At 48.6% G+C, this 143,085-nt stretch overlaps 1 protein-coding gene and 1 long non-coding RNA gene across 4 annotated transcripts; both read left to right on the forward strand.

Annotated features, from left to right (window-relative positions):
- The first annotated feature begins 4,150 nt into the window (after positions 1-4,150).
- On the forward strand, positions 4,151-92,214 carry EPHB3 (EPH receptor B3). 3 transcript variants are annotated; one of them, XM_081862226.1, is made up of 16 exons: positions 4,151-5,060; positions 40,597-40,661; positions 44,561-45,233; positions 74,796-74,951; positions 75,800-76,135; positions 78,428-78,552; positions 79,899-80,067; positions 80,186-80,291; positions 81,794-81,846; positions 84,554-84,676; positions 84,801-85,048; positions 86,405-86,620; positions 87,078-87,242; positions 87,338-87,531; positions 87,860-88,015; positions 90,865-92,214. In XM_081862226.1, the coding sequence occupies exons 1-16, from the start codon at positions 4,973-4,975 to the stop codon at positions 90,971-90,973; spliced, it is 2,982 nt and encodes a 993-aa protein (XP_081718352.1). In that variant the 5' UTR covers positions 4,151-4,972; the 3' UTR covers positions 90,974-92,214. The 3 variants fall into 3 exon arrangements, with proteins under 3 accessions (XP_081718352.1, XP_081718353.1, XP_081718354.1); XM_081862227.1 differs by having other exon boundaries at positions 87,093-87,242; XM_081862228.1 differs by lacking the exon at positions 4,151-5,060 and adding an exon at positions 5,886-5,916.
- Positions 92,215-94,239: 2,025 nt separating this feature from the next.
- LOC309343035 lies at positions 94,240-100,379 on the forward strand. The gene is made up of 2 exons (XR_014157086.1): positions 94,240-96,584; positions 97,320-100,379. It is a non-coding gene; the product is annotated as an uncharacterized lncRNA (long non-coding RNA).
- The last annotated feature ends 42,706 nt before the right edge of the window (positions 100,380-143,085 follow it).

The following is a 143,085-nucleotide window of genomic DNA, read 5'->3' on the forward strand; positions in this document are numbered from 1 at the left end:
CTGGGTCAAAGTTGGATGTGCGGCAGATGATGATGATGATGATGATTTTATACCCCACCCATCTGGCTGGGTTTCCAGACGTTACCCGTATCTGTGTATATTTCAGGCACACACAAGTCAGGGTTTGTACACACCCTTTATTCAGGCAAGTGAGAGGCATCTTTACGGCTCAAGGGAAATCCTTTCTAGTCAGGGGAAAGCCCTTGAGGAGGGGAAAGCCCTTGAGAATCAGGATCAGAGAGGGAGAATGTCCCGGGGTTGAGTGTCATCTCATGAGAGTCCCAGAGGCCAGATGGAAAGGATTTGAGGGTCGCTCCTGCTCTGGCTTTCCCCACCATTGGGTTAGACATTCTGGAAAGAGATTTGGATGGCGAGTAGTTCTGCCCAGAGTAACCACAGAGAAGCCCCATTCATGGTGGCATAGGGAGAAGGCCGAATTAAGCAGCTGCAGCTTTCACCATTGGTGACTCCTCCCGCCGCAAGCATAGGTTGAGGTCTTGAGGAAGCAGTTCCCATGTACTTCCTCATATTTGGAACACTGATGCATGGTGCCCCTCCTTCCCCCTCTCCGTACCACACTGCTGGTGACTTTCTCAGCTGTTTCAGTATCTTATTTGTCATGGTGATTGCTCAACGACTCCTCTGAGATGTACACAAATCCAGAGCATTGCTTTGTGGTCACTAGCTTGGAATCTGGGTAGGCTCGGGTGTGCTGGAAGAGGCTCACCTTTAGAAACCTGCGCATTCTGATTTAGTGAGGTCAGGGGAAATGCACAAGCTCAGCAGCCCAGTTTCGTGTGGAATTGTGAGTCTCCCCACACCCTGTGTGAAAATGGGGGTGTTTTGTCACCTTCTTCCCTTCACCTCGGCAAATTCTTGACTAATATGTATGTTTCTGAGCACAATTCAAAGTGTTGGTGCTGACCTTTAAAGCCCTAAACGGCCTCGGTCCAGTATACCTGAAGGAGTGTCTCCACCCCCATCGTTCTGCCCAGACACTGAGGTCCAGCGCCGAGGGCCTTCTGGCGGTTCCCTCACTGCGAGAAGCCAAGTTATAGGGAACCAGCCAGAGGGTCTTCTCGGTAGTGGCACCCACCCTGTGGAACGCCCTCCCACCAGATGTCAAAGAGAAAAACAACTACCAGACTTTTAGAATATATCTGAAGGCAGCCATGTTTAGGGAAGCTTTTAAGGTTTAATAGGTTATTGTATTTTAATATTCTGTTGGAAGCCGCCCAGAGTGGCTGGGGAAGCCCAGCCAGATGGGCGGGGTTTAAATATGTTGTTGTTGTTGTTGTTGTTGTTGTTGTTGTTGTTGTTGTTGTTGTTGTTGTTATTATTATTCCCTGGATCTCAAATTCTCCATCCAGCTATTGTTAGAGCACTTGCTTTTCGGGGGGGGGGGTGTTAGGGGAGGGGAAATACCTCTGGTGGGGACATGTCACACTCCTTCTGGACCTTTGGGCCCCACCCTGCACTCAGCTCTCACCTGGGGCTCCTAGAAGCTGCCAGAATGAGGCATTGGCCACACCCTAGGAAACGACTTCGACTGGCCAGCTAAACCACATGAGAGTAGCCAATGGGTTTCAAACCCTCGGGGAGTTAGAGAGTTCCCCTGCATCTGAAGAAAGCCTTAGGTGGATTGAGCAGATCAGACCAATAAGGGGTCCAATGGTGAAGAAGACAGTTTCTGCACTGCACAGTCATACCTCATGTTACGTTTGCTTCATGTTACGTTCTTTCAGGTTACGTCCCACGGTGACCCGGAAGTACTGGAAAGGGTTACTTCCGGGTTTCACTGCTCGCGCATGCGCAGAAACGCAAAATGACATCATGCGCAGAAGTACCGAATCGCAACCCGCGCGTGCGCAGACATGCCGCTGCAAGTTGCGCTCTTTTCATGTTGCGAACGGGCCTCCGGAATGGATCCCGTTCGCCACCAGAGCTACCACTGTAGAGGGAAGTGAGGGGTAGATAGGGCTCATCCACACAGGGGCGTTCTGAGGTGGGGGCAGGGGGGTGGTCCACCCTGGGTGCCATTCCAAAGGGGGTGAGACAAAATGCTGGCTCCCAATTGGCGGCACCTCCTGGGTTATGCGCTGCTCGCCGTGCACTCCCAGTATGCATGCCACACCCCTGGGGTGTGCACCACATCCTTGCGATGCATACCATGCCCCTGCGGGCGGTGTGTCACCACCCCCTCAGGAGCGCATCACACCCCCTGGGACAAACACCACACCAGGTACTGGAACAGGTTGCTCCGCCTCTGCGTCCACATGGGAAGGGGAAGGAAAACACTGGTCCTAAACTTCCACTGCCATGTGGGATGTCTTCAGGAGAAGAAATTGCTATGGAGTAAACTTTAGGGGACGCGGGTGGTGCTGTGGGTAAAACCTCAGTGCCTAGGGCTTGCCGATCGCATGGTCAGCGGTTCGAATCCCCGCGGCGGGGTGAGCTCCCGTCTTTCGGTCCCAGCTCCTGCCCACCTAGCAGTTCGAAAGCACAAAGTGCAAGTAGATAAATAGGTATCACTCTGGTGGGAAGGTAAATGGTGTTTCCGTGCACTGCTCTGGTTTGCCAGAAGCGGCTTAGTCATGCTGGCCACAGGACCTAGAAGCTGTACGTCAGCTCCCTCGGCCAATAAAGCGAGATGAGTGTCGCAACCCCAGAGTTGTCCGCGGCTGGACCTAACGGTCAGGGGTCCCTTTACCTTTTATGGGCATTCTCTAAACTAAAAATTCCTGTGTACACTGATGGTGCTGCGTAAGTGCAAGTAGATAAATAGGTACCGCTTTATAGCGGGAAGGTAAATGGTGTTTCCGTGAGCTGCGCTGGTGCCGGCTCGCCAGAGCAGCTTCGTCATGCTGGCCACATGACCCAGAAGTGTCTCCGGACAGCGCTGGCCCCTGGCCTCTTAAGTGAGATGGGCGCAAAACCCTAGAGTCGGACACGACTGGCCCGTACGGTCAGGGGTACCTTTACCTTTTAAACTTTACACAAATCTGGAGTAGAGTTCCTAAGATGGTTCAGTGGCACCTCGTGCACCTCCTTCTGGCAACTCCTCCAACCCAGCTGGCTCCTGTGGATCCCATCAGTGAGGCCGAGAGGAGGGTCTTGTCATCTGGGCAGCCCAGGAGCTCCATACATTGCCCAGGCTTGCAACCTGGGGAGGTCACTTCATTGCTGCTAATGCAGCAGTTTGACTTCACCCCTGGAGGCACACTCCATTGTCTCTCGAGACAGATGGAGGCCAACAACAACGCCATGAGTTGCTTATAAGTGCCAAGCACACTGCCTCCTTTCCAGTTGGTGCAGGATCCATAACTTCCTGCTGAAAACCCATAACTTTTTTTATACTGCAAACGGACATTGTTGCTGTTGTCGCATGTTAAGAGCTGTAGCTCAAGAGTGCCTCTCCAGATGGCAATATTGTGGTGATATTGGGAGAAGCATCACAGAACAACTAATGAAGTGAAATGACATGCGGGCAACACATTGTGCTTCCCCCACTAAGGCAGTTCTAGTATCTCACTGGCTTGTTGCAGGACACATTTTGCAGCATCAAAAGTATAGGGTCTATACTTAGCAGAAGACTTTATGTCAGCACGTGGCTCATCTACCTGCTCGCATGAGTATCTGGGGAAATCCTGACCATGCCATATCTGCGAAATCTGCCGCTATCTCCATGCTGCTGCGGCTGCGGAGTTCTTTATTCCCATCTTTTGTTAACTCTCAGGCTTCCCCTCCCCCCGCCTCCCATGTCATCCTGCCCATTCATGAATGGGAGCCCCCCACCTCCTACCGCAGCACTTTAATAGCTGGCAATTCCCCACTCGGCCACTAGGTGGAGCACCCTCCTCGCGTGCCTCCCGCCCGGCCAGTGAGCCTTGAGAGCTGGTCTCGGAGCGCCCGCCCTTTCCAATTCATCTTTCCCTCGGAGCCCCGCCTCCCCACATCGGGAGGCGGCAACCCAGAGGACGCCGGCCGCCCAATCAGCGCGAGGCTTGGCGTTGCTAGGGGCGTTCCCGCTGCGCCTGGCCCGCGCTGAGCGGGCGCCCGGTTGCCGGGGGCGGGGCCCTGGGCGCGATTGGCAGCCGGGCTCCTCCCCCTGGGTCTGAGCCGCGGCGCCTTGGCAGGAGCGCCCAGAGCGAGAGCGTGAGCGGCCGAGAGAGGATCCCCGAGCGAGGGGCGGCGCTGGCTGCGTGCGGAGCCCGCGAGTCGCTTGCAGCCTGCCGCGCCCCGAGCCTCCCGGGTCTCTCCAGCCGGGGAGGAGGACCCTCTGCGGGAATCCCCAGCCCGGCGCGGACCCAAGAGAAAACCGAGTGTGGGGCGCGAGAGATCCCGGCACTCCAGCCCTGCCGCGCTTCAGCACCGGACCGTCCGCAAGGGCCTGGACTAGCCCGCTTCGCTTCCGACCCAGCAGCAGCGCAAGAGAAAGCCGAGCTTAGCAAGCCGAGCGGGGATCCGCGGTCCGCATCGCGGACCGGAGCGGTCGCCTGGAGAAGCCCCGGCCGGTTCTGAGCCGCTCCAAGTCCCCCGGACCCGAGCAAGGGAGCCCCCCGGAGCGCGGCGTCCGGGGAGAGGCGCGCGGAACTCTGGTGCCGTCGGAAGACCCGCTCCGGCGAGAGGTTCCGGAGGGCGCCCGTCCAAAGCCACCTCCGCCCGGGCTGCGGGGTCGGGCGAGCAAGGGAGGGCAGGACTGTTGTCTCTCTTTGGCGGAGTACGAGGCGCCTTGGGCGGACAGCGCCTTTCGGGACCGCCCGGGACTACCGGATCGACCCGCTGGAGCCTGGAGGAGTTTAATTTCGGGAGGTTTTTTGGGTGCAAAGATCAGCCCGCCGGACGCCGAACCGACGCCGGGGGCGGACCGTGCGCTCCCCGCCGAGGAGCAGCGGCAGCGACGCGCCGGAGGTCCGCGCCCGCCCCGGGGGCTCGGGATTCTGTAGCCGCCCCGCCGGGCTCCGGCCCCGCGATGGCCGCGGCCCGCCCGGGGGCGCCCCAGCCGCTGCTCCCGGTGGTGCTGCTGCTTCTGCTGCCGGGCGGCTGCCGCGCATTGGAAGGTGAGGCCCCGCGGATCCCTTGGGGGGCAGTGGAGTGGGGGGGGTGGATTTCCCGCGGGGATCGGCCTCTCCGTCGGGGGATCCCCATTCCGAGAGAGCAAAATGATGAAAACCTCAGCTTGGCACTCACCTTAGCATGTGTACATGCAATGCACATTGAATTCTGCGGAAGCACACACACTAAATCTTTGCGTTTTGGGGGGTACCGGGGGTGCTTAAGAACCCCACCCTTTTTCAGAGTCAGGAACCCTTTCAACCTTTATCAATATATCGGACATCAGAATGGAGAGGCAGCCTCCAGAGGTGTCTGCTGTCCTGAGCCCACATACACAGCCCCAGAACTCGTCCATTGCCTTGGATGGGTGCCTGGAGAGAAGCCATTGTCCCTGTCTGTTTGGGATGGGCAGTTGTTCCACCTCCGCCCTACCCCCCTCCATTCAAACACTTGGCCCCTTCTTCTGCCCTCCAGCCTCTGTTTCACAGATCTGTGGCAGCCTTGATGAAAATAATCAAGTCCAAAGCATGCCCTCTTGGCCTAAGATCCAGTCTCTGGTCTTTCCAGGGTCTTCTAGCTTAGATCCTCCGCCCCCCCACTTTCTGAACCGTGGCGTTAGATAGGGCCACCATCCTTGCTTAACGTTGAGGTCCAGCTTCGAAATTGGGGGGCAAGCGAAGGAAGCTGGTGGCCAGCTGACCTGCCTTGGCCCTGCTCCCCGTTGTGTGGGTTGCTGAGAGTTGGCTCAGCTAAATTTTGGAGGGCGGTTGTGTTGTAAGTGGCTGATGAGAGAGAAGAGGTCCTCAGAGCTGTCAAGTACTATCCGTAAAGTTCCTAATTTCGCCATGCTTTTGACTGCGGGTGAGTTTTAGACCTTTGCAGCTAAGCATGTGGGTTTGCATTCTTTTCTCAGCTCTTTGGACTGCTTTCTTCTGGCTGTGGGAGCAGGCCGTTGTCTTCTTCAGATTGGGAACCGGGGAGGCAGAGAAGGCACTTCTGTCACTTGACCTGCATTAAACAGAAAAGCAAAGCTGTGAAATGAAGCAGTTCATGGTAGACTTTAAAAATAAAAAAGCCAAGTTCAGAGTTTGTTTTAAAATTAGTTCCTTCTGTAAGAGAGCCTCACACGTAAGAGTAGTGGCTTACTTAATTGTTGCATTTCACAGCATAGATGTCTCACTGAAAAGTTCCGAGTCTGCAGAAATTGTTGGAGCCACCTGAGTATCCTATTCCTGCCCTAAGCCCAAATGATACTTCTGTTTAGTATAAAGCACAATTTTAGCAGAAATGGAGAGGTTTGTATTCTAGTGGAATCTCCCCCCATATACTTCCTATCTTCAGCAAAAGAACAGTAGACATTAATGTTCCTTTTGGGTGTAGGCAGATTTCAAGTTTGCTTTTCCACAACCCCTCAGTCCTGAAGGCCAGAAATTGTCTCTTTAGCCTCGCCAAAAGGTTGAGCGTTCAAGAACCAGGACGAAAGGCTTGCAACTCAGTTGAATTGCAAGACCAGAGGAGAGAAAACTGGTTGTTTTCCAGTTCTGGTAGAAGTTTTAACTTTAGTCATTTTGCCAAATGCGTGGGAATCACGAGCTTTTGTCCCACCAGAGAAAAGGTGTTGGGCGTTTGAACAAGCTCAGGAAAATTTTTGGTTCATCTTGCCCTTTGTGTTCTGAATCTTGTCAAAATGAGGAGGGGGGAAAACATGTTTTCAGCATGCACAAGAAGAACAGCACAGAAGCTGGAATGCAGACATATGTGACACATTCTCAAAAATCAGTGCTGGGGAATTTTCTTAATAGGCAGCCTCATTTCTTCAGCTACCTCCCAGCCTCCCCTTCACACAAATATGGAAGTTGTGTCTTTAAAAGTAGCTCCTGTGAATTTCCCCAAATACATCAGATCTTAAAACCTGCCAGCTTCAGCATCGCTTCTCTAGGATACAAAACATGCTTTTGACTTCCTTTCTTCTTCTCCCCTGTTTGACGCTGGCTTCAAGTTTTCCTTCACAGGCACATTCTTTCGCTGGGATGGCAAAGGCGCTGGGTTTGTGGTGAAATGAGAGAGAGAAAGAGAAGGGGTGGGAGGGTGTGTGTGTGTGTGTGTAAGGAACCCTTTTTGGCTCCTTCTGAGATTTTCAAGAAACATGCCTCCTTCCAAATTACCTTGGCTCCTTTTGTGCAGAACAAGGTTGGAGCTTTTCCGCCTTTTTGGAAACTGCCTCAGCTGGAAGGCGAGGCATCAACACAGGCAGGCAGCCACTTCGTGGAATATCTCCCTTTCTCCAAGATAATTTAACTCCTGGGGAACAAGGGCCTTTTACACTGAATTGGAAATTCCTGCAGAGGGATAGATTTTTTTTTCTTGTTCCATATATGCAGCTCCATTTGTCCAGATGGGGACAGCCCAGGCATGTCACCAAATTGTATCAGAAACCACTCCAAACCCGCAAAGATATCTTGGCTTTGTGAAGGGGACACATTACAAGACTTAAAACCAGTGTTGTGGGTTCTGCAAGTCTGCCTACCTTCTCTTTGTCGTCTTGGTGTTCTGATTTCCCTGACCTGGTGTGCTGCATGGGTACAGTGTCTGCCACGCTCCACACTTCAGGTGTTTCCCTTAAGTTTCTTCCGTTCTCTCCCGCTGAGATTGTCAGGCCTATGTAGATCAATGCGTCTTTGTCCTGTCCTGCTTGAGAAAATGGGGTGGCAGCTTGTCACGGAGATCAGGTCCCCGTTAACCTCCTAAACGAAGAGCAAATCGGAGGCTATAGAAAGGCTTGCTCAGGAATGGCAACACTTTTTCCCTGTTCCTTTTTTAACTGTTTCCCTTAAGTGTGTGTATTTAAAAAGAGCACCACCTTGCAGACGGAGGAGTTTGCGCCTCAGCTTCGTGCCAGGCGCTCTCCGCGGGGCGCTTGCTTGGGGTCCGCGGGGCGTGTTCTTGGGTGGGTTGGAGAGTTGGCTTCTCAGCCTGCACTTTTCCTGCTCTGCCTTTTGTTCCAGCTGGGCTGCGTGTAAACCGAGCAGTGACGTGTGCGGCATATGTTGTGACTTAACTCTGCGAATCAGGGTCGCTTGACCCTTAAGATCACCAGGAATGCGCTCTTACATTCCCTTTTTGTGGGGCGGGGGCCCGCACTTAAAAATAAAAATAATATGCACATTGTGTTGTTGGTTCCCCCCCCCCCCAAGCTGTTTAAAAAAGCTGCTTCCTGATCCAGACTGTGCCGTTTTTGAGCAGTTACTGTAAATCTAGTGTATGCATTACTTTAGTGCTAATAATAAATCCATAGCAGCAATAAATCCATATGCGCACACTCTATATAAACCGCAGCTGCTAGTAACCGGGGATTCTGCCACCTCGCGCTGCCCTGTCAGGTTTCGGTGCCAGAAATGTGTAACTCCCAGCTAGTTTTGTTACCTCTGCGTCCTGACCCGTGAGAGTTGGGATTTTGCGGTCGGCTGGGGTGTGAGCGTGCACATTTTTAGACTTGTGTCTGGGCTTTTTTTAAAAAAATGCAACACAACTCTGTTCAATTGTGCTCCTTCTCCCTCTCCTCCCCGCTGCTCCACTTGGCTTGACCTATCGGGAGCCTGGTGGAGAGTCCAGTTTCTTTGCGAGGGAGCGCAGAAGGGGAGACGTCGAGGGGCCGAGGAGGAGAGCGGGGTGTGTGTGTGTGTGTGTGTGTGTGTGTGTGTGTGTGTGGAGAAGCCTGCTTTTCAGCAGCGAGTCACAGAGGGCTTTGTAAGGGCTGGGAAGAAAATGGTTCCTTCCCCCAGATTTCTGTGCAAGCGTGCTGGGTCTGTTTGAAGTTACAGTGTGTTTTTCTTCTCTGGTTCAGCAGCGCCTCAGCCTGCCGGAGCAGGAATGCTCTGGCCCAGAAGCAACGGCGGCGGCTTTCTCTGGCAAAGGCACTTGAAGGCGAAGAGAGGCGAGCTGGGCTGGGGAGCCGAGACCCCACGGGAATAGGTTTCCCTTGCTCGGCCGAAGAGCGCAGGAGGGAAAGGAGGAGCGCTTTTGGAAAATGCAAGCTTTCTCTTCTTTCCCTTTTGCTCAGTTTTTGCTGCTTCCCTTGCTTGGGACCATCCCACTCCTGTTCTGCTGGAAAGAGAGAGAAAAACGATACGCCGTTAATTTAAACTGCATTAAATCACATTTTCTATACCTCTTAGCGCTTCTGACGCCCTGTGCTCCCCCCCCCCCCCAGGGCTGAGCGCAAGGGAAGGAATTAATAATACTGGCTTGGGAACAATGGCAAAGGACAGGTTCCTTTTCTTCTTCCTGCCTGCTCACCTGCGCACAAAGAGGCACAAACTCTGTAGGGGCAAGATGGACAAGAGCAGCTCCTGTCCCTGCAAAACCTCCCTCGAGGGTTTCCTTTTCCTTTGTCCTGGCTAGCTTGCACCCGGACACTGCACCAAGGGATTGGGGCACAATTAACCTCTCCACTTTTGCAAAGGGCTCCTCCGCCCCCTGTATTCCCATGACTGGGTAAATGAATAACTCTTTGCTGAGACACTGGGAGGAGGAGGATATTGGGGACAAATGGAAAGCGGAGGGGACCACATTTCAGTTTACGCTCAACTCCCTGTTCTCCAGAGCAGCTACATAAGATCACTAAATGCCCAGAAGTTATCCCATAAGACCCTTTAACCACTACGCTAGCGATTAAAGGTGCGGTTTAAAAAGTGGATTTTCCCACCATCACACCTCTTTGTGGGTGAAGCCCATGCAGGTCAATGTAAATACAGAACTGGGTGGTGGGAGAGGTTGTTTCCCATTAGTTTAATGTGGAGCGCGGGGGTGCTTGTGGCATTAAGTGGGTCAGGAGGGAAGCGTGTTCATCCTTTCCCAAGTTTTGCTTGAGTTGAGCGAAGATGGAGGCTGGTTTGGGAGGCGCATTTTAGCTCTATAAAGCCTGGCTGAATTCTATAGTGCATTTGTTTCTGTGGCAGTGGGCTCCCAGTCTAGTGTAGCACAATGCACGTATTTAGGCGCATGTTTTGACGTAGCATGATGTGCGTGCTGCGTCCGCGTGCAACGTCGCGTTTTCTCCCCTCCCGATTCTATAGATGCGCTGCCAGGTATTTCCCTGACGGAGTGAGATTTGCTTTCTTTTAATTACAGTTCACTGAACTGCCTCCTCTCTCGGCGGGGACGCTCGGCCTGCTGTTTTGTTGATGCTTTAGGATAAGGCTGAGGGGAATCTGGTCACAGAACTCGGGAAGCTCTGGCCGAGCTCATTAAATCTCCCATTCCTTGCAAGCTGGCTCATCCGTCTGGGGGGAGAGAGAGGCTGTTCCTTTGTGCCCAGAAGAGCAGCCGGCTAATTGGCGACGAGGGCAAGCTTACAAGACGAGCTGCGTGGACTTCTGAGGGTCCCCCCTCCCGGGACGGTGTTCTCTGTACTTTCTATACTTTCCTTGCTCTCATCTTCTTATTTTCTCGGCGCCTAACTGAGCTTCACCTCGAGCTACACGGGCAAGCGCTAGGCTGATCATGATGCTGACTCTCTTGGGCTAAAATGATCTATGTTCCCTCCATTTCCCTTAATGGTGGGGAATCCCTAGTGCTGGACGATTCGTGCCCAAGCACCCTTTGTGGTGGCATTTGGGGCTTTTCCCTCCTCCTCCTCCTTTTTAAAGTTCTTGTCAAGGCTGGCATCGTGCATGAAATATTCGGTTGTGTTTCCCCCTTTCTTCCCGCAGGCTGGTTTTGGCGGTTGCTGGCGACTGGGTACTCGGCAGGTTTTAATTAAACATCCCAAGGAACCTGAATCACGGGCTCACGTGTTGTTTTCTGTGTTGTGTTTTTCTTCCAGGCCCGCTTTTACTTACCTGCGGTGCCGACGCAAACTGGTTTTTCCAGGTTCAGCTTCTCCTTGTGGTGCCAAGCATGAGGGAAGGGGGCAGGCAGGCATCAGCACGCATGTGCGGGGAACCATGTTCTCTCCGGCTGGGAGCATGAAGTAGAGGGTTCTGGAGCCACGTCACATAGGCGCTTGTGTTGCTTTGCCCCCCCCCGGACCCCCATTTTGGGATTCTTCCCTCTTTGCCAAATAGACTGACTGGTCAGATGTCCAGTTTTTTCCACTTAAGACCAAGCTGTCCCATCAGACAGGGTTTCCAGAACTTGAGGGATTCCCATCCGTAAAACCGGAATCCCCAAACCATATTGCTCCATGTTACGGGGCATCATCTCGTGTGGGCATTTTCGTTTGTGTGTTTACATGTGTCTCCGCTTGCAAATATGGCAGCACACCCTCGCTTGAGCTTTCTTGTTTCCACAAAGCCACTATGTGGAGATGCAGCCTTAATGAGGGAGCAGGTTGTTGTGACTCCACAAAGATCACATCCGGGGAACAAAAGATAGTGTAACGATTTGGCCTCTCATTAGAGGCTATTGGCAGGTGGAGGAGTCAAAATGGCGGCTAGATTGACTGCCATAATTAATACTGCACAGCGTGTGGCTGGAAAGCAGAATCTGTTCGCCGTCCTTAAGGTCCTGCTCTCCTGCATCCTTTGGGGTGGGGCATGTCTTGCAGCAGAAGGGGGCCTGCTACACGGTTGTGGAATAGACAGCAACTTTAGGTGAAAGGAGTAGTTTCTTGTAGCCTTGTGTCTGGCTGCCACCTGAGAGAAGTTGCTTGTCTCTGGCGGGTTTGAGAAGAAGTGTTGGCCATGACAACTGCATGTGCACATTTCAGATGGAATCTGGGTCTGTTCTTTTGTGGGCAGCACATTGGCACCATGGAAGAATGCTAGAGCTTCCTTCCTCAGCCTGCCACCCTCCCATCACCTGTGCCATGATGGCAGCAGATGATGGGAATTGTAGTCCAGAACATCTGGAGGGGGCACCAGGTTGGAGAAGGTGGAGCTAGTGCCGTAGCCCCACAGCTTCTGTGAACTATCCTCCATTTCTGCATGTGAGATCTGCCAGCCATGGAGCTTGGCCTAAGTAGATCCTTCTCAAACCCCTCTGCTAAATTCAGCTGGAATTTGTGTGTGTGTATTTGATGCCATGGCTTTGTTTGGGTGGTGCGTAAGATGAAAATGGGACTTAAATCTGGGCCTGGCTGAGCCAGGCCCCTTTGAGCAATGTTTTTGGAGTGATATGAGCTCCCTGCACAGACATGCCACTGAAATTTTGTAACTTGAGGGATTGTGTTGGATACCTCTTAGCAGCGAGCGCTGCTGTCTAGTAGGGTTTATCTTCTCCTTTGTTAAAAAAGCTGCATTTCAGACATGCAGTGGAGATACAAGAAAGAATGAGCATTTATTATTATTATTATTAATAATAATAATAAATGCTCATTTTTGTTGTTATTATTATTAATTTAAACATGTATGCTACCCTTCATTCAAAGATCCCAGAGCGGTTCACAACAGAAAAATGTAAATGGCTATCGAAGACACATAGGACATTTCAAATGCTCACTTTTGCAGGGGAAAGAAAAGATGGAAATGTTTGCAAGGAAGTGTGATTCCGTGCAAGGGAAATAACAGCAACAGCGCAATATTCGGACCCTTTCCCCGTTGCTGTGAAAGTCAGCCCAGGCCCCATGGCTTCCTTAAAGCCATCGTGTCGCCCGTTTCCCCAGCACATAGGAACCCTCTTGTTGCTCTGGTGTGTGTGATGGGCTTCTTGTTTTTGTTTGTGTGTGTTTTTCCTCCTCTTGTGTCTCTAGGAGCCTGCAGCTTTCCCCTGCACCTGTTCCCCCCCCAAGCCCCCACCTTGGAATGTGAAATGTAGGAAACATGTAGGAACTTCAGACGGGTTTATAATCGAGAGCATGCATGCCAGCTCTGGGATTTTGGTGGGTTTTTTGCATGTGTTTGTATGTGGGAAGGCTGCATTTGACACTGAAGTTGCATGGATTCGCCCGAGGACTAAGAGGGTTATCTTTATGATCCTGAGCAGCTTTTTCTCTCCTTTGCCGCTTCAGAAAGGGCTGGACAGAGGCCCTCCGGTCGCTGCTGAAGTCCCGTCCCAAAACCACCTCTTTCTATAGCAGCATTTGCTCTGGCTGAGACTTCTGGGAGAAGCCCTTGCCTGCTCCGGCAGGAGGGGAAGGGGCTTCGTTGCCTCTCGGACCCCTGGAGAATGAGAGAAAGGAAGGGACTCTGGTTCTGGAGTTGCTTGGCAGCGCAGGCAGAGGGGGTGTCGAAGGGGTGGCAGCGCCGTGCGTCTTCCGCACGCACCGACAGCGAGGAACCCGAGGCCCCCTTTTTACTTATTAACGAGAAAAACGTGTCGGGTTTGACCAATTGCCAGGGACAGATTTATCCTAGTCCCGCAGAAATTAAACTGAAAATGAAAAGTGGGGGAGAGAGGGAGAGAGAAAGCGCCATCGAGCCAGGCCCTGGCACTTTTCTCTTGTTGCCCCTTCTCCCTCTGCCTCTCTCTCTCTCTGCTTGTTTTAACTTCGGAGGAATCTAGAGTTTGGACTGGGGAGTTTATTGGGGGGGGGGAGAGGAGGAGGATATTTAGGTTTAAACAGTTCCAGATGGGTTTAGCGTTCGCACGTCGGGAGGAAGTGAGCGGAGGGCCGTTCAGAGATTCGGGTAACTGCCCCAGGCGCGGGACGGGGAGGGAAATTTTGGCAAAGGGCCGTTTTGGGGGGCCATGTGCTTGCCAGCTAAATTTGTTGACTTTCAGAGCCGCTCCGTCTGTGGGGCTAAGTCTTTCCAATAAAAGTCGTCGTCTTCTCCCGGCACATCTCTCTCGCTTACTTTCCCACCCCCACCCCCCGCTTGTTTTCTTCCTCCCCTCCCAGGAGAAGAACCTGCAAAAGGAACTGGAAAAGGTGGTTCTCCCACCCGCAACTTCGGGCGCTGCTGCGAGGTTGGCAGGGTAGGAGAGGAGTTCATTTTGCCTGGCTGTTTTGTGTGAATGCTGCCTAAATTAGTTTGTGAAGCTGCTGGCAATTTTGGTGTTCATCAGGACCCTGGGTGCGTGTACATTTGAAGCACATCCTCGCTGCCCCCTGCCCCCCCAAAAACTGTGGGAACTGTAGTTTCCCATCATAGAGCTACAACTCCCAGAACTCCTGGAAAATTACAGTTCCTGGGCTTCTTTGGAGGAAGCCAGGAGTTTTGAATGTTGCTTTGTAAGGAGTGACGTGTCTTTTAAAAATGTCGTTCTACTCGCTCAAAATTCACCCTATGAAGATCTTTATGCATTATAAATTCAGGTTTGGTGAAGAAGGAAAGTATTGCATGTTTCAACTTTACTTCAAATTTTCTGGTTTTCCTCCTTGGAAAGGCTAGGGGAAAGTGCTTCAAAATTTCCAGAATTTTTCCATCTCTTTTTGAGACTCCTACTGCTATTAGGCCCCTAATCCCCTCATAGGACTGCGATTCCCGGAGTGGTTTCACAATCAATTCCTCTTCACAGGGAACTGTGCAACCTGTAGCTCAGTGAGGGAATAGGGATGGTCTAGCAACTCTCAGCACCCGTAGCAAACTTCAGCTCACAGAATTCTTTGGTGGGAAGGGGGCAGCCATGATGGTTTAAAGTGGCATAAAAGTGCTTTAAATGTTTGGTGTGGATGAGGACTATGTGCGAATGATTTGAGCGATGCCACTCACAAAGAGTTCCACTGGGTCAAGCCAAAGGTCCACTTAGTCTGGGATCCTGATTCCGACATTGACTGACCAGATATCGCTGGGAATGCTACAAACAGGGCACAAAGATAATGCATTCTCTGCACATGCTTGCCAGTATTTAGAAATATTCCCACTTTGTATCTGAAGATTCCATGTTAGCTACCATGGCCAAATAAACCTCCGATAGACGTATTTGTGAACGTGGGGCACCACTTTGCAAGACTTGCTTATGCATTAAAAATCTGTGCACCTCACTCTTAACATAGCTCAGCCTTCTTAAACCCGGTGCTCTCCAGATGTTTTGGGCTGGGGCTGATGGGAATTGTAGCCCAAACATCTGGAAGATACCAGGTTGAGGAAGACTGGTGAGGCTTACGGACTGTGCTGGCTCTCGGTGACTTCTGTTTCAGTGTATCTGAAGAAGTGTGCATGCACACGAAAGCTCATACCAAGAACTAACTTAGTTGGTCTTTAAGGTGCTACTGGAAGGAATTTTTTTATTTTATTTTGTAGAGTTTCCTTTCGCCCGTCCTGGTTGCACAGCCAGATGTTATCTTTGGACAAAGCTTCCTTGAGGTTGAGGGTGATATGAGAGGGCAGTTCATCTCGTATTCTCTGCATCACCCTTTTAAATGTTGCTGTGGAGGCGGGAGTTATTGGTTTGTTTCTGTTTTTATTATGGCAATGTGTTTTGTGGGTTTTTTATATTGTTATTTAAATGTTGTGAACTGCGCCAAGATCTACGGATATAGGGCAGCATACAAATTTAATCAATCAATCAATCAATAACTTTTTATGACCCTTTGCCATGACTTCCCCCCAACCTCCTTAGCTTAGGAGAGGAAAATCCCCACAAATCCTCCATCTTTAGGTCACTTGGTTGCCGTTATCTAGCTCCTTCTTGGGTAATGCTCATAGATCAGTGATGACGAATCTTCGGCCTGGGCTCCCTCCCTCCTAAAACACAAACCCTCCTATAGGATTTTTTCCCCCATATCCTTCCACCCCCACCAAATTGGGTTCTCAAGGTAACTCAAAAGAAAGCAAAAGAAATAAATATTTTACAAGAATTGGGAACAAAGGTAACAGAAACAAATCTAGATTTAACAATGGAAACCATTAATGAGGATAACTACTCTGTACAAAGACACGACTGCCGGCAAAGATTATAAAAAGCTAAAAATAGCTATAAATACTGCAAGCAGCTCACTTAAATGCCTTCCGATATTCTTTTTCGAAGCTTTGAAAAGAGGAGGCCACACATTTCTTCTAAAATGAGAGAGAACAAGAAATCCCAGTCCAATGACCTGTGTGTTGCCACCAGATCAGAATGAGGCCCTTCTCCCCATTCCTTGCTGAGCTCTTTTCACTGTTTTGCAGAGGGAAGAAAAACGTGCTTGTTGTATGTGAGGAACAGGGGTGGTTTCTCACTGCCTCTGGAGCAGCCTTCCCCAACTGGGTGGGTGACTACAGTTCCCAACAGGTTCAGCCCTCCTGGGCGATGGTTGAAGATGACAGGAGTTGTCTGGGAGACATCAGACTCTCGAGAAACAGACACAGGCTCACGACCCCCCTCTCCAAAGCCATTGGCTGAACTGCTGTGGCGTCACAGCATGTTTGCTGCTCTTGCCATTCAGAGAGTGGCGGAATGCAGGCTGCTGGTGCCGTTGCTGTGATTGAAACTGAAAGTTTGGTTTGGCTGGGACAAAATCCATGCGCCAGCCCAAAGGCAGCAGAGAGCTGAGTGTTGTTGGCAAGAACAGTGTGGGAGTTTGGGTACGGCGTGTCCGGGTTCCACGCGGCAGGCGGGGAGGCCAAGAAACTGAGGGTGGGCCGCAAAAAACCCTGCGCCAATTTAAATTGGCGAGGAAGACCCGTGGCTTGGAGCTGCCGAGCACTGTGTTTTTGTCCGCTTTGTGACAAAGTAGAAGCCAAACGGCGGCTTTTCCCCCCTCGCTGCAGACATTTTGCCGCACGGTTTCAGCAGATGGGGCAGGAGAGGAGGTGGCAGGGCTGGACGGATATTCCTGATATGAGGAGAACTGCAAGCTGCTCTGTTCCCTCAGCTTGCCTGCTGGAGCCCGGGAGGCCCTTTGCTGCTTGGCAAGGAGGGGGAACCGGGAACCAAGGCAAATGTACATCTCCCCTCCCTCCTTCCCCGCCAAGCGGAGGGAAGTCTGTGATTGATGAGCCGGAGGTGGTGGGGAGGTCAAGCAGGGAGAGCCACGGGTCAGTAAGAAGGGAATGGCAGGGGAGACAGCGTCCCCTGGAACCCGACTCTCTCTCAAGTGTGCAGGCCGTGGCAGGTGAGTGAGAACCGGGCTTCATGTTTCCCTCAGCACTGAGGAGGAGCTTGTCGGGAAGCGAGTGGCCACGAGACAGGTGTGCCTGCTCCTGGACATTTTATGTGTGCAGAAAACATTCTTCGTAAGACTTTCTCGCTGCAGATTCTGGGGTCCACGCACGGCTAAGCCACCTGAAAGTTATTTGCCTTAAGGAAGCCGCCGCAGAGCCGTGCATTTTGGTCCTCTCGCTTTCCTCGAATTCTTGCCGGAGCTGTCGAAGGAGCCCAAAATGGCGGCTGCGGTGCTCCTTGAGCAAAATGGATAATGGCAGCCAGAGAGTGCCACAACACGTCTGCGCAGGCGTGGCTCGCTGCTGTGGGGAGAGGAGTTGGACGGCTTCGAGTTGACGCATGCTGGGGGTCTTGGATGTGCCGAGAACTAAATACTGTACCCGGCATCCTGCTAATTTGTGGTTTCCAAGGTACCCATTGGGGCCCTCCAAACAGACGTTGATTTTCCGGGCGCCTGCTGTGCTTGAAGCTTTCTGGTATTATTAACGCACAGTTGTTCTGCTAGAAGTTATTTTTCACCCCAACCCCAAGAAAATCCTGACATGAGAAAGTGAGTTGGGCCTCCTTTCTCTTTACTGGTTCTGCCACTGCCACAGCATCCAACCTGGGTCACTTCCCAGGAGGGCGGCATAATATTTTGGGCTTCAAAGCCCTGCGAGACCTTCTGGTTTCACGCTGGCTTTCTGGAGCTGGTAGTGTTCCCATGTTGGATTTCTTCTCAGGGTCGTTTTTAACAGAAAACTACCCTAAAAGTCACAGCATGACAGGCCTGTTCCCAGGGAGCAAGTTGGCTAACTCAAATATATGTTCCTTTCCCTCCTCTGTCCTAAGATAAGACCTATGTGGAACTTTCTTCATTGGTATTTCTTTCAAGTACCCACACCCCTCTGACATCTGCAGCCATCTACTCTTCCCTCAAATCCCTGCTACTATCACTTTGCCTACTTTATATCCCCCATCTCTGAGCTGTGATGCCCCTCACATTTCATTGCCCTAGACCCCTTGTCGCTTGGGTTGCACTCTGCTTTTCCCACCTTCTGGCTACCAGTAGTGTGTGCACACTCTGTTTCCATGCCCTATGTATGGGTCTCCCCACATCTGTCCACTATTTTTGCAGCATTTTTGAACAGCCCTTCCCACTCCGAAGTTAGACTGTTTGTGGATGTTCCATGACACGACACAGCTGGAGCTGATGGGAGCCGTCTTGGGGCCAGCTTTTAGCTGATACAAAATATATGAACCGTGGCCCTCTCAAACTTTCAAGGTGATGAACACTAGAGACCCTGTGCTTATGTGGCAGAAATTGCTACTTTACAGCAGCAATTCTGTTTACCTTGACGCTGACAGCAACAATAATACTTCCTATAATACTACTATTTTCTCCCATAGCCCTTTCCCTTGCATCTCTCTTGTACCTGCATTTTCCTGCAGAAAGCATCCCATTTCGTTAAAAAATGAAATGTCACAAAATTCATTAGTAGCACAACGAATGGTGTTGCAGCCAGTCGATTTGAGCCATGTCAATGTTGTGGGGTTGTATCCGCTGGTGGCTTTGTGCTTGTGAAAGTGCTTAGGTCTGCGGAAGGTGGCTCGTCGATTTGCCCTCCTACTATATTGCAGTCCTTTGTGGCACATCCTAAACTTTTCTAAATAGGTACTGGCTTTCATAGGGTGTAGTGGGTTGCAAGCGGGTAAGGGGTATTGATGAACAAGGAAATACTGCTTTGCATAGGGCACTGTAAGATCCTGGAATTCCCTGTCACAAGACGTGAAGAAGGCCACCAATGTAGGTGACTTTAAAAGAGAGTTAGGCAAATTTATGGAGGCTAAAGCTATCAGAGATGTCACGCGTTGGCTGGACACAGAGGAATCAGATGGGGAACCCCCAAGGGAAGACAGCTCAGAGCCCGGGAAGTGGTGGTGGGATGATGATGAGTGGTCAGAGGGAGAAGCCTGGGAGGAGGAGGTGTTGGAAGCTGAAGAGGTAACAGGGTTTAGTGAGCAGAGGGACACTGTGGCAGACAGCAGTCCAGAAGCAGAAGGGGAGGGAGGTCAAGAGACAGAGATGAGTCAGGCTGGTGAAGAACCCAGGGTGTCTCCTCATCTCCTGCAACCAGCTCCCCTTCCCCCTGGTCTCCCAGGACCAGGAGAGGTATGAAGCGGGAGGAGCAAAGGTAGGCACACCAATCCAGTCTCAGATTGCTTGGGAAAGACCCAGGAGAGGAGGAGACTTTGGCAGCTGTGGGGAAGACCCACTGAAGAAGAAGAGTTGCTGGTTTCGTTAGGCCCTCCCAAGCAGACCTTGTTTCTTCCAATACAGAGTTAACTTCATGTACTTTGTGTGATTTATTGATGGTTCGCTTCCGACAGGCAGCGGCTACTACTCCCATGATGGCTGCACTCTTACCTCCAGGATCCAAAGGCTGCATGCCTCTGGAAAGCAGCTGCTGGGGAGCAAATGAGGAGACTGCTGTTGTGGTCAGATCCTGCTCCCAAGCTTCTGCTGGGCACCATCAGGCCAGCCCTTGTAGAAAGCAGATGCTGGACCGTTTGGGCCTTCGGTATGATATAGCAAGGCTCTTATGTATGTGTGCTTGGTTTTATCTCGGAAATCAATACAGCAACCCTGAAAGGCAACCCACAATTATCCCTGTGTTACTGACAGGCAAGCAGCTCTCTCTCTCTCTCTCTCTCTCTCTCTCTCTCTCTCTCTCTCTGCCTCTCCCTCCATTCCCATGAGCGAGTGAGTTTGTGTCTACCATGAATTTGGATCAGGATGTGTCCCGGCTCATAGCTCATTCATTCTACCTAACAGCCGTGCTGCACCCTACAACCAGAGTAAAGGGCGAAGTTACATGTTGTGCTGGAGTTTTGCGATAGGAACTTCTGATGTAATTTTCTTCTCCCAAAAGCAGCTGCAATCATGAGTGTGGGTGAGCTGGAGCAAGGCTTCCTTGCAAAGGAGAGGGAGGCAACCACTGCTTCCTCAAGCAAATGTACCTCTCCCGTCCTGATGCCATTATATATTTCTGCCCATATATTTGGGTGGTCAGTTTGGGGAAGTCAGCAGGTAGCCCAGCTTTGGGGAACCTGTGGACCTCCAGGCATTGTTGGAACTACAGCTCCTATCATTATTGGCCTTGGAGGAACAAGTGGTGCAGCAATAAATCTTCCAGCACATTTGCAAAGCAAAGCAGTGTCCAGTATGGTTTCAGTTTGGACGGGGGACCGCTTGTTGAGATTCCTGCATGGGGTGCCTTCCAACTCTACAATTCTATGACTGATTCGAGTTTTAGTTCAGCAACAGCCGGGAGCCAAAGGTTGCCCCATACCTGATGTTGGTAAAGTGTTAAACTCCAGACTGGTGCTGTAGCCTGCATCCAGACTGAGTTGTTCTACTGGCTGCTTTTTGGAGAAAGAAGTGTTAGATTGTGGGTGCCAGTCACATGATCCCAGGCGTAACGTGTCATTATGCCCTCTGTTTTATTTATTTATGTGATGGAATTTGTCAGATCATAAAAGCAGTTTACATGGAATGAAAATATGCATTAGAATTCTCGGTAAAAGAGTCAAAATACAAGTTAGTGCAAATATATGTGCATGAGATATTGAGCAGCAGGTAGACTTTACTTGACTGTGTAAGCCTGTCTAAACAAAAGGTGTAATGGTTGGTTGGTTGGTCGAACTTCAGCATAAGTTAAGAACTGACCAAAATCAGATCAACCTTCTCCAACCTGTTGCCTTCCAGATATTGGACCACAGTTCCCACCAAATGTTGGCTGGGGGCTGATGGGAGTTGTAGCCTAAAACATCTGGAAAATGCCTGGGGAAGTGTGAGTGTCTCTGGCTGAAAAAGCCTCTGGTCCTGATGCTGAGGATCCAAGCGAAGAGGTGGTTCACCTGTTCATCTTTTTATTATGCTTGCTCTAGCAGCCAGCTCTTCCCATTTTGCTCCTAGCATAGCCTGGGACAAGTAACATAGTTCCTTCTTTTTTTTTTTGTCCCTCTCACAAAGCAGCTACTAATCCACCTTCCCTTTCTTCCCTCTGCCTATTGTCCTGTAATTAAAAGAGTTGGATGCAAGGACCAGCGCTCATTGTCTGCCTATAATGGGGCTCTGCCTGAGCTGGGGCCTTTAGGCACTGCTGTAATATGAGAAGCAATGATGAGAGAGAGAGAGAGAGAGAGAGAGAGAGAGAGAGAGAGAGAGAGGCTGCTTTGAAACGCTGGCTTTGTTTGGGACTCTAAATGAAGCCGCAATCTTCCCATGCTGCAGGTGGAGCATTTGAGTCGGATGCGGGTCAGCAAAAATCTGAAAATGGGACAAGGATGCAACTTGCGTCAGGGACACGTGCCTGCTCTGCTTAGGTCAGGGGGCAGCTGATCTGTGGTGCTCCAGGTGTTGCTGGATTCTCAAGTCCCATCATCCTTGCTTGAGTAATGGCCCAGCTGGCTGGGGCTGTTGGGACATACAGTCGTACCTTGGAAGTCGAATTGAATCTGTTCTGGAAATTGGTTCAACTCCCAAAACGTTCGGAAACCAAAGTGTGGCTTCTGATTGGCTGCAGGAACGTCCTGTAGCCAATCAGAAGCCGCACCGGACATTCGGCTTCCAAAAGAACGTTCAAAAACTGGAACACTCACTTCTGGGTTTCGATCATCTGGGAGCCAATTTGTTTGGGAGCTAAGGCGTTCAACCTCCAAGGTACGACTCTACATACTAGAGATGGTAGAGTTGGAAGGGACCCCGAGGGTCATCTAGTCCAACCCCCTGCAGTGCAGGAATCTTTTGCCCAACGTGGAGCTTGAACCCACAACCCTGAGATTAAGAGTCTCGCACTCTACCAACTGAGCTGCCTCGTCACTGTAGGAAGCTGCCTTGAGCTGAATCAGACCATTGGCACAGCTAGCTGACTGCAGTGGCTATTCAGGATTTCAGACAAGGGACAAATTCCTATTTTACCTGAAGATGCTGTGGAAATGTCTAGTTCAGCAACGCCTGTATAGCTGCAGGTTCCTCACCCCTGGCTTGCTTGCAGGTGTGGCACCAGCCCTGCACAGATGTTGGAGTCTTCATGCCATCTGGGCACACATGTTGCTTTGAGAATGCACATGCATTTGTGTCTGAAGTATGCGCACATGGGAGAACCTGAGTAAATCTGGGGTTGAGAAGGCACATCTGTTTGAGACTGAGAGGAGATCTGACAGCCATCTATCTTCAAATATCTTGAGGGCTGCCACATGGAAGATGGAACAAGCTTGCTTTCTCCTGCTCTGGAGGGCAGGACTCGAACCAATGGCTTCAGGTTACAAGAAAGGAGATTCTGTCTCAACATCAGGAAGAACTTTCTGACAGTAAGAGTTATTAGAAAGTGGAACAAACCCCCTCAGGAGGTGGTGGATTCTCCTTCCTTGGAGGTTTTTAAGCAGAGGTTGGATGGTCATCTGTTAATGGATGCTTTAGCTGAGATTTCTGCATTGCAAGGAGTTGGACTAGATTACACTTCCAACTCTAAAATTGTAGGATTCTTCATATGCGTAGGGTTGTGCGAACAGCTGAGACTTGCTTACCCGTGTCCGAAATCATCCGGGTCAGAGGTATTGAAGCAACACAGAGTTGTGCCATTTGCCTACTCAGCAAATGTTGATCCATTTGCATTTTGCAGTGTGCGCTGACTGAATGCCTTCTGCCTGCCTCATCTCCACTGTGGTACATGATTAGGAGGAACATGCTTAAACATGCACATGTCTCCAGCCAGGTGGGACATGCAAGTGAAACGATGGTCTGCGCACTGCGTCCCTAAGAACCCACCAGTTGCGTGCAGACAAATAGCACAGTGTGTGTAACTGAACATAAACCTTTGGGCAGCAATGCTACTGGGAGCTAGCAAGGGCTTAATTTTAAGGATTTCATCTAATCTGTGGCACCCATCATCCCAGAGCTAGCTGGGGTGGAAGAGAGTTGTGGCCTCTCCAGATGTTTCCAGGTTCCCCATCCTTGTCCTAGAGCATTGGAACCATCAACCAGAGAAACTTGGGTTCTGATCTGCATTCAGATGTGTTGCGTACTGGGTGGCCTTGGGACAGTTGCTCACCCTCGACCCAACCTGCCCCACAGAGCAGCTGCATGGATAGAACAGGGACAACTCCACATAAACTGCCCCGAGCTGTCTGGTGGAGGAGCAGGATGGGCATGTGGCGAACAGGGTGTGTGTGTGTTCTGGGCTGAAAACGAGGTGGTGCAAATAAACGAGGAATGTTGTGCAGGCTCGGCTTGTTTTCTGCATGCACACACTCTGCAAAGTTTGGGTTTCTGCAGAATCCTGATTTTGAGAAAAAATGCAGACAGGAACAAAGGACAGAGAGGAGGCTAAAGGAGAAGTGTTTACCAACGTGGGGCCCTTAAAAACACAAGGGTAGGAGAAGGTACAGCTGCTTCCCTACAAATCAGTGCAGGCTTACATGGGAGCCTCTTGCTTTACCTGCCTTACTACTGAGGACTAGCAGCTTGTCCTTTTTAAGAAGATTGGGCGGGTGGGGAGAAAATCTGTTAAGTTGTGGGCGAACATATCAGAGGACACAGCAATTCTTCCAAAGCAGCTCTTTATTTGTAAGCTGGAACAGAACTGGCTGAGGAGCTCAGTCACCCTGCTTATATAGAGCTCCAGAACAATGTAACTGATGCCATTTTCTAAAACTATCCAATCACTGAACGTCACTTTCGATCTTTCATTTGCATAACTATCTACAGTATCCCCCTGCTGGCCCAGGGTGAGAGCTTCAGTACATAACAAAATCCATTGTGAAACCCCTACTCTGGAGCTTTCTACGTCTTTTTTGTTTCCTGCAGTCGTCGCTCGGGCTAGCTGGTCACATTCTGGGGTTGGCAATAGGTTAGTCTGCCAGTTCTGACTGGCAGTATCACTTCAGGCCCCAGGGTTTCGGAGAGGGGTCTTCCCTAGTCCTGCTGGAGGAGCCATGCTTATGAATCTCTGCCACTCCTTCTCTAAGAAATGCAGGAGGAGGTATTTTCTCTAGGCTCTCCCAACCAGCCCTGGCTCAGCTTGTCTGCCACAGTTAGCAAGGTTTGCAAGCGCACGCTCTGAGAGAGGTGTCCTTCCTGTGCCTCCTCCCTCTCCAAGGATTCTTTCCCCCCACTCCGGTTGTTTTTGCAAAAGTTGCTCTGCAGTATAACAAGTACCTGTCTGATGGTATGTGTTGTCGAGAAGGGAGGGAGGCCTCACGCCTTCCTTGCTGAGTGATGCTGCTCTGCAGTCTGGATAAACACCACCTACCCATGCGCTGAGGCTGTGAGTGCAAGTTGGGGCCTATTTTGCATGTCCTTGGCTCGGGACGTGAGCCAAGTCGCTGGTGAGGATGCAGTCTGGGACTCGGCGACTTTTCCCTGGCGGTCCTGCACGGAGGGATACCCGAAATGCCGAGGAAGAAAGGAAGTCACTCAGCAATGAAGCTGTGATAGGGATCGCTCAGAGTTTTATTTTGGAAACGGGGCTTTATATTACCAGAAGAGGAGAATATGGAGAGAGTGGACAATACCTCAAGGACCACCTCTCTCCATATGAACCAACCTGGACCCAGGGGTCATCCTCTGAGGTCCTTCTTTGTGTGCCTCCTCCACAAGAGAAACGGGCCTTTTCTGCAGTGGCTCCTCCTTTATGGAACGTTCAACTGGCGGTGTCATTACATCCCTTTAGGCGCCAGGCAAAAACCTTCTTCTACCACCAGGCCTTGGGCTGATTCCAGACCCTCCAAGTGTCCCTATTTTCCAGGGACATCCCTGATTTAGAGAAGCCACCCCGGTTTCTGATTTGATCCCAGAATGTTCCACTTTTCCTTAGGATGTCCCTGTGTTCATTGGAGAAATGTTGGAGGGTGTGGAGTTATCCAACTCCTGAGCCTTCTGAAGGCAATCTTGAATAGGGAATATTTTTAAAAATATTTAACGTTTTTATATATGTTGGAAGCTGCCCAGAGTGGCTGGGCAACCTGGTAAGATGTGCGGGGTATAAATAGTAAAATTATCATTATGGAATAGGACGTCGCTATTTTCATCGGATAAATGTTGGAGGGTATGTGATTGACATCCAATGCCCTTTTGAAATGTGTTGTGGATTATTGGTTTGTTTCTGTTCTTAATTTTATCATGCATTTTGTGTTTTGGGGGACTGCTGCTCAGTCCCAGCACCTGCCAACCTAGCAGTTCGAAAGCATCCCCGGGTGCAAGTAGATAAATAGGGACCGCTTACTGGCGGGAAGGTAAACGGCGTTTCCGTGTGCTGCGCTGGCTCGCCAGATGCAGCTTTGTCACGCTGGCCACGTGACCCGGAAGTGTCTCCGGACAGCGCTGGCCCCCAGCCTCTTGAGTGAGATGGGCGCACCAACCCCAGAGTCTGTCAAGACTGGCCCGCACAGGCAGGGGTACCTTTACCTTTACCTTTAATTTTATGTTGTGAACCGCCCTGACATCTACATATAGGGTGGTATACAAATTTAATAAATAATTAAAGAATAAAAAATAATTTAGGGGAGGCCAGCTGTCAAGAACATTTGGGGAAGATCCATAACTCAGTGGCAAAGCTTGTGTTCTGCATATAAAAGGTCCCTTGTCTCCTGTCTGCAATTTTTACCCCAGATTCTTCCTTATGGGTCAAATCTGTGCCCTACCTGGGCTCTGTGCATCTTCTAGCATTCTATGTTAGGGATAAGCAGACAGGAGACTAGCTCAGACTTGGTGCGGATGGGTTTAATTCTCAAGAGGGGAAAAAAGCCTGTTTTAAATGCTTGTTCCTTTTCCCCCTTGTGTTTCCTACACAGCGGGGCAGAGTAATTGGTTAATCTGACCAGAAGAGAGCATGTTATGTCAAAACTTAATAGAGCATTTTGTTCCATGTAGGAGAGTATTGCTTTGTATAATTTTGTGTATAGAATCTGGAAGTTGTTGGGTTTTTTTACCTACTTTTAGGATGCATCCAAAAACGCAGTACTTATTTTTTGGATAACTGCTCACCCTTTTAAGCTGCTGAGCCTTATAAGGATGCTAACTGGAAGTAAATCCACACACACAATGCAGCACATCACCCTTTATTGATCAACCCAAACCTTTCACAATGTTCTTTCTGGGTGGCTGTGTGCTGGGTTCTTTCTCTCGTATTACATAACTCTCTGTGGCTCTCTCCACCCCAGCCACACAAATCGGCTAATAGTCCAAAGGTTTTCCTTATTCTCATCCACTGGTCTTCAACTGGTGAGTTGGGCCTGCCCCAAAGGTGGGTTGCAGCACAGGAGCAAATGCAGGCTGAGAGATTAAGAAATGGGCCCCCTTAATGCAGATAAACTGGGTTCCTGGGTCTAAAAAGGTTGAAGATTAATATTCTAGTCTCTGTGGTTTTAGAGGCAACTCTACCTTCCAGAATGGATGGTACTAGGGATACAGGGCGCCATGATAGGTGAAAAAAAGAAAAAGAAATGATCTTGTGTTTATTATTATTATTAGCTAATTAAATTTGTATACCGTCCTTCATCTGCAGTTCTTAGGGAGGTTGGGAATTGTAGTCCAAAATGTCTGGAGGGCACCAGGTTGGGGAAGACTTCTGAACTCTGTAGGCATGCAATACCATGCATGTCTACTTGCAGAAGAAAGAAAGAAAGCTCAGTTGGTAGAGCATGAGACTCTTGGTTTCGGGGTTGTGGGTTCGAGACCCATTTTTGGCAAAAATGTATGTGGATAGATGACAGGATGCATACAATATAAATATGGTGAAGGGCCTTATGGGTACATTTTCCCATTTTTTGCTTTTTTCTCTCTTGCTCTTATATATTTTGGTTCTTTTAAATATTCCTGTCTTGTAGACTACTTTGATCCTGATTGTATTTTATGTTTAAAGGTTTCAGTAATTGTTGGGTTTTTTTAAAGGAAAAGAAAGAACGAAAGTTCGGTTGGTAGAGCATGAAGCTTTCAGTTCCAGGGCTGTGGGTTTGAGCCCCCCATAGGGCAAAAAAAGATTCCAGCATTGCAGGACATTGGTTGAGATTTCTATGATTCTAAGTCCCATTGACTCGGTCCCAGCTGAGCGCATACAAATTAAGGAGGAGATAATTGCAGAGCTCAAGCAGAGAGGATGCAAACCTGAATATACTGGACCACCCAGGTGTGGCCTAGTGGACATCCTTTTCCTCCTCATCTCCTGAAGGCAGCAGCTGGCTCCTACTCCCTGGCTTCCAGTGCCTGTGATGACTTGTCTGTCTTTAGCCCAAAATCTCCAGCCCATCATAATAATACAGCCACCTGCCTGTATTGTGTCACAGAAGCTTATGTGTCATAGCGCATAAGCAAGAGTTGTTGTGTTTCTGTTTTTTCTTTTCGTTCACGGCGGCGATGCTCATTCAGCGCTGTACAAATCTAATGAAGCGGCTGGTCTCAAAAAAGATGATTTCCCCGATCCTCCCTCCCCTCCCCCCCAAAAACCCCTAGTTTCTTGTTTACATTAAAAGAGTTCAGTTGCAATGTTTTTGATAGAAAGTAATTAGTCCAGTGTTAAGAGATTGTGTAGCTTTAACAGGGCATTCAGATTTAATGTTAACCAAACTGTTGTTGTTGTTGTTTTAAAAAAGAGAGAAATGACAATTACAAATGGGGGGGGGGGGAGAGAGAATCAAAATTTTATCAGCTGCTTTAGCTAGGAATAGCCAAGCCCTCTTTTAAAGTCTGGCTTTAGGAGAAGGGTGTGTGTTAGCTCCACACCGCAATATTAAGTGAGGCGTATTAGCAGACAGGTTTTCTGTATTGACAAACGCATTGCTTTGACAAGCTACCTGTCTCCCTCCGACAGCTCACTTACGACCTTCAGCACTGCTTCTTTCTGCAGAAGTATATTTTATATGGCGAAGAAACCAATAATCTTCTTTCTTTTCTTTTTCTTTTTTAAGGTGTGTAACAGGAGGGTATGAAATGCTAGCTGCTGCTGCTGTTTTGTTTTGTTTTTTAAAGAAAATTATCCTGAGTGAGTTACGAAATTGAAGGCCAATTCTTTTTGGAGGGTGAGGGGAGCGGTGAGCGAAGGGAGGAAGCCAAAAAGAAGAAGCATGGAACGAGGAAACTGCCCACTTTGCAGCCTGACTTGCAGCCGCCTCTGATCTCCTGCAGGGGGAGCTGGCACATAGCTTCTGCCGACGCATTAAAAGTGGCAAGCGCATGGGTTTCCCAGGACCCCTCTTTCCCGAAATGTTGCAGAGAGAAGGCGTTCATGGGTCACGGCCTTTCGTGGGCCTCGAATAGCTTTGCCCTGACAGCTCAGGTCCTCTGGGGAGTGCCAGGCGGGAGCACATGAAGTGTGCACATCCTGAGCTCTCAGCGCTTTCTCTTGTCCCCTTCCTTCTCCACCCTGACACGCAGGCCTTTGCTTGCATCTTGCAACGGGTCCTACAGCTTGGGGCTCAGACCTTCTCTTTCGCTGCCTTTCTTCCCACCCACCCCACCTCCTCTCAAACCTGTCATGGCCACTTCCGCAGCGCACAGCCCTTCTGAATCTTTCATGAGATGTGCTTTGTCAGAGGCGAGGGGTTCTCCTATTAAGCTGAGAGGCACAGGGGCTCATTCCTCTTGCCAGCGGTTGAGGGGGGGCAGGTGGCCAGCTGGAGGTGAGGGGGCGGGAGAGATAAAAAGTCCATTTTCTCTGCTACTTCGTTTCAAAGCTGCTTTTTGAGGCTATTATCAAGCAAGCGTGTTTGGGCTTTGAAGTGCACAAAGGTGGGGTTGACCTGGCCGTGAGTTTTCCTTTTGGCAGAACTGAAATGGTGATAATGAAGTATATACACTCCCAAACTTTGGTCTCTCTCTCTCTCTCTCTCTCTCTCTCTCTCTCTCTCTCTCTTTTTAATTAGGGAGGCTCTGTGATGTTTCTTTGGTGGCACAAACTCGCCTCAGCCAGGTGAGGGGGAGACACACACCTGAGTTGTGTTTGCAGCCAAAAGATGGTTGCACCCATCAGCGCAAACACCATCTTTGATCTGTGTTATTGTGTGTGTTGATGCTGGTCTGTGACCGTATTAATAAATTCAATTCAATTCAATTCATCTTTGTTCCGCTTTTTTTTCCTTTACAAAAGTAGGAAAACCGAGGGAGAACGGCTGGTTTCAAAGGCAGCGGGGGCTGTGTCCAGCCAGTCTTGGCCAAAATTTTGCTCTCCAGCTCTTCTGGATCGTATCTCCCATCAGTGGAGAATGTGGAAATTGTAATCCAAATCGGCTGTAATGCACCAGGTTGGCAGAGGCTGTGCCAGTCCCTGTGTAACTTCGTGAGAGGGTAAATGTCCCTTCCCTTTTCTTAAAAATAAAGTGGAGCTAGATGAGCACTCCAGCTCTGGAGAATGATCTTTTCTCTCTCTTACTCTTTTCAAAACCTTCTTAAAAGAGCTATTAGAACATAACTGGTGAAGGCTCCATTGGTGAAGGCTGGTTGGAGGAGACTTAATACTGGTGCTGTCATGGGCACTGTCCAATTGGTTCCTGCGACGCTTACACAACAAGTTTTTCTGCATAGCGCTGTCAGTAACTAGTAGTGAGTGAGGAATCTCATTTTCACGACGACATTTTTGTGGTTCCGACTGCAGAGGCAAATGACACTCCCGCCCCCTGCTCTGCAACAGGAGAGTTATCTCAGGATAAATCGTCTAGATCCCCCACAAAAAAAGCACAACAGCTTGCAGTTTTGTGCATGAAACATCCTGGCAGTGTAGGGATCGTGATGGGCCCTTCATCAACAAACACTGATAACTTCTTACCAGGACAGCTGCCTTCCCTGTCCCAGAGTGTGCAACTTTTTTGGAGATTGGGGACGATGAAGGTTCTTTCCAAAAGGCAAGAAGATTGGCGAGAATTTGGAAGCTTTGCAGGGCAGGGAAGCACACAGGGGCTGACCCCCCAACTATGCTGTCGCTCTGTGTGGCTGATGCTTTTGCATTTGCAAAAAAACCCCGCATGTCAGCGGGAAAAGTGCAACCTCATGTTCTCTGCCACAGGCGGTTTTTTTGTCCCGGACAAAGGCGCTCTCTCCAGAGGCCTTTGTGATGCTGCTCAGAATGTCACTGGGATTAATTGTACCAATAGGTGCCTGAATGCAGGGAGCACAAGGTTGCTTGCTGCGGCCACAATTATCTCCTGAGCCGGGCAGGGAGTCAAAGCTTGGGCAGGGGAGGTTTGCCCTCTCTAGGGTCAGCACTACCAGTTGGATTGCCAGCCTTGGGGCACCCGCCGCGGGGGTGATGAAACAACTCTTAGGCTTACTTTCTTGTATGTGGGTAGAAGCGCGACACAGTTTCAGGGGTCATAACTGCTGTTTGTGTTACCTTTATAGCAGGAGGCATGGGTACAGAAATTCACAACCATACCTTGTGAAATGATGCTACAATGTTAGCATTATAGAGTGGGAAGGAATCCCAAGGACCATCTACTCCAACCCCCGGCAATGCAGGAACAGTGGTCAAAATTAGCCAGATGTGTTTTGCAACTGGAGCAGGACTGATTGTGGCCAAATGGAGATCTCCATCTGGCTGGCCCCTCCAGCTTTCTCCAGCAGCTAAGCAGAATAGCTTATTTATTGCAATTTATATCCCACCATTTTCTCTATGGAGTCCATGGTTCACTCACTTCCTCAGTTAATCTCTACAACGACCCTGTGAGGTATGTTAGGGGGCTGTGATTCCAAGGTCACCCAGTGAGCTTCAGGACTGAGTGGGGATTTGAACCCCGATCTCCCAGGTCCTAGTCTGACACTCTTAAGCACCCCACCCTGGCTTCCTACAGTACTTATTCTCTATGGGGCAGCTATATAAATTGACTAGGTACCGGTAAATATTGGGGAGAGCAAACTATCACTGGGAGAAGGATCTGAAAAAAATTCCTTGAAGCCTGAATTCGTTTTATTCTGGCTTGTTTTATTTGATGTTTTAATGTATTGCAAGCTGCTTTGAGATTCCCCCCCTTTAATAATTATAATTTTAATAATAAACCACATGGGGGGGGGGGAGAAGGTGCCATTTGGCCAATAGCTTATATATCTATAAGTTTCTAATAATGGTCCTGTCCACAGCTATCCCTGGCTGGGCTCGAACCACCAACCTTCTGTTTAACAGCCGGGCACATTAACCCATTGTGCTACCGTTGAGTCATTTTATGCGACAACTTAGTACACTGCTGCTTGTCATGGGAAGCCCCCCATAGGAAAGAGATGTGAGAAAAACGTCTCTGCGAGAGAACAAGCAAATGGTTCCTTCCCTGTCCTGGTACTTGCTTCTGCCATTGAGTTCCTGTGGCTTCCATGCCATTGCTCTTGAATATGCTTGCCAGTTTACTTTGGACCTAGTCTCTGGCTGAAATCTATCCTCGCAATCGGATAGTTTCTTGGAAGGAGGAGTGCCGACCTGCTGGCGGAGGTGGCAGGCTGGAGCTTCTCTCCCCCCCCCAGCCCCCCATAAAAGGCATTACCCTGTGGTGCCAGGCCCCAGCCTGCTCTTTCAGCAGCCAAGAACGTTGCAATGGCCTGTGATGTTGGTCCAAACAGTTAGTATCTCTTAATGAGGTTCTGACTTGCCCGCAGTAAAACTTGGAACCGGGAGTCTCAATGAGGAGCAGAGCACCTGAAACAAGCTGCAGATTGCATTTTGCCCCTTATGACTCGGCACGTATCCCAGGAGAAGCGGTTGGCTCAGCCGCACCCTTTGTTCTACGATATCATCTGCCCCCCCCCTTTCTACTTTCTCCCTTTGCTGTGGTTAATCTTTCATTCCTCGTTACTCCTTTTCTGCCTGTCTTAAGGATATTCTGCACCTGGCAAAGGATGCTTCCAGACATCCCTGACCTGGAGCTTTGGGCATGCCAGTTCAGAACTTCCAAGCTTTGTGGTTCAGATGGAGATGATAGGAACCTTGGAAGCTCCATTGGCCCATCCAGCTCAGTCTTGTGAATCTCCAGGATTGCAGGCAGGTTCTTCTTCCAGCCCCACCTTGAGATGTTCAGGACTGAGACTGGACCTTCTGCATGGAAAGCAAATCCTCTACCACCGAGCTATGACCCTTCTCCATGGTGTCTTCAGTAGAGCTGGGCGATATAGCAATATATCATCCAAAACCGTTTTGACGTGGTATCGGTTTCGTAATTGTTGACCTGGCAATATATAGCAAATGATAATGATGTGCTATGCAGAAATCACAAGGTGGGAAAAACCATGAAGCCAGCCAATGCCCCAAATAGCTCCGTCCTTGTTTCAGACATTGTGATATATCAAAATCTTTCATTTATATCCTGTCTTCCTTCCATCCAACGTGATTCCATGCAGGCATTGATTGACCAGACCTAGACCTGTTTAGTTGCAGCAAGATGGTGGCCTCATGTATTGTGTCCTTAGACAGGCTAGAGATGGCAGAGTTTATGATACAGATAAAGATGTATCGTTTCTATAATATTGTTCTGACTGGAAGGCTAAAAAACCTTCTTAATGTTGAGAGTACAGTCTGTTTTGTCTGTGTGGTGTTGCTTTTCCTTGGTGTCGAGGGAGGGGATGTCTTCAAGCACCACCTGTTTTCCTCCTGTGAAACCGGTATTTTGTTCTGGGGAGGGATCAGATAACGTCATTTGACGTTTGGATCTCAGACGCAACCTCTCCCTTGCACTCATTTTCTTCTTGCAGCAGCCGTTTTATGACTTGCCACCTCTTGCCACGGCAGACATTTTGTGGTACAGCCATGGCAGTTTCTCAAATTCTGAAATGTGCCCACAGGCTCAAAAAGTCTAGGAATTCCTGCATCCGTTCCCCCCCCCCCATATATTGGTTCAAATGCATGTGTGTGTACACACACACACACACACACACACACACCGACGTCTGCTTCCTTTGTGCATGTGTGTTTTCTCCACTCTTTTTTGAGACCATTGCGGAGGATGCGTTTTGCTAATTGCTTTGTAAAATGCAACTGCCTTCCAATTAAAAAATGCTTCACGTGGCGCACAAAAGATGCAACGGGAACGTGAAACTCGAAAAATCAGTGTCAGCCTAAAACTTAGCCGGAGTCTACTAGGGGGTGCAAATTACGTAGGCTTCCTGGTTGAGGTGTGTGTGTATACGAAGTAAACTGTCTAATGTAATAATTAGTCACAGCAAAACAGACACTTGTGCCATCGTTCACATATAACAAGCATATACTGCTCTGCAAAGCAGTTAAATCACTGTTGGGAGAAGCAAGTTGTACTCTGCCCTCAGGGCTTGACAGTATATTAGTTTCAGTAGGCCTAAGCTGACAGTGAATCAGAGGAGGATTTGGGAAACGAAGTTGCCCTCCGAAAAAAAAGCACCCCTCCTTTCCGCACTGTTTTGGGGTGGGTGCTGAGAACAGGGTCAAAAGTGTTTGCCTCTGCAAGGTGTAACGGGGGGAATATTGTTGCTGCTTTGAATGGCGTGCTGTTTACTGGTGGCACCTTTGTACAATTTTGGGCAGGAAACCAAATGTACTGAATTGGGGGGGGGGCTCCGTGTGACTGCACCTCCTTCGGAGTAAAAGTAGGCAGCTTTAAGCAAGATTCATTAAAACTATAAGTAGCACCTTGTTTGTCAGGTATCTGTGCGTTAGGAAAAGTCTGTATCTGTTGAATTTTAGCCTGCAGTGTTATAAACAGAGGAATTCTGGGAAGGGGCAAAGGGGCAGCCTTACGTCCATTGGCCTTGATGTCTCTCACAGCCCCTTCCCTTTTCTTTCAGCTGCTGAAAAGATGCTTTCTGGCTTTTCCTTATTTTTGTTCTAGAGCCTCTTCCCCCCCTTCCCCGCTTTTTTTGTGGTTGACTGCTTACCGAGATTTCTAATTACTGCAGGGATAGTTCTTTTTTTATTTTTAGCCTCTTCTTGTGCCTCCTTGTTCGGCGCCCGTCTTTCAGGTGAGCTCGTGAATCCTGACAAAATCAGGATGCAAATGGCACGTCTCCTGTCAGAACGCAGCATCTGTCATGGATCAGCACACTCTGGCGGAACATACCTCTGAGAAGGGCATTTCATGAGGGGGTGCAGGCCGTGTGTGTTTGTGTGTGTGTTGGCTTTACCTTTTGGACATGCGCTGAACAGGGAGGCAAGGTTGACAGCAGGTCTAGAACTTTCTGCTGCTTTCTTCCGGCTCTTTCTTGGGCTGTCCCAGCGCATGGCTCTCCTTGCTCTGGTCCCCCGAGAGCAGATGAAGCAAATAACCCCCAAAACTGCAGCCACAAATCTAGCCGTAGTCGCTTTCCACTCCAAGCAAGATGAAGATGGGCAGGCACAGGCCTGCAAATACCACCGTTTTGCTGCGGTGCTCGCATTACTTCAGCTTTGCAAATAAGTTCACTGGCGTTATTAGCCCAGGAAAACTTTCACTAGCCTTCCCTGCCTCTGGGCTAGCGGTTTCTGGCACTGCAAGGAGGGGGAAATATATTTCCCACTTAACATAAGCTACCCTGTGTGGTTGCCTGGAAACGGTTCTGATTCGCCATAGGAGACCAGATGATTAGCTATTTACAAGCCTCCATTACAAATGTCCAGCTTTTTGTTTGCCTTGGCTAAATTGGTTCCCCAGGGGTTCTCCCAATTCTTTTGTCCTCCTTAGATTGTTGTTGCTGCTGAGCTTTTTCAAAGGGGAAGGAGCACCCCCAGCATCGGTCTCAGTACCATTTGGGGGGGTGCTGGCTTCAGGAACACACCAGGAGCTGATATGCTTCTAACACACCTGTAATTTAGGCCTTTCAGTTTGAACCAAGGTGTAAAATCTTCCTTGTTTAAATTGATTTTTAAAATAGACGTGCAAGTTCCTCCATAGCAAAGGGTGTTACATGGATTCCTGGGTGCCCAGAGTTCTTTGCATAAATACAGAATTGGGAGCCTGGTCATTTTGTGATACTCCTTCTTTGTTTAAATGCAGGGAAGGCAGTCCTCTAAAAGCCCACCATTTACCATGTCACATGTGTATTTTGTCATTGGTGCTCTGGCGCTTTGTGAGGGCCTGAATTGACTCTGAATTGTGGACTGTGTGAACAGCTGATTTGCAAAACTGTTCTTGGGGACTGTGTCATTTCTGAGCATTGTGTGTTCGAATGCTTCCCTGCAAAAATAATACCTGCCGAAAGACAAGTTAGCTTAAGCTAGAAGACACTTTTTTCCTTACATTTGGTTTTCTTGGGGGATTTCCCCCCTCATCTGGGGGAACATTTAGCCTTGCAGTCCCCCACTTTGCAGTCTGAACTGATATAGTCCAGGAACAGTTTTACGGCAAGATCTGCTTTCCGCACAGACCAGGTCTGAGTGGTGCCTTGGCATGAGATGGAAACCATCCATCTTCCAGTGCGATCCTTGAGCTTTGATCAGGCTCCAGTCTGCTTCCCCCCCCCTTTTGGAGCAGCTGTTCCATCACAGCCCCATCTCTGTTCCAGGGGGGTAGCACTTGGATTCCTAAAATCCCGGGATACGGCGTAAACTCCTTGCAAAACCAAACTGGAAAACTAATTTCTATCTCACTGAGAGGGTGCTGAAGGGCGATGGGGTGGGAGTGGGAGACTGCAAAAAGGAAGCCCATATAGCTTTGCCACCTGCATTGGCGGCACATGGTTTTTTATTTTCTTTTTTGTTGCTCCAAAATTCCACTTCTTCTTTGGTATCCTTACTTAGATTTGATAGTTCCATATTGCCACGGACCTGTACAAAACGAGTTTCGGCTAATCCAGTATTCTCATTTTGTTTACGCAGCACCATCAGTGTACACAGGAATTTTTAGTTTAGAGAATGCCCATAAAAGGTAAAGGGACCCCTGACCGTTAGGTCCAGCCGCGGACAACTCTGGGGTTGCGGTGCTCATCTCGCTTTATTGGCAGAGGGAGCCGGCGTACAGCTTCCGGGTCCTGTGGCCAGCATGACTAAGCCGCTTCTGGGGAACCAGAGCAGTGCACAGAAACACCGTTTACCTTCCCGCCAGAGTGGTACCTATTTATCTACTTGCACTTCGTGCTTTCGAACTGCTAGGTTGGCAGGAGCTGGGACCGAACGGGAGCTCACCCCGTTGTGGGGATTTGAACCACCGACCTTCTGATCGGCAAGCCCTAGGCTCTGTGGTTTAACCCACAGCACAACCCGCGTCCTAGAGAATGCCCATAGAACCAATTGTAGAATAGAATTGTAGAGTCATCTAGTCCAACCCTCTGCAATGCAGGAATCTCAGCTAAAGCATCCATGACAGGTGGCCATCCAGCCTCTGCTTAAAAACTTCCAAGGAAGGAGAGTCCACCACCTCCCAAGGGAGTCTTTCCCACTGTTGAACAGCTCTTACTGACAGAAAGTTCTTCCTGACGTTGAGTCAGAATCTCCTTTCTTGAATTAATTGATTCAGATCCGAGCCTCTGGAAGAGGCTTATGGTTTACCTGGAATCATGGTCAATAATCACCAGCTAAAAACAAAGAAAGAAAAGCCTGCAAACAAAACTTTTGCCCAAGAACAGGCAATGGAGGAGAGGAAGGACGACATAGAATCATCGTTGGAAGGGACCCCAAGAATCATCTAGTCCAACCCTCTACGATGCAGAAATATTCCCTTACAGGGACCAAACCTGCAACTTTGGTGTTATAATCAGAATACTCTAACCAGCTGAGCTATCCAGCTGATGGCATCAAAGAGCCCTGCTGGATCAGGCCAGCGGTCTATCTGTTCTCACATTGGCCAGCCAGATGCTTGTGGGGAGCGTGCAAGGAGGACCTTGGAGGCACAACAGCTGTCTCCCCTCCTGCCGTTTCCAGCAAGGGGTGTTTAGCACAAGCGCACTGCCTCCCAGCAGCGGACAGTGACGTGTGGCAGATGTAGGCTAAGGCACTCGAATGTAATCAAATTGTGCCATAGTTTGGGGCGAGGGATTGGGATGGAGGCTAAAACCAAGACTGTGGAAGAGGTGGGCTTTGAGGAGGACTCTGAAGAAAGTTGACATCCCTTAAGTGGGCGGGTGGTGAGGAACCTCTGTCTCTGCAGACCACAACTCCCATTGTCCCTGACCATGTTTCCTGGTGCTGTTGGGTGTCCAAGAACTTTTAGTTTCCCACCCCTGGCTTAGGTGATCTGGAAGGGGAGTCCCAGGCAAGAGGGAGAGACGGGAACCATTTCTAGATTCAAGACAAGATTCAGCATTCTGGCGCACTGTGGGGAGTGTTTTGGACGTCCATGTGCTGCATTCCACGGCACTTGTTTTCAGGGCAAAGCATGGGTGGTATGCAAACCACTTCCAGCACGCGCAAGTTTCCTTTCAATAAACGCGGAAGCCCATCAATCATGCCTCTTGATGGGAGATAGATCACTCGGTTGACAGGCCATAAATTCCTCACTTTTGAGAGCGGCATGACGGTTTCCTGGCACGGTGCATATCTGGCCTCCCCTCCACAAGGCAGAGATGGTATCTCAGTGGCGGAGTGCATGTGCGAGGTGCTTTTTGGGCTTTGCTCCTGCCCACTCTTCGTTGGGACTGCACGTGTCCAACCTGTTCTGTAAGGACCAGGGGAAAAACACCCGCCACCATGTCCTCCTTTGTTTATCGTGGCTTGTTTGTTTTGTAAGACAGGAGTTACTTTAAATCTCGACAAGTGAAAAATTTGTGCAAGCCTTTGCTTGTAGCAAGGGCGGGAAACCGGCAGTTCTCCAGGTGCTGTTGGACTACAAATCCCATCATCTGCAGCTAGCCACAGGGGTCAGGGATGATGGGAGATGTGATTCTTTGTTTTGGGTGTGATTCAGAATAAAACTGGGCTGGTAGTACTATGAGTATTCCCGAAAACAACCACCAGTTAGATGGTGTTTTCTGGCTGTCTCTCTCTCTCTCTCTCTCTTTCTCAAATGTGCAAAAGTAATAAAATGATGCTAACTGCTATTCCGTGGGCCTTGGAGACAAGGTAATTAGGTCAGGAGCTGCATAAAGTCATAATGTCTAGCTTTGACTCTTGCATTGTGAGCAAGAAGGTCCCAGCCACTTTGGGTGACTGTGATGGAGAAGTTTTGTTCCGCAGAAGGGTGCCAAGGGTGCAGTGACAAACAAATTTGTCCATTCCACTTCCCATCCAATTCTCATTATTCCCAGCCTCAAGTTTGCCACGTTTCTGCATCAGTTTGCGATTTCATTTTTTAAGGGAAAAGTCCTCGAGACAACTCAATGGCAGTTTAGCACACTTTACTGCTCATCCACACATTTCCAAGGCAGTTTTGCCTCGTACACACATTTTTTTGCTAGCATTTCTGTACATTGACAAAAACAACAACTATGTGCGCTTTTATTTGTGCATGTTCCCCTAATGCATGTACACATTTTGTATGTTTTTAGGACTGAAGGACTTTGCAAAATTCAGAGAAATGGCAGGTTTTGAAGGGCAGCTGTGTCTCAGTTTGCACATTGTTTCAGGAAATCCAAACTAGGGAGATTTGCGTCAAAATGTGAACCGAACCGAACTAACTGCGCCCTACAGGGTTATCCCTTGTGGCTGGTTTCCTCGAGTCATTTCCCCGTACTGCCCGGTCTCTCATGATACCTCTTTGCAAGGACAGGTACTCAAAACCTTTTTAATAAGACAACCAGTCATGAACTGGGGTCTAGTTTTGTGATGTGTGCTTGCTATGCTGCTGGAACTCAGCTTGTTATAAACTCTTGCGGCCGCACAACTGTTTTTCCCACGCATCTGATTTTGCCCCAGAATCTTCCTCTTTCTCTCTCTCTCTCTTTCAGCTGATGTTATCAACCTGCTAGTGTTTAGTCCTCCATGTCAAATGCCCATCTTTCTCTTGTCGCGGATGCCAGCAAGCTGCAGAATGGCCTGGCGCTACTCAGGGTCAACCGTCTTTGGTTATGGCCCTGACAAAAATCCCAAACGCACTGTTGTTCATTCTCTCTCTCTCTCTCTCTCTCTCTCTCTCTCTCTCTCTCTCTCTCTCTGTTCACCCCCAAGGCTGAGGCTGGGACTTGGGAGGCTCTTTGGGGAATGCTGACAGGGAGGTTTTGGCTGTTAATCTGCTGCTGGAATGTTGGCCAGACGGTCAAATTCTTCCCCCCCTATTTTTTGAAACGGCACGAGTGAGCGGCGCATGGGAAGCTGCCTCCCTGCTCTTCTCTTGCTGGATAAACCTGCTTCAGCCTTCGCCGCCCTAGTCACGGGGAAAGCACTCCTTCTACCAGTGCTGCGGTTAATACATGCCAACACTGCCAGAGTCTGGGAGAAGAAGTTGGGGGGGGGGGTGGAGCTTTTCCTGCCTCTTCAGCCAGGTCTGCGCAGAAGTGAGGAATGGGAGAGGTCAAAAGGGTGGAGGGAGGGCAGTCATTAGGGTAGACCAAGCGTGTAACTCCAGGGAAATCTCCTTCCTGAAGGCAAAACAGCCCTAAAGTTCAGCCGTAACAAGGACCCTTGTTGTCCTGCAATCTTCCCACATCCCGTTCCATCCCAGGGTTAAGTTTTCACTTTTTTAAAAAATAAGAAGTGATCTCTAGGGGCTTGTGTTATGTGTAGGTTTCTGGTTTTTTTTTAAATAATTTTTATTAATTTTCATAAACAAAAAACACACAAATAAAAACATTCATAAACAACACATGACTTCCCCATGCCTCCCCTTCACTGCACCCTTGTTTCAATTTTTTTTTAGCAATCCTTCATTCCATTTCTATATTTAATTTCCCTCAAGATTCTCTTGACTTAAATATTTACAGCTATAATTCTCTGTTTCTTACTCCTTGACATTTTATCAATCTGAGATTTTGCAACAGTTCTTAAGATATATTTTAATTTTTTTCCAGTCCTCTTCCACTGTCTCTCTCCTCTGATCACGGATTCTGCCGGTCATCTCTGCCAGTCCCATAAATTCAGTCACCTGTGTTATGTGTAGGTTTCTGATGCTCTTGTTTCTTCCTCTCCTCCTACAAGTGCCAGGGCTTAGCTCCGGAACCTGTCGAAGGCAGCAGTGGCATGTCCCAGAGCATGTACAAAGTGCCATCCGCTGGGCCAACACAGGCAGCATCTCCATAACTAGCTGCAGGTGAAAAGTCATTCTGTGGGAGACCCAGTTCACTGTAATCTATCTGCTGCCTCGTTTTTTCGTGCCAGGCTAGGGGGTGTGCCAAGCTGAAGGTCCTCTTTGCTGTTTTCCAGAAGCCTCTTAAGTGTAATTTGACACACGTGTTGCTGTAACACGTTTTATTTTATTTGTATTTGTTAAATTTGTATACCGCCCTTCATCCGTAGATCTTGGGGCTGTTCACTGCATAAAAACACAAAATACATAATAAGTGCAAGAACGAAAACAAACCAATAACCCCATGATGTTAATGAGAGTTTTCGGTCTATTGCTGATCTTAATCTTTTGAATGGTTCTTTTAAACTATTTTTTGCCCATAATTGTATTGTGTAACTCCTTGGGTAAAACCTGCTTGAGGTTTTTATTTTTTACTTTTACAATCAAGCTGTGTAGAAATAAAACAAATAACTTTGTGCAACAGTGACCTCCAAGTTGTGTGTTTCTCTCTCTCCCACCCTCTAGAAACTCTGATGGATACGAAGTGGGTGACGTCTGAGCTGGCGTGGACGGCTCATCCCGAGACTGGGGTAAGATGTTCCATTCTCCAAAGGGGCCCGGGTTGGAACCAAACATGGGCAGAATTATGAACCACACTGCTTTTGTCTGCCTTTCCTCTCCTGTGCTAAACTTAGGTTTAGCTTAATCAATAGAGCGTGAGACTCTTGATCTCATGGTCGTGGGTTCGAATCCTGAACTGGGCAAAATATCCCTGCATTGCAGGGGATTGGACTAAATGACCCTCGTGGTCCCTTCCTACTCTACAGTTCTGTGATTCATGGATTCACCTGCTATTCCCAAATATTGCTTCAGCCACCCATGTGAATTCCTAGTAGTTGCAATGAGGGTAGCCCAAGAAGGCCACTTAGACCTATAAAAACTATGGAAATCAGTCATTTGCAGAATTTGCCTTTGGAGCAGTATGCACCAGGGCAGTGCTTATTCACATCAAACCATAGTTAAACAATAACTATGGTTTAACGTGACATGTCAGCGCAGACTTAAAAATAAATCATAAAATGTCATAAGAATTTCTGCTTCAGTCTTACTGTAACCCAAATTATTGTTTTAAAAGCAAAGTTCTTAAAAAAACATTTCATAGATTTGTGTAGCAGTGGCTGGTAAAGGAGGAAGTGGGATAAGTAAGGGGCAGTAGGTTGTGTGTAGGGATGAGCTGTGTCTAGAGCCTGTGAAGGGAAAAGACAGAGGTCACCATAAGAGAGAACCAAAAGATTGATTCTTTGGGGAACTGTAGTCATGTGCAAAATAATCATAGGTGATTTCTTAAAGTATGTGCTCCCATATCATGTTAAAAACCATAGTTATTGTTTAACTATGGTGTAATGTGAATGAGCTGCGCCATAGTGCATTCTGCTCAAAAAAAGCTCTGCTTTGCTCTTCTCCTTCTTGCTTCTGGAACAGCAAACCACAACAAACCACAGGTCTTTGCTCGTTGTGTCGTCTGAACCTGAGCTCATGGTTTGTTTTCCCCAAAGATGCCGCAAGCAACAAGCCAAAGAACAAACCTTGGCTACAGCTCATGGTTTGTTTGGAAAGAAACAAACCATTAGCTCAGGTTCAAACTAGCACAGCAAGTCGATTCATGAGGCTTGTTGTTCCTGATGCAGCCAGGAGTGTGGTAAGAGTGAACAGCGTTCTCCGGCATGCTGTTGGTTCAGATTAAACTATAGTTACATTAAACCATAGTTTAATGTGTGAACCATGCGGATATTTCTGCAAGCAGTAAAAAAAAAAAAAAAGCCCTCTAATGATTTGATTTTTAAAGGGAGACGGTTTTGTGCCATTAGCCTTGTCCTGCTTCTGCAGAAAATATTGGGTGTGTAGAATTATAAGAAGCCTTGGGGGAGTTTCAGAGACTGATATATGTCAGCTGTCATCATTCTGTCAAACTCTAGCATGACCAAAGAGCAGGACCCAGAATAGGAATGTTTATAAGGAGCAGATTTAATGACTGGGGTCACAAGGGCCAGAGAGAGAGAGAGTTTAGCCACCTTTTATTTTATCCTATATACAGTGGTACCTCGTTTACGAACTTAATCCATTCCTAAAGTCCGTTCTTATACCAAATCCATTCTTAAACCGAGGCGCGCTTTCCCTAATGAGGTCTCCCGCCACCAGTGCCCTTCCACCATTCGGCTTCCGTTCGTAGTCCGAGGTAAAGTTCACAAACCGGAACACTACTTCCTGTTTTGCGGAGTTCACAAACTGAATAGTTCATTAACAGGACTGTTCGTAAACCAAAGTATCACTGTGGTTGGATGGTCTCTCCATTCAGTTCTATGGGGCAAATTAAACTGCAGCCTCCCCCGTTGCACAGGCTGGCCTAGTCCGCTCTTCCGAGGATTCCCCTCTTGTGTATTTGCACATAAGTGTGTGCACACATGCCTGTGTGCAATGCAGCATCTGCAGAGATGCACTGCGCCACCATCGAGGTATATACATCTGTAGTATATGCAGATACGAGCACACACAGAACACTTGCCATAACCGGAAATTCCCTAGCAAATAATAAAACGGCAACAAAAATGGGCGATCCTGGTTTGCTCCTTTCCTCATAACATCCAAACGTGTCCTGGGGCCGCTGACCTCTTGTTTGATCACCAACTAATATTGCGAATGGTGCTGCTCATTAATAGCATCATTGACTTCATGACCACAACAAAAGCCTGTTGCAAGTTGTTACAGGCAGACGCTGCGTGACTTCATCTCTTCCCACGGCTTTCCCTTTTGTTTCTGTGCTTTGGTGGGGTTTTCGCTACCACCCATGAGAACTAGAAACTTGATCCCTCCCTTCCCCCCAATATATCATCCCCCCCACTCCCCCAAGCCATGAAAGCTGTTCATTCGGGGGTGAGGAATGTTCTTCTCTCCAGGCAAGTTTTCAGCAAATCTTCCTCACCCTCCAGCTTCCCCGCCAATTGCATTATGGGGCCAGGGTTTGGGAGCCAGGGATGAGAGCTCTGTTCCAGGCCAAGGTTTGCATTTCCTCCTGGAACATTTCCCGTGGGCTGCATGTCAGTGTTGGGTGTGGCCAGAGGCAAAACTGGGTGAATCAGTGAATTGGGACTCTCTACGGTCAGCTACATTCCAGCCGTGCAAAACCAGATTTTTATATTCTAGTACGAAAACGGCACAGATCAACTGCCTAGAGTTACCTGCCTTCACATAGCTTCCAGTTTGGGCTTTGAGATGGAGCCAAGATTGCTAACGGATGATGCCCATGCAGATTTGGTTTTTTAATTTCACCCTACCTTCTCTCCAAGGCTTGTGTGTTCCTGCCTCTGCAGCTAATCCCACGTGCGACGGGTATTAGTGCCAATTTAACAGGAGAGAGGGGCCTTAGCTCTGCAGTGGGGAGCAGAATTTTGCAAGTAGCACATCCCAGGTTCAGTCCTGGCATCTACACTCTGAGGATGTTGCACTTTGACGGGCTGGGGAAAGGCTTACGCTTGGGAGACCTTGGGGTGTCTCTCTGCCAAAGAAGGCAACCCAAGACTGAAACCAGCTGCCAGTGGGGTCAAAGGGCTCCGTGCCCTGATGTCAAGTGGGCTTGTGGGCTTCCCAGAGGCAACTTGTTGGCCACAGTGGGATTTAGGAACACAGGAGGGCTGCCTTGCACTGAGTCAGATCATTGGTCTAGCTCAGTCTATTTTGATCGGCAGTGGCTCTCCAGGGATTTTGGGTGGAGGTCTTTCCTTGCCATACCTGGAGATGCCAGGGACTGAACATGGGACCTCCCACATTCAAATCAAATACCCTACCACTGAGCTACAGTCCTTCCCCATGATTTATGGTGGCAACATTTATGTCCTTGCATCCAAACTTTTCAGTAGCAAACAGCTTACGTTGGGAAGAGTCTCAGTGATATGCCTGGGTGTCCTGGTTTGCTTTGCCCTTCTTAGAGTGGCTTGAATTTTTCAATTTTCAAAAATGAGGGGTACTAAAAAGTTGAAACATGACTCAGGAAATCAAATAGCGTTTTTGGTTAAATTATTATGATTTCGCTTTGCTTGATAGGTGGAATGTGTGTGAAACTGCACAGAAGTCGTTAAAACTGCCAATACTTGCAGTTATATTATATATTACTATTATTAGTATTTATAATTACTATTATTTAGCATTACCTGACAGTTTCATAAGGTCAAATTAAAATGCTATGGTTTTCCAATAGCGGTTAAACTTCTTAATCAGATGTAGACTTGCCAAGCCAAAAGTTATCCAATCACAAAAATAACAGCAGATTTGAATTCCTTGCACCCAAAAACATTTTTTCTAGGAGAAAAAATTTGCAAAACAGTAAGTTCCTCCTCCCCCCTTAAAACGACACGCCCTACTTAGCCATGCCTCCCCTTTCTCTCATTAAAAATAAAGAAATAATAATGGACCGGTGTCATTTAATTTTGTGCAGTGGGAAGAAGTCAGTGGCTACGACGAGGCCATGAACCCCATTCGGACGTACCAGGTGTGCAACGTGCAAGAAATGAACCAGAACAACTGGCTGCGCACCCAGTTCATCGAGCGCCACGACGTCCAGCGCGTCTACGTGGAGCTGAAATTCACGGTGCGCGACTGCAACAGCATCCCCAACATCCCCGGCTCTTGCAAAGAGACCTTCAACCTTTTCTACTACGAGTCAGACACGGACTCTGCCTCTGCCTCCAGCCCCTTCTGGATGGAAAACCCTTACGTCAAAGTGGATACAATTGCCCCCGACGAGAGTTTCTCGAAGCTGGAATCTGGCCGGATGAACACCAAAGTCCGCAGCTTCGGGCCCCTTTCCAAGAATGGCTTCTACTTGGCTTTCCAGGACCTGGGAGCTTGCATGTCGCTCATCTCCGTCCGTGCCTTCTACAAAAAGTGCTCCAGCACCATTGCTGGCTTTGCCGTTTTTCCCGAGACCTTGACTGGAGCGGAGCCGACCTCCTTGGTCATTGCTCCGGGCACCTGCATCCCCAATGCGGTGGAAGTGTCCGTGCCCTTGAAACTCTACTGCAATGGCGATGGGGAGTGGATGGTACCCGTGGGAGCTTGCACCTGTGCTGCTGGGTATGAACCAGCTATGAAGGAGACTCAGTGCCTAGGTAAGTGGTGGGCTCCCTCCTGGCGTTCCTTGGTTGTGTGTGTTGAGACCGTTGCTTTAGTTCCTGGCTGGTTTGCCCAATGTATGCTGCTGGTGTAGACATTTTGGCACTCGGGGGAGAAAATCTTAATTCTCTCTTTCCCGCCGCCTCTATCCCCAAGGGTCAAAAAATTAATTAGATTACGATTTCTGCCAGCTAAACCAGATGTCTCACCTGACTCAGAGTAGGGCCGGCTCATTGTTAATGGTGTACACCATCACGTCAGTCTCAGCTTTTGTCTTCGTATACAACACTGTGCTAGAATCTTGAGGCTGCAGCACTGGCAGCCACCAAGAGTGGTCAAGAGTGGGGCAAAGGCAGCATGTCAAGGACTGGTTGGAAGGCAGCAGAGGCAAAAGCCTTTTAAGGTCTCTAGAGTCCGTACTGTTTTTCAGTGCTTTATATGATCAAAAGCAGCACCTTGTCCTCCGCTCTGGAACGATGCCACCAACCCAGGTTCCTGCTCTCTCTTTATGCAACTGACAGCTCACAAATGCCAGAAGTGTGCACACACACCACCCTCCTTTGAGCCTGACCTCCTGACATCTTAGCTTTAAAATTAAAAGGTCTCTGTTTCTGGGTCAGAGCCTGGGCACATTAAAGCCTCTGAGGTTTATACTGGCCTCGTCTCGCTAATACCTTCTGCCATGGCGAATGTCTGGTGTGTGTGTTTGAAAGTCTAGCAGGTAGCCAGGGAACAGCTTATCTCTGCTTTCTTCCTTAGCACTCTTTCCCCCAATTCCTCTGGTCATAGAGTGCTTATTTCAGTGTCTGGAGGTTATCTCCCAAAGTGTAAATCCAATTGACTCTGAATCAAACAAAGCCTTGTGGTATTGTCACTGCAAGGCGGTGCTGGGGCACTGAGGAGCAGCCGTCCGTGGCTTGGAGGGGTAGCCAGAGAAGCAAAGAGTGAGCACTGCCTGCTGCCAGCTTCGAGGCTGCGAACCTGGAATCGTAGAACCGTAGAGTTTGAAAAGGGACTCTAGGGGTCATCTAGTCCAGCCTGCTGCATTGAAGGAGTCTCAGCTAAAGAATCCCTGACAGATGGCCACCCAATCTCTGTTTAGAAACCTCCAAGGAAGGAGAGCCCACCAGTTTCTCAGGTACTCTCGCTCTCAGGAAGTTCTTCCTCGTGTTTAGTCGGAATCTCCTTTCTTGTAAAACCTGTTCTTTTGAAAAACATGTCTGTAAAACATGGCACTAGGACATTGACTCATGCTCTGGGGTGTGTGAGTCTGTGTGTGTGTTTTAGTGCTTTTGTAGGGAATGCAAAGTATATCATCACATTAACACTTAATCACAGCTGCAAAAGATCTGGGTACTTGGAGGGCAGGGAAAATGGGGGAAAGGGAGAGAGAGGGGGGGGAGGTCTCTCCTATTGTGCTGCTCCTTGGTTCAGGCTGCCAGAGTGTGAATTCTGCCTGCTCCAGAGCCCAGCCAACAATGCAAGACACCTTTCTTTGGGAAGTCCCTTAATGCGTCTGAGTGTTTGCCTCACGTTGCTCTGAATTCTTGAACAAGGAGAAGCCGCCTGAGCTGTATGTACAAGTGGCCACTGCAAAAAGGAAGATCGGTAGGAATCTGCCTTATACTGGCTAGCTCCTGACTGCGGACACTGACTGGCAGCAACTGTTCAGGATTTCAGGCGTATGACTTTCCCAGCAGGTTCCCAGAGTTGCTGGGAAGTGATCCTGGGACCTCCTGCAGCCAAACCAAGAATCCCCTGACCTGCATCCCTTCTCAAAGGGAGGGAGAGGGCTGTCATGCCCAGGAAAGGTCAGCTATGGGCCAGGAGCAATTGGCCCTGGATTTGTAGAGCATAGCCTGCCCTTTGGCAGTATCAAAGTCTCTTTCTGATTCTTATGGAGGTTGGGAAGGAGAACTAATTCTCCTATGCGCTGTGTTTTGTTTCAGTCCATTAACTCTCCACTCCCACTTAATCACTTTTAGGGTAATTTTTGGAACAGTAGATGATTACTGTTTTGCTTCCGCGAATGGGAAACGGAGGCTGGTTCTGTGTAGTGTCCAAGGCAGCCAAGGGGACTTGTTGTTGACGCGAGAATTAGGCTTAAGCCACTCACAACCTCAGAGGGTTGTTGTTGGAGATCAAATGAGGAGCTGAGCAGGGAGAACCGCGTCTGCTGCCTTGAGCTATTCGGAGAAAAAGGTGGGATAAAAAAATGCGATGAATGAAGAAATTGATCCTGAAAGGCCCCTGAAAGAGCAGTAGAGTTTAGGCCGCGATCCCACACCCACGTGCCAGGGAGCAAGCTCCATTCAAGTCAATTGGACTTTCTTCTGAGTAGACAGGCATCAGATTGCGCTCTTCATTGTGCTCCTTCCCCCCTGCAAAAACAAAACAAAAGAAGAAAACCCAACCAGGTATTTTATGTCTGTTCTTAACTTGCTCTGACTTCTCCAAGCCTTCAGGAGTGAGCAAACTGGGACTCCTAAATCAATCAGTCAAGAGAACCTGCGTAGGCAAGGCGACGAGAATCAGGATGCCTGCAGGGGAGACTGCAGCGACAACAAGAACTGTTGAATATTTGGCACTGGTGGCTGCCAAGATTTGCCTCTGGAGGGTTATTCTCAGGGAGAGAGCTTCTGCAAAACCTGAGTTTAGTGGGGTGTGATCCAGCCGGGTCATGTCACGTGTAGAGGAGGCGGAGAACCTCAGGCTCAGGGGCCAGATGTGGCCCTCTAGACCTCTCTGTTAGGCCCTTGGAACTCTGCCTAGGCCACACACCCGCACCAGCCACATCCTCTTTCTCCAGGCCACTCTCCTTACCATCCCTTGCTCCGTAGCTTAATCTCAGGGTTGTGGGTTCGAGCCCCATGTTGGCTGAAAGGGACCCGTATTTCAGGGGGTTGGACTAGATGATCCTTGCAGTCCCTTCCAATTATACAATTCTTTGATTCTAAGATTCACAACCTCCTTGAGTGTTCTTGCCTGGCTGGAATGTGTCTTTGGACTCTAATAGTGACTCGTTTGCCTGATTGATGTGCTGGGCGTGTGATTTGTGTGTGTGGAAACCAGCCCACTTAAAGGTAATGGCTTTCTTTTCTGTTTGCCCTCCAGAATCTGGCATACATAGGTTTACTGCATCTGTGTGTGGAGGTTCAGTTTAGCTGTCATGGCCGATAGACGAATTCCCCATGCAGATGTTGTTGTTTGTTCTCCATCTTTTGGGAATGAATTCCATAAGCGGACCATGTGTTCATCCTCCTAAGTGATCCCCCCCCCCCGTTAGATTTGATACTGTTCGTACAAAACACAGATGGGCAATCTGTGCCCCATGTTATCTTGCAGCCATAATGTTATGCAGGTGGCAAGCAAAGTGGGAAATAGGGTGCAAGGCAAGAAGATGATGGGGTGAGGGTATCCTCACCCACTTCAGACTCCATCCCTGCTTGCTGCTGGTATGGGACTCCTAACATATATTATTAATCCCAAGGCAACGTGGACCTTTGGCAGGGAAAGGGTTACCCACCCTTGGTGTAAAATGTGTGAATATTTGAAACTACAAAGCAAGTTGCTGGTCATGAGATGGGTAAAAGCACCATAATACTAATTGCTGTGATGTTATTTTTTACTGGTGAGTAAAAATCTGGCTGGTTTGGTGGCACCACCCACAGCTCTGGGTCTTAACGTTTTTGTCTGATTGATCAAAATAGGCCAAGCTATCTTCCCTACGGTTTGTCTGACCTTTCCTCCTGTTTTCTACCTCCCTGTATCTTAGGGGGTCTCCTGGCCCTGCCCCAGGCAGATATTAGCAACCATACCGGTATTTGTAAGTTCGGGTCCATGCATTCTGCCATCTTGCCTTGCTGTGTTCAGCCATTTTGTCGGACAAGGCAAGAAACGATTCAGCAGCATGCTCTCAGCCCCTTTTGGACGCCTGCTAAAGTTTTGACAGGTGTAGACTTTGCTACGATATCCAGTTCATCATCTAGGCAGGTTCTTGGCGCAGATCCAGTACAAATCTTCATTTGCTACTTTGTGCGCTGGGTAATTTAACAGAAAAAGAAAAAAAAGAGAGATGCGTGTACATGTGTGTGTCTTCTTGTGCCTTTAAAGCTGGAGATCTTCCATATGAAGGTTTCATGTCCGTAAATGGAAACAGATTTTAAGGATTTGCAGCGCCTTGAAGTTTGCCAGATTTCCTGTAAGTTGTGATGGGACTTTGAAAATGTTCACATATTCCTTGGGCAAATCTGAAATAGACCTGACTCTCCACTCACTCTTCCTTCCCACTCTCTTTTAAGAGAGGGATTCGTGAATCTTCTGCTTATATGCAGTCCCGAAAAATCCTCCCATAAAAGGCTTGCATGTGAAATCATAATTCGCAAGCCTAACGTTTACTCCTGGGGGAGAGGATACCAGCGGTCTTCTTAGCCGCACACTGTAAAATATCAGTGGTTTTTTGCAAAGAATAAATCACACAGCCCTACCAGGGGTGGGCAATACTACCTCAGATAGTTGCCATTCATTATTATAAAAGAGATTCCTCCAACAGGATCAGTTCACTGTACATTGCAATCCTGTCCCCTTTACAACAGCCCTGTAAGGTAGGCTGAAGGAAAGTATTGTCTGGTACAGTACCCTTAATTCCAAATGGACCCCCCCCCCCGTGGTCCTCCAGGTGGTGGACTTGCAACTTCCATTAGCCCTGACCCTTGCAGGCTGGCTGGGGATGGTGTGAGTTGGAGGTCAGTAGCATGGGGAGGGCCACCAACCCCACCCCTTCGCTTGCCACTGCAAGTACGCAGGGAGAGCAAACTACAGCGGACGCTCGGGTTGCGAATGTGATCTGTGCGGGATGCACGTTTGCAACCTGCAGCGTTCACACGTTTGCAATTGCGCACGCAGGGGTTGTGATTCGGCGCTTCTGCGCATGTGCAAAGTGCGATTTAGCGCTTCTGCCCATGCATGGCCGCCGAAACCCAGAAGTAACCCGTTCTGGTACTTCCGGGTTTCGGCAGTCCGTAACGCAAAAAACCGCAACCTAAAGCAGCTGTAACCCGAGTTATGACTGTATTCCTGTGTGCAAAATCTGTCTTGCCTGGCAATCGGGAGGCAGCTCTTTCTAGTCAGATGCAGCCAGGTAGTTGGCCGCTGACAAGCCTCTCCGTAAATAGCACTGAAGTCAGGGGGCAGGAGAAGATGCAGAAGTGTTGTGCGGTTAAGAATGAAATACCCCAGGCTATGATACTGTGGAGTCGCAGGTTTCAGTTGCCACATCTGAGCAAACGGTGTGTGCATAACATGCTTCCTGGAGTCAGCAGCTTTGGGTTTTCTCTGCCCACAGAAAAGCTATCAGCCATAGAACGTTAATAAACACTGCAGCTTCTGTCAAGTAAGTAAAAACGCCAGCATGGCTTGGAAAGCCTTCCAACTGGTTCTCGGAAAAGAGGGGTTGTTGCACTGTTAGCAGAAAGCAGGGTGGGCAGGGAAGCACATTGGAAGGGGAAGGGGGCCTGAGGGCAAGGCACCCAGAAGCAGAGGGGCTGAAGGGAGAACGGCAGGCTGTCTTTAAAACTGGGTGCTGCGCCTGGGGGACGGGAGACAGAGAGGCTCGGGAAGCATTTGTTCCCATTCTCTGCTTCCGGTTCTTCAGACATTTGCTGATCCTGAGTCCCATGAGCTTGCTGAGGAGTCTCTGGGGGAGTAATGTGTGTACTTAGCACCCAGAACTGTCGAGTCCTGCGTTCAAACCCTTTTGGGTGTCTTCGAAAGAGGATCAGACAAATTCTCATGGGACAGATCAGGCGATTGGCGGCTACGATCCATAGTGTCTATATTCTGCCACCACTGTTGGAGGCAGAATGCTTATGAGTACCACTTAAAATCATAGATTGCCTTCTCTGGCCTTCTTTCTTTCTTTGCAAGAAAGGAGCCACCTCTGATACTCTCTGTCTCACAGTGTTCTGCACTGGAGAGGCATGACCCTGGCTGCTTCCCATAGAGAATTCTGACAACTTTTATTTGGCTTATAGTAAACCTTTGGGAGTTAAGCTGGTTGTGAGGGTTTGATCTGCTGCAGCTTCCAAGGTGTGAGACTTGGGAAACCCATGGCCTTCCAAATGTTGCTGACGCACAGCTTGCATCATCCCCAGCAAACGTGGCCAGGGCTGAGAGGAGTTGCAATTCAGCAAATCTGGACGGCCTGAGGTTCCCCATGCCTCATACTACTTTCAAACTTCCGTTTCTGTGTTGAAATGAATTGCCTGTTATTATTTTACACGTTACACATACACCCGAAAACCCAGGTTTGCCACCAAGTGTACTCTCCACACCGAACAGCAACCAAACGGCTGTATCAGGGACTTTTATGCTTGGACCGGTAACTTTAGGCTGAGGCTGCGGCCTAGCCAGGTGTGCTGTGGAAGATGCTGAAGAAGATGGCATTTGCATCCTAGACCCCTGTGATTTGCGGGGATTATGAAGGCTATGGACTGGCCCAGGCTTTGTTCCCAATCCTTGAGGGGAGGTTTTGGTTTTGGCCATTCTCCCTTCTCCCCTCCGCTCTCTCAGCCGGCAGTTCTGAGAGAGGTTGCTCCTGCCTCACAGTAAATAACAATAAAACTGAATTGCAGCTCAGATGGATTTACAGCAAGGTCTTCTCCACTCCTTTCTAAACTTCCTGGTCTTTTGAAGATCTCCCGCATCTCTTTCATCTTCCCTGATCCTGCATTCAGAGCTGTTAATAATATGTAACTGGAAATCCCACTCCCAAGAGGACAGAGGATTTTGCTCTCTGGTGCCCAATGGAGCCACCTGGGCATGGAGAGCTGGTGCTGGCGCCCTTCAAGCCTCGTTTGCATTTATTTAATTAGCGCACGGCTTTCCCTCTGGGACCCGGCTTGGTTCTTCAGGTGGGGGAACCGGAGACACAGACCCTCAGATGGGAGATTGAGGTGGCTGTCAGCGCCTGCAGAAAACTGTGGTCTGACCTGTCCTGCAGGGTTGCGGAACCCTTTTGAGACCAGGGGCCGCATTCCTTTCCGGACAGGTTTCAGGGGCCACATGCCAGAAATGTGTGGAATCTGAGGCATAAATGGGTGCAGCGACATGAATTTTATGTAGGCTAGTTTCTGTGCACACTTCCATGGTCCTCTCTACCCTCCTGGCATGGGTGCAGAGTCCCGACGGCCAATTAAAGGCTTGGAGGGCCTCACTCAGTCTCTCAGCCTGAAGTTCCCTAGCGTTGCTTGAACCCATCAATCCATAAAACCTGGCGCCCTCTCAGATATGTGTTAGATTATATAACTCCCCTCACCCCCAGCCCATGTTAGGAACTCAGGTATATAAGCTAATCGCTAAATGGCCTGTGTGTGCATTTACAGAAGTTTTCCACCCTTCCCCAACCCTCATTTGCCTTTGTTCCGCGTGAGCGTAGTACAAGACAGAGCTGTTTAAACTGGATGTGCACTTCCAAAGAGCTTTCCTGGCCTCTGTGCCTTCCGAAATCATTGCCGTCTCATTACCGCCGCGATAAGGCTTCAGTGTTGATGTTTCCATAGTGTGTGGGCCTGTGTTGTGTGCATGCCTTGATGCCATATAAATGTTAAATAAATCATACTGGTGCCAAGGAAGATAATGCACCGAATGTGGACGGTTTATGTTTGTGCTTCCTGTCCGTCGCCGTCAATGGGGCTTTTATCAAGGTAGAAAGCAAGCAGAAGTGGTTTTTCCAGGCTCCCCTTTGCCTCCACATAAGGCTGTCTCCACTGGGTTCATTTGTGCAAACCCTTTTAATCACCGGGTGAACACAGCATCATGACAGATGATGTCTGAAGATGTATAATTCTCCTCCCCCCCCCCCTTTTTAGTAGTGTGGGCAACTATGGGACAATTGGGGAAGCGGGGTTGTCAGGTGGCAAGGCAAGTACCTGCAGTAGCCAGATTCCAAAACGTCTGCTCGTTGCATTACCATTTACTCCTGCAAGCGAAAGGATTTGCTTCTAAAGTCTACTGAAATGTGTTCCTTGGAGGAATTAATCGTTCTGTGTTTCTGTATGAGACTTTTTGCCTGATTGAAAAGAAGCAGGCCTGCAGCGTGCAGAAAGACCACAAGTAGCCTCTTCCTTGAGCAGGTAATTCTGTGTTTGCTCCAAACTCACCAGGTGCAGAAATGGGGCAAAATTACCTACTGGATAGATCAGATGCACCAAACACACCAGAAGCAGAGATGGGCCAGAATTACCCTCCTCCTGGTGGGTAATTGAGAAGGAACTAAAGCTGAAGAATTGACCCATGCAGAGACACATTAGGCTCCTTCTTCTTTGCGGCTGGCTGGGTGAGCGTGCTTGCACTCACTGGAGCATTTATTTTTTTTAGAAAAATTGTCACCGACTGCAAGCAGTTCTCCCTTGTGGCCTGTTGGTGTGGCTTGGCTCACAGCTTGGAAATTACTAAGCTAAGTGCTCTCAAAGTTTTATTTAGTTGACGGGTTGACGCGCATTGCATGCTGTGTATCAAACGTGACTAATTCATGCAAATATGACTTTGGAATGCAAAAGTAAAATACGCCTTATGAGGCATGTGCTTGATATTAGGTGTGGTGGGGGAGCAGCGCCTAAAATAATGCAACCTTGCAAGTAAGTATTCAGAACTCGCTAGCGCTGAAAATTTTGGTTTACTACCATGCTTTCCCAAACACACCAATGTTGGTGATTTATTCCTAATGGGTCTGATATTACTGTACTAGCAGACAGAAATTGGTTATATACAATTTGGTTAATTTATAAGAACTTGCTCACTTGGGAGATAATTCTGGCTCACCACAGGTGATCAGAACAAATGGCAGGTTGCAGCCCTCTGACAGCACACCTTAAAGGTGTAGGAGTTGTACAATAGGCAGGAGATAATGGCTGCTCCCCATTTGCCAGCCTGCCATCTAAAAATCTAAGTTTAATGAATGCAAAACTACAGAACTCAGAGTGGAGGATTTAAAAGTTTTGATGGTTTTTGTTTTGTCCTTAAGAACTAGAAGAGACGAAGGAGCCAAAAGGGATTAGGATAGAAGGAAAATACTAATCAGTGTTCAAGGATGCATGCAAAAATTAACTGGTGAGAGCAGGACCGAGAGCATATATTTTAAGATGCTATTAAAAATAAAACCGGGGGGAGTACAAGCAAAGATGGCAGAGCTGCAAAAGAATCTGTAATCAAAACTAGCCATTTGAGACTTAGGCTGTCAGCCTGGGATGCTGGCCTGGGTTGGGAGGAATGATGTGGGACACCTGGAGCAAGGTGGAGGAAGATTCAGAGGCAGGTGGAGCCTCACTCCTGACATTCGCCAAGGTTCTGCGTTGCAGCCTCTGCCTGCGCCCCGAGAAAGAGATGAGATGTGGGTGGAGAGCAGCAGCTATCAATGTTTCCAGCTAGGGAAAAAATCCCGGGGCAAGCAAAACTTGGCACTGCAGCTGTCTGTAACCGAGAGGAGGAATTTTGGTGAGATTTTGCTCTGGCTGTAATCCGCAGGTTCCCATGTGCAGCCTTTTAATAATCATAATTATTGGCAGCTCAGTGGCTGACTGTGTGCCAGTCTCTGCATTTTGGACCTGACCTCTGTGAGAGTTCTTGTGAGAGCAACATAGGGGAGCTCTCCACATACAAATGGTGCCTGGCCCAGACTTTGGTGTTCTCTACTAGGCCTGGGAAAGATGTCCTGGTGGGGGAAAGTGGGGCAGTTTATTAACGGGGGCAGGTGGGCCCGGCAAAGTGGAGGGGGGGGGGAGAAAGTGGGCAGCCAAGAGGGCATGATGGGGGCAGTGGGTAGGGCAGACTACGCAAATGGTTTAATCACACCCACCCAAAAAAGCCTCAAAACATTTACTGAAAGCCAAGAGGACCAACCCAAATCCGAAATAATGCAAAATTGGGTGAAAACTGGGGGAGCGGTGCAACTCACATCAAATTAGCTGGTAATGGCAGTGATAAAGAGGTAGCTCTACAACGCCAGTTTAACACCCACAAAATGATGGGGCTTGGCCGAAGCTCCATGGATTTGCATTGGGGTCTCTCTCTCTTCTTTCTTTCTTTCTTTCTTTCTTTCTTTCTTTCTCTCTCTCTCTCTCTCTCTCTCTCTCTCTCTCTCTCTCCCCCTCTCCCTCTCCCTCTCCCTCTCCCTCTCCCTCTCCCTCCCTCCCTCCATCCCTCCCTCCCTCCCTCCCTCCCTCTCTCCACCTAACCTACCTCACAACCTTTTCAGGAGGATAAAAGGTGGTGGAGGAATAGGCCAATTCCCCCCCCCCACCAGCTCCTTGGAGGAAGGTTGGAGTAAAAATGTTATTTCAGAAAACAAAGGCCATATTGACTGGACGCAGGTCAAGGCGCAAAGACCCCGTAACCAATTGTATTCCTTGCATGCATGTGTGAGAGAAAGATTGATGGTCTTTTGGACTGCCTTATCTACACTCATCCATCTGAATCCTGCTTTGTTGACTTTTTCGGAAACTGTGCAAAACCTTTTAAGCTGACCTCTGCCGGGATGAAGGGGTTTGATCTCCAGTGACTCGGCTCCCTCCCTACCCACCCCCATATACCCCCGTTTCACGTTATTCTCCTCATCCTTGCTCCAGATAATTATTTATTATGTGTGGCTTTCTCGTGTTTATTACACACCCATGGGTCTTTCTGAGTAATACCCCTCCCCACCTTCTCACTATATAGAAGGGTCTGGAAACTTCTGTTTCAGTGTATCTGAAGAAGTGTGCATGCACACGAAAGCTCATACCAAGAACTGACTTAGTTGGTCTTTAAGGTGCTACTGGAAGGAATTTGTTTTGTTTTGACTATGGCAGACCAACACGGCTACCTATCTGTAACTGGAACTATGGAAGGCACCACATTGAGCCGCATGAAATGGAAGTCCATCAACCTCACCAAGAAACTTGCACAGGTACAGACTGATATCTTCTTTCTTACTAAATGCAAGAACCTGGACATTATACCCAAGGGTCTTAGAATTAAGAACCCTCTACAATCCACGTATCCCACTGAATATGCAAGCCATTTTTCACCTTTTCACCCCTTGCTTTTTCCTGTAAGACCTATTGCAGTCGTTAAGAGTCGTCAACAGGCTCATCACAGCTATCTGCCAATCACCCATTCCCACCACCCTTCTGAGTAATACCCCTCCCCACCTTCTCACTATATAGAAGGGTCTGGAAACTTCTGTTTCAGTGTATCTGAAGAAGTGTGCATGCACACGAAAGCTCATACCAAGAACTGACTTAGTTGGTCTTTAAGGTGCTACTGGAAGGAATTTGTTTTGCTTTGACCATGGGTCTTTGGCATTCAGGGCTGTGCTCTTGGAGATCTGTGGATGTTGTAGGAACAGCCCTACCCTAAACAAAACACCAGCAAGGGCCTCCTGGGATTTCACAAGGTTTGGAAATTACATGCTCAGAAGATGTGCTGTTGTCAGTTCTGCCTCAGCCTGGGCTGAGCCTCCTGGCTTTGAACCCAGGCTCTGGGGTTGGGCCCCGCCGAAAGCCCGTTTCTAATTAAGCCCTTTGCAATGTATTTGGGTTTCTGAGGCAGCGAGAGGCAAATACCGGTAACCATCAGCAGTGAAAACCCCGTGCGGGGCTTAAAATGAGGGCAATTTGGGCCTGGCTTGTCTTTTAAGTGAATTTTTTTAGAGGGGTTCCTTTGGATTTGGTTCTGGCAAAACAACGGTGTCAATTGACTGCCTTCTTGACCTCAATTCAGTTCTCCAGTTCCTCCAAACACTCAGCTCCGCTCCTCAAGTCCTTCCTATCTCTCTTGCTCTCTCGAGGAAAAAAAAAAAGGGGGGGGGAATCCACTATGGAACTGAATTAGACTCTTCAACCTACAGATAATGCCTCCACAAATCAAAAGCACCTTGGAAGAGGGGGGGGGAAACCCAGAACAGCAGCTTAGAATGAGAGGTGCCACCTCAGCCACACATCTCCACACCATCTGCAAGCACTTAGGAGAGAAGGATTGGAGGGTTCATAAAGCACAGCTTTTTGCCAGTCGAACCTGATTGCTGCCTTTAACGAAATTGCATGGTTTCTGGACAAAGGGATGTGATGGCTTCAATTTATCTCCAGGACTCGCTCTCTCTCTCCCCTCCGTGCTGGGAGAGAAGTCCTGGAGGATTTGGAAAAGGCACTGCTGAGGCATACAAAACGATGGTGCTTAGGCTGGAAAGCTGGCCAGGCCCATAAAACGGGATGGCATCCCAGATATTATTCTTGTCTTATTGGTAACTGGAACCAAAAAAATTTAAAACGGGGGTGGGTTTCTTCTTCTTCTTCTTCTTCTTCTTCTGGATGGGGGTGCAGGAGAGAAGTTTGAGCTGGCTGGGGCAAAGAGCTTTGCTAATGATGTGGCAGATGAAACAGCCTGAACTCTTGGGGGATGCTCCTCCCAGCTGGAAGGAGGGGACCCCGACATTTTGGCCGAGCTTGCACTTCAGGGATTGCTCAGGGCTTTGGATAACTCCTGCCTCTCCTTGCCAAGTGTTCTGTGCGGTAAGGACGAGCCATATGTGAGTCACTTTTGTGTGCGATTTCAGGGTGGTTGTGTGTGTGTGTGTTTTTGATAGAAGCCAAGCTCCCACCCTTGTTGGCCCTTAGTCACATGGGCGAGGTCTAGATTTTGCAAGAGAGGCTTCTTCCCCAAGCCAGACCACCGTGTGCTGTGGGTCCCGTCAGGTTGCCTGAGCAAGTTGGGTTGGGTCAACACTAGGCATGCAATGTGGGGATCAAGCTGAGCTCAGTTCGCCGCAAGATGTGGCAATTTCTTTTGTTTTCAGTGCTCCCTTTCTGAGATGACACTTGAAGAATAACCATTTCCGTGGGCTTTCGCGCGGTAGGTGCTCTGATTCAGAGGTGTTGAAGCGGCTATCTCTTGGCCTGCTGCGACCTCGTTAAATAGACTGGAATGATCTGGACTCGGGGGCTCCTTTGGGAGCAAGGGCAGGATAGAAATCCAATAAATAAAAAACCAAACCTGTGTTGCTTTCTGATAGTTGAGGGACCCGCTTCACTCTTGCAGCTGACTTCTAGAACATGTGCAAGAGTAAGAGCTGATTGCTGCTTTCTGCATGAGATGGTGTTCAGAACAAGTAAGGCTAATATATTCTGCAATGGGTTGTACAGAGGATCAATGGCAATTGCATCTGCCGGTGGGTGTTCTGGACTCAATAGGAGCCTTTTTCCTAAAGTTCTTGCAGTTGTACACAACTGTTTTTCATTTCTGGTTAATAATGATAATGATGGTGATGATTAATAATTTAAAAATAGCAACAACAAGAACAACTCTGGCCAGTTTCCAGCAAAATATAAAAACATAATAAAATATCAAGCATTATAAACTTCCTGATACAGCCTTCAGATGTCTGTTAAAAGTTGTGTAGTTCTTTATCTCCTTGCACATAGTATGTTACAGAACTCTTGCACAATGCAAAAAGGTCAGAGAACAAATATTTGCCTTTAATCAAGGGACCCGCAATTTGCAGACAACTAGAGATGGAGGAAGTACTTTTTTCTTCCCTTCTCTTCCCACTTTCTTTGAAATCTCAGCATACTGGATCCCAGTACAATAACGATGGCAGAGGATGGGTATCTCAAGGGCTGTAGCTCAGTGGTAGAACAGCTTCTCTGCATTCAGAATGCCCCAGCTTCAGTCCCCAGCATCTCCAAGCAGAGCAGAGAGAGACTCTTGGAGAGTTGCTGCCAGTCAGTGTGGGCAATGCTGAGCTAGGAGAGGACTGTCGATGGGTACTAGCCATCAGGGCTATGGTCTGCCTCCACAGCTGGAGACAGTAGACCTTCTGAAGACCCATTTCCGGAAGTCACATGAGAGGAGTGTGTTTTTCTGCTCAAATCCTGATTGCAGGTTTTCCACAGGCATCGAGTTGGCACCTGCGAGACCAGGATGCCGGACAAGATAGGTCACAGGCCTCATCCAGCAGGATTCTCTTGTGTTCTTATGTCAAAGTTAGGCAACATCTAAGGCAGCCTTCTAGGATTGTACATTGTCAATCCTGTCTTCATGGAAACATCCTGAGAAAAGCCAGACGCAGACAGGTAGCTGTCAGCCTGCAGGTACAACGTTAAGTTGCTGTATTTTTACTTTTGAACACCTGCACCTCGGGGCAGGCCATGCTGCCAGATGTTGCGGGGCCTCCGTCAGCTGCACACAGCCCAGGTCCACTCTTGCCAATAGGCCTGCCTGGCAACATTGCATCACTGCGTGGGCAGGTTATCCAGATGGAATTGGGCGCTGCTAAGCACAAACTGGGACAGCCCTGGCTCACCCACACATTCTGTCACAATAAAACAAACGCAGCCGAGTTAGCGGAATCACAGGCAAGCTGGCTGGCACTGTGTTGGTGTTGGCAAGGAGGTCTCTTCCTCTGCTGTTAGAGCCCAGAGTCATTATAACAGCTGGTGACGGGCACTTAACATAGAATCATAGATAATTGTAGAGTTGGAACAGACCATGACAAAATCTTTTGCCCACTGCGGGGCTTGAACCCACGGCCCTGAGATCTACCAGCTGAGCTAAAGATTCTGTAAATGAGGAATGGTGGAACCTGTGGCCCTCCACATGTTACTGGACTACATCTCCTATCATCCCTCACCACTGGCCATATTGGTATGGGCTGATGGGGAATTCCACTTTGTGTCTACAGGCCCCTTCTACAGTTTCAGCTTTTAAGATGAGCCAGTCATTTTAAGGACCTGTTTTCCACCAGCATATGGTTAGCCACTGTGAGAATAGGATGCTAGACTAGATGGGCAATTGGCCAACAGGCTCATCTTATGATCATTCCGTAGTATTTTTAGTAGCATTTTATCTCTGGGATTTCATATGAGGAACAGTCTATAAGTATTGTGCAATAAATATAAACATCTGCAGAGGGACATGTTCCCCACCCACCAATCCTTGGTCCATCTAATTGCCCAGTTTCCCCCCAGGATGAGAACAGCTCTCCTTGTTCCTAACTAGGCCTTCCCTAGCTCTGCTGCAGCTGAGATCCTCTTTCTTAATAGTTGATTGATCCCAGAACATGGAAATCTTACAAATGGGTGGTTAGCAGAATCAGGAATATCACACCTGCATTGTTCACTTGAGAAAGTGCCCAGGAGATGAATAGCCAAGTACAAGGTCTCAAACACCCATTATAAGTAAATTTTAAAAAATCACTCACAGCAGAGATCTAGTCACCTTCAACCTAGTGGGTCACACTGTGCTGTTCAGTTTATGGGCGAAACTTTGGCCTGTGTGCTTTGCAGCCCGAAAACAAACCAGGCTGTTCAACTTGGAACATTCGTGGCGAAAGGGTGTCTGTTTCTTGGACGGGGCTCAGCCCATAAATATGTATAAGGCTGTTTTGTGGGTTTCGAGGGGAGGCCCCAAAGGTCAGTCTATTTCGGTTCAAAGCGATGCAGGGCAGGTGTCATACCCCAGCAGGGAAGTCTTGACTGCCAAAAAGTTTTGGAGCCCATTCTAGCCACCAGATGGACGGGCCATGCTCTCCAGCCCGCCTCTCCGGGTGGAAAGCATTGACACAACTGTTTGGGAAAATACGTGCTGAAGCTGGAGACATTCCTTTCCCCCAGTAGATCCTTGGTTAGTGCCATTTGGGAAGCCCAAGCCACATTCAGCTGCGTGAGACTTATCTTGTTTTCCTGGCCTCTGCTTCAGGGGCGGGGAGGCTGCCCAAGAAAATAAGGCTGTTTCACATCAGCTTCCAGCTCCCTGGAAGATAGCAATCTTTTCTCTCTGGGTTGAGGCTTTCATTCTACACGCCCCCCACCCCCCTCTGCAAGGCAGAGCTAGCCCCAAACACTCTGGCACTCGACCCAAATGGTAATTCCCTGTGGATAAATACACTGCACAACCCACTAGTAAATTCTCCTGTTCCTACTTCATGGGGGAAATAACAAAAGCTGTACGAGAGAGAAAGTGCAGCTCTCGTTCGTTTCAATGAAGTTTGCGCACCAGAACTTCCCGCTGGAGTGTGTGCCTTAGAATGGACCTCTCTATCTCCAACTCTGCTGCCCCTTATCTCCACCCAACATCACCCCTCCTAAGGTGGCCAGCTCTCCATGCTTCCTAGTAGGGTTGTCCCTGCTGCAAGGCGCATAGGAACCCAAGCCTGCAAGCAAATCCGCAGCAAACATTCCCTGCCTGCCTGTATATCTGCCGGTTCAGGGAAGTTTTTAGTGTGTGACATTTTGATGTATTTTTAAGCCTTGTTGAAAGCTGCCCAGAGTGGCTGGAGAAACCCAGCCAGATGGGCGGGGTACAAATAAATTATTATTATTATTATTATTATTATTATTATTATTATTATTATTATTATTATTAATTTCTGTTTTGGGATAAAGGGAAGGAACCCAGCTTTTATCAAAGCACCCCTCATTGCCTGGAGAAAGTCTTAACACAGGTGACTAGGTGGGAGTTTGCAACTCTGTAGTTAAAGTTACATGCAGAACTTGCTTCTCCCAAACAGCAGCCATGTCCAAGCTCGGCTCTACTTAGGGGTGGGGGTGGGGGACCTTTGATGCATAGTAATATTCTCCCTGTTCAGCTGAGCAGCCAGCAGTAGGGTAGATAGAGATTACATACAGTTGACTGCTCCTCTGTGCACACAAATCACCTGCATGCAGAAAACTAATCAGTCAGGGAGAAGAGCGAGAAGGCAAAGCTGCCAGTCATCTCCTTGACATCTTTTTTGGGGGGGAGGGGAGGTGGAGCATTCTACCAGGTGACCCTGAACCTGCTGACTAGAGCCCACACACAGATTTACCACTCTTTGTCAAAACTGGACCAATGAGAACCTGTACTTCCATGAATGTACTTGACAGCTGGGCAAGGGTTAATTTATAACCCCAGGACGGCAAACGCCATCTTTGGGCCTCTGGTAAACAAACAGATTTATCAACAAAAGCTCAGCATGGACTCATGCGGAGAGTCAACTGAGAACACTCCATTAGCAGTTACTACCACTGTGGGTTGCAATGCCACATCTCAGGCAATATATACACATTGATGCTGTGAACAAGGGATGTGGGAGCCTGTAGCTTGTCAGTAGGCCTGGCTGATTTACCGATATGTCACCCTGGACTGGTTTGAGGGCTAGAGTCCTGTGGCGCCTCACGGGGCCAGGGCTGATGCAACTGGTTCCTCCCAGGTTTATGGCAACCCACGTCAGAAGGGTTTTTGGGCAAATCCTTGGATGTCAAATTTCCTTAAGAATAGCTCAACAACCTTGGCCCAAAAGTTGTTCAAATAAGGCAACCCTACTATATTGTGAGGGACACGGGTGGCGCTGTGGGTTAAACCACAGAGCCAAGGACTTGCCGATCAGAAGGTCAGCAGTTCGAATCCCCGCGATGGGGTGAGCTCCTGTTGCTCAGTCCCTGCTCATGCCAACCTAGCAGTTTGAAAGCACGTCAAAGTGCAAGTAGATAAATGGGTACCGCTCTGGCAGGAAGGTAAACGGCGTTTCCGTGCACTGCTCTGGTTCACCAGAAGCGGCTTAGTCATGCTGGCCACATGACCCGGAAGCTGTGTGCCGGCTCCCTCGGCCAATAAAGTGAGACCAGCGCTGCAAGCCCAGAGTCGGCAACGACTGGACCTAATGGTCAGGGGTCCCTTGGCTGGTGATACATCACGAGGTTGACAAGCTGCTATCGCCCAGCCCTGCTTGTCACGTGTTGTTGGGACTTCAGCTTCCATCTACCAGCATGGCCAGTTGTAGTCCTAGGGTTCTCCATCCTCAGCTCTAAGTTGATCGCTGCTTCTTACCCTTAAGAAGCAAGGGGGGAATGGGAGTCCCCAGCATGTTCATTTTCTCCATTCTGGGATTTGTGTGTGTGTTGCATGCGGATGAGGAGTTCTCCATCCTTTTAGCATCTATGGGCTGCCTGAAGCTGCAGGGAGACTTTCTGCCTAAGAGAGAACCAGGCCTGGGCCTCAGAAGCCAACCTCCGAGGGCCCTGCCCCGAGATCAGGCCAGCTCATCCCATCGCTCTTTGATCAAGCCAGCTGAAGGCTGAAGCAATCCAGGGAGTGGCTTTCTCAGGGTAACTGGTTGGGCAAGGCAGCCTTAAGAGAGCTGCCTCTGTGCTGAGACAGCCCTATGAGGATTGCAGCAATGAGTGAAATATCCTGAGCTGTGGGTTTCATCTCCCAGCGCTTGGCTCGTGTGCTGCTTAGATGGACCTCTTCCTTTGCAGAGGCCAGGTCCCCTTGGTGCGCGGCTGAGCGCACATTGCCGCTTGGACGCTTCATGTTCCAGATTTCTTACTCAGCAGGGGACTTGGGAGATGGGCGGAAAGGGGTTCGTATCAGCGAGGAACATTTGCTAATAAAACGCTTAGGTCATCCGGTGGGATTTTTCCAGAGAATTGCAGCATTAGCAAAGCATCCTAATGGATTGGCTCCCTCTTTCCTGGCGCGGCCGCTCCGTGCGCAGAATATTGTCTCCATGTCTTCTGTATCAGGGATGGTGGCCCTCCCAGATGTGCTGGCTGGAGCTGTTGGGAGCCGGCGTCCCAGGAACATCTGCATGAGCACCAGTTCCCTGTCTGTGCACTATGTGGATGTCTAAGGCACTGTAATGTGCTTGGTTTGGCTTGGCTTCCTTTGGACAGCGCTCTCCAGGGATGGTGCAGGTGCAAGGTTGGCCATGCTTGTTAATACAGCTGACTCTCTCTGCCGGTTACAGACTCTTGCTATTATTTATTACATTTATACGCCAGCTTTATCTTCCCGGGAGCTCAAGGTGGTCTATATGGTTCTCTCCTCCCCATTTGATTATCACAACAACCCTGGGAGGTAGGTTAGGCTAAGGGATGGTGACTGGGCCAAGGTGGGCTTATGCCTGAGTGGCGAGCTTCAATTATGGCTGGCCAGCCTTCCCTCCTCAGGAGGGTTGGGGAACCTTCTATCCAGGGAGCAAAGGCAACCCCTCCAGACCTCTCTTTTTTTTGCCCCCACCCCCCAGGACTCTTCCCTTTGGCCTTGTTAATTTTAATTTCTGTTAAGAGAAGTTGTTATATGCTGCTTAATTGTAAAAATAAGACCTCTAAGTGGTTACAATTTGATAGATTAATAGATGATAGACAGATAGATAGATAACAAAAGTAGAATTTAAAATAAGCTTTTTAGAAAAATAAAAATATAAATAAAATCAACTACTACTACTACTGATAATAATAATAATAATAAACTACCAACCCTGCTTTGCACCCTCCTTGAATGTTTTTTGTCTGGCTCCTTGAACTCTGATAATGCCTTTTGCTTGCTTGGCTGAAGAATACCCGGGGGAGAGAGGGAGACATAGAAGCTAGCATACTGCACAGAGATGAAACTCTAATAATAATAATAATAATAATAATAATAATAATAATAATAATAATTTATTTGTACCCTGCCCATCTTGCTCATTTCCCCAGCCACTCTGGGCGACTTCCAACAAAGACAAAAAATACACTAAAATGTCACACATTAAAAACTTCCCTGAACAGGGCTGCCTTCAGATGTCTTCTGAATGTCAGGTAGTTATTTATCTCTTTGACATTTGGTGGGAGGGCATTCCACAGGGTGGTCGCCACTACTGAGAAGGCCCTCTGCCTGGTTCCCTGTAACTTGGCTTCTCACAGTGAGGGGACTGATAGAAGGCCCTCGGCGCTGGACCTCAGCGTCTGGGCAGAACAATGGGGGTGGAGACGCTCCTTCAGGTATACTGGGCCGAGGCTGTTTAGGGCTTTTAAGGTCAACACCAACACTTTGAATTGTGCTCGGAAACGTACTGGGAGCCAATGTAGGTCTCTCAAGATGGGTGTTATGTGGTCTTGGCAGCTGCCCCCAGTCACCAGTCTAGCTGCCGCATTCGGGATTAGTTGGAGCTTTCAGGTCACCTTCAAAGGTAGCCCCAAATAAAGCGTATTGCAATAGTCCAAGCGGGAGATAACCAGAGCATGCACCACTCTGGCGAGACAGTCCGCGGGCAGGTAGGGTCTCAGCCTGTGTACCAGATGGAGCTGGTGGACAGCCGCCCTGGATACAGAATTGACCTGCGCCTCCATGGACAGCTTTGAGTCCAAAATGACTCCCAGGCTGCACAGTTGGGGCACAGTTACCCCATTCAGGACCAGGGAATCCCCCACACCCACCCGCCCCCTGTCCCCCAAGAACAGTACTTCTGTCTTGTCAGGATTCAACCTCAATCCATTAGCCGCCATCCATCCTCCAACCGCCTCGTTGCTCTGCCTGCTTTTTCCTCTTGCCCCACCCACCATTTCCATGTGCCCCCCGAGCTGTATAAGGTTCCCCCATTCCTGCTCTAAGTATGGCTTTGAAATGATCCTGAGGCAACTCTGGTTGTCATTAGCTGTCGTTAACTGCAGCACTGCTATAAGGCTTACCTGGAGAGCCAAAGCACTCTTTGTCCCTCACCTTTTCACTGTGATCAGGGCTGCAAGATAATATCACACCTAGAATCACTGACTGGTAGAGTTGGATGGGACCCTGAGGGTCATCTAGTCAAACCCCCTGCAATACTGGAATCTTTTGACCAACGTGGGGCTCGAACCCACAACCCTGGGATCAAGAGTCTCGTGCTGTACTGATTGAGCCTGAAAAACAATTCCACCTCAACTTGGAACAGCTGTTGTGAATCCATAGTACAAAAAAAAAAGTGATGGAACCAGCCGTATGCCCCCAAAGCCTGTGATTAATTCATCTACTTTGAATCTTTTTTTTGGGGGGGGAGATATAGAGCCTTCCCCCCCTCCCCATCCTTGCAGCCATGCCTGCAACAAAGGGGTTGATTATGATGTGAATGGAAGTCTGTTTGAGGGTTTGGATCCAGCTACTCACAGCTGTGGCCTCCTGGCATTTATCAACCCCCCAGAAAAGAGGGTCACACAAGACGCCTTGTTCCAACCAACGGAGCAGGCAGCGGCTTTGAGGGGTTGGGGGCTAGGGGGCTGCCCGCACGGTGGGGGGGGGCTTCTGCTGGGTGTCGCCCACAGGGCTGACAAGCTGCAGTCAGAAGGGGCACTTGGTGTCATCTGCAGGTGAGCGAAGCAAGGAGGGATGGCTGGGGAGGGGGGGCGTGCCTAGCCTCTCGGGGAATGGGAGGCGAAGGCAGGGGGCTGCTAGTAAGCCAGTAGTCTCTCGTAAGGGAGTAGAAATGCTAGCCTACTTTGCAGGGGTGTTGTACTGATAACTGAGCCTGTGTGTGAAATGCCTCTCTTGCCTTGCATAAAAACCCACAACCCTGAGATTAAAGTTCTCATTCTCTTCCAACTGAGCTATGCAGGCGTGATGTTCCACATTCATTTCTCGGTGTTTCCAGTGTGCTAGGATTTGGGGAGGCCAAGACCCCAGCTGGGGCGAGTCGTGGCCATTTGGAGGAAGAAGCTGCAGGTCCGCTAGGTGGGTCTGGCTCAAGATTAAGGCAGCTCCTTATATGAAGAGAACACAGAGGCAGTTTCTGCCAAAACTGCAAGCAGTTTAATAAAATGCATGTGCAAATTGTTTTGCTTAGAGAAGGTACTGAGGAACACACACCCAAAAAGAGAGGGAGAGATTTGTAGCAAAAAGCAACAGCTCAGCAAAACGAATCAGGCAGGACACCTCTAGCCTTGGCTGGTGATAGTGAAGCTGTTTTCTGTCAATGTTCCCCTTCAAAACATATTTATTGAAATTTCTAACATTAAAAATTGGAAAGCACAGGTTCATGTGTAGAGTCTGTCATATAAAATCTGTGGAAACGCTGGTGCTCCCAGGAATGTAATATCATTTCCTTCTCTTGGTTTTATTGTGGAAACAAAAGGGTCTCATCTACCACCACTGTCCCGTGACTGATTGCACCCCCACTCTGTTTACAACAGCCATTGGTTTCATGGAGCAACGTCAGCTCCTCACAGATGACTCCTGTGGCACAACTTCTTCTTTTGAATTCCCAGTAAACCCAGCACTGCTTATCAAAATATTCTGAATTCCGGAGAACCCACCCCCTCGCAAGTTCATTAGAAAATGTGCAGACTGTACCAAAATTTTAAGTACTTGGTGATGATTTGGGAACTGAGAGGGCAGAATATAATTATCCGTGGACCTTCTGGGTCCCCAGGATGGATCCATTTTACCCGTGGGCAAGTGTTTAGCTGAAACCGGGCCAAAGCCATTAAGCAGATCAACTGGAAATGAGGAAAGGGTGTGGTTTGTTAGTTTATGTGCTGTCATCAAGTTATTTTCATTGCCCTTTAGCTCCAGGGTGGCCAGTGTGGTGCCCTGCAGATGTTGTTGTACTACAACTCCCATAATCCTTCATCATTGGCTATGCTGGCTGGAGCCAATGGGAGTTGGATTCATACAACATCTGGAGAACATTGTGTTGGGTATGAAGGATTTACTCGGTTCGCCAATGGGAAAAAGTGACAAGTGGGGTGCTGCGGCATTCTGTCCTGGGCCCATTGTTGTTCAACGTCTTTATAAATGACTTGGGCGGAGGAATTGAGGGGGTGTCCAACCAACTTGCAGATGACACCAAACTGGGAGGGGTGACTAATGCTGCAGAAGGTGGATGCAGAATGACTTCAACAGATTTGAAAACTGAGCCCAAATTAACAAAATGAATTTCAGTAGAGAAAAACTACACAGATATAAGATGGGGGACACCTGGCTTACCAGTAACACATGTGAAAAAGATCTAGGGATCTTAGTGGACCAAAAGCTGAGCATGAGTCTACAGTGTGACACAGCAGCAGCAAAGAAAGCCAATGCTATTCTAGGCTGCATCAATAGAAGTCTAGTGTCCAGATGAAGGGCAGTAAGAGTACTACTCTATTCTGCCCTAGTCAGACCACACCTGGAATACTGTGTCCAGTTCTGGGCACCATGAGTTAAAGAAGGATGTTGACAAGCTGAAAGGTGTGCAGAGGAGAGCAACCAAGATGATCAAGGGTCTGGAAACCAAGCCTTATGATGAACGGTTGAAGGAGCTGGGTATGTTTAGCCTGGAAAAGAGGAGATCCAGAGGAGGTATGATAGCCATCTTCAGATATCTCAAGAGCTGTCACATGGAAGATGGACAAGCTTGGGTTTTTTTTTCCTGATCCAGAGGGTAGGACCCAAACCAATTGCTTCAAGTTACAATAAAGGAGATTCTGACTAAGCATCAGGAAGTACTGTCTGACAGTAAGATCTGTGGAGTCTCCTTCATTGGAGTTTTTTTAAGCAGAGGTTAGATGGCCATCTGTCATAGATGCCTTAGTTGATATTCCTGCATTGCAAGGGATTGGGCTAGATGACCCTCCCAACTTCTATTATTCTATTATATACTGTCCTCAGGAACACATTGGCAGCACTCTTAAGCCCAATTCAGTTCGACTTTTAATGCTGAATCACCCTGGCATTAAAAACATAAGCATTGCCTTCCTGTTTTATGTCAAAGACCCATTGTCTCCCAGTGCACACAGTGTCCAGTAGTGGCCACTTGGGACCTGGTGGGGAGAGAGAGAGAGCCTTCCTCATCCTCTGGCTTCTGGTCTGGTGATCAAAAGCCCTTTCAGCATCAAAGTTCCATTCCCAGCTAGAAAGTCCTTCTTCACTCAGTGATAGTTTAAACTATGGAACTCGCTCCTGCAGTAAGGTTACCAGATTTTTTTCAATGAATCTGGGGACACTTTTCAGCTTCAAACTAAATAGATGGATTTTTTTCAGGGAACTGATTTGTCAATCCGGGAAATGGGGATGTCTGGTAACCTTATCCTACAGGAGGCAGGGATTATCATCCTCTTGGATGACTTCAAAAGAAGATAACACGAAGGGCAAGGCTATGGATGGTTACAAGCCATGATTACTATGTCCTGCCACCACGGTTGGAAGCAGCAACGGAATACCAGTTGGTGGAAACCACAGATGGGAGAGCTCTCTTGTGCTCCGAGCCTGCCTACAGTTTTCCCACAAGCCTCTGGTTGGCCACTCCAGTTGGCCATTGGCTCGCAGCTGGCTCTTCCATTGTTGTGACTCATAACGGCCCTCCATCAATTTGCCTAATCCTTTACATTAAAAAAAAGCCGGCTGAGCCACCAGGGCCTTGACTGCATCTTGTGGCAATGGATTCCAGAAGTTAATTATTGCTGACAGCCCGGGCTGTAAATAGTCTGGAATGCCAGCAAGGTGGGAAGAAGGAAACACGAATGGCTGGGAATAGAGCCTGAGGGAAGTTGGGCAGACGGTCAGAGGAGACAAGGTCAGCGTTGGTTGTTGCCCAAGCAGATCCCAGACCTGATCCAGAAGGTCTGGGCCAGCCTCTTTCCAAGGTCAAGAGAAACCAATGGGCTTCCGGAAAGGGGTGTTTGGGTGCTGAAGTCCCCTGGATGCCAGAGGCCATCATATATTCTGGGGACCCTCTCAGTCCATGGCTCCTCGGGGCAGTGGAGCCCAGATCTGGAAAGAAGGCACCTTGACAGCCACACCACTGTGACAAAGAATTCCCTGTTTCCTCGGGATTGAAGGTTGTCCCACATTTACTGCGCCGTAATTGGCTAATCCACTTTGGGAGATGTAGTAGCTGCAGTGGGGTAATAACCATGCGGCGAAAAGCCACGATTTGCACATGCAGGGTGAGTCAATGCCATGAATGCTTTTCCTCACATTCAGCAGACATCATGTGCCCAGGAAGCAAGAAGAAATAAACAAATACAAGTTGACACATTAAGACGTTTCCGGGATTTGGGCCCAGCCCAGGGTAAATAAGGTGCAACTCTAGAAAGGGATACCTCTCTAGCACAGACTGGCCAAGATGGTGGTTGTTGTCGTTGTTTGTAGATCTCATATCTACAGAATCATGAAATTACAGAATTGTAAAGTTGGAAGGGACCCTGAGGAACATCTAGTCCAACCCCCCACAATGCAGGAATATGCAGGTGTCCCATTCGGGGATTGAACCTGCAACCTTGGCAGTATCAGTGCCATGCTCTAACCAACTGAGCTATCCAGGCATGAAAATGCAAGATACATGATAGCAGCACAGGAGGTTGCACATAGAGCCTGGGGTCTTACAATGTTATTCATGAAATAGGATTCATGCACCTCAAAGCTAGAGCAGGGCTGAGGTCTAGGAGAGCCTGGGAAGAGATGATGGATTGCGCGTCTAATCACTTTCCTTCCTTCCTCACCAAACAACTGGAAAGGGAACATGGAAAACTCAAAAGGCTCTGTTAAATATTTGCCAGAGGTCTGGCAGGGTAGGGGGATATGGAAATTATTCATCTGATTTGCGCTTGGCAAGACAGGAGGGCGAGGACGGCGTTTGCTGCCTCTGGATTCCACCCACTCCGGTTTCGGTGCAGTCCTGGCAGTTTCCTGTCGCACTCCAAATTCCTGTGGCACTTCTCTGTGGTTAGGCAGGATGAAGAGGGCTTTGCCTCGGCAGTCATTGCCGGGGTCGGCGCACTAGGGCTGGGCCCCTGAGCCTGACCACGCGTGGGGAGGATTCCTCCGCCCCTCCTGTTTACTGCTGTGTGCTCATGTCCTGCCCTGGGTGGGTTGGATTTTTTGCTGTGGCCACAGGATGGGAGTCTGGGAAGCCTGCCCTTAAAAGCACGACAGGTTTTGAAATCGGAACTTGCAGCACAGGATCTGCTGCATCTTTGCAGAAGCTTAGGAAAACAAGGGGAAGACATCTCTTCCTCAAGGCAGCAGAGAGGGAGAGCGTACAAATAGACTCAGGGGGAGAATGAGCCCATCTTGGGGAGGGGGAAGGCTTGGTCCTTGCAGCTCTTATCTTCCCACCCTGCACAGCCATCTCTTTCCGTAAACAACAACTTTCCTTGCCCTGACCCCAGGTACTTCCCATTTTAATGTGAACCAAACTAGGAGCTGGTGCCCATTAGGGAAGGCATATTTTTGTTACGTATTATGTGTTTTTTATATTGAAATTTTATGTTGCGAGCTGCCTTGAGATCTATGGGTAAAGGGCGGTATACTACTAATACTAATAAAAAGGCATTACTGAGTGTGTTGGACTGGTGGTCTGGTTCAGTGTCCACCAGCCTTCACTACCGAAGGTAAAACAAGGCAGTGAATTCACTCCCATGCACTCAGGAACATTTCCAAAATCCCAATCTTGGCTGTTTTTATCTCAGATCTAGCCGGGTGTGCTAGTTCACTCCATCAATGGAATTGTTTTAGATGTGGCGTTGGGTGGGTTGGAAAGCATCAAATCAAGACTCCAGCCCTCTCCTCTCCCCTTGGATGTGCAGTCCAGGATTCTGGCAACTTGTTTTCTGATCAGCTCTGTGCATTTCAAATCTGGGACACACACTCTCTGTGTGTGTGTGTGTGCATATATCATGGGGAGCCTCTTTCTGCAATGACCATTTGTTCTCCAGTCTCAGCCCCGTTGATTCGTTGGGACCAATTTTTAACTTGCATTCAATTATTTTTGTTGAGAACAGAGGAGCCATGTGGATAGCTTGGTTGATTAGAGCGCAATGCTGATAACGCCAAGGTCACAGGTTCGATTCCTGCATGGGGCAGCTGCGTATTCCTGCATTGCAGGGGGTTGGACTAGATAGTGCTCAGGGTCCCTTCCAACTCTACAGTTCTATGATTCAATAATAATAATAATAATAATAATAATAATAATTTTATTTATTTATTTATTTATTTATTTATTTATTTATTTATTTATATATATATACCCTACCCATCTGGGTGGGTTTCCCCAATCAAGTTGATTGAGGGGGCCCGGTGTGATTTCCTGATGTCACATGTGACGTTGTGAGGAGCCACGGGACAGAACTGAACACCCTCTGAACATCGAGGGGGCCTGGCTCCCTATATATATTTTTAAAAATGGGGGGCCTGAAACTGCTTCAGTTGGTATAAGCTGGTGCGTATGTTTGGGAATCAATCAAAGCTGGCAGCCATGAAGTTATTAGATCAAAAGGTTTGTGTTTTCGGCCTGTCCCTCTCCTTTTTTTCCCGTTCTCTCCCACTCTTGCATATTTTTCTTTCTTCCCTATATTTATTTGAAGTAGTAATAATAACCATAATCAATAATAAATACCAAATCCAGGAGCAGGAGAGAGGAAAGAAAGGAGCTGTGTGGAAAACGGCTCAGTCAGCCCTCCAGGCAAAGACGGCCTGGGACGTGGTCGGTTGTTCCAGGCCCCCGGGGATTGGAGGGTGGAAAGGAAAAAATGTCTTGGCTCTCGCAGCCCGACTGCTCAGCAACTGTCAGTCTGGTCCACGGAGGCAGCTCCGAGGTCAGCAGGAATCCCAGAGCGAGATGCTTCTTGCTCTTCTCCCGGGATTCCTGCGGTAGTTTGAGAAGACATGGGGGGAAACTCAGAAGGCAGGAGCCTCCTGGCACCCCCGCCTCTGGGGTTCTGGGAAGAAAAGAGGGGGGGAAATGTTCCCACACGGCCTGGGGGGAGTTCCAAAGCCCCCAGGGCACAGATTCCACCATAAGCTGCCCACCAAGTCGAAGCTGACATGGCTGGACGGTGGGGTGTAAATTTATGGGCTTTTAAATTATTATTTTGTGACGTTTTAATGTTTTTATTGTACTCTGCCATGGATTTCTCCCTCCAAGTTGGTGGTTTATATATTTAAAAAAATGCACTACTGTTCAAATCATTGTGGAAGAGAAAGAGCTTAGTTAGGTTGACCTGCTGACAATTTAAATTTGGAAAGTGCTTTGCAATTTCTCCCCCATTTTGGGTTCACACATGCCTGTGAATACATGGTACATGTATACATACATATGTAGATAATCAATAATATGTATACATGGTACATGTATATATACATGTATACATGTGATACATGGCTGTATCCTAGCTCCCATTTAAGGGGCAGGAGGAGACTTGGATCTGAGAGAAAAAGAGAGAGAGAGAGAGAGAGAGAGAGAGAGAGAAGTAAACTTTGCCCGGGGCCACAGCCCTCCCTCATTGAACTTCTCTCGGAGCTGACATCTTCATCCACATCCACTTCAACGCTGTCCTCCCCACATTCATGGACATTGTAAGTGATTGGAAGTAAAAGGAAGAAGGAAGGGGACTCTGGGAGAACTGTGGGTGAGAGGAATGGAGCAGCCTTGAATGCCAGGCAGGAGAGCCTAAAACAGGGATAGGGAACGTGTGACTCTCTAGATGTTGTTGGACCGCAACTCCCAATATCGTTCACCGTTGGTTCTCCTAGCTGGGGTGATGCTGTGGACAGAAAGCACCGCCCTCGCTCTGATTTGGCTTTATTATGATGCCACGTAGCCAGTTAGATTTGGCTGTGGCCAAAGCTAGTTCAGAATGAGGGCAAGGTCAGAAGATTGGAAGAAATTAAAAATTTACTTACAGAAATATTGTAAAATTTTTGAAAGTTAATGGCATTGAAATGAACTGAAGGGGTTCTAGCAACGAGGTTAAAAATAAGATTGGTTGGATAACTAGACAAATAAATTGGATATGAATTTGCTGAATTAATTAGCAACGGGGATACAAAAGAGGGGGATGTGAGGAAGTCAAGAAAGTAAGTGAATCAAAGATGAGAAGCAAAAAGAGGGATTTATGTGTTTTTCTTTTTCTTTGAAATTCTTTGAAATGTGTTTTTTCTTTTTTGAGACTAATTTTTCTTTATTTTTTATGTATTTTACAACTTTGTATTTTTGTGTATTTGTATTTGTTTTTTCTTATGTTTGTTGTTCTTCTAAAACTTAATAAAATATTTATAAAAAAAAAAAACCACAGAATGAGGGCAAGGTCTTCATGTTCTCACTTGGGGGGGGGATGGTACCCAGCAGTAGAGTTTCAATTGTCACCGCCATTAGGACTGAGAATCAGGTCACAGCTAATATAATAATAATAATAATAATTTATTATTTATACCCCACCCATCTGGCTGAGTTTCCCCAGCCACTCTGGGCGGCACCCATCGATTGTTAAAAACAATACAGCATTAAATATTAAAAACTTCCCTTAAAAGGTAAGAGGAAGATACAGATCACCACCAAGGCCCTTTTCCAGCCACCATTAGGAACCTGACTTCAGGTGCTGCAGGCAACCCAGAATTTGCGCCACCGGTGTTTGCTCTGTGATGGTTCATTTATCTAGATAAAGATCAGGGTGTGCTTGTCTGTGTCTCACAACATCATATTCTTCTGCATATAAATTACTTTAACTGATCCCAGCCTTGTGTTTTCATGTTGCTGCAGTCTGTCCTGGGATGACAATAATAATGATTAATAATATGCAAGCCATCGCTCCATGCTGTGGCCAACATGCCACAGTGATGGTTAATTTTAGGATTTGCTTGTTATTGCCCAGCCTGGCGAGGGCATTCGTTTGGGTGAGGTGTTGGAACAAAAAAGTAGGCTGAAATATGAAGCAATTTGGTTTTTTGCATATGTGTACCAGCTCTGCGTTTGCGTGTAATGGGGCTAAATTGGATCTCTTGCTGTGTGCCAGTAACTGAGACCTCCTCTCTCTCTCTCCTTCCCTCCCTTCCAGCCTGTGGACCGGGCACCTTCAAGTCAAAGCAGGGGGAAAGTCGGTGCACCCCTTGCCCTCCCAACAGTCGGACAAGCTCTGGGGCAGCTACTCTCTGCATGTGCCAGAACAACTATTTCCGGTCAGACACCGACCCACCCGACAGTGCCTGCACCAGTAAGTCTGCCCTTCTGCTGCTTGGCGTTTCGGTTTCACTTCAAAATGTGTTTATTTTGGGCTTATTATTCCACTCTAGCTTGAGGGTACCAAGGCCAATGAGATGAACCTCTAAGGTAGCACATGAGTGCACTTATACTTCCGCCCATTGCTTTGCTGACGAAACTAACAATTTACAAAAGATTTGCAAAGCTGCTTCGGGAATTGGGAAGATGGGAGAAGAGGTATGCTGGTGACGCCACACAGAAATGGCTTTTGGGGTGGGGTGGAGCCTCTACGCTAGCTTTGGGATGCTGTTGCTTACTGGAAGGAAAGGTAGCCGGGAGGCTGGCGTGGTGTAAACGCACCAGCAGAACCAATCCTGTACTTCTGCCAGTGTTTATGCCCCACACCAATTTCCTTCCCTATCTCCCTCTCCGTGAGCAATAGCAACCTTCCGGCCAGGCACCTCCGCTCTACCCAGCCAGCGGTTTCTGATGTCACAGGTACTAGTCAATCGGTGCCCTCTGCAGCCAGTTTTACCCTGGCTAAACCATGCTGCAGACTTGCAGAACCAGTCTTCTTTTTTTTCAGAGAGAAAAGGGTACATTTGCATTGTACCCACTCAAACCACCACACCTAAAAGCATTACCTCTGCTTCCTCCAATACGAGGTGGTTGTAAAGATGACTAGAGAAACTTGTATGCAAAACTCGTCAAAGACTCATGTGCCTTTGTGTAAATGCCAAGCATCATTTTATTTTATTTTTGGAGAGGGGGTGGTGAAAGGCTCTGGGGAAAGCCCAGCTTTGAGGGTAAGGTTTTGGGGGTTCTTTTGGGGGCCCTGAGCCTCTTTTGATCCCGTGGCAGGTGTCCCGTCGGCCCCGCGCAACGTCATATCCAATGTGAATGAAACATCCCTGGTGTTGGAGTGGAGCGAGCCCCGCGACTCTGGGGGCCGGGACGACCTGCTCTACAACGTCATCTGCAAGAAGTGCAGCGTGGAGCGCCGGCTGTGCATGCGCTGCGATGACAACGTGGAGTTTGTCCCCCGCCAACTCGGCCTGACCGAGAGGCACATTTACATCAGCAACCTCATGGCTCACACGCAGTACACCTTCGAGATCCAGGCCGTCAACGGAGTCTCAAGCAAGAGTCTCCAGAACCCCCAGTTTGCCTCTGTCAACATTACCACCAACCAGGCAGGTGAGTGCTTCATGGGAAAGGGAGGGCAGCTGCCTAGGCTCTCCCTGGCAATCTCTGCCGAGCCAGCGGTGAAGCAGGAACCTCTGGGGTTGAGGCCCTTTCATGCCAAACAGGCCTTGAACTTGGAGTCCTGGAGCTGCCATGGATTCCTGTAAGTGTGTTGGGCATCTGGTTGTGCATATAGCCAAGGATTTAAGGTTGCTGTTATAGAGAACATAAATGGTGTTGGTGGTTCTTGCTTAAAGAATCAGGAAGGAGCCTTCCGGTAACTACGTCCTAAAATCTTGCCCGAGGTTTGTTTGTTTTTAATGAGTTTGTACGCATTTCCCCTCCTTCGATGAAATGAGCCAGTGCGATGGCTTTCCAGACTTCCAGACACCTTTCTAGAGCTGAAGGAGGAAGTTTGGAAGAGAGATGTTCTTTCCGACTTCTTCTTCCATCTCTATGCCCTTTTCCAGGCTCAGACTGATTCTCCTGGAGCTGGATTTTACCCAGATCTCATGGGTATGAGCAAAGTATGTGCACACACTCTTTTCTCTCCTGTCTCTTGGGACAGGGAGAGAGTGATACGAGGAAGGGAAATGTCCAGATGAGTGGCTCCAGCACTCATTCAGAAATACAAATGTGGGTCCACTGACCTCCAAAGATTGGGGGCTCCTGTTGTGGAGTCAGGATGGCCAGGGCCAGCTCACCCATGAGACAAGGTGAAGCAAGTGCCACAGGCAGCAAGATCCCCGGGGATGGCAGATCCAACATCCAAGAACACATTGCTCACTGCTTCTGCCAGACCTGCTGTCTCCTCAGCAACCCTCTCCCCAAATGCTGCCTCCACAGCGGTCTCTCGGTCAATAGGAGGCACTGCTGGTCTCCTCCCACCCTCTGTTACCAATGTTCACCACCACCACCACCCCGCTCATGGCATAGATATTCACTGCCATCTTCTTCCCTGGCAAGGGGGCGCCATTTTGTGGTTTGCCTCAGGTGTCAAAATGTCTTGAGCCGGCCCTGATACTGGAGATCATTCCATGTTGCCCCAAAGACAGCTGTTCCCATGTGACCAGTAGGAAATTGCTGGTGGAGCTTGGTGAAGGGCTACCGACCTTTCCAGAAGGCTGCTCCTGTTGGGATATGCAATAGAGGAAGCGCAAAGGGTTTCCGTTCCGGATGATGGACTGGATCTTCCAGCTCAGGCCCTGCATTCCAGTGGCTTAGCAGACACGTTGGCGCCTATCATGCCTTTCACAGTGACCTGTTTGACACAGCGAATGGAACGCCAGTTGGCTCTCCAGTGGATTTGAGCCATTTTTAGTGGTCTTGCGAATGCTTCGTTGTGGCTCCAGCTTTATTTGAGTCCTGGAAATCTTAGAAAGAGCCCCACCCTTTTGGGGGCCAAGGAACACATTTGGAAAATCTAACATTCATTCATGCTGGAAAAAACAATTCACATAAGAAATACTGGTGATTCTCAGACTTGCAAAACACCGACATGTAACCCCACAGAACAAGCAAAACACAGGTGAAATAGACAGGCAACATTCACCCCCAAAACAGGCAGCGCAAACACACACAACCTAACAAGAAAATTGCAGGTGAACCCCTGGCTTCCCAAAAAAACACAGCTGCCAAAAATACAGGGAAAGCACCCCAAAAGCACCAGGGTGGCCCCCATCCTCAGAAACAATAATGCATTCAAGGAAATGGCTATTCCTCAAACTTATAAAGCACCTGCAGGTTTGCCTCTCCCCCCCCCTTACTTGAATGTTTTGGATGGGAGCTGGAAGACCAGGCTGCTTTCCTTCCTTTCAGCACACAAATCAGGCCCAGAAGATCCTAGAGCAGCCGTTCTCAACCTGTGGGTCCCCAGATGTTGTTGGACTACAACTCCCATCACCCCTAGCTAGCAAGGCCAGAGCTCAGGGATGATGGGAGTTGTAGTCCAACAACATCTGGGGACACATAGGTTGAGAACCGCTGTCCTAGAGAAAGGAAAGGAAGCTGGAAGCCTGCACTTCTCTTTTATGCCAGCCCAGCTGCTGCTGGCTTCTTAAAAAGAGAGAGACAATAACAATCTTTGTGAAAAGCATTTTGAAAATCAGGAGTGATGGGGAGCCCTGATGGACCCCAAGGGAAATATGGGGGGCTGCAGAGGCACCATGGTGCCTTTGGGTGTTGCATTGAGGACCTCAGCGACTCACATGTTCATCCCTCGAGTTGTCTGTCAAGGGAGCCGAATCAGTGTTATTTCTGCTGATAAGGAGGGAGTCTGATGCTTCTTCTCACCCCCCCCCACAGCTCCTTCAGCAGTTCCCACAATGCATCTGCACGGCAGCACGGGGAGCAGCATGACTCTTTCCTGGGAGCCTCCGAAACAGCCCAATGGGATCATCTTGGACTACGAGATAAAGTACTTTGAGAAGGTAAAGCTAATCCTCTGGCAGGGACGTGACGGGCACACTTCAGCTTGACAAACACTTGGTGCACTTCTTTTCCCGCTGAGAGGGGAATTAGGTAGTGTGCTGAATTCTACTGTGGTAGCCAAGCAGGTGAGCCAGCCAAACAGGAAGACCTCCGTTCAAATCTTGCGTTTGTGCTGCTGCCCTGTCTGCAAGGTGGGGGGCTGGGGTGATGCTGGCAAACTTTACAGGGGTGGTTGTGATGATTGCTGCAGAGATGGGGGAATCTTTCAGGCGTTGTGGGACTCTCAACTCCCACCAGCCCCAGCCACTATGGACAGTGGGAGTTGGGGAACAGCATCATCTGGAGGGTGCCGGATTATATTCCATATATAACGAAACACTTTAGCAATGAGAGGTGCTGTACAGAACAACGGTTAATAACAGCAGCAACGAATAATGACGATTAGCTATGATAAGGAGGAGAGAATGCAGGTTATTTAATGGGGGGAAGTATCTTATCAATGCACGGTCTTCCCAGGCTGCCTTTCTTTACTCTAGAGAAAACCACTAGAATGTTGTGCAAAGGAGAATTCTGGGGTGACCTTGAATGCCTTTGCTCTGCGTGTCCCTTTCTTGTAAAGGTAAAGGGACCCCTGACCATTAGGTCCAGTCGTGGCCGACTCTGGGGTTGCGGCGCTCATCTTGCTATATTGGCCGAGGGAGCCGGCGTACAGCTTCTGGGTCATGTGGCCAGCATGACTAAGCCGCTTCTGGCAAACCAGAGCAGCGCACGGAAACGCCGTTTACCTTCCCGCCGGAGCGGTACCTATTTATCTACTTGCACTTTGACATGCTTTCGAACTGCTAGGTTGGCAGGAGCAGGGACCGAGCAACGGGAGCTCACCCCGTCACGGGGATTTGAACTGCCAACCTTCTGATCGGCAAGTCCTAGGCTCTGTGGTTTAACCCACAGCGCCACCCGTGTCCCTGTCCCTTCTTGTAGAGATGCCTAAAGCAGGTGTGGGGAACCTTTGACCCTCTGGGTGTTAGGAATATAAGAAGAGCTTGTTGGATCAGGCCAATGGCCCATCTAGTCCAGCATCCTGTTCTCACAGTGGCCAACCAGATGCCTGTGGGAAACCAGGAAGCAGGATTCAAGCGCAAGGGCAACTCTACCTTCCTGGGGTTTCCAGCGACTGGTCTTCGTAAGCATGGTTGCCTCCAACCGTGGAAGCAGAAGACAGCCATCCTGGCTAGTAGTCTTTGACTGCCGTTCCTCCATGAATTAGTCTAATTCTTTTTAAACCATCCAAGTCGGGGAAGGGCTGCATGTGACCCTGAGATGCCCCTTTTCTCTTTCCCTGCAGCAGGAGCAGAGCGACGGCATTGCCAACACCGTCACCAGCCAGAAGAACAACGTGCGCCTGGAAGGGCTGAAGTCCAACTCTGCCTACATGGTGCAGGTCCGGGCGCGCACGGTGGCTGGCTATGGGATGTACAGCCTCCCCATGGAGTTTCGGACACCAGTGGAGGATGGTATGAGCTCTGCACCTTCCCCTCCCTTCCCCACAGGCTTCTGCCGTCCAAGCATCTCCCGTCCTTCTCCACTCCCACCTTCCAACACTCTTCCTCCTTCTTCTTCCTCTCCTAACAGGCTCCAGTAGCAAGAGCTTCCAGGAACTGCCTCTTATTGTGGGCTCGGCTACCGCAGGCCTCGTCTTCGTGATCGCAGTCGTGGTGATAGCCATTGTCTGCTTCAGGTACTGGTGGGGACGAGGGAGAGCCTGAGCTCCAGGGAGGGGCGTGACTATTCATTCTGTCAAGGATTGGATCTGCCTGTATTAGCGATAGACAATTTGTGGTGTTGTCCAGATGTTTTGGACTACGGCGCCCATCCCTCCAGATGTTGCTAGACTCTCAGCATGGCCAATGGTCAGGGGTGGTAATCCACAGAGTCCGGAGGGCACCACGTTGGCTACCCCCGGCTTGCATGAGCAAGCAAAAGTCTTGTGGCACCTCCAAGACTGATTGATTATGACTTAAGTCAGGGACGGGGAGACTTCGCCTTTCTAGAAGTTGTTGGACTCCCAATTCTCATCATCCCTGAGCCAGTGCTGGAAATTAGCCAGTCGCAAGGCGCATTTCGCAACTGGCGCGAGTCCCATTGCAACCGCATGGAGATCTCTGAATACCAGGTTGGCAACTGGGGAAAGCAAAACGTCACTTAGAGAAGGATTTGAAGTATTTTTCTCAAAGCTTGCATTTGCTTTATTCTGGATTGTTTTATTTGATGCTTTGATGTATTGTAAACCGCTTTGAGATTTGTTCTTTAAAATATAAAGTGGTATAGAAATGAAACCAACAAGAAGAAAGATCTCATCGGGGGTGGGGGGAGGTGCCTAGACATTCCATTGTGGCAACCTCAACTGTGGCTTAAGGTGCCATTTGGTGATCAGCTTATATATATATATATACAGTGGAACCTCTACTTAAGGACATCATCCATTCCGAGGTCCATCCACTGGTTGAAACGGGACGCTAGAAGAGGCGTCTTGTGCACGTTTGGTGGTAGTGCGCTTCTGCGCATGCGCAGACGGCGGCAGCCACTTCTGCACACGCGCAGATGGCAGAAGCCGCATGCGCGAATCGTGGCAAACCCAGTGTTTACTTCCGGGTTTGCTGCAAATGCAACTTGGAACGTCCACGAGACGAGGCGTATGTAAGTCGAGGTTCCACTGTATATGAGTTTCTAACTCATGCTGGTTAGGGTCAATAGTCGTTGCAGTTTGACCCCTTCTAGAAGGACCGCAGGTTCCCCCATCTCACCAACTTTCGTGGACTTGATTCCACTTGATCAGATGCATGGTGTGCAATTCTCAGTTGTCCATGTCTGTATAGATATCTGTATATCCATGGAGGCGAAAGGAATTATAAGCCACGAGGTCAGAGGGAAACAGAATGCAGAAAGTGCAGAGTGTGGCCCTTCAGGTAGAGGTGCAATGAATGCAAGTCAAGCACAGAAGCCCTTTATAGCACCCTGCCTTCATGGTATTCCCAGGGCTGATTGAACACTCTCCAGCTATTATTTGTGCATGGATGATAATAACTGCATAGATAACAGACCAAGAGGATGGGTGGAGTATATTTCGGCTCTCTGTGTGCAGTGGTGTTCAGTGTTCCAGTGCTCAGGTTTTGGTGGAAAGATGACCAGGAGGCGCGTAACGTTGCAGGCTCTTTGATGCCTTCTTTTCTCTTTGGGCAGGAAGCAACAAAACAACACAGACTCGGAGTATACAGAGAAGCTGCAGCAATACAGTGAGTATCCATATTGTTTTTTATTGCTTTGCTTCATAAAAAAAGAAAGAAAAGGAAAATGTATATATACACACATACAGACAGAAAAAAATAAAAGTACAATACAATATAAGAGACAAAGTAAAATAGATAAAAAAGAAAAATATATATATATACATAAACTAAATATTTACATCCACCACATATCTTGGTCTTTGCTTTCTAGACTTCCTTTAGCTACTCCCAAAATCGTTCGAAGTAATACTTTAAGTTACACATTTCTTAGTCTATATTGTCATTATATCTCTTCATATACATTTCTTAGTTTATATTTTCCTCCTAAATTATTTAATCTCCTATTATCTTTCGGCAATAACTCTTATTTTTTCACAGTGCGTCTCTGTATCCCTTTAGCGTTATTTTCCCTTGGTTAATGAATTCCAGATAATCTACATATTTTCCCCAATCCTTGGTGAACTTTTGGTGTTTTGTATATCTTACTTTACCTGTGAGTCTATCCAATTCCATATAATCTACCAGCTTTGATCTCCACTCCTCCACCGTTGGAGTTTCCTGCTTTTTCCACATCTGGGCCAGCATTACTCTTGCCGCTGCAACTGCATAATATACTAATTTACAGTCTTCTTTTCTTATCTCATGACCTAATATACCTAATAAAAAGATTTCTGCTTTCTTTGAAAACGTATATTTTAGGATCTTCTTTAATTCCGTGTAAATCTTTTCCCAGAACTGTTTCACTCTTCCACACTCCCACCACATATGGTAGAAGGAGCCCACACTAACCTTACACTTCCAACACTTGTTATTCACCTTATACATTTTCGATAGTTTCACAGGTGTTAAATACCACCTGTAAAACATCTTCATTACGTTTTCTTTTATCGTTATACATGCCGTGAAACTAAGTCCTTCCTTCCAGAGTTTCTCCCAATCTTCAAATAGTATATTATGTCCTACATCCTTTGCCCAGCGGATCATCACACACTTCACTTCCTCATCTCCTAGATTCCAATCTAGCAATATCCTATACATTTTCGATATAATTTTCTCTTCTTTATTTATAATCTCTGTTTGAAACTTAGATTCCTTCTCTCCATAGCCTCTTTCCTTAAAGTCCTTTCTGAACATTTGATTCACCTGGAGATGGTGTAGCCAATCATAAACATATTCTTTGACCTGGTCGTATGGACGTATCTTCCAATTCCCCTCCTCTTTGATTATTAACTGATTATATGTTGCCCAGTTGCTTCTCATATTGGTAGTCTTCACACACATGACTTCCAAAGGCGAAAGCCAATGTGGTGTTTTCGGTTCCAGCAGATTTTTATATTTTTCCCATGTTTCAATTAATGGCCCTCTAAAGATATGGATCCTAAAACCCTTATATATTTTCCATTTGTCCCGCCATAAATAGGCATGCCAACCGAAATTGTTGTCATAGCCCTCCAGGTCAAGTAGTTCTCTGTTCTCTAACTTTACCCAATCTTTGACCCAACATAAGCAAACCGCCTCATAGTATAACTTTATATCCGGCAAAGCGAAACCCCCTCTTTCCTTTATATCTGTTAGTAATTTGAACTGTATCCTAGGTTTCTTTCCCTGCCAGATATATCTCGAGAGCACTCGCTGCCATTCTTTGAAGATTCGGCTACCTTTAATTATAGGGATGGATTGGAACAAAAACATCAATCTTGGAAGCACATTCATCTTGATCGTGTTAATCCTTCCCCAGAATGACAATTTCAGCCTTCTCCAAATTTCCAGATCTCTTTTTATTCCCCTCCACGCCGGTTCATAATTGTTTTTAAATAAATCTATATTCTTAGGTGTTATCCAGATGCCTAGATATTTCACTTTATTAACCACCTCTATTTGCGTTTGCTGTTGAATTGTTTCTGTTGATTTCTGATCCAAATTTTTACTTATTATTTTTGTTTTATACTTATTTATTTTGAACCCTGCTACCTCTCCAAACTGATCTAGTTCTCAAAAGAAAAGAACTACAGTGAGTATCAAGCCAGGGGTGGCATGAGCACCTGAGTCACACAGGCATGTGAACGTTGTTTTTGTGGGTTCTGCTTTCTCAAGCCTGCATTTATTTCCCAGAGATGCCTGCACGCCTGTGTGTGCTCAGCAGCCCCAAAGGAGGCAGTCACCCTTGTTGTAGCTGCTGCAAAAGGCTGCATGTAGACCTCTTCGTCCTCTTTCTCCAATGGAAAGGTGGTACATAGCGGTGAGGATCATGTATCCTCACAACTGTGCTTCCTTATGGCAATTCCTGGCGGAATTCTTCCAATCCCAAGAAACTTTGCATTCCGTTTTGACAAGAGAGATTACAAGTTTCTAGCCCTCATTGTAATAAGGAAAAACTGTCCATAGTATTCAGAACAGAATTTTCCTTTTTGGGTGTCAGTGAATTAAAGGCATGTAAAGACCACCTTTTTAGTTTAAAAAGAAAAATAATTGCATCATTTGCCACCAGACCTACGTTGGGCAAAAAGAATCCTGCATTGCAGGGGGTTGGACTAGATGACCCTTGCGGTCCCTTCCAACTCCACAATAATTATATAATTCTATAATTATATGATTTTAATCTCAGGGATAATCAAGAAGAACCTAGGCAAGTCAAACTTAAATGAGCCCCAGATATGTCTGTCTATTGTGATAACAGCATGTGTCCTTATCCATCGCCTCTCTGTCCTTGCAGTCACTCCAGGGATGAAGGTTTATATTGACCCTTTCACTTACGAGGACCCAAACGAAGCTGTCCGGGAATTTGCCAAGGAAATCGACATTTCGTGCGTGAAAATCGAGGAGGTGATTGGAGCAGGCAAGTCACCTGATGGCAGCCCAGCTCCTCCCTTCCACCGAGGGAAGAAGGAGCGGGGTCCGGCTGTGCTCTCGGTGGGTGTGGCCACTCACTTCCGTCATGTGACCGTCTTGCCCTCCCGCAGGTGAATTCGGAGAAGTCTGCCGGGGTCGCCTCAAGCTTCCAGGCAGGAGGGAGATCTTTGTGGCCATCAAAACGCTGAAAGTGGGCTACACGGACCGGCAGAGGCGAGACTTCCTGAGCGAGGCCAGCATCATGGGGCAGTTTGACCACCCCAACATCATTCACCTGGAGGGGGTGGTCACCAAGAGCCGACCCGTCATGATCGTCACGGAGTTCATGGAGAACTGCGCCCTCGACTCCTTCCTGCGGGTGAGCAGGACTCCCTGGTCTTGCCAAGAGCTTCCTGGGCTCTTTTCAAGCAGACGTTAATAATAATAATAATAATAATAATAATAATAATAATAATAATAATAATAATTTATTTATACCCCACCCATCTGGTTGGGCTTCCCCAGCCACTCTAGGCGGCTTTCAACAAAATATTAGAATACAGTAATGCATCAAACATTAAAAGCTTCCCTAAACAGGGCTGCCTTGGTATAACTTGGCTTCTCACAGTGTGGGAACTGCCAGCAGCATACTCCATTATCTTTCTTATCCATTCTTCTTTGGTTGGAGCTTCTTCATCCTTCCATTTCTGCACATATAGAATCCAAGCTGCTGTTGGTAACATTTTTTTGGGGGGGGGGGGATTTCAGACCCTATCATCCCTAACAGAAATGCTTTGGGCTTTATAAATATACTCATCCTCGTGGTCTCTTCCAATTCTATGATCTGTGCCGTATTCAACCCATCAAATGTGGATGGGTTGCTCCAATGTTTTGGCAGGGGTTGCTTGTCATCTTACATATTGCACAAGCCCATTTGCTTGCGATGTGCAAGCCGTTGTGCATGTGTGTGTGTACATGCACGCACCATGGCAAGTGTGCTGGGCCCAGGGGTAACCCATGAAACATGGTCCGGGACCGGACCAGAATCCAAAGGTTCTGCTAGGAGTCAGTCCGACAGGGCCAAGGCAGGACACGAGGCAGGAAACCAGGCAAGGACAGATACAGGATCTCAGGCAGGATCTAGCACACAGCAATGTTGCTCCCGCAACCTGGGGCGGGGTCCGACAGCCTTTTATCTTTGTCAGGGTAGCACACGGTCCTGATCCCCCGGCAACTCACCTCCCTGTTTTGCCTAAAGGCAAGCACTCCTCCTGCGAGTACTCAGGTCTCTCCTTCTCTCAGACCTCAGTCTCTGCAGCTCGGGAGACATCGTGGGTTACTAGATCCAGGGGCCACCTCAGCCTCCCCTGACCACACCGGTAGTGGAGCAGCTGTAAGTGATGGCCCAGCTGAAGGCAACGAGGTAATCCCCGCATCTGGAGCCAGGGCAGCCTCAAGCCCCTGACTCGGCCCAGCTGCTGCTTGTTGCAGGGGAACCTGTGCAGACTGGGACTCTTCAGGATCAGGCCCCAGACTTGGTTCAGGTGATGCCTGAGGCAAAGGATCTGGTGCAGACCGAGTCTCCTCTGGTTCCGAGTCTGAGCCCAAGTCCCAGGCCATCACAGCAAGATTCCTAAGGATAGGCAGGGAAGCAGCAGATGGAGAGCTGATCTTTTCAAACCTGAGTCGAAAGGAGCCATTCTTTCTGACCCCTCTCTGCTTGTTCCACCAACAGCTGAATGATGGGCAGTTCACGGTGATCCAGCTGGTTGGCATGCTTCGCGGCATCGCCGCTGGCATGAAGTACCTGTCCGAGATGAACTACGTGCACCGGGACCTGGCAGCCCGCAACATCTTGGTCAACAGCAACCTGGTGTGCAAAGTGTCCGACTTTGGGCTCTCGCGCTTCTTGGAGGATGACCCCGCAGACCCCACCTACACCAGCTCGCTGGTATGTGACACCCTCGCCGCCATGTCCTGTCCCTCCCCTCTCAGAGACCTCGCAGAGAAGCCCTGTTCAAGGACTGGTCTCTCCGCACAGAGATATCTAGGGCCTCTTGCATGCTACAAGGGAACCCTGTGGGCAAGGAAGAGTTACCCCGATGAGGCAAGAACTAGAATTAAGAAGAGCGCGGAAAAATATGCCGAGGGAAGAACTAGTGGGAGGTCCACATCTTTGGGAAGAGAGCATGGCCTAGTGGTTAGAGCCGCTGCTTGGCTTCCAGGTTCAATTGCCAATGGTGTCTCCAGGTAGACACCCTTTGTCTGAAAACTTGGGAGAGCCTGATGCATTACAATTTAAAAATAAATAAATTGAAATGCAACTCTCATTAGCCCAGCATAACCAGCATAATCAGGCTGACCCCATCTCCCTCCTGGAGGGGTTGGCGCTAATTAACGGTGTCAAGTGTCTCTTCCCGCAGGGCGGCAAGATCCCGATCCGGTGGACGGCCCCGGAAGCCATCGCCTACCGCAAGTTCACGTCTGCCAGCGACGTGTGGAGCTACGGAATCGTCATGTGGGAGGTGATGTCCTACGGTGAAAGACCTTACTGGGATATGTCCAACCAGGATGTAAGTACGGCCTCCTCCCGTGTAGGAGAAGGAGAGGTGCAGGAGCAAAAGCGTCCCTCTGTGACCCCTTGCCTGTTTCTCACTGGTCTCCTTAGGTGATCAACGCTGTGGAGCAAGACTACCGCCTTCCACCGCCCATGGACTGCCCCACGGCACTCCACCAGCTCATGCTGGACTGCTGGGTGCGCGACCGCAACCTCCGGCCCAAGTTCTCGCAGATCGTGAACACGCTCGACAAGCTGATCCGCAACGCGGCCAGCCTGAAGGTCATCGCCAGCGTGCAATCTGGGTCAGTGCCGTTCGCTCCCTCACCCTCTCCAAGCACAGGCAACCTGCTGTGTCTGGACTAACTGTGCCAAGTTTCTAGCTCTCATGGAGGAAAAATAAATAAGCAAACCTCGGATATATCTATCTATGGCCTTGGGGGCTAGAGTCGGGCAGCAACCGGGGCTGGAGCGACGAGCAAAGAGGGTGGACAGGGAAGCACACAGCCGCCTTTAGCCTCCTCGCGTGCCAGAGGACTGCCAGGACTGCCCCCCTGTGGCTCAGCCCCCCACGCAGCCCACTCTCCCCCTCCTGAGCCTTGCCTGACCTCTGGGCTCTCTCATCCTTCGCAGCGTTTCCCAGCCCCTCCTGGACCGCACCGTTCCGGATTACACCACCTTCACGACTGTGGGCGACTGGCTCGACGCCATCAAAATGGGGCGGTACAAAGAGAACTTCGTCAACGCCGGATTCGCCTCCTTCGACCTGGTCGCCCAAATGACAGCCGAGTAAGTACAAAGGGGCGGGGCAGTGGGGCAAAGCATGCAGCGGCCCCAGGAGACCGGGCAGTTTCTGGTTAAGCCAGACAACGTAGCAGGGGAAGGCTGAGATTGGCACGATACGTTACCTGGGTACGATCTCAGGGGCCAAGTGAGGACTGGAGCATCCTTACCAGGGATGCTACAAGCCACAGGGGAACAGAGATGGGCTTGTAGTTCCCTGGTCCATTTGTGGTGGGCAACCTAACGCCTGCTTTTGGCTAGGATTCATTCAGTGTGTGTTGGACACGGTATACAGTTGAGACTTCTTGATGCTGTTAAGCAAGATAATGTCTACCCAGGGCCCCTGAACACAGAGGACGGAGCTGTTAAACGTCCCTGAATATGCAGCCATGGTTTGTGTGAGACACATTGGTGGACAGCAAGGAGTCAAGTACAGTCATACCTCGGGTTAAAGCAGCTCCGGGTTAAGCGTTTTCGGGTTGCGCTCCACGGTGACCCAGAGGTAACGGAACGCGTTACTTCCAGGTTTCGCCGCTCGCACATGCGCAGGTGCTCAAAATGACGTCAGGCGCATGCACAGATGCGGTGAATCGCGACCGTGCAGTCACGGGTTGCGTTCGCTTCAGGATGCGTACAGGGCTCTGGAACGGATCTTGTTCGCATCCAGAGGTACCACTGTATATAATAATAATAATAATAATAATAATAATAATAATAATAATAATAATAATATTTCAAAAGCGGACTGCACCCGACTAAAGTTCTTGCAGTAGGCTGAGTATTCTTCTCCTCTTTAAAAGCTCTGCATCATGGGAAACAGACTTCTTTCCAGGGGTGGGAAATGGCAAGGAAGTGGATTTGGGTGAAACTTTAGGAGAAACACCCCAATGGTTATGGTACCTTAAGAAGGGGACAGACAACCTTGGGAAGCGGTCGTGGTCTCTCCTTTGCTGGGCCTGCAGAAGCAGAAGCATGATAGCCTCCTGCCAGGGACTATGTGGCCTCTAAGACCCCTCCCAGCTTCTTGATTCTGTGACCTCTCAAAATCATGCCCATTTTAATATGTCTGTTTATTACACATTGCTCTTCCAATCCTATGAAAGGGCAGAGACAGTGTGGGGCACCAAAGCCCACTCACTTGCACTCTGAAAATCTGGCTCCACTTTTGACATTAGACTCCCAGAATTGTCCAATTTATTTTGTACCCTGTGTTTGCAGCTTTTAAGCGCCAGTAACTGCCTGGCCACTGTCCGACGCTGCACTATGGCTACATTCACACCATACATTTAAAGCACCGTGAGACCCCTTTAAACAGCCAGGGCTTCCCCTAAAAGAATTCCAGGAGTTTTTAAAGGGTTCTGAGAACAGTTAGAAAAACCCCATTCACTTCCCATAACCACAGTTCCAGAGTGGTGTAACAGGCAATCCTTCTGCGCAGGGAACTCTGGGAATTGTAGCCCTGTGAGAGGAACAGGGGCCTCCTAGCAACCCTCAATGACCTTAACAAACTACAGTTCCCAGGATTCTTTCGGGGAAGTCACGACTCCTTTAAATGTGAGAGTAGCCCCAGGTGGAGCCTTTGCCTAACCCTACATTTCCCTTCAACATTTTTGGGTTTTGATCATCCACACCTGATCCTCCATCATGCTGTCTCCTGTGTCCAGAGAGCTTCTCTTCATTCCTTGCATTTGGACTGTGGAATGAAATTCTCACCAGCCTACCGGGGCAGGGGTGGGTGGGGAGATGACAGTCTTTTGTAGACGATTCATCGTCTGGGGTCACAACTCGCCATCTCCTGGTGCCAGCCACTAGTCGAAAGATCCTTGCTGCTGCCAAATGTGGCGAGCCGGCACTTGAGTATTTGCTGAGACCTTCATGGGACATGCATTCCATCAAGTCAATCCTCTTGTACTGACTTCAGCACTGCCAAAAAAAGCAAAGAAAGACTTTGAATTGGCCTTTTGTTAGGCCAGGGACTCAGAATCCCCCTTGAGAACAGTGGTGCTCTGGATTTAAATGTCTTATTGAAGGGGTGGGGGTGGGTTCTGCAGAGGGCCATGTACACTGAGTCACTCTCTCCGGAATGTGCCAAGCCAGCCCCACTGCATCGAGGGCTCTCCTTTCTGTTCTGCTAGGTGGGGGCCTCTGGACGCCTGCCCCAGAGACCTTCTCTGATGGCACCGCTGCTCAAGAATGGTCCTGTCTGGGGCAGGGAGGTGTCCTCCATGTGTGGACTGTTCACAGAGCCTCCCCGCCCAGCAAAAAAATTAATTAAAAGGCCCCCAGCTGCTTAAACGGACTCTGTATTCTTAAGGTCCAGGGACACTAACCACAGCCCTACCCAAGTGTCAAGTGGAGAGGAGGAAGGTCATCTGAAGTGGGCGGGCAGGACTGTGGCTGAAAAAGTCAATTCATTAAATGGAAGTCAGTTCACACCACTAAAAATAGATTCGTGTCCATCCAGCACAGTGGATCCATCAGGACAAAGATTTACGATTGCAGAGTGGAACTTCTGCCTTAAAAATTGTATTGCATTTGAGAACTCTGATTGCCTTGTGTGTTAGTGACTCTGACCACAGCATTTTAATGTAGGTCATTATTATTACCCCTTATGTTGCTTCTTTTTTGAGAGCACCTAGTGAGTTCATGGACAGGGAGATATCTGAACACAACTCACGCCTCTGAGCAAAAACACACTGCTCTCCACTACCAGCCCTCCCGTTGATGCATCTGGTGGCAGGGAGTTCCATGGGTCAGCTGCACTTACTCCCTTTCCTGCACTTACCGACACCCCGCAAAAGCTGGGTTCCCCTTTCCATGCCTTGCTAACTCCTTTGCTCCCTGTGTCTTTCCAGGGACTTGCTCAGGATAGGAGTGACGCTAGCAGGACACCAGAAGAAGATTCTGAGTAGCATACAGGACATGAGGTTACAAATGAACCAGACGTTGCCAGTTCAGGTTTGACGGCTGAGGACTCTGGCTTGGAATGGACCCGACGGGGGAACCTCCCTGGGATTCTAGTTTGTGGTGCTGCCCAGCTTCCTGAGTGTGGGGCGGGGAGAAGTGTCGTTCTCTCTCCACCCCACAACCCTCCACCCCCATGTTTTTGCGTGGAGCCTATTGGCTTGTCAACAGACCTCTGGCGGGACGGACTAGGGTGGCCCTAGCTAGATTAACGGCACGTGGGGGGAGAGGCCTGAAGGAAACCCTGCCTTTTCTTCTTTCCCCCCTTTCCCCCCTTTTTTTATTTCGCTGTTGCACGCTCGCAATGGCGTGCCAGCAACGCGGAGTCTTCATATTGAAGGCGCATTACGGATGGGGCGGGGACGGAGACACCAGCTCTCCCCCCTCACTGAGGCCCTTCCCCACTGCCCTCCAACGGTGCCATCGTTGTCCTTTGGGCATCTCAGCCCTCGCTGCGGAAGATTCCTCCAACTCCACGCTGCCCAAGAGGAACAGGAATCCCCAGCCAACAAGCAAATGGAAAAGGCACCTGCCAGAGCCGCTCTCCTCCCCAGGAAAGGGGCATCCAGCCGGGCGTTTTCCCCGCACGCCCAGAGACGATTGCGCCAGGGCCAGCTCCGCTCCCCGGGGCCGGCAGGGGGCGTCTGCAGGGAGAGATGGCGGCCGGTCCATTTGGGACCCTGAACGCTGGAACTACAAAGCCGGTGGCAACGCTGGCGAGTTTTCTACACAAAGGAGTTGGGCGACCCGGCTCCGCGTCTTGCAATCGCAGCCTTGGGTGTTTCCAAAGACCCGTCAGCGCGAGTTTGCACAGAGATCACACGGACAGGCGGACGTTGATAGGCAGCAGGATTCGAGAGAAAGGGGAGGCTGAGCGGAGGAGCCTTGCAATCTCAGACCCCCCCCACTCCACACACCCCGCCACGACTTCCTCCCCACCTCATGTTTTATGCAGGAAGGAGCAGGCCCTGTCAGCCGCACACCCATCTCTGCGGATCCTTTTCTTGACACACGCTATGATCGCTGCCAAAAAGACTGGAACACTTCCCTCTATCTCCCACCCACCCACCGCCCCCCCCCCCGTTTCGTTTTGCTTTCTTCCGAAAGCCTCTGCAGCCCTGAGCCGAGGGGGCAGGAGGCTCCCTCGCGGAGGTGGCGAGCTTGCATGTGTACGAGTGCGTGTACTGGCCGTCTGGACCGTGCAAGAAGGCATGGGCCGAATAAAGGCAATAACAATTTTACTTGAGTTTCCTTCAATCGATTGATCCCTCCCTCTGCCCCCTCCTCCTTTCTCTGCTGTACAGAACCCACAACACACACAAAATGTTAGGCACCTGCCCTTCCAACCTTCCTCTGTTACAGAGTTTTTCTTCCTCCCTTTGCCTCCAGAAGGAAGTGGGCAACGCTTTCCTTCCAGCCGCACGCTACAAGCAACGAGACGTTGGGAGGATCTTGCGAGTGGGGTGGCAGAGGCAACTGCAGAGTGCGGCCCCACCTCCTCCCGCCCTGCTGGTATCACAGAGTTGCTTTGTGCGTCTGTGTCCAGCTAACCACTGTCTCCCTTACCCACAATGCCTCTCTTCTTCCTGTGCAGCTTTGCCCAGCCACAGTGGTCCCTGGTTTTGGACCTGGAGGTAGCAAGGGCAGAGGGCAGGCAGGGAAAAGGGGTGAACCTCATCTACTCTGGACTGCAAGGAGCAAACACAGAGGAGGGCGCTTTGGGTAGGAATGGGAAAGTTGTGGCTGCAAGGCGAGGCCCAAATCTCTCTTGTCTCTGCTCCATTCTCCTTTTTTTTTGGTCCTTGTACAAGGACAACCTTGGGTTGACACTGTGAAAGCTGAAAACAGATCTGAACTTGTTGGAGTGACCCTCCATGTGTTTTTGGAATCCCGCAATTGGCCCCACCAGTGGCCAGGGATGCTGAGAGTCATAGCTCAGCCTCCTCATGAGTGCTCATTGGGTGTGTGTGTCCGTCCCCCCCAATCCCTGCCCAAAATGCTTCTTCACTGCTTCATTTCCTGGCTGTTTGCTGCAAAACCTTAAGATACAGCAAGGACCTTGAGCCTGATGGTTGACAGCACAGCTTATCAGAATCTAATATCCCACCTCCATCAGAGGCCTCCAGTGCAGCAGCAGCCCTCCTGGCTTAGGAGAAAACACTGATGGGAGGGTCCCTTTGCAGTTCCCCCTATGCCTTCCTGTGTAGAAGGGGGCCCGACAGTTGAGGAGCGAGGGAGGTTGCCCTTGGAAGTCTTCAGATACAAGCCCGTGCTCCCGATTCCCATACCCCTATGAGTTGGAGGAGGCCATCCCATAGATGCATTGTCAGGTAAATGTGCACGCAGAGGCACACACTTCACTCTTGCAGTTTCTGAACATTCTGCCACCAAAACGAAGCCTTGAGAGGAGACCAGTGGCAGGTGGCTTTTCCTTCTCCCCTCCTGCATTGCAGGGCATTGGACCAGATGCACTGGCAGAGGAAGAGGAGTGCGGGGGGAGTGCATCGCCCCTGGCAGCGTGATCCCCAGGGTGCCATCGTGGCTGCCCCGCTCCCAGGACGTGCACCATGCACCTGTGGGTGGCGCGCCATGCCCCCGCCTGCTTTTCGCCCCCTGGTGCTGGAGCGTGAAGCTCCGCCACTGACCAGATGTCCCCCAGAATCCGTTCCAACTACATGATTCTATGAAGAGAGTGACTCCTTTCGGTTTGCCCACCCAATCCTGTAGGAAGCAGGGATTCACCAGAGCTCACCCAAAGTGTGCTTCCAGAGCTTATTTGTTTTTCAAAGGTGATGAGTAATTCCTTTTCCCCCCACTCCATTCTCTCTCTCTTCAGGATGCTTCTCCAAGGCTGTAACCCAGTGATGGCCAAACTTGGCCCTCCAGCTGTTTTGGGACTACAACTCCCATCATCCCTAGCTAACAGGACCAGTGATCAAGGATGATGGGAATTGTAGTCCCAAAACAGCTGGAGGGCCAAATTTGGCCATTACTGCACCATTTTGCTTTGGACAAGGAAGCTTAATTCCTGCTCTCTTTTCCTTGGGAAACAGGCACAATTGCAAATTTATAGCAAGGAAATTTGCTCTGCCTCCCCCTTCCTCCCCCCCGCAACAAGTAACTCGGAACAAGGATGGAACCTTTGGTTTGTCTCCCAAGTAACTCAGAGCAGACGATAAAACCTTTTTCGTCATGCCTACTGGAAAGAGAGCAGGCTCATCAGTCGCCCAGAGCTGTTCTCTGAGTGGCTATTCTCTTTCCTAGGGAGCTCACTACTTGAGCATGTCAGTGAGAGAGGGCTGAAGTTTACAGCTAGAGCACATCCAGAACAATCCACAGCCTCTGCAGCAGGGATGGTCATTTCAGTTTTGCATGCTTGAGTTCAGATCTCCACATTTCTTCATTGGTTTGCATTCTCTTAAAAATGAAAATCCTCATGAGAATTCATCAGCAGGATTTCAGTGCAAATTTCTCCCAATAAGCACATCCCCCCCCCCAAATGCAATGTTGCCTTAACAGGCACATTTTTGCCAACCATATTTCCCTAATATATATTTTTGTCTGCTATATCCACCATAATGCATTTTTACCGCACACATTACCTAGGGTTGCAAAAAAAAAAAAAAAACCCACCCAGAAGTTATTGAGCTTTTTTTTAAGGAAAACCACCCAAAACAGCACTGCCAACATGGCTTGCCATACATCCAGATTTCCCTGCATATTTTAGCGATTTTCACCCAGAAACTGCTTCCGACTGCAGTTTTCAGGCTGTATCCGGGAAATTCCGGACGTATGGCAACCCTAACATTAGCCTAATAATCTGCGTTTAGTTCACATTACTTGGCTGTGTTTTGGTTCATTCTGATCAACCTGCCTGAGGCTACCCATTCGGCAGAAAGAGACGGTCCTGTAGGGGCTGCTGGACTTTCCACTCAAGCCCTCCCCACCCATTTTTTCCCCCTGTGGGGAAGGAAGACAACCTCCACTTGAAAGCTGGCCAGGACCCCACCAAAATCAGAAGGCAGAAGTTTCAGGTTTGCATCTCCCTGCCCTTCTTCGTATGCAAATACCCTTTGCTGTGCTCTGATATAACGATGCAGAGTCCTGCAGGGATAGCAGAAGCACTTGGGTGATTAGGAGGAAGATTCATGGGGTCCAGCTACAGATCATCAAAGTGCCATCTCCTGGTCTCTGAAAGGCTTCCTGCTGGCATCTGAGCCTTCATCAGCAGACGATGCCCATTTGCAAACACTTTTCTGCAGCCAAGAGGACTAGTGGCCCTTTTGAAAAATGAAAGCTGAGGTGCCTCTGGCACCACGAGCGCGCATACTTGCCGACCTAACCATGCTTCAGTGGAGCTTGAGTATGCTTTGTGTGGTTTCCAGATGCAGCCCTGTTTTTAATTTTCCACTAATTAGCCAATTAAGCCTGCTCATAATCTTGTCTCCTCGCTGGAGTCTCTAGGATTCCTTCCATCACCACACAGTTTTCCGGGACCCAGCCCAGCTTTGAAACAATATCTTCCCCCCCCCACACCCTTTACAACCTCTGGGTACGGCCTCCCTGAAGAACAGGCTTTCCCAAACGGATCTCCAGCTCTTTTTGGACTCTCATCCCTGACCACTGGTCCTGCTAGCTAGGGATGATGGGAGATGTAGTCCCCAAACAGCTGGTGACTTAAGTTTGGGAAACTCGCCTGAAGAAGGATGGTTAAGTGGCTTGAAGATAGCTTGAGGAACATCATGGCCCAACCTTGGGGAGCTCAGGGCTACTTAGAAACAGGTCTTCCTTGCCCACAATTTCTTCCACTTTGGGCCTAGTTCCTCATTTCCTTAAATCCAACATAGAGGCAAAACTTTCCTGAGGTTTGTTTGGGAAAAGCTTGTCTTGGTTTTCTCCTACTCATAATCTTTGCCACCTTGCCAACGTGGACTCCTTTGTCCCCACCTCAGGCCCAGCCTCTTACTTTGCTAGGGACAGAAGGAAGCAGGCCCCTATTAGTTTGAGACACACACCCCAACTAAATACTGAGCAGCCATATATTGCAACCAACCTACTAGACCCTCGATAAGGCAAAAAGATGGAAGGCAAGAGTTATCAAATTCCTGGCAACTATATATAGTAGGTAGGCCCTGTTCAGCTTGGTGAGTCATAAGGCCTAGAAGGAAGCACTTTGCTGTTGCTAGGCAACCGCAAGACATCGGCCTCTGCCTTCAAGGGTCAGTGTAGACAATGCCAATCTGGTCTATCATGCTTCTTCATGCCTCTGTGTGGGAACAGCCTGTCCAAATTACTGTACATTATATCTTACATGCAGGAAGTTAGTCCTATGTACATAGTTCAGAAATGTGTGATCGGTTCTCAGAGCTTATCTCAGAGCTTTTGGCACACACGCATAGGATTTTTCGGGTGTAAATGCAGCCATATTCAGAAGGGTCGCGGGTGGCAAGCACGACAAGGAGAAGTGTGGACAAGCCAGTGGCAAGTGCCCGGCAAGTCCTGCCATTGCCTAGGTCTGTGACATGGTTTCCCCATCAGTCCCTCCATCTTGCAAAATGGCCCACTGGACAAAGACCTGCTGCCACAACTATGAGTCCCCCTTCAAGGAAAGGTTCAAGAATCACAAAGATGTTCTCTACCCTATTCTTAACAGTATGGTTTGCTATATAGGGCAGGGACCTTAAAATGAAAGTAAGACCTCCGCATACATCCCGGATGGAGAAGCCTGTGGTCCTCCAATTGGTGTTGGACTACAACTCCCATCATCCCTGACCATGTGCTGTGCAGGATGGGCTGATGGGAGTTGGAGTCCAACAACATCTGGAGGCCTCCACTCTGGCATGCAGGCATAGTTACCAAGAAGAGTGAAACTCGCACACAACTTGCGTACCTGTTTTTCATTGTATGGTTTAGTGAACATGTTTTCTTTATTAAAGATACCTTCTTTCTCTTGCTCCCAGGGAGAGAGAGGGAGAGGGAGCTATAGACCAGACTCTTATTTTCTGCCATTGCACAAACATTGTAATTTGGAATCGTGTTGAATTCAACAGCCTGGATTTCTGTTTGTTTTGTTTTGCATTTGTTGTTGTTTAGTTTCTAATCCTCAAGGCTGTGGAGGTGGACTTGTTAGCAGAAGGTTTGTGCCATGCAAAAACCTCAGGGCAAGGGCTTCTACTCATCAATTTTTTTAGTGCAGGCCCTTGTCTATGAATGATTAGGAGAAGCATTATCTGTGCTATAGAATGAAAGGAAATGTGTGCATCAGGTCACAGAAGGGTGCAGGAATGTGGGTTACCTGGGTGTAGAATACGATTTTTTTTAACAACTAATGATTTCCTCTTCCCAGAATATGGGACCCTGTCTTCTGCTTGCATAAAAAAGGTGGAGCCCATCTAACACTGAAGCACAAAGTTCTTGAAATGGTCTTGTGCCTTCACTCTCTATTCCATAAAGTGTGCCGATTTTAGGTTATAATGCTGGTTTCTTGTGTGTTAAGATGATGTATGGGGAATGCAACCTGAACCTTTGGCTTGAACTCTGTCACAACAAACAGATTCGTGTGCACCAGCAATTCCACCATTCCACCTCAGGCATCAACACTTCCTGAGCCAGCCCTCCACCCCCGTTTCTGAGGTCAGGAATTTGCAAACTTGACTACCTGAAGCAGACAACTTTCAGCTCTACCTGAGATAGAAGAGGCAGGCGTGCGACACACATTTTACCCCTTCCGTTCTCCCTCATGCCTGCCCATCTTGCAAAGACCCATCGACAGCATCTTCCATCAATACAGAAGCTTGCATGCGTCATGTTCCTTTGCGTGTCCCTCGAACAAACCACAGCTCAGGAATAATAACCCCATAGTCCTTGTGCTTGCAAAGGAAAGTTCGAGAAAGGGCAGAGAAGAAGAGAGTGTGATGGGGAAACACTGAAGCCCCCTGAGAACGTGGCTTTGTCTCAAGGCAGGAAGGTGAGGTGCCCATGGGCAGTTCTTCATGGGTATTCTGGTTGCATAAACCAAATATAACTTGCAGGCCCCAGAGTGGGAGTTCAGCAAGCTCTAGGCCAGGGATGGAGAACTCGTAGTCCTTAAGATGTTGTTGGACTCCGGTTCCCATCCACGCCCGCCAGAAGAGCCAATGGTCAGGGATGCTGGGGGTTGCCATTTGTTTAAGTCTGAAGGACTACAGGTTCTCCATCCATGTGCTAAGCTGATAGGGCTTTGAAGGTCCTGGCTAAGGCCAGTGGGAGTTTCCTCCATGGATATTAAACACCTGAACCTCTGCAGGTTCTTCTGGGCTTCCTGTCCCTACCTCTTTCCTCCACATGGTGCCTTTATTTGGTGCTTTGCCAAGCTGCTGGGCATCTCAGTTTGTGGTGTGCCTCAGCTCCTGGAGCAGGGATGGTCAGCCCTCAGTCTAATTTCATGCGAGCAGCAAGGAAGGCAGAGAAGCGGGTGGCAGAGAGAGAGAAGCTGGCAGAAAATGAAGGAGCAGGGGGGGCAGTTCCCGCCTGTTCTGATTCTGCTGTAGGCCACCCATCCCACCCCAACAAAAAATGGGTTTCCCACTCCAGTGCTGGAGCACAGCCTTGGTTTGGTGTCAGGGTGAGACAGAGCGCTGATAACCTCATTTCCTCCCTTAAGGAAGCATTGCTGTCTAAGTCTGCCCATCAGTTGCTCCTGAGTCAAAGGGCTGCTCGCTTGAGCCTGCTGGTGCTTCCTTCCACATTGACTGTGGCGCAGGCTAGATCCCAGATCTTCAGTCCCAAATCTGCTTAGCTGTTCTTATTTTATCTGTAAGCCGCCTTGAGTCCCTGTCGGGGAAAAGGTGGGGTATAAATAATATATAAAAGCGATATTAAACCTCGGAACCTCCTCCTGTCTGGCAACTGCTACATGGCAGAGTAAACTGAGTTTCCCCTTTGGCCTTGGGAAAGGGCCTTAGCTCAGAGCTAGAGCAGTTGCCCTGCATGCAGAATGTCCAGGGTTCAAGCCCTGGCAATACCTCTGGATCGGACTGGGAGAGAGCCCCTTCCTGAGACCCTGGAGAAAGCTGCTGCCAGCCAGTGTTGCCAATACTGAGTTTGATGGACCAGTCATGACTCAGTATATATGTTCTGGTGTCCCTTCTTCCACTGCCTCTGAGGCATCCCAAGTTGCCTGTCGGCTTTCCCTCCTCCATCTCCTCTTGTCTGTCTTTCAGACGCCTCTTCCACAGGCAGCTACTCTTGTGCTGGTTCTCCCTTAAGTAGTTTTCTCTGTAAGGGCTTCTGAGAACATCCAAGGCAGGAATCTATGTGGCATGGGTCTCTGGGGGCAGCCTGGCTTTCGTTTCTGGTAACCTGAGACACGGAAAAAAGATGGGGAAACTCCACATTGTGACAATCAAGCAACAACGCTGTGAGTCACGGAAAGTGGTTTGGTTGCTTTGCTTTAAAAAGAAGAGAAAAGCAAGTGTCAGACCCTCCTGGACTGCAGAGACATGCAAGGGCTTCATTTTTAATTTTTTGCTAAGAGTCTCGGAAACTTGGGGGGAGGGATGGGAGCAAAAGGAGCCACTTTAATACTTAGCGGCCGGGAGTCGCGACTTTCCAGCAGTTCCATGTACCTCCCGCAACGTTATGCCACTATCATTTTATCGTGCCTCGTTTCCATCTTTGGTAATTCTCCAAGGCCAAATTTTTCCTTTCGCTCTCGTGTACGTTATTTCTTAATAACAAAAAAACATAGAGGCAATGCAACACAAGGTCTCCATCCATTTTGCAGATTGGTGCTAAAAATCAGGTTTTTATTACAGCAGGCAAGGGGTGTGCCTTGTTAACACCTGATCCTTCCATTTGTCTCGCCAGCACCTATTTCCACTTCCTGTTACTTCTCAGGATAGGCATCCAACCAGGATACTTGTAGTACCCGTGGACCCCTGACTGATACTATCAGAGGCTTACCTGCAGCCCTCCAAGGTGCAGTGGACAGGGATGGAGGTCAGCAGGTGAGCTGGCCTGTGCCGTCTACTTGTGCCCTGCTCCTGTTGAATGATGAGGGCTCTCACATGCTTTTTGCAGACCACCTGCTCACTGCCCTCCCCACCCCCCTTCCCATCCCAAGATGGTTCTGCCCTCCCCGCTGCCCCCACCAGCTGCAATAGTTTGGCTTGCACCGAGTTTGGCTTCAGTGACTATTGGAAGTTGTCTGTGCAGAGGTGTCGCACCCTTGCTGCTTCTTGTGTACCGTATCTGCAACTTTTATATATACATATACATATACATATATATATATCTAAGTATATATATTGAGATGTATTTAATGGTGAAGAGGGGGGGGGGACAAAAGAAAAGGTGCAGTTGCATTTGTAGAAATATTTTTTAAAGAAATGCTTTTTTCAATTAAATTATTTAAGAAATTTGCGGAGCTCTGGAGCAAGTGTGTGTTTATTGAAATGGAGGGGCGGGAGAGGACTTGAATCTGATAGATGTACAGGGGAAAGATTTCTCCAGGGAAACTTGGAGTGAACTGCATCCTGGAGGTTTGTGCCTCTGACCTGTCAAAATGTCAGTTGTCCTGGCAGTTGGCTGATTGGAGCATGGGTGTTTGGTGGCTAAGGAAATTCACTTTGCACATAGAATCGTAGAATTATAGAGATGGAAGAGACCCTGCGGGTCATTTAGTCTAACCCCCTGCAGTCCTTTTTACTGTCAGACATCTCTGACTGTCACAAAGTTCTTCCCAATGTTTAGCCTGAATCTCCTTTCTTGAGTCCTACTCTCCAGAGCAGGAGAAAACAATCTTGTTCCCTCTTCCACGTGACAACCCTTGAAATATTTGAAGATGGTCATTATACTTCCTCTCAGCCTCCTCTTTTCCAGGCTAAATATACCCAGCTCCTTCAACTATTTCTCATAAGGCTTGGTTTCCTGACCCTTGATCATCTTGGTTGCCCTCCTCTGCACACCCTGCAGCTTGGCAATGTCCTTCTTTAAATCATGGTGCCTAGAATTGGACACAGTATTCCAGGTGTGGTCTGGCCAAGGTAGAATAGAGTGGTACCATGACTTCCCTTGACCAGGACACTAGACTTCTGTTGATGCAGCCTAGAACAGCTTTGACTTTATTTTGTTGCTGCCTCACACTGTTGACTCATGTTAAGCTTCTGGTCTACTAAGACCCCTAGATCCTTTTCACGTGATCAGAGGCACTTGTTTCTGTATTATTACTTCTACTCCATAGCTAAGCACCAGAACTGACAATAGTAGCCTGGGTTCAGCAAAAGTTATGTGTGTGTCTGCAGCACAGAATTGTGTTTGGAAACACAAGCCTACCGAGAAACGGTTAAGGGAGTTGGGTACGTTTAACCTGGAGAAGAGGAGACAGAGAGGTGATGTGAGAGAAGGGATTGGGATGTGTTTGTTTCCCTCTAGGCCCCGTCTCCAAGGGATCCATGTTCACTCACTTTCTCTGCTTGCTCTCCCCTTTTCTTCACCCCCCAGCAAAGGAGTTATTAGTGCTGCTGGTTTCCCCCTTAATCTCCTGTTTAGGGCTTAAGGAGGGGAAAACAAAGGATGGGATTGTTTGAGTTTCTGCAAAGCTCTCAGGAGCTGCTGGAAACAGAAAGAGAGACTCTCAAAAGAACCCCAAAGGTGGGGCTCCAAAGACATTGATAGCCCCTGTCCCTCTTCGCAGCACAGAGTCTTTCAAAAACAGTTATGGGAACTATGCGCAGGCCAGGAGACAGAAAGTTGGACCTCTAAAAGGCCACAGATACTTAAACGCCAAAGGCCTAGTTATAGAGAAATGTTTTTGCCTGGCGCCTAAAGGTATGTAATGATGGTGCCAAGCAAAGCTCCCTGGGGAGAGTATGCCACATGTTTCTGCACTCTGGACCTCTGGCAGAGGAGGCACATGAAGAAGGGCCCTCTGGGTAAAGTCCGAGGTGGCCCTTAAGGTATTGCGGTCCTGAAATATTTAAGGTTTTATAGGTCAAAACCTGAGTTATGCGGAGTTGGCAAAGTTAACACATAAACTGCGTGATAAGGACAACCGTGACTTTAAGGAAGAATGGGAACTATTTACAAACTATTTAAAAAGACAATGAAAAGGATCTGGACCCCTTAGCAGGTTTTAAATAAACACCCACAAATTTATTGGTAAAACATATGACAGATAAGGCAGTGATATGTACAACTTTACAACATGCAGAGAATAATATGTATAAACAAATCAGAGACGGGAGCTGAGGGAAGTCTTTGGAGGGTGGCAGAGGGAGCGAAGGGGGGTGATGTAATTGGTTATATTGATTTATAATTTGATTTGTTAAATTTGTTCAATAAAAACATTTTTTTTAAAAAAGGTTTTATAGGTCAAAACCAGCATTGGCTCTTCTTATGTTCTTAACATAGGAATCAGCCTTCTATGGAGTCAGACCATTGGTCTGTCTAACCCCATGTTCTCTTCAGTTACTAGCAGTGACTCTCCAGAGTTTGAGAAAGTTTTCTCTCCCAGCCCTAGCCTGGAGATGCCAGGGACTGAATCTGAGATAGTAAACATTGAGATTCCTGCCCTGCAGGGGGAGGGACTAGATGACCCCTGGGGTCCCTCCCTCCTCTGTACAATTCTGCATATTTTGCATCCCTGCGGCTTCCATAAGACCTCAGCTTTCAGCGGCAGAGCAGGCAGGCTCCCGTTTTTCCATTCCCCCTGCCTTGTGGCGCAGTAGGAGAACAACTGTCAGCAGCAGAGTTGGCAGGCTTGCAAGGATGTCTTAACATGCTGACATTCAGTAATTAGCGGCTTGACAGTCACCCTGAATTATTGTCATTCGTTTACACATTGAAGAAACATCTGCCATTGTGAATGCTACTCCCTCACCTCAACATTTGAACTGGAACCCTCTAGATTTGTAGTATATGTTTGTGCCTGTAGGTTTGACGTAGAAGGATTTGTCATGGAGTGATTCCCTCTTCTTCTGCTTCACGCTGCCCTGTCCAAAACCTGGCCGCACATTCGTTTCAGCTGTAGCTTACAGCTTTTAAAACACAGAGACTGCCCCCTTTGCCAGTGACTACCCCCCATCTATGAGATAAAAAAATTCCTTCCAGTAGCACCTTAAAGACCAACTGAGTTAGTTCTAGGTATGAGCTTTCGTGTGCATGCACACTTCTTCAGATAGGTATCTGAAGAAGTGTGCATGCACACGAAAGCTCATACCTAGAACTAATTCAGTTGGTCTTTAAGGTGCTACTGGAAGGAATTTTTTTATTTTGTTTTGACCATGGCAGACCAACACGGCTACCTATCTGTAACCCCATCTATGAGGATTGGGAACTTGTTCGGCTTAAAATAGCCCAGGGATTGAATGCAGATAAGTCAGCCAGTCTATCAAAGGGGGCACAGTGTGGAGAGTAGAATCATAGTTGGAAGGGACCACAAGAGTCATCTAGTCCAGCCCCTACCTGCAATGCAGGTACAGTGGTACCTCAAGTTACAGATGCTTCAGGTTACAGACACTTCAGGTTACAGACTCCACTAACCCAGAAATAGTACCTCGGGTTAAGAACAGTTTCGGGTTAAGAACAGGCCTCCAGAACAAATTAAGTTCTTAACCCGATGTACCACTGTATCTTTTTGCCCAAGGTGGGTCTCAAACTCACAACCTTGAGATTAAGAGCCTCTTGCTCTACCGACTGTGCTATCCCGCAGGCACAATAACACAGCAAAATCAGAATTGTCTGCTGGATCTGGCCAGTGGCCCATCTAGTCTAGCATCCTGTCTTTTTATCTGTCCTGAAGAAAGTCTTTCTCATAAAACCAGAACATGGGGACACCCAATGTTGGAAGATTCAGGATAATGAAAGGAAGGACTTCTTCATGAAGCACACAGTTAGACTATGGAACTCACTCCCACATGAGGCAGTGATGGCCACCAACTTGAATGGAGAAAGGGACCATCAATGGCCAGTGGCCATGGCTGTGCTCCCAGTTGCTGGGAATCACATCTACAATATCCAACGTGCCTCCAAAGATCAGACTTCTGCCTCTCATCATTTGGACACCACATGGTTAAATGGGCCTTCGGGAGCTGGCAAGGGCAGCGGCAACAGCTGGGGCTGTTTGAACATGTTCCTCAAGGCCTCTAAGCTACTTGGGTGCTGTTTTCTCTAATCCAGTGAGGGGTTGTTTGTTTGTTTTGCCGCTCGGGTTGTAGTTGTCTTCTTCCAGAGAGCAGCTCTCCACTGACAAACTTTCCATCCTCTGCCATGAGGAGCATGGGAACTGCCTGAGGCCAACGCTGCCCCCCAAGGCATCTCGTGGGTCACACCACCTGGCCTGCTTTCATCCATAATGAGACCTTCTGCGCCACGGCTCGGAATAAGTGAGCTTGAGCCACCCAACCCACCTGCTGGCAATTTGGCTCAGCCCCAGATCTCCTGCGCCCTGACTTATTGTGCTGTGGGAGCAGACAGCCTGGAACTGGGTCACTGGCAACCGGTTCGGCTGGTCCTTCCTCCCCAAACCACCTTCGCAGGGCTGGCTGGCTCAGGCTCCGCGCCAGAGATAAGGTTCTCAAGCGCGTTGCATCCCGAAAAGGCTGCGCCAAATGATTAGCAAGCAGAAAGACCAGCGCCGCTGTTAACAGTCCCGTCGCCGGCAGTTCGGCTCGGGCCGATTCCATGCGCGCAGAGCTGAGTTGGTGCTCCGCACTAGGCTCTGCATGAAAGCCACAGAGCACAGATGAACAAGCAGTTTGGAAAACCCCTTTAATGGCCACCCAGATTCCTTTGGGCCCCTCCAGATGGGTGCTTGTTTGCAGGGCTGTTCTGCAAGGTGCCATTGATACAATAATAGTGCATTGTCTTGCGGGTTTATACTGGGATGTCCGCACATCAGTCTGCTTTATTAGCCCTGTCTTCTTCCCAGATACTCCATTCCATTGCTTCATTTCCCATTCAGCTGCTGAGTGTGTGTGTTTTTCATAGTTTCTTTTCATTTTTGTACATCTGCAGACTTTGGAGTTCTTTTACCCCTGATGACACCTCCTTCTTCTGTACGCATGCGGCTATTTGGGCTACCCAAAGACCTGTACCCAGCGAACACCTTTGTCGTCATACCCTTCAACATTCCTTAGATGAAAATAGATGAAAATTCCCCAGAACATTACCTATCATTACCTCTTATTACCTATCAGAAGAAGGGCAAGTGCCTCCACTACTACACCAATGGTATGTAGCACGCAAGCTCTCCACCCTCCTGAGAAAAACACTTAATTCTGCTTTGGTAGATTTACAAAAATAATAGTAATAAATAATAATAATAATTTTTATTTATACCCGGCCCTTCCTGCTTCAAAAACCAGGCTTAGGGCGGCTAACATCAAATTTAAAACACTTAATTATAAAAGCAGAATAAAAGACAGTATAAAAACATGAATAACAATAAAATTCACAAATCAAAAATCAATTAGATAATCCCCAGGGCTAGCTGGCTGAATTGGTCCTACTTGGGCCAGCGAGGAGGTCAGGGGAGAATTAGCTGAATGAAATGAAATGAAAATATATGCCAATAAATAAATTTTAGAAAAGGGACAGATTAGATGCAGACACACAAATCAGTTTAAAATACTACTACTACAACTACTACTACTACTAATAGCTCTTTGTGCTCCCCTCCCCTTCCCCTTTCTTCTTGCCCAGGGTGGTCCTGCTCTTTGCATGCATCGCAGAGATGGCACATCACACAGGGCTGGGCCTCTGCGGCGGCAGCCTCTTCTCCTCCTCCTCCTCCTCCTCTTCCACCTCCTCCTCCTCCCTGCTATGAGCTGCCCAAGGGAGAAGGTCGGCAGTGGTAATGGGATCCTCAGGCACCACTACGGTCACTCAGGACAAATGTCAGCTCATCCTCCTCCCTGAGCTCGGTGGCAGCAGCACTGATGGGGGAAACAGGGACACTCAAATCAGAAGCTAGGGTGGCTTCCTTAATTCCGGGACTGGAAATCAGGACACTAGGAGGGTATGAGCCATAGATGATCCGATGCTCCGCTTTTGTTGCCCTCAAGACGGAGCCCAAAATTGGAGGCTGTGTGATGTCCTTCTTTGCATTTGTCTCTAGTGATGGGTTGGAAAGACCATTTGCCTTTGGCGTTGGATAGAGAGCTTGGCCATTTTCAAGGGATGATAGAGAAAGCAGCCAGTGGGAAGAGACCCTCCCACCCTGCCTGGACTCCTTCTATCAACACAGGTGTCCGTCCAGAGAATAAACAGGGCTTTCCTTGACCTGAGGTAGCTTTCCCCTCTGTTTTGGGAAGAGCATCGGGCTCGGCCGTTCCCAGTTCCCACACCGTGTGCTTTGGCCGAACTGGCCTCTGGTTCCTGAGAGACCAGGTCTTAGCTGGGAACGCAAACACGTACCTCTCCCTGCAGTCTCTTCCCCCTGACAAGAAGAGGAAGATTTGGGATTAATTGGCGGAGGGGTTTTGGCTTTCTCCGTGCGCTCGCTGCTAACTCTTGGCTGACATTCCTGTTTCTTGGCAGGGAGAGTCTTCAGGAACTGTGTCAGCCGCTTAGGCCGAGCACAGCTGGAAAGAATCAGGAGTTGGCCTTGCAAACACCCCAACCCAGGAGATGAGATGGGGGAGCAGGGGTTTGAAAGAGCAGGAGGCGGGTTGGGGGGAGGGAGCCAAACCCAAAACATCTGAGTCCAGGGAAGGAGGGCAAGCAGCTGCAAGCAGAGGCAGGAGGAAAAACACAAGACCCCCACCTTGATCAACAACATCTGGAAGGGGATCTGAAGGGCTTCCCACAATCGGACCAACCTTTCAGCAAGCTCTCCAATAGATGCCTCCAGGTGCTCACAGTGATGAGGTCCCTGGTAGTTTACCCCGGAATCCAGCACTCCAAGATAGACTGCCTTTGAACTAAGTGACTAACTGGTCTTAGAAGGGCAGCTAAAGGTGTTCCAAAGGGAGATACATTTGTAGAAACCTGGTCTCCTTTTTTTTTCATATGTAAGCAGGGACGTAGCATGGGTTGCTGGCACCTGGCGCAGGGCAAGTGTTGTGCCCCCGGTGGACCAGGCAGTGGTTGGACCCTTCGCTGGCCAGCATCTAATCAAGGGAATCTCTCCTTGCAAACGAGTCCCAACCTGGGAGCAGATATAAGGCAGAGAAACATGAAGGATTGTTGCTGTGTTGCCTCACCCTCCTGTCCTTGCAGCAATGTGTTCTGGGCAGCGCCCATGGCTCTGGAAGCACTTTCTAACTTTCCTCTTCCTCCCTCTCTCCTCAGTGGGCATCACCACCCTCCTCCTCCCTCCCTCTTGGCTGGCCTGGGGAGGGGGCATGGACAGATATCCCATTGCCAGCCACCAGGAGAAAGAGGCACCGCTGCCTCCCCAGCCCCAAAGGCCCAACCCTGGCATGGCCTGCCTTCCCATGGCTCTGGCCTCAACGATGGAGCCTGTCATAGGGGCACCTGGTTGCTCCCCCTCATAAATTTGTGCCCAGGGCCACAGCCCCCCTGCCCCCACGCTACACCACTGTACAAAGGAAAAAGATAACCATTCTCTCCCACCAACCGCTCAAATTTATCCTTGGAAAGGCTATAGTCACCATTAATGTCTCAAGAAAATGCTTGAAACGAAACTACAAAGGCAATGCAATGTTTTTGGTGGAAATTGTATTCTCTAACTAGAATGGAGTTAACCCAGTTATTGTTGTTATATTGGGGGGGGGTTATTGGGAAGGGGGGAAGATGACCTACTATGTACAGGACAGCTTTCCATTTGAGGGCATGGTAGAGGACAGCCCTGTATTCGAAGACATCCTCAGCTTAAAATTTTGCCTGGTCAATTCTGGTTTAAGGACCCTAAGAGGGGGAGAGCAGCAGAGGTCTTTATGTGGCCCTCGTCCAACAATTAGCACTCTAACGACAGACTCAAGTAGGTGTACTGGTTAGCTACTCACCATCTGCTAAATGTGTGCTCTACATATTACTGTAGTTAGTTCATTGCTGAACTTGTTAGTCACTTGTTCTCCGTCTCCAAGCAATGTGCAGCATATCTGAGAGCATCAGCATAAGTAAAAACAACAACAACACATTGTAACATAAAATAAAACACATTTACACAAAAGTACATGCAACTGGGTTAAAATACACATGCATGTAAAGCAACATTCGCAATATAACTAGCAGAGTGCTTCAGCAGCAAAACTAACAGCAAATAACACCATCAACATCCACCGAAAGCTTGGAGGGAAAGGTACATTTTTACCTGCTACCAAAAAGATGCCAATGAAGGTGCCAAGCAGACTTCACTGAGGAAGGCCCTGAAAGGGCCCTTTCCCTTGTAATCATCCCCCAAGCCTCTGCTGAAGGCCTAAAATGAAGACCTAAGGGTCTGGATAGGTTCATATCAGGAGACCCATTCCAGAAGACAGTGAGGTCCTGAACCATAAAGGTAGGAGATAGATACATTTTTTGGTTCAGAGATGGTCTACGTGCACAGACCATACCTCGAAAGCTCAGTCAAAGCGCATTCCCAAATAACCTTTGGAACTGTCCTTTGCTAAGGGTGCTGGGAACTGTAGCACTGGGCGGGGTGAACTACAATTCCCAGGGTTCTTTGTGGGGAGGCGAATGTGCTTTGAATGTGCTGCGTATGGTGCGTGCACACCCATGGAGCCCTTTTATGGTGTGCAAGTGTCATAAAATGCAGGGCAATGCTGAACTGCAGATCCTATCAGGAACATTGTGACAGCATTATGGTAATTACCCATTTTTCTTTAACTCTGTGCTTTTACAATTTTGCACTTCTCTTTGTTGAAGAATATTAAATCTTGCATGGTTTTGCATATGTATTTGCATCTGTAATTTTTGTATTTGTAGTAATTAATTTTTAAGGCAACAGGTGCTTGAAGAGGGAATTCTAATCACGAGGGGGCAATAAGAGAGAAAGTGCAGAGTTGCGGCTGACAAGGATTGCTGAACCGTTTGAGCAAAGGTCACAGGCAGGGATGTGTCAGGATATGGGCAGAGAGATGGAGAGGGTGGACAAAGACATAGAGGTATGGTGTAGTGGTTAGAGGGTCATACAAGGACCTGGGAGACCTGAGTTCAAATCCCTGCTCAGCCAGGAAGCAAAGTGACCACTTATCAGGTGACCTGGGGTCAGTCACTGTGTCTCATCAAATACTCTATGTCACAGGGTCACTATGAGGATAAATGAGCGAGGGAAGAGCCTCGTGTTTCTGTCTGGTATCAGAGTTCACCCTCCTGCAGTGGACTCTTTTAATGTATGGCAGAGCCCTTTCTTCACACAAGTTTATTTTACTGCAATGCTTGCTCTGCTGCAGCCTGGTGGAGTGGCTATTGCTAAGAGACAGCTGATGGAGGGAGCAGTCCAACAGAGCTGGCTTCTCCTAGTCTCCCGTATAAAGCTTGCCAAGGCTGGACATTGCTGGAGAGGAGAAGCCATTCCTTCTTCTACCACCTGAGGCCCGACTCCACCGTCGCTTTGACTTTCACTCGAGTTTCTTGCATTGCCGTGGCATCTCCCACAGAGCATCCATGACCCCTGAGCCTGCTGCCCCAGCATCCCATTCAGTGCTTATCCAAATTTACCTTTCTTCCACGCTTTCCAGGCATAGTGCATACTGTAAAGCTCTGCGTCCAAGCGCTCTCTCTCTTGCTCCAGAGCTATCCCCATGAAAACCTGCTCTTTCAAGCAGAATTGGAGCAAATGGCAATCCATGGGAAACCCAAACTGCTGTTTGTTGCACTTCAGATTTAAAGAGTGGGTTTTTGCAGGGAAGCAAAAGAAAAAAGAAAAAAGTTGAGCTTTAAAGCATGGACCCGTGCCTCAAAACAGAAGGGCATATCCTACAACATCCTGCTGATCAAAATAAGAATGCTAGTTTTTTTTTTTTCTGGTCCTCATTTGCCTGCGAGCGCAAGACCAAAAATTGAGCATCTTTTGGTCCAGTGCCCTGGAATGAGCTAGCTGACTCACTTCAGAGCACCAGACCAAAACCCAGGACATTCAAGGATCCAATCAGAAGCCAGGATGTAATTCTGGGGTTCAAATCAGGATAGTTGAGCAGTGTGACAGTGCAGAAGGTGAGCAAGCCCCCAGTCACAGGCTCAGAGGACATTTCGGATTGTTTCCCTCTCCCCATTTCTCTTCCTAGGCCTCACACCAAATCTCTGTTAGAAAGGTCAGACCCTTCTCCCCCCACCCGCCTGCCACCCTGTTTGGTTATTGCTTTCACAAGGAGAGCTCATCTTGGCAACAGATGGAGACGCCACACATGACTTTATTTATCACTGGCCTTGCGGCTTTTAAAGGCTTTTGGAAAGCCTAAAATAAGAATCTGCAGGATGGAGATGCGCCCAATTAAATTTCCATTTGGGAAAAGACTCGCGCTCCCCCAGCCTGACTGATCATAATATTTGGGGATGGGAAGGAGTCGTCCCATTCCTCCAGTTATGTGCAAAAGCAGCCTCTCCCTGGTGCCTGTTTTATGGTTACTAGTGGGGAGGGGGCCCCATTATTCCTCTATTTCTCACCAGATCACTCATTGTACGAACTGTGGAACTATTGTCATAAGCCAGAGTTTCCCAGCGGTCACGCTTTCAGGTCGCACTTCGTGTCTTGCGCTGCAGCCTTTGCCAAGCTGGTGCCCTCCAGCTGCTTTGGACTGCAACTCCTATCAGCCCCAGCTGGCACCCTCAAAACACACATACACTTAATCTTCCCACCCTGCCTCTGCCATCCCTTGTGCTGTACATACTCTATCCTGACGGCAGCGATGGAGGCTCCTCTCTCTTCCCCACCCCTTCGCACTTGAATTGTTTCTTTTGCAGCTGTTTTTGGGCCACCAGCTCCTTTCTCTATGCTTTGCTCTAGGAAGGGAAGAGATGAAAGGCCTCAGCAGAAGGGCAGGAAGCAGCAGGGCTCACCAGATTGCCTGTCAGGCACCGGTACCTCCAAGCACAGAGCTCTCATCACATGCACACACCCCAGGGACACCCCAGGAACAACCCTGAGTAGTGGGCAAGCAATCTGTTTTTCAGCAACGCTTGACCCTCATTACAGGTCTTCAACATCTCCTTGAAGAGCCCTCCCTGAGAATCATCTAGGAGTTTCTCTGAAAGAGACTGATCCTGCTAGCCTTGATGGCTCTGCTCTGCCTCCACAGCTGGAGGCAACAAGGCTTGCCAACACCAGTTGGTGGAAGCCACATGAGCAGTGGTGTAGTGTGGGTTGCCAATGCCCGGGGCTGCATGGAGAGGGAGGGAAACGGACGAAGTATGCATGCACATTCAACTGCCTAACGGCATCCCCATCACCCAGGAGATCGCAAATGCAGAAATAAGAAGAGTCGTTCCATTGTTTCATGGAGAAGCCGTTTTCAGTGGAGCCCAGTGATAGAAGGGCACAGCTGTATTGAGGCAGCACCGGGTGTTGAAATTTTGCACCCCTAACAATTTCGCACCCTAGGTAACCGCCCCTGTGGGCCACACACACCCCATGCTACGTCACTGCACAGTAGAGGAGAGTTCTCTTCTGCTCAGGTCTTGCTTGTGGATATCCCATTAGGGAATCTGGTTGGTCACTGTGAGAACAAGATGCTGGACTAGATGGGCCTGATCCAGCAAGTTCTTCTTAGGTTCTAATGTAAGCCTGAAGCCTGTTCACCCCTGGACAATGTCTCTATGATGCGGTATTAAAAGTAGCCTGGGGAAAAATGCTATTAAGTTGCACGTTTTTCTACTATCTGATCTTGAATATATCCAAGAATAGAGTTTTAAATCTTCCTGGGATTCACACACAAAAACCATTTGCAACCTACAGAAACAAGTCTTTTCTGACTGGCAGGAACAAATTACTGATATGCCTTTAATAGCATTGGCCACTCTCTTTTTTGTTTCTCAGCCAGGTCTGCAGATTTATTGGGTACAAAGACGGTGTTGGGGTGAGCAGTAAAAAAGCATTAAAAGAAAAGGTTTGCCCTGTTGAGTACTGGAGGGAGGCCATTCTGAGATTTTTTTCTTACGGATTTGGAAAGCGGGGAAGGCAGTTGATCATAATGAAACCACAGGAAGCATTTGAAAGCAGCTCCATTCACCCAAAATGGCTGTTCTGCGATCAAACCCGGAGGGTGAGGGTGGAGAATGCAAGCTGAAATCAGAGCATTTATAAGGTCTCTGAAAATGCAGCCCCATCAGTTGAGTTCTCTGCTTTGAGAGCTTGTCCACACAGCTGTATCAGCCAGAGCATTTGAGATCTTCAGAGGTCCTCCTCTGACTGCTCCCACCAAACAAAATAAGGGGAAGTGCCTTCCGCATGGGGGCACCTCCAATATGCAACAGAATTGTTGACAGATGGCCAATGGGTCTGTGTTTTGTTTGTTATTCAGTTCTAATCTCTTTTAAACAATAAAAACAACAACAATATGATGGTGATGATAAATAACCTTAGCTCAGCAGCAGAACATCTGCTTGGCATTCAGAAGGTACTAGATTTTACTCCATTGGTTCTGCCTCCACCTCCCTGCCTTCTGCTCTGTCTGCCCCTTCAGCCACCACCGATCTCCCGGAAGGGCTGATAAGTATCCTGTCTGAAAATCCTGCAGAGCGGCTGCCGGTAAGTGTGGGCAGAGTTAAGTGAGATGGACCAAAAGCCTTCCTTGGTTGAAGGTAGCTTTGGATGTTATTGTGTGCCTGCAACCTGCACCTTGACATCTTTTCCACTGCAGATGGGGCGAACCAGGCTCAGGCTATTGGGATAGCTCAGTCGGTAGAGCATGAGGCTCTTAATCTCAGGATCGTGGGTTTGAGCCTCACGCTGGACAAAAGATTCCTGCATTGCAGGGGGTTAGACTGGACGATCCTCGGGGTCTCTTCCGACTCTACAATTCTGTGATTCAGTCATGTGTGCTGAGTTGAGTGTGCGCTCCGCCAAGCGAGCCACGTCTCCCACCTCATGCACAGAGGACATGTCCCTCATCAGAACATGGTTTGGAGCTGACAATGTCCCTGGCAGCCCCCCAGGAGGTCAAGAAGGTTCACTGCCAATGCATCAGTCTTGAATCATGGTCCCGGCATCCTCCGGCGCGAGTTGAAAAGGGGGTTAGCCCAAGAGTCCTTGGGATTGTTAAACAAAACCTGAGTAATCCTTTACTGGAGTGTCTTAATCTGCCTCTTCGCCACCCTGAGTAGACGAGAAACCACTTCAGAAAAGAGGGCTGCTTGCATGTTTGGCACACGCTCTACGGAGCCAGACGGGCAGAGTGTGTACTCGCCCCCTCCTGCCCCCCCCCCCCCGTTTGGCGTCATCATCACTGTGCACCTGTGCAAACCTGAGTGCGCCCACAACGGCATTCCTCAGCCATGAGTTTGGATTGTTCTCCTCACATCAAGGGCCAGTTTTGCTGTGTGATGACTTTATTTTATTTTTCAAGTGTTCCAGGACTACTTGTTGACTTGCATGGAGCTGTTTGGGTTTCCATTTGTTTCATCCAGCTGAAAGGCTTCTCACCTCAGCTTTTACGCTCACACCTGCCTCTGGTGTTCTTCCTTCCTGCTTGCTTATTCCCACTATGCTTACTAAGACTTGGAAATGCAAAACAAGGATACTTAGCAGCCATTTCTTAAGAGTGTTACATGGACACAAGCCCTTTCCCTACACAGAATCAGGCTTAAGGTTCCTTGTTAAACCAAATCCCCTGGTTTCTGTCTTAAGGTCTCCTCTGAAGATGTTCATATCTTCCTTCCTTCCTTCCTTCCTTCCTTCCTTCCTTCCTTATTATTACCTCAAAAGTGTTTACACTGTTATAATCTAAATTCAAACTTTAACTACAACCTACACAAAAACTTGTGCTATGAAACCTTTTCCTGTTTTTGTTTTTAATAAGATTCCATTAGGAGGGGCCAGTTTTCAAGCAGAGATGCAACAAAGGGAGACGTGCTCAACCCCTTTTCCCACCTGACATTGTCACTCCATCATTAGCCCTCCCTCCGCAGCTTCCTCCCACCTTGTGGGGTCCATTTTCGAAACATCAAATTCTGACCGTTTTTTGGATGATCAGCAGCTAAGAGCCCTTCAGGATTGGGCCAACGGCCCGGCTAGTCCAGCAGGGACCATAATCATCAAGGCTCATAGCCATTGGGATTGTTCACACATTACACTCTACACAGGTGCAAGCTTTCTCTACATATCTACAAGCATTTGTGTGAAAGTATGATCAGTCAACATGCCTATGGATAGCTTTATCTTCCACACATTTGTCTGATCCTTTTTTATTTATCACATCTTCCAAGAGCGGAGGTTTTTATAAGCACAGGTTGGAGCGCCATCTGTCATGGAGGGTTTAGCTCTGATTCCTGCATTGCTGGGGGGTTGGACTAGATGACCCCGGGGTCCCTTCTGACTTCTACAGTTCTATGATTCTATAAGTAAAAGGTAAAGGGACCCCTGACCGTTAGGTCCAGTCGCGGACAACTCTGGGGTTGCGGCGCTCATCTCGCTTTACTGGCCAAGGAAGCCGGCGTACAGCTTCCGGGTCATGTAGCCAGCATGACTAAGCTGCTTCTGGCAAACCAGAGCAGCGCATGGAAATGCTGTTTACCTTCCCGCCAGAGCAGTACCTATTTATCTACTTGCACTTTGACGTGCTTTTGAACTGCTAGGTTGGCAGGAGCAGGGACCGAGCAATGGGAGCTCACCCCGTCCTGATCAGCAAGCCCTAGGCTCTGTGGTTTAACCCACAGTGCCACCCTTGTCCTCTGATTCTATAAGAGAGAGTCATAAAAAAAAACCCACATTCCATCCCCTCCTTGCCCAATTGCACACACACAACCTGAGTTTTCCAGCCGTGGCATCTCAGGCATTAAAGGCAATGGGGTGAATAAAAGATTTTGGGGACAACAGAAGAGTCCCAGTCATTTATTTGTTTGCACTCCATCCCTTAAACCGAGGAGGCGGGAATGAGCTCTTTCACACTCTGTCGAGGACTTCCTCTTTGACACCTCAGCCAAGGACAATCCCTCCTGTTTTAATTACCTGACAAGAGTCTGCTTCTCTTCAGGGTCTCCAGCAGCGAGGAAAGGAGAACAGAAAAGGGAAGGAAGATGTTTAGATTCCTCATTGTAATTGTTTTGTTTACACTTTGATCACCTCAAGGTCCAGACAATTACCTGGAGGACTTCCTGCTCCCAATTGCTGTGAGGAACCTATTCACATCCTCACTGAAGTGCTTTAACGCCAACTCAGAAATGCGGGAAAACATCCTTTGTTTATTTGCCTGCTCTTTTAAACAAAGTGGTAGCTTTCAAAACAGCCCTCCCTTCTACCTGGGACCAAAAAGCTGACAGTGCAGATAGCTTGTGGCTAGAGCAAAGGTAACGGTTGCCCTTATGGAAGTGGCTTTAAATTTCTCCAGGTAGGGTTTGCTCCCTGGAAAAATCCAGTTGCCCTGTTCATCGGTGTGACATAGGTCCCCAGTGCACATGCACCCATACATTTCCCCGCAGTTCAATGTCACAGCACTGCAAAATGTGGGTGAGTCCCAGAAGCATGTGGGTGGGTCAGTCCTTTGGGGTTTATGCATCCAATCATTTTCCCAGCTGGGAAAGCGGTGGTTATTGGCTGATGTGTGCTGGTGGGGAGCCCACAACATTAGCCACTTTTGATATCCAGAGGCATGCTGCATCTGCATGGAGACATGCAACAGGAAAAGCGGCTTCTGCTTCACTGCGCATGCTCTCTCCCTGAAAACATCTGGCCGGGTGTGATGCACTGCCGTGGCCCAGAAAGCACCCTGTGTCCCAGGATGCTTCTAGGGCAAGGTTGAGGAAACTGCTGCCCTCCAGATGTGGCTGAACTACAACCCGCATCATTGTGGACCGCTGGCTATGCTGGCTGATAGTTGCTGGAGTCCAACCATGTCTGGATGGACACAGGTTTGAGACTCAGATAGCTCAGTCAGTAGAGTGTGAGACTGTGACTCTCAAGGTTGTGAGTTTGAACTCCATGTTGGGCAAAAGATTCCAGCATTGCTTGGGTTGGACTTAATGACCCTTGTGGTCCTTTCCAAATCTATGATTCCCCCCCCACCCCTCCCTACTCTGGAGAAGTCTTACATTAACTCACTGGGTGAGAGAACCCTATGGAGCGCTAACAAACTGAATAGATTGGTTTGTTTTTTTAATATATTTATTTGCTTTTACAGAAAAAAGAAAAACATCACCAAATACAGACACACAAAAAACAATCACAGATACACAAATACATCAAAAAGAAAAAAGAAAAATAAAAAATAAAAACTCCAGCTTTTAAATTCATATTTGATTAACTTTCTTTCTTGACTTCCTCGCGCCTCCCTTTTTTGTGTTCCTCTTTACCCAATCAGATACAGCAAATCCTTACCCTCTTTCAAAACTCATTTCTAATTATTAAAATCACTCTATTATGTCTCCAATCTTTCCTCCTTATATTTAAACACCTTTAACATATTATTTACTTCTGACATAATAGAACTTTTGTCTTTCACCCTTTTTCATTACATTTTTGCATATTTTTTCACACTGTATCACTAATGCCATATTATTTTCATATTCAACATCTTTTTAACATTCATAAACTTTGCAGTGTTTCTGCAGATAGTCTTTAAACTTCTTCCAGTCCTCTTCCACCGATTCTTCTCCCAGGTCTCGGATTCTGCCAGTCATTTCTGCCAATTCCATGTACAAACTGAATAGATTGGAACCTTCCCAAGTTGGGGAATCAGGTGAGAGAGAACCCTCCATTGTTGTGTGCACCACAGTATAGAAGCTATATCTTCTGAATATGTGGACACACTTCAATGGAAGCAGCCAGTTGCAGCGGGAAGTGACCAGGCTCCTCCTCCGCTGAACCCCCAGACTGTTTCATACCCGACCATGTTCACTGATGAATAAAGAGATGAATGTGCAGTGCCCCCTTCTCATGCTAAGGTTGTTTCCTGGAGCACTTGAACACATCACCTGATCTCACCTGAAGTCAGTGAGGCTAGTACTTGGATGGGAGACCATCTGGGAATACTGGACAGCATAGGTTTAAGAAAGCTGTGTGGTGTAATGGTTAGAGCGTTGGACAACGACCTGGGAGGCCAAGGTTCAACTCGCCATGCAGCCATGAAGTGTGACCTTGGACCAATCGCTGGCTTTTGACCTAACCTACCTCACAGGGTTGTTGTGGGAATGAAATCATAGAATTGTTGAGTTGGAAGGGACCCTGAGGATCATCTGGTCCAAACTTCTGCAATGCAGGAATTTGTATCTGTCCCATACGGGGACTGAACCTGCAGTCTTGGTGTTATCAGCATCATGCTCTAACCAACATCGAAACATCCAGGCTGTGGAGGAGGAGAGCCATGTATCCCCCCTTAAGCTGGGAGGAAAGGCTGGATATAAATTAAATGAATTAATAATGACAGCACCCAAAACAGAGAAGGCCTGTTGGATCTTGACCAATCAGATGCCCATGGGAAACCAACAAGCAAGATCTGAACACAACAGCTTCTCCAGACTCTGGAGCTTCCATCATTCAGGGCTAGGCACATGACAGCAACTCAATGCAACTTCCAGGTGTCATGGCGGTAAGACGGACATCACCACCTTTGAGTCCCTGCTTGCCCTACAGTCACCTCCAAGAGGCAGGCAGGGCTGAAAACCTTGCCCCTCCTCTATGCATGTGAAACTCAAAGATGGACTTCGCTGCTGGATCTCCTCCCAAGCCTGCAATCAGTGGCAAGCACTGGTGCCTTTGGATTCTATTTTGCCATTGGCTAGTTAAGTCCACTGATAATCACTTATCATTAACTGCCATCATTTTATAACTCTTGTTATCAGCCTCCAAAGATGGATTTATACTGGGCGACAGATACCTGCTTGGCTTAGACATCCTTTTTTGCTTTCCGATCAGACTGCTTTTTATTTTTAAAAAATAAAATCCTGGCATCTCTTCTGCCCTCCTTCACACTACGGGGGTTCGTTTGGAGAGAGAGTCTGCCTTTTATCTTTTTACATTGTCCCTGTGCGGTTCTGCCTCTTCAAGCATGTTAGAGAAGTTCTGGGTTGGGGCTTTGAAAGAAGAAGAGAGAGAGAGAAAACCCATTAGCTTCCTTCTTTCTCTTCTGGAAAATCCAACGTTTGTATAGCTGAGTGGCACCTGTTAGTTTCTGGGACAAATCCACCCCTTGAGAACGTTAATCTTAATTATTACTCTGTGGTCTTCTGAGATTTAGCGGCTTATCTCCAGTTCCTGCTTGAATCCGTTCCTGGTTGTTTCCTAAGCATCCTCTCTCCGCAGCCTCTCCTTGCTCACCTTCTGGAACTTGCTGTTCCAAGGAAGACATTGAGAAATTTGTTTCTCATAAATCTCTGTCCCAAAGTGACGTTTTGTCAGTTTATGAGATGCAGGAAGTTGCAACTGCCCGTTATTACCTTTTTTATTGAACTCGGAGGCTCCTTTGATGATTCACCGCAAATCGAGTGGCCGACTGGAGGTGGGTGGTTGAGGGCAGGTGTGTGCTCATTCCAGAACCTGTGAAGGGATTATCTGAGCTATGGCAAGTGCCCATAGCAGGCTCTATTCACTAAAATGCTTCACAGAAGAAAGAGGATGGTACCTATGGCTTCAGGCCTGGTAGAAGGCTTTGTTAAGCGGCTTCTTACAAACAGAAACCTTGGCCAGATGGTGGACTTCAGACTTCTGGCTGGGCAACTCCCGTATCCCAATAGTGTTTCTGTTATTTCTCACCCATCCCTTAACGCTTCTTGCCCTTCCTGTGCATTTCTTAGCTGGAGCAGTTACTCCAGGATGAGGAATCTTTGACGCCGTGGCCAAATGCCTCTCTCCAAGGGCCCCCCCCCCCTGGCTGTCAGGACTCTCCCGACATCACAGTCTTTCTCTCTCCAGGAACATACCCTCCAACATTTCTCTGATGGAAATAGGGACGTCCTAAGGAAAATGCAGGACATTCCAGGATCAAATGGGAAACCGGGACGGCTTCTGTAAATCTGGGACTGTCCCTGGAAAATAGGGACACTTGGAGGTTCTGCAGGACATGCCTCTCACCTGCCCTGTTTCACACCATCCTTGAGCATTTTTTTCTGACTGGGATGTATCCTTGAACTCCAATACAGTCATACCTTGGGTTACAGACGCTTCGGGTTGCGTGTTTTCAGGTTGCGCACCGCACCGAATCCGGAAGTACTGGAACAGGTTACTTCTGGGTTTCGGCGCTCGTGCATGCGCAGAAACACTAAATTGCAAACCGTGTATGCGCAGATGCGACGCTGCGGGTTGCAAACACTGTGGGTTGCGAATGTGCCTCCCGCACGGATCACGTTCGCAACCCGAGCGTCCACTGTAATGCCTTTAGCTTGCCCGGATGGAAGGCAGAGAGGCTGCGCATGTTTGTGCAGAAACTGGCAGCTGCACAATGGTAGAAGTTGCAACGAGTGACGAATGCGGAGGCCAGACTTGCTCACAGAAGAATACGATCATCAGGAGAGACCAGCTGCATCAGGCCAATCTCCCAATCCAGCTCAGCATCCTGTTCTCACAGTGGCCAACTGGATACCTGGGGAAAGCCCACACGGTGGTTTCGAGCAATTGGTACTTGGAAGTATGGATGCCTCCAGCTGTGGAGTCAGAGCTCTGTGGCAACATCTGGTAGTCCTTTGTCAAGAGAGCACTTTCCCCTGAAAGATTCAGTCAGCCTTCATCAGGGAACTAGCCTTTGTGTGGTGGGCCCTGCCCTGGGGAACTCCTTGCCACTAGAAGTCCAGCAGATGTCATTCCTGTTTTCAGAAGGGTTTCATAAACACTACTGTTGTTCCGACAGTTCTTTGGAACTTTGTCTTTTTGGTTCCTCAACCAACCAGTTTATTGATACGCTGTTGCTGGTTTTGTTTTTGTTTTTTACAGATGCTGTTATCATAATGTGTTTTTACCTTGTATGCTGCCTTGCTATGCTTCTTAGGAAACTGAAATTTATGGCTATTTCAAATAAATAAATAAATAAATGCAATGTTGCGTTTGTCTCCCCACCTACTTTTGCTCCTGGCCTCACCCACTGCTGGCATGTGTCCGCAGAAGGGAATGTGCCCCCCCCCCCGGCTGAAGCAGTTTCCCCACCCCAGAGTTGGTCAATCCCCAGATATTCTATTTATAAAACGTTTCCTGTTGCAGCCATTACGAAATAATGCCATAGGAGCCTGGAGACTGCAATAACGCAAGCTTTGTGCAACCGGCTCAACTCTTTCTCTGGCCAGTCTCAAAATGGCCGCCAGCGCCACCCTAGGCTTCATTCCTCCACTGGTGTTCTGCAGAACTGCTTCCCTCCAGGCACCCACTCCTGGTGTTCCCGCTTGTGCCAGAGGCTTGTCCTTCCTGTTCCCTCCTATTGCTGTTCCTCTCCTTGACTCCTTCAAATCCGGATGCTGATGAACATAAGGAGAGCCCAGCTGCTGGATCAGGCCAAAGGGGGCCCATCTGGTCCCACATCCTATTCTCATTGTGGCCAACCAGATGCCTGTGGGAAACCTGCAAACGGGATTCGAACACAAGACCAACTCTCCCCTCCTGCAGTTTCCAGCAGATGGTATTCAGAACCATTGCTGCCTCCAGCTGTGGAGACAGGGCATAGCCATCACATACCCTCTGGTGAAAATAGGGACATCCTATTCCCCACCAACGTTTCTCCAGTGAAAATAGGGACGTCCTATCATGGCTACTAGCCATCAATAGCTCTCTCCTCTATGAATTTGTCTAATCCTCTTTCAAAGCCATCCAAATTAGTGGCCATCCCTACTTTCCCCTTTTGTACTGTTTTCTTCTTCTTCTTCTTCTTCTTCTTCTTCTTCTTCTTCTTCTTCTTCTTCTTCTTCTGTTATTATTATATACCTATATATTATATGAGAGTTAGTGTGGTGCAGTGGTTAAGAGCGGTGGACTTGTAATCTGGTGAACCGGGTTTGTAATCTGGTGAACCGGGTTCGATTCCCCGCTCCTCCACAGGCAGCTGCTGGGTGACCTTGGGCTAGGCACACTTCTCTGAAGTCTCTCAGCCCCACTCACCTCACAGAGTGTTTGTTGTGGGGGAGGAAGGGAAAGGAGATTGTTAGCCGCTTTGAGACTCCTTATGGGGAGTGAAAGGCGGGATATAAAGTCCAAACTCTTATTTATACCCTGCTTTCCCCCCTGGTGGGACTCAAGGCTGCTTACGGGTAAAAATAGGAACCCCTAAAAACATAGAGAAAACAATCATTAAAATTTACTTTGAATTGAAACTGTATGCACATATAAAATCAATTGCAGCCATACCAATAATTACAATAAAAACAGCAAGGCACCTATTATTATATATTTACTGGGCCCACAGGATTAGTCAGCAACCTTAGGCTCAGACTTTTAAGATTCCAGCTGGTGAGCTTGAAAGCTCACCAATAGCTCTCGGGGGGGGGGGGAGGTAAACAGAGCCCACCATCATTTGGTGATTAAAAAGGAGAGCAAGGAATCAAGATGCTCATTCTAATTCATCTTCATTGTCGGATCATTGTACTCTTCCCAATGTGTTTTCAAAACATATCGACCGTGCCTTATTGATATTTGCTTCTCAATCACCTTCTTCCATGAAATGAGCAGGAAGGACACTGAAATACGTAAGCAAGGAAGGAAAGAAGGGTGTTTTTTCTTGCTGCTGCTATTCCTTCAGTGCTTTGAAGAGTTCCGGAGGAAAGGTCCCTGTCTTGAGGAGCTTACAATGACATATGGAAACAACAGATGAAAGGCAGCGGGGGCAGGGGGGCATAGGAACACTGGAAGCTTCCTCACGCAGTGTTAAGCTATTAGTCCATCTAGCTAAATATTGCTTTTTCTTTTTTTCTTTAAATAATATTTATTAAGAGTTTAAAGATTACAAAAAGAAAGAAAAAAGAATTAAACAAATCGATATAATACAATACAAAAACAAAAACACTACATAAAAGATTGAATTAACAAAACAAAACAAGAACAATTAAAAACACTTGCAATATTTTCAATCTTATCTTTCATTCACTTGTTTCACTGACTTCCTCACGCCTCCCTTTTTGTATTCCACTTCAATTAACTGTTTCAGCAATTCCTTTCCATCTTCCTCTGTTTTCTGTCCTGTAATTAATCTTAACATATTCTAACCTTATTGTTAATGTATTAAAGGGAATAAATATTGCTTTTTCTAACTGGCAGTGCCTCTCCAAGGTTTCAGGCAAGAGGCATTGGCAAGTCCAGTGTAGGGCTTGGGTGAAATCTCCGGCTTTGAGACCTTGGAGAGTCTGTAAGGAAAGGAAGCAGCATTTGGGAGCTTTTCGTTCAGGGAAAAGTCACGTAGGAGATGATAGAAGTTTATAAAATGATGCCTGGTGTTGTAAATCTGCTCTTATTCCCTTATGGGGGACACTAGAGCTCTTTGTAGGTTCTCCATTGGTAGGAGAAAATAACAGAGGCCAACCAGAGAATATTGAGAAGCAAAGCAGCTAGTAAGCCTGATCTTTATTGAACTGTTGCAACAGGGTGCTCCCTTCACATACAGGAGAAGGAGGAGGACCCAGAACCAAGGTGTGCCTGTCCTTATATAGACATTTTAAATTGCCTTCCCTGGAACTCAAGACCACCCCTCCATACATCATACATACATCACATTTATTATACATATAAGAACTTAATTTTTTTATTACACTGGCATGGAAAAAGTGAAGAGAGAAACGTTTTTCTCCCTGTCATGGAACTAGAACTAGGGACATTCAGTGAAGCTGAATGTTGGGAGATGCAGGACAGAGAAAAGAAAGTGCAGTGCATAGTTAAACTGTGGAACTTACTGCCACAGGAAGCAGTGATGGTCAGCAGCGAGTTGGGCAAATTCATGGAGAACAAGGCAACCAACGGCTTCAAATGACAAGAAAGGAGATTCTGACTAAACATCAGGAAGAACTTTCTGGCAGTAAGAGTTGTTTGATAGTGGAACGGTCTCCCTCGGGAGGTTTTGGACTCTCCTTCCTTGGAGGTTTTCAAGCAGAGGTTGGGCGGCCATCTTGCATGGATGCTTTAGCTGAGATTCCTGCATTGCAGGGGGTTGGACTAGATGACCCCCGGGGTCCCTTCGAACTCTACAATTCTGTGATTCTATGATAATGGCTACTTGCCACCCTGGAAACGACAGAAGAGGAGAGTTGCTCTTGTTCTCGGGTCCTGCTTGAAGGTTTCCCACAGGCATCTGGTTGGCCACTGTGAGAATGGGACTCTGGACTAGATGGGCCACTGGCTTGATCTAGCCGGCTCTTCTTATGCCCTTTGTTGCTGTTGGTCAGTACAGACAATACTGAGACTCAGAACAAGACACACACAAACATCCCAGCTGCAGGAGGAGACAATGGTGCCATTGCAGTTGGAATTTGGGGCAGAGATCCCTAACGCAACTCGGCAGCAAGGCCCCAGACACTACAGGACCTAGAATCATAGAATCATAGAATCATAGAGTTGGAAGAGACCACAAAGGCCATCGAGTCCAACCCCCTGCCAAGCAGGAAACACCATCAGAGCACTCCTGACACATGGTTGTCAAGCCTCTGCTTAAAGACCTCCAAAGAAGGAGACTCCACCACACTCCTTGGCAGCAAATTCCACTGTCGAACAGCTCTTACTGTCAGGAAGTTCTTCCTAATGTTTAGGTGGAATCTTTTTTCTTGTAGTTTGGAACCATTGCTCCGTGTCCGCTTCTCTGGAGCAGCAGAAAACAACCTTTCTCCCTCCTCTATGTGACATCCTTTTATATATTTGAACATGGCTATCATATCACCCCTTAACCTCCTCTTCTCCAGGCTAAACATGCCCAGCTCCCTTAGCCGTTCCTCATAAGGCATCGTTTCCAGGCCTTTGACCATTTTGGTTGCCCTCCTCTGGACACGTTCCAGTTTGTCAGTGTCCTTCTTGAACTGTGGTGCCCAGAACTGGACACAGTACTCCAGGTGAGGTCTGACCAGAGCAGAATACAGTGGCACTATTACTTCCCTTGATCTAGATGCTATACTCCTATTGATGCAGCCCAGAATTGCATTGGCTTTTTTAGCTGCCGCGTCACACTGTTGGCTCATGTCAAGTTTGTGGTCAACCAAGACTCCTAGATCCTTTTCACATGTACTGCTCTCAAGCCAGGTGTCACCCATCTTGCTTAATATGTTTTTTGGGGAAAGTGAAAGAACACCCATTGCCATTTCAAATCCCTTGCAAAAGACCATTAAGTCTTAAATTACCTAACTGCACTCCTGACGGGTGTGGTGTTTGTGTGTGACAGGAACAGGAGGAGTGATGTTGTGGGAGAAGCAGACACAAAATGTTTCTTTCCTGCTTGCAGGTTGTTAAAAAAAACAGGAGGACCCTCTGTTGTCAAGCAGGGCACACATTTCAAGTAGTCACACTGGATTCAAAGTATGTGTCTGTGGCTAAAATGAAAGCGACATCTGAATTGCATCTCTGCCATATCTTCGGTGGAGGGAAAACAACACAACAGAAACCAACTGCAGGGGGGAGTGGGATAACGAGGAACCGGAGAGAAGCTAAAAACCTAAACCACAACTCCCAGGCATTGACCTGAGCCATTGCATAGCATAAAACTCTGAAAGGAGATCTGGGTCCCTGGTCCCTCCCCCTGCCTGGCTTTGGCAAGGGTTCCTGTGCTAATGGAGCCCTGCGAGGGGGAGAAGGAACCTGGTCAAAGCCAGGCCTGACCCATAAATATCATCCAGGTGGTAAAAAATAAAACCCCAAGCACAGAGCAGGCACTTCCTCCCCACCCCACGCCCGCCTCTCCTTCAGGCCTGAAATGTGGCATCTTTTTCCATTTGGCACTGGAAGGCAAGCGCTAACCTCCCTCTGGGAAAGTGCTCTCTGCTAGTCTCTACATCTCCCTTTCAAACTGGCAAGACGTCTGACCTCCAGGCACACTTTGCCTCCCTTCCTTCACTCACAAGGAGGGCTGCTTCTCTCCCCCTGCCCCCCCCCCAATACCTATGTGCTCATGATGCATTTTATTTTATTTTTGGCCACCCTCTTTTAGTGCCTGCTTGGGGGACGGGGAGCTCCCCTCTGCTGGGCCTCTCGCGCAAATCATCCTTTTTGCCCCGGACAGCTTGTCGGTGGATCTGTGCATAAACAGCCCCAAGCTTTGCAAGATTCCCACGGGCCGCAGAGCCAAATACTACTACTAATAAAAGAGGTCGATTAGGTTAATTGCTTCATCAAAGGCTGGGCTGTGCGTGCATTCTGCAGCTGCATTGTGCAGGGATGGGATTGGCACGGGAGCCAGGATCCAGCCTCCTGAGAATCTCATTTCACGTTTAAAATGCCAAGGTGCTAGGCCCTAAGAGGGAGAAACAGGCTCATGAGCACATTGATAACATCTGTTGACGTCTGCGAAGCTGGAGGATGAGGAAGCAAAGAGGTCTGGTGGGCACAATGTTTACCTTTCTTGCCAAGCCCCTCAAAATAATATGCATTCCTTACCAAAAGCTCTGGACCAAAGGGAGAAATTTCAACCTGCATGCAAGGGGTTTAGTTTGGAGTTGGACGCAACCGTCTTCAGTTGCCTTAATCTGCTCACGCATCAGTTTTTGTGCGTTTGGTGCAGGTACATTTGAAAAGGCCTTCAGCAACAGAGGGGGGGCCAAACTAGATGTTAAATTAACACACGTGGAATCCTAGCCCCACATTTGCCAAGACAGAAGAAATAGGAGAAGGTTGGCAATGGGGGGAATGTGTTTTTCTCCTCGCATACCTCGCATGCACATTCAATGCCTAACTGCATCCACGTCACCCAGGAGATCACAGACGGAGAGATAAGGAAAGAAGACTTGTTCCGTTTTCTGGAGAGGTCACTTCCTGGTTCACATGGAGAAGCCGTTTTCAATGGAGCCCAGTGACAGAAGTGCCCAGCTGTATTGAGGCAACACTGGGTGTTGAAATTTTGTGCCCCTAACAATTTTGCACCCAAAGTAACCACCCCTGTGGTCCCCTATGCTATGCCACTGTGGTGCACACAACTGCATCTACCGTGTGCATTTCACAACTTGGATTGCATCCTCTAGTAGCCAGCCGGCTGAGTTATTTCAGACCATCTGAAGGTTTTGACCTCTGGAGCATTTGAGGAGCCACAGAATGTGGCTACACATTCCGAGGATAAGTTGCTTGACTTCAGGGTGACCTTGACTTGACCGATTGCAGTTTCAAGCAACGAACCCAAGCAGAGGTGATGTGTTGCAGGATTGCTTTCACCTGATGTAGCCAGATGAGAAGCTCAAGGTGTTCATGGCTATAGATGCCTGACTGCATGCCCTCGTGAACCCTTTCCCTCCTGGCTTATTAAATCTAGCAAATGGGGGTTTGACTGGTGAAGTCCAGAGCATAGTTAATGCTTCATTGCAAAAGGTGGGGTGTGCTCCTGTTGCTTTGTAAGAGCTGGCGGCTTAACCATTCCTAAAGCGTGGCCTTGGTTTGCAATAATTAATTGCCAGCCAGATGCAAATACCTTCTTCCCAGGGAAGGTGGTGGGAAGGGTCTCAGCATGGCAGCTGCAGGCCCTCTCATTATTTCAGCCATGTGATTCCCTCACCTGATCCTGCACCCTGAAAATAGGGCCCTGCTCATAACATTTCTATCCTCATACCGAAGATTACTTCTGAAGCCTGGCACTATGCATTGTGAAAGGCTCTTAATCCATCTTCTGTGTGCTGTATACATTTCATTTACTCTGCAACAGTCCTGCACTCTTTTAATAAATGCCAAGGAGGTGTTTGCTCTTCATGCTAAAGATACAATATTAAAAAAAAACACCCATAATAGGCCTACAAGCTGTTTACACATGCAGGTACGCCGGGAGACAAAAATGCATCCATTCCCACACAGAGGTTTACAGCATAATCCTGTGTCCATCTTCTCAAAAGTAAGCCTTGCTGAATTCAACGGGACCTAAACCTCCATGAAAAGTCTGTGTAGAACAGCCTCGATTTCAAGGGAGGATCACAAGGAGGAAGTTCAGCCCAGAAGAGTGGCAACTGCAAGATATGGAGGAGAGGCTGATCAATGGCTGGCTATTAAGCATATCAACAAAACAGAACTTCTGTTACCTCTTCAGCTTCCAGCACCTCCTCTCCCCAGTCTTCTCCCTCTGTCCACCCATCATTGCCCACCACCACTTCCTGGGCTCCAAGCCTTCCTCTCGTGGGGGTTCTCCAGCTGGTTTTGGAATGCCAGTTCCTGGGGAGCAATGACAGGTGAAAGCTATTGCCTCCAAGCCTCACTTAAGGTCTTCCTGCAAGCATCCAGCTGAGCACTGTGAGAAAACAAGGAATTGTACCCAATGCTTTTTTCCCCCCTAGGAAAAAAGTTGCCAGTACTTGCCACACAAGGGAGGGCTCTCAGACCCTGCCAGAGCATCATGCCTCCCTCCCTAAGCTGAGAAGAAGCTACCAGGGCTTTGGGAAGGAGGCGCTCGGCTCTGATTTGGGGGGGGGGGTTTGCAGGTACTGTGTACTGCCTTGTACCATCAGAAAAAAGCACTGGTTGTACCCAGCATAGCATGAATGATTTAGCACCAGGTTCCCTATGAACAACAGGGTGCTACGCATGAGACACGTCCCCTTCTGGATGGGCCCCACTCATGCGACAGCTGTCTGTCTGCACAGGTCCAAACAAGGCCAACGCAGGCTCCTTGGTGCCGCAGTGTCATTCTGTTTTGTGCAAATCCTGTTTATGGCTTCCCACAAGCCAACAGAGCAGATTTGGGGAGGAGGCGGCCTGTGTGCAACGGAGGGAGTCCTGTTGCGCAAGTGGAAATCTTTGCCGTGATGGGAAACCATAGTTGAACAGGAAGCTGGACTAGATGGAGCTACACACTGCCCTCTGTTTCTGTGACCTTAACTCCAGGAATCCCCTCTAATCAAATTTAAACAACGGCATTCCTCAAGGCCCAGAATAGAAACCCTGATTTAGCACTGGGACAGGTTCCAGGCAGTTTAGTCCCCTGTCTGCATCAGCCTTCCAAAGTGGTCCTGCCCAGGAATTATTTGGCTGCCCCATCTGTTGTGTGTGTTTGTGTGAATTAGGCCAGAGTTTACCAGAGCCCTCCCCACTAAACAATGGTCACTTAACCAAACACGACTTTTCTAAGTGAACTTTTAAAAGACTACTAAATGCCAGGGACTAAACCTGGGATCTTCTGCCTGCAAAAGAGCTCTGCCCTGCCACTGATGAGCTCCAGGCCTTTCCCCCGACCTCCTTTGAGAAAGGCCCCTTGCCTTTTCCTGCGACGCTCCTTGCAGTCGCGCTGGTGTGTATTTCAGGGCTGAGCCAGGAGCCTGGGAAAGTGCCATCTTGACGAACCCAAGTGCTACATCAGATCCCAGGAGATGGTTTCGATACCTCCACAACTCAGACTCCATCCAGACTTCCCAAACAGCTTATTATAAATATATATATTTGAAACAACATTTCTCATGTCTTTTCGACAGGCCTACAGGCCCACAGCCAGAAATGTTGTGGGGAGATTAAATCACCCTAGACAGGGTGGGAGTGTGCGGCCGTAAGTTTCAGCAAAAGATAAAGTATATGGATGCTTAAAGATGGGGACACAGTTCTGCACATGTTGAAATTGGGTCGTTGGAAACAAGTTGTTCTTTTCCACCTTGGAAAACAAAACTACAAAGTTGGAGCATTCACCACACTATGCATGGGAAGGTCCCATGCACCAATTCAGTATATAGGCATCAACATTTCAAGTCTGGCTGTATGCAGCTGATAAGGCTGACAAGGCTTAAATCTGTCAATTTCACTTTCCCTTTCTTATTTTTGCAATCTGAAGCCCAGTCCTCCTTATTTCTGCACCATCAGTGTGTTTGTGTGCATTTTTTATTATGAAATGCATTCTTTCGGGTCCTTAGATTAGATTAAATGGGTTGCCACTTAAGTTTATTTTGATTTTACTGTGATTTTAAGCTGTGTTTTAATCAAACGTTTGATTTTGTGTTTTTAATGTATTGTATATTTGGTGTTAGCCTTCCTGAGCCTGGTCTTGGCCAGGGAGGGTGGGGTATAAATGAAAAATTATTATTATTATTATTATTATTATTATTATTATTATTATTATTATTGCAACACATTATATGTACAGCTGCCTCTCAAGATGGTTCGGAAACTTCAGCTGGTGCAGAATTCTGTGGCCAGGCTGCTCACTGGAGCAAGACGGTTTGAGCATATTATACTGATCCTGGTCCGACTGTACTGGCTGACGACTAGTTTCCAGGCCAAATTCAAAGTGCTGGTTTTCACCTAAAAAGTCTGGCTATAGAGCCAGTGTGGTGTAGTGGTTAAGAGTGGTGGACTTGTAATCTGGTGAACCGGGTTCGCGTCTCCGCTCCTCCACATGCAGCTGCTGGGTGACCTTGGGCCAGTCACACTTCTCTGAAGTCTCTCAGCCCCACTCACCCCACAGAGTGTTTGTTGTGGGGGAGGAAGGGAAAGGAGAATGTTAGCCGCTTTGAGACTCCTTCGGGTAGTGATAAAGCGGGATATCAAATCCAAACTCTTCTTCTTCTTCTTAAATGGATCAGGACCACAATGCCTCAAGGACTGCCCCTCTCCATATGAACCTACCCGGACGCTGAGATCACCCTTTGAGGCCCTTCTTCGTGTGCCTCCTCCACGTGAGGGTGGCAACACGAGAACAGGGCCTTTTCTGCAGTAGCTCCCCATTCGAGGAATGCTCTCCCCAGGGAGGTTTGCCTGCCACTTTCATTATACACCTTTAAGTGCCAGGCGTCTTCAACCAGGTCTTTGGCTGATTGACACCCGATGCCCTTTCAATTGTGTTGTGCATGTGGTGGTGGGGATTATTGGTTTGTTTTTGTTCTTATTTTTACTTTGTATTTTGTGTTGTTTCTATTAATGATGATGATGATGATAAATTTTATTTATACCCCGCCCTCCCCGGCCAGAGCTGGGCTCAGGGCAGCTAACACCAGTAAAATTACAGTAAAAATGTAATGGGAAAAAAAAAACCAATTTAAAATACAGGTTAAAATGCAATTTAAAATGCAGCCTCATTTTAAAAGTAGCCTGTAGATCAAAAACGTAAGGGGAGGGAAACATAAGGGTCAGACTGAGTCCAAACCAAAGGCCAGGCAGAACAGCTCTGTCTTGCAGGCCCTGCGGAAAGATGTCAAGTCCCGCAGGGCCCTAGTCTCTTGTGACAGAGCGTTCCACCACGTCGGGGCCAGTACTGAAAAGGCCCTGGCCCTCGTTGTCATCCTACGTTGTGAATTGCCCTGAGATCTCTGGGTGTCGGATGGTAAACAAATTTAATGAATGGATGGATGGATGGATGGATGGATGGATGGATGAATGAACAGATGCAGCTGCACACAGCTGAAACAAGGTGACCCCAAATAGCCTCCTTCTCTCTCTGAAGCATTGCAAGCCAGTGGGGCGAGGCAGGCAAGGACTGCTTTGCTCCTGCCTGGTCCCACCTCAGCACGGCAGCCCAGGAATGTGACACAGACGAGGATGGGCAAGGCGCAGACAAAACAACCTGAAAGAGTCAGGTGGGTAACCCTTCCCAGAAAAGCAAAACCTGATCCGTGCTTCACCTGGGGCTGGCTGCTTCCAGGAGCTGGACACCAGGAGCCACCCACTTGCCCCTACAGATCGGAGCAAAAATCAAAAGCAGCAGAGCTGCCCAGGGGTGCAGCACAGCCATCAACCTCTACCCAACGCATGCAGTGTATGAGAGGCATCAGCACTGGAACACTGGCAGTGGTTTATTCCAGAGTTGGGGAACTTTTATCTGCCTGAGGGTGATGTTTCTTTCAAGTAGTGCATGCCAGAGTTAGATGGATGTCACTCCAGTAGACAAATGCCAGCAGTTTCTACAACTGACCTCTCTCTATCCAGGCAAGCATAGTTGAAGTTCAAAAAAGACACTTTCCAGCCAAGCAAAATAAACTGGGGAAAGGTGTGGAGCAGAACCAGTGAGAGAGGCCTGGTGGGCTGCATTTGGGCACTGGGCCTGAAGGTCCCCACCTATGGTTCATTCCGTTGTGGAACAACGATACTATCATGGACTGGGTGGATGCAGAGGAATGGTGGGTGGAACCAGCTGGCGAACCCCCAAGGGAAGAAGGCCCAGAGCCCCGGAAGTGGTGGCAGGCAATGATGGGTGGACAGAGGGAGAAGACTGGAAAGAGGAGGTGCTGGAAGCTGAAGAGGTAACAGGACTTAGTGAGCAGGGGGAGTCTGTGATAGAGAGAAGCCCAGAAGCAGAAACAGAAGAGGAGAGAGGCCAAGAGGCAGAGATAGGTCCTGCTTAGGAAGAGGCACGGGTGTCTCCCCCTCCTGCTGTGACTGCTCTCCCTCCACCCTGTCTGCCAGAACCAGAAGAGGGCTGAAACGGACAGGCTGCAGACAGGCGCAGTCTCTGATTGCTTGGAGAAAGCCCTGGAAAGGAGGGGCTTGGATGTCGGGGGGGGGCAAGACCTACAGGGGAGGAGCCGCTGTGCTCAGAGGCCTGACCCTCTGCCAAGTACATTGGTACCTCAGGTTATGTACTTAATTCGTTCTGGAGGTCCGTTCTTAACCTGAAACTGTTCTTAACCTGAGGTACCACTTTAGCTAATGGGGCCTAATGGAGCACGATTTCTGTTCTCATCCTGAAGCAAAGTTCTTAACCCGAGGTACTATTTCTGGGTTAGCGGAGTCTGTATCCTGAAGCATCTGTAACCCGAGGTACCACTGTATGTGCAGATCATGTTTTTGCTCATAAAGAGTTAACTCCAACTTGGAATGGTGTGATTTACTGCTGGCTCACTCTTTGACAGATACATACTTATGAGGAATTAGGGCGGCGGGGGGGGGGGGTTAGGACTGATCCTCAAGAGACAGGGGGCATTTCAACAAAGGAGTTCTTACTCCTTCTTGTTTACTTCCAATCCATGGGGTGCCATTGCCTGTCGGCTTCCTCCATCTCAATCTCAGTTTTGCCCTTCTGCCAAATGCAGCAGGAAGGAGCAGATGGAGGAAGACAAAACTAGAATTCATTGCCTCTGCCTGGCACTGGCTCCCCCTCCTGTTGTCCTCCTGCCCTTTTGCCCCGTCCCTACCATTGGGCACCAGCCACCACTGGCCCTACCTTTGGGGCCACTGGAAGATGCAGTGGAGAGGCAAGAAGCTAATCCAATGGAGACAGTCCACTGCTGGTAAGGAGGCACACCCTTTTGCCACAAGGCACCAGCGCTCCAACAGGCAGGGGTGTGTGTGTGTGTGTGTGTGTGTGTGTGTGTTTTCATTTTGGCACGCAATGAGGTGTGCTGTGGATGCCTTTGGCAGTTCCAGCTCCTGCTCAGATTTCTCCTGCCACCACCAATATCCTAGCCATTCAAGACTCTCTGGAAGACAGAATCAGACCCTGAAACCCCTAAGGAAAAGTTGAAAGCATCTCTCTCTTCCCACCCCCCTCCCACCCATTTTTATTAAAAATATATTTCCCATTTCTTTGAGCAGCTGTGTGAGATTTGACTTCCCTGGTTTCTTCCTTCCCACACACAGCCTTGACTCACTGGAGGCTACTAACGAGCTTCCTTTCTCTGAACCAATTAATGATCCAACGTGCAAAATGTGTTGGGGGGGCTGAATTGGGGCAATCCCTGAGTGTGGGAGAGGTGTGGGTTTCAGAGCTCATAAAAAACAAAACAAAAACAATTTCCAATACTGCTGAAAGTCAGACAGAAGCATACGAAAGGAGACCAGTACACACACACAAACACACAAACACACACACCACTATCACCACCAACACAAAAATCCTTATCTGAATCATTGTCACAGAAAAACAGCTCTGCTGGATCAGGCCAATGGGACGCAGGTGGCGCTGTGGTCTAAACCACTGGGCCTCTTGAATCAGCAGGTCGGCGGTTCGAATCCCCGTGACAGGGTGAGCTCCCATTGCTCTGTCCCAGCTCCTGCCAACCTAGCAGTTCGAAAGCACACCAGTGCAAGTAGATAAATAGGTGCTGCTGTGGTGGGAAGATAAACAGCGTTTTTGTGCACTCTGGCTTCTGTCACGGTGTCCCGTTGTGCCAGAAATGGTTTACTCAGGCTGGCCACATGTCCAGGAAAGCTGTCTGTGGACAAACACCAGCTCCCTCATCCTGAAAGCGAGATGAGCCCCATAACCCCTTTGACTGGACTTAACCATCCAGGGGTCCTTTACCTTTACCTTTTAATGGCCCATCTTATTGTGCTTTCACCAGAAACTTGCCTCCCCACCGTGGACGCAGAGCAGAGCCATTGTGGCTCGTGGCCATTGATAACCTTCTGTGCCACGAATTTGTCCCATCAACTTTGGAAGCCCTCTAAGTTGGGAGCCGTCATTGCTGCTTCCTGTGGGAGCGAGTCCGACAGTTCATGCGCTGCGTGAAGAAGCACCTCAAGCCCGCCCATTTCCCCTCTTCCATCGCACCGGGTGACATGGTTCAGAGTCATGGAGTCCAGAGTTCCCCTCGGCCAACGTCTAGACTTCCATGGATTCCTGTCAATGTGACTTCCCCCCTGTGTCTCTGTGGTTTCCACCAGCGCCTCTTGAATGTGGGTTTCTGAGCAGGGTGACAGTGCCAGCTCAGGCTGTGGGAGGAAAGGGAAACGCTCTTTGTTCGCGGTGTTTAGAAAGAAAGACAAACCTATTGAAACCATGACCTGTTTGTCATGAGTCACTCTGTTTCTCCACAACTGGATGGGGCAGGTTGACTGCCAGTCAAGGTCCTCGGCTTTGGTTCAGAAGGCCTCCATGCAAAATTGGGGGGGGGGGTGTTTGTGTTTTGCTTGTGTGATGGGCGCATCAGCCCACCGAGAGGTGGGGGTGGCGAGGGTCCGGGGAACGAATTGACTCCTTGATCCCCGTAGGAGGGAGTGGCGGTTGTTTGTGTACGCAGCCTGAATCTTACACAAACGAGACCAGGAGGGGTGTGAGCAAATCCGGTGGGGCGTGTTTAAATGCTGAGGTATGCAATTCGATGTTTTCATTGCTGAGCAAATAAACCTCCATTCTGGAAGGATTACTTCCAGGATGGCGGGAGTGGCTGGGTGTTTTCCCCAAGCTTGGCTTACAGTTGGCAAAAGCAGGGAGGCACAGATTCAAGTCTCCCTCGACTTCAGCCAGCCACCATCTAGGAAAGCCCTGTTGTGTGTTTGTGCATGTGTGGTGCGTGCAACTGTTCGTAACTCAAGCAGCACCCTGGAAGGGAATATCCCTCCATTTGCTGGTTTCCAGAATGGCAAGAATTGTAAGGAAGGCACATAGCTTGGAGGCAGAGCGCATTCTTCACAGAAGTGCGAGAATCGATCTCTGGCATCTTTGGTTAAAAATTTGACAGACGGTTAGCAGGCCTGAGGACCACTTCTGCCTGAAACCCCAGAGCAGCCGTGGGGCATCTCTGACCTCCAGGCCTAACTAGGCTCCACCAGACCAGTCCATTGGGCCGGTGAGGACATTTTTCGGCCAAGCCACACCCACCTTCCTGACACCACAAGCCTTATGCTATTGATTGATTGATTGATTGATTGATTGATTTATAATCCGCACTTTCATAAAAGGCCTTTCCTGTCTTGGGTTCCTGGGATTTGGAAAGCTTGCTTATGGAGGTGGATTTTGCTCTTTCTTCTCATTACATTCACTTGTGGGGTGGGAATCCCCCCTCTTTGGGTAAGTCATGTTCATGGGCAGTCATGCGCACTGGACAAATCACACAAACCCTCCAACTGTCCTTATTTTCCAGGGACAGTCCCAGGTTTACAGAAGCTGTCCCTGTTTCTGATTTGATCCCGGAATGGCCTGCTTTTGTTAGGACATTCCTATTTTCATCAGAGAAATGTTGGAGGGTACGGAATTATGTGACCTCCGAGCCAAGGAGATAAGTAACTATACAACCTTTAGAAGATATCTGAAGGCAGCCCTATATAGGGACTTTTTAAATATTTTATATTTTATTATTATTTTATATATGTTGGAAGCTGCCCAGTGTGACTGGGGCAACACAGTCAGATGGGCAGGGTATAAATGTTGTTGTTGTTGAATAAGACATCCCTATTTTCATCAGAGAAATGTTGGCGGGTGTGCATCACATTCCCCACCCCCACTCCCACCACAAATTCATGTGCGCCATCACATCAACATTCCTTTTCGTTAACAGGAAGCATATGTGTGCATATTATGCACAGCCATTTCTTTCTTTCTTTCTTTCTTTCTTTCTTTCTTTCTTTCTTTCTTTCTTTCTTTCTTTCTTTCTTTCTTTACCAACCTTGAAATGTCATGTATATAATTCGGACTTCTTGGTCTGCATGCTGGCACTTGCCCAGGCTAAGCCTTCTCCAGCTTGCCAGCTAGGTGATGCCAATGCAGGGAGACTTGAGAGAGAGGAAGTTGGCAGTCTCTTGAGTCGGTATGTAGTTGTTGCTGTACGAATAAAACTCGGGGTCCTGCTCCAGATGATCACTGTGCATTTGGGGTTACTGGTGCTCATGATGGTAACAGGACGATTATATGTAGTTCTGCTTCCAAAACCGTGCCTGCAAAAGCTTCCGGGCAGACATGCACTGCTTTGTTTCCCATCTGTGCACGTCCTGTAACTTCCTGCTGAAACCCTCCAACTTTTCATACCACACATGTTCCAGGGTTTCCCCCCTCCTGCTTTTTTTGGTGCAGATAGTGCAAGTTTGCCAATCCAGATGCCAATAATGCAATTACACTGGCAGACCCTCCAAGCGCCCCTATTTTCCAGGGACGTCCCTGATTTAGGAGAAGCCATCACAGTTTCTGATTTGATCCTGGAATGCCCCACATTTCCTTAAAAGATAAATGGTCGGATGAAATTTATCTACTTGCACTTTGACGTGCTTTCGAACTGCTAGGTTGGCAGGAGCAGGGACCGAGCAACGGGAGCTCACCCCCTCACGGGGATTCAAACCGCCAACCTTCTGATCAGCAAGTCCTAGGCTCTGCGGTTTAACCCACAGCGCCACCCGTGTCCCTGTTTCCTTAGGATGTCCCTATTTTCATTGCAGAAGTGTTGGAGGGTATGGAGTTATCTGACCCCCAAGCCGTCTGAAGGTAATCCTGTATTTTTTAAACGTTTTATTATTTTTTATATATGTTGGAAGCTTTCCAGGGCGGGTGGGCCAATGCAGTATAAATAGTAAAATTATCATTATGGAATGGGACAACCTTATTTTCATTGGATCAATGTTGGAGGGTATGCAGTGGGGAAGCCATCGCAGAACAACAAATAAAGCAGAATGGTTTGTGGACGATCCAGTAAAATTAACTACTAAAGATTGCATCAGTGATGTATTGCAGAATATATACGCACACACAGAGGGACCCTCTTTATATCATAACAAAACAACAACAACTGGGGAATCAGATAAGTGCTAGCCAGCTAGGGAATGCTTTCAGCTGGAAGATAGATCACTGTTAGAAAGCTAGAAATAATTTACCGGTAGTCTGCTTTCACTGTTTTGCAGATGAGATTCACTTGTACTGTATACCAGCAAATTCAGGTTGCACCATTGGAATGGATTTGGTCCTCTTGTACAACAAATCTTTTTTCTTTCTTTTTTTAATCCAACTTTTTGCAGGAAGGAAAGTGACAGTAAAATGCATAGGAAAGTGTAGAATAGTAATTGCTTAATGCAAGAGTATAATGTATCTGCAAAGAAATCAGGATGAATGCTCAATAAACAGAGGACATTGTATTGTTGTTGTTGAGTCGTTTAGTCGTGTCCGACTCTTTGTGACCCCATGGACCAGAGCATGCCAGGCCCTCCTGTCTTCCACTGCCTCCTGCACTTTGGTCAGACTCATGCTGGTAGCTTCGAGAACACTGTCCAACCATCTCGTCCTCTGTCGTCCCCTTCTCCTTGTGCCCTCCATCTTTCCCAGCATCAGGGTCTTTTCCAGGGAGTCTTCTCTTCTCATGAGGTGGCCAAAGTATTGGAGCCTCAGCTTCAGGATCTGTCCTTCCAGTGGACATTGTATTACCTCCCTGCAAACTTTCTGCAAGAAAATCAGGATGAATGCTCAGTGAACATGTTGTCTGGAAGCAACCGTAGAACATGTAAGCTAGTTACACATGTTATCTAGTTTTCTAATTGGTACCTAGTTAAATTATATGATAGCTAGCCACTTTCTAATAGATAAATAGCTGGTGCCTGTGCACAATATTTCAAGGACAACAGAGGTGTTTCCTACTAACTGAAAGAAATGCATTTGTAGACATGGCCTCATGCCAGTGGTGGACCTTGGCATCTGAATTTAAGTAGTGTCCCATGCAATGCCAAAATCCAGCACACTCTCTCCCCAGCCTCTTGCCTTCCATTGGACATCAGAGTTTTGGCGCCTGCTGCAACGCCCCAGAAGCTCCACACCAGGTGCGACCGAACTGCTTGCACTCCCCTAGATCTGCCTTTGCTTCAGCTGGAGCACAATCACTCATGCAAACAACTTGCTCGGAGGAGACATGGCTGAGAAAGAAAGGAATGGAAAGCAGTGGCAAGAACAAAGTGTGCATGGTCAGTCAACCTGTTTAGAATCGGATTGCAAGCACAGAATGTGGTGCAAAGAAAACTTGTGGAATGTAAGAGCATAAGGAGAGCCTGCAGGATCAGGCCAATGGCCCATCGAGTCCAGCATCCTGTTCTCACAGTGGCCAACCAGATACCTGTGAGAAACCAGCAAGCAGGATTTGAGCACAAGAGCAACTCTCCCCTCTTGTGGTTTCCAGAAACTGGTATTCAGAGGCCTTACTGCCTCCAGCCTTGGAGGCAGAGCTTTGCCATCCTGGCTAGTAACCATCAATAGCCACCTCCACAGATCAATCCTCTTGGGTTGGAAGCCATCACTGCCTCTTGTGGCAGTGAGTTCCATAGTTTAACTATGCACTCCGTGGATAATTTTGATATGGGATGGGAAGCATGTATACAAACCGATCCCTGAACCCTCTTTCATCCACAGCTTCACTAGAATGCCTGAAATGAGACAATGGAAACTACACAAATTTGCTTCTGATGTGATGGGACTGGCAGGGAGGAGGATAATTAAAGAGGTATAAAATTGATATAAGCTTGTAATATAGATAGGTCTGTGGCACAGCAAGTCCCTTAGGAACTATTGCTTTAATTTAATTCAAAGGGATTGCTCCAAAACATCCTGCAGGATGCATATTTTCAGCTCCCTGGAAGACCATCAAAAGGGAAATGATATAGCTCCATAGACCTCAATTAGCAGAAACTGCAGTTGAACCTGATGAATGGTGATTGGCACAGGATCAGTGCCAGGCTCCTAAAGTATGGTGCTTAAGTCAAGCATTCGTGAACTGCACAGCTAAAAGCCCTTTCAGAATCAGAGCTCCAGGTACAAGCTCCCAGTCTCCCGCTACTTGACGCAAGAGATCCTCAACTGCTTTAGGGAGAAAAATCTGGCACAGGAGGCTACAAGAAAATGCTACAATGGACAGTTCCAGGAAGCAGCTGAAGAAAGGATGAAGGACCCCAGCTGGACAGGGCATAGTCAAGAACAAAGGCCCCAGCCAGGTGGAGAGAAGATTTCTTCCTTCTTGGCTCTCGCAACACCCTTTATTAGTCAATCAGGCTTCAGCCTAGATGGGCCAGTGAGGAACACCATGAGGTCACCTAAGCATGACAATGCCCAGCAAGCCTGTGAGGTCACAGCAAGCCTGCAGAACATACAAGGAGATACAGTGCAATCCATACAGAGCATCATCACATAGCAGTGGGGAATCTGTGGCCCTCCAGAGGTTCATGGTCTTCCAGCATGGCCCATGGATAATGGGATCTATAGTCTAACAACATCTGGAGAGCCACAGGTTCCCACCCTGACTGAGGACAAGAGCTGAGTTCATAGGAACTTTGGACTTGTGAGGGTCATTGAAAATTGCTGCACAGGTTGGTTTCCTACCCATTGCCTGAAGATAGTACAAAGTCACCATGCACACAGATTTGGGAGAAGCCTCACTTTGAGTCAAGCTCAAAGCAGCATGACCCTCTCTTGCAGTATCCCACCATTCATGGAAAACTTGGCCAAAGCAAGAGAGGGGGCTCCATTCTTCCCTCCATGGTTGAGCTGGGGATTAGAGTAGGTGGGATTGCCCAGAGGATGGCAGCACCAAGACTCAGGTCAGTGGGCTGCTTAACACCCTCTGGCCTTTGCTGAACAGTTAAATGCCAGCCATGCAGTGACCTCCATCATTACTGGGTCCCAGGAAAGAAATTCTTCACAGTCATCCTTCGAAACTGGGGTAACCAACCTTGGAGGGGTCTGTGCACACACCTGCAAGCCAAATGTTGTGGGCACCACACACACACACACATGCACCACAATCTACCCCATCAGCTGCAACAGAACACTTCTCTATGTCTCTGGGGGCATATATGTGCATTTGCAAGGATCGCATTGGTAGTCATGTCCTTGCTTGATTACAAGCCTTCTCACCTGCAACTCCAAACACCCTTCCTGGCAGGCCAAAGAAGAACATGACATTTCAGTTACTGTCGGTCTTTGACTACCCACTGCGAGCAAACTTGAAGGCAAGGGGATGCTGTTGTGATGCAGATATCTGCAGTCCTCGGAATCCACAGACATCAGGGAGAAAGAAGGCAGACCAGCAGGTGACAGCTTGTGTTGCCCTAGGCTAGTGCAGGATTCCCTGCCAAGCTGCTGCTATTGTGTGTGTGTGTGTGAGTGTGTGTGTCTGTGTGTGGATGCACCTGCCCAGGTGTGCATGTCACCACTCCCATCTACTGGGTAGACTCAAAACTGCTCGCCTGTCTCAGGGCGTTCTTCCTACACCCCTCCTGCATCGTCTCCCCTACCATTCCCTTCCTCCACTTTAAGCAGTAGGGAAGATGGGGGGGGGCACTGAATTTTGGCCTTGCACAGGGCGCCACTGAAATTTGAAATACCAAACCATGCACAGCTTAAGCACTTCAAGAACTCAGCTCTTCACCTCTGTGTCCCACTCAAGTTCCAATCATCCCTTCTGGACAGACCCACGGGGCCGAGTCAACATGAGGCAGCTTCCTAGGGGATCAGGTCCCAGCTTCCTGCCACCAGGAATCAGAAATCCAGTGCCCTCTCCTGGTGCCCTCAGAGGTCTCTCCGGCATCAGACTTGCCCCAAGGCCAGGGCCCTGATCTCCAGAGATCCCTTGCCTGCCACTGGCACCCGGGCGCGAGGCAGAGCAGCCCTGTGGCATGCTTGGCTGCACAAAGACAGACCGCCTGGCTTTGCTGAACAAGCGTCTTTCTCTGCTTCTTGAGTAAACGGCCGGCTGAGCTGCAAGGGAAACATCTGTTTAGGAGGACCGGACCAAGCCTTGCCCCAGCGATGCTCGGCTGCCTCCTCCTGCTTCCTTGACGTTTGAGAAAAACCCAGTGGCGTAGCGTGGGTTGTCAGCACCTGGCGCAAGGCAAGTAATTTGCGCCCCCTAACCCGTGGATTTTAGCACTCGAGTCTCTTCCGCGCCCCCCCAGATGTTGCACCTGGTGCAGCCGGCACCCCCCACGCTACGCCACTGGAAAAACCCCAGTCCTTCCCTCATGAGCCTGATGGGATAATGGCGGTTCCCAACCTGTGGGTCCCCAGATGTTGTTGGACTACAACTCCCATCATCCCTGAGCTCTGGCCTTGCTAGCTAGGGGCGATGGGAGTTGTAGTCCAACAACATCTGGGGATGCACAGGTTGAGAAAGGCTGGGATAGAGCCCCCACAAACACATCCATCTCTTTATGGGTCTCAGGGCTGGACAGAGTTTCAACAGGCAGGCTGCCTTGGGCTGAAAATGTCTCCCACTCCAAGAAACAGCCTCATTTAACTCACGTGCCATTGCTTGCCGTACACTGCTTCTCCTGCCGGCACATTTGAGTTGGCTCATGCAGCGGCGGAGCATATGCTAGCACCGGCAGGAGTGCCCCCCTCCCCCCCGCAGGGCAGGCGTGGAGGGAGCCCACTGTGGTTCGCCTTGCAAAGTGCATTTGGGGTGCACCCAGGAGCAGAACTGCAGCCAGGTGCAAAGAGGTTTCCTCGGCAGTTTCCTCGTGAGCCCAGGAGAGTGGGTGGCAGCATTGCTGCCTAGTTTTCTCTCTTTGCCCCCAAACAGGCTTGACCCAGGGTGGAGCTACAGCTGGCGGTGTTGGGCTGTTGTGCGAGGAAGCGGTCTCTGCAGCTCCTTTGCTTGCCGGAGCCAGGCTATGACGAGTGAGCCTGTCATGGGGGCGCCTGGTCGTGCACCTGGCAAAAAATGTGTCCAGGGCCACGGTCCCCCAGTCCCCCACACTGTGCCACTGGGCTCATGTGGTTCCTTCCCTGTCAGCCTCTTCTTCTCCCTCCCCACCAACCCCCATCCCCACAACATTACAGAGCCAGCCAATTAACCTGACATTAACTCTGGGGCAAAATATATATTGGTTTCCTCAGCTCTCGCGTGGGAAACAGACGACAAAACAAGGTTCACCTAATCTAGGTCAGCGCAGGTGCCGGCGGCTGAGAGCTGTGACGTAACTCCTGATGCAAGGGAGATGCGGGCGACAAGCAGCAGCCATGGTAGGACATTCCCAAGTCACTACCTGCCACTTCTAAGCGCCCTGTGGGAGAAAGAGGCCCAGAGCTTGTGATGGCTTCACTTCCGAAGGCCTGGGATTGCTTCTAGAAGGTCTCCAAGCTCAGAAGGTGCTACTCTTCCTTATCCCTGCACAGGATGAGACAGGAGTATGCTTGCTTGCAGAGCCGGTCTGGCCAGAAATCACCCTACAATACCAATCTGCAGTTCTTGGGTCACTTCCAGGTGATCTGTTCCTTGAGCATTCATCCCAATTTGTTTGCACAAAGTTTGCAAGGCGGTTCGATGACCATTTGTTCCTGTTTGTTTGCAAGGAGGCCAGATCTCGTTGCGTCAACAAACGGATTCCCTGTCACTTTCCTTGTTGCAAAAAGCCCAGTTTCGGGGGAGTTCATAGAATGATAAAGGAGGAAGTGGCCAGAGGCTACCGTTGACCTCCATGAAAACCAGAGTAGATTTTCTATTCCTGATTCCTTCCTTCTCCACCCCTCCAGCTGGATGTGAAGACCAGTTCTGGCTCCCTCCCATCTCAGAGAAGAGCCCTCTCTCTCCCCACAGACCCGGGCAATGGCCACTCCCTGATAAAGAGGGGAGAAAGCCTCTTGGGCTGGCGGTGCTGTGGGCTTCATGAAGTGGGTCCCCGCAGTCTGCCTAAAGAAAGAGTGTGCAGGATGAGTTGGGGTGGTGGAGGAAGCAAATGTGTTGCACAAGAGCTCCAAATCAGCTTCCCTTGTGCAACTTGAATTTGCCCATCTGCGGCTGAATCACACCTGAAAATAGCATCCACCTGGGAATGCCCCATGCCGACAACAGCAGCTGAGTCAAGGTCTCAGCTCATCCAGGCAGAGACTTCCCATTGGCCTGATCCAGCGGCCGGACTCTTCTGATATCCTTATGTGGTGGCATCAACATGCCGGAGGTGCCATCACTATGGCTATTATTGCTGGCATGTCAATATCAACACACGAATAGGGCAGCACTTGTGGATAGCTCAGTTGGCTAGAGCGTGGTGCTGATAATGCCAAGGTCGCAGGTTTGATCCCCATACGGGACAGCTGGATATTCCTGCATTGTAGGGGGTTGGACTAGATGATCCACAGGGTCCCTTCCAACTCTACAATTCTATGATTCTATGTGGAGGTGGATTGAAACATGACTGGACCTGCATGGGAAGCTTATGCTTTCCCTGTAGCCTACATGGTGTATAAATCGGGTCTTAATACTGTGGAAGCGGGAACATTATTTTCTCAGCAACACACGGGCTTCCAAGTAGCCTGCTCAGGCTTGTGAAGTTAAATACTTTTGAATACAGTTCTATTTTTTAACAGCACAGAGCTGGAATGACAGACAGCACCTTTTCATAGACCTAA

Source organism: Podarcis erhardii, assembly GCF_964252035.2.
Source record: "Podarcis erhardii genome assembly, chromosome: 5".
NCBI classification, from domain to species: Eukaryota; Metazoa; Chordata; class Lepidosauria; order Squamata; family Lacertidae; genus Podarcis; species Podarcis erhardii.

Bases quoted from the DNA above. Each gene is read 5' to 3' on its own strand.
- EPHB3 (XM_081862226.1), top strand. From the start codon at position 4,973: ATGGCCGCGGCCCGCCCGGGGGCGCCCCAGCCGCTGCTCCCGGTGGTG. The intron at 76,136-78,427 runs GTGAGTGCTTCA...CCCCCCCCACAG, and splicing joins CATTACCACCAACCAGGCAG to CTCCTTCAGCAGTTCCCACA. The intron at 85,049-86,404 runs GTGAGCAGGACT...TTCCACCAACAG, and splicing joins CCCTCGACTCCTTCCTGCGG to CTGAATGATGGGCAGTTCAC.